At 35.6% G+C, this 144,179-nt stretch overlaps 3 protein-coding genes across 7 annotated transcripts; all 3 read left to right on the top strand.

Annotated features, from left to right (window-relative positions):
• Positions 1-37,952: 37,952 nt before the first annotated feature.
• LOC112796579 (villin-4) lies at positions 37,953-50,590 on the top strand. The gene is made up of 24 exons (XM_025839107.3): positions 37,953-38,547; positions 40,141-40,252; positions 40,420-40,519; positions 41,365-41,433; positions 42,160-42,396; positions 42,518-42,695; positions 42,775-42,907; positions 43,682-43,844; positions 43,944-44,091; positions 44,222-44,322; positions 44,922-45,077; positions 45,597-45,665; positions 45,766-45,834; positions 45,937-46,074; positions 46,234-46,362; positions 46,760-46,907; positions 47,026-47,036; positions 47,447-47,587; positions 47,836-47,961; positions 48,046-48,111; positions 49,132-49,465; positions 49,584-49,798; positions 49,909-50,072; positions 50,185-50,590. Exons 2-23 carry the CDS (start codon positions 40,197-40,199, stop codon positions 50,020-50,022), a joined length of 2,901 nt encoding a protein of 966 aa, XP_025694892.1. The 5' UTR covers positions 37,953-38,547; positions 40,141-40,196; the 3' UTR covers positions 50,023-50,072; positions 50,185-50,590.
• Positions 50,591-83,835: 33,245 nt separating this feature from the next.
• LOC112796577 (putative glucose-6-phosphate 1-epimerase) lies at positions 83,836-92,099 on the top strand. 5 transcript variants are annotated; one of them, XR_011881036.1, is made up of 10 exons: positions 83,836-84,436; positions 84,999-85,073; positions 85,369-85,425; positions 86,229-86,389; positions 86,520-86,660; positions 87,850-87,952; positions 89,091-89,190; positions 89,470-91,120; positions 91,217-91,461; positions 91,624-92,099. XR_011881036.1 is itself a non-coding variant. In XM_025839105.3 (9 exons), exons 1-8 carry the CDS (start codon positions 84,290-84,292, stop codon positions 89,478-89,480), a joined length of 795 nt encoding a protein of 264 aa, XP_025694890.1. In that variant the 5' UTR covers positions 83,836-84,289; the 3' UTR covers positions 89,481-89,509; positions 89,673-89,805. The 5 variants fall into 5 exon arrangements, 3 of the variants coding, with proteins under 3 accessions (XP_025694890.1, XP_025694889.1, XP_025694888.1); XR_011881037.1 differs by lacking the exons at positions 91,217-91,461; positions 91,624-92,099 and having other exon boundaries at positions 89,470-90,009; positions 90,105-90,882; XM_025839105.3 differs by lacking the exons at positions 91,217-91,461; positions 91,624-92,099 and having other exon boundaries at positions 89,470-89,509; positions 89,673-89,805.
• A 2,671-nt stretch (positions 92,100-94,770) lies between these two features.
• Positions 94,771-97,126, top strand: LOC112796578 (peroxidase 16). Its single transcript, XM_025839106.3, has 4 exons — positions 94,771-95,117; positions 95,500-95,697; positions 95,861-96,026; positions 96,602-97,126. The coding sequence occupies exons 1-4, from the start codon at positions 94,902-94,904 to the stop codon at positions 97,006-97,008; spliced, it is 987 nt and encodes a 328-aa protein (XP_025694891.1). The 5' UTR covers positions 94,771-94,901; the 3' UTR covers positions 97,009-97,126.
• Positions 97,127-144,179: the final 47,053 nt, after the last annotated feature.

Raw genomic sequence — 144,179 nt, 5'->3', positions numbered from 1 at the left:
AAATAATAAGAAATATATTTCTGAATAATTTATTGATAGATTTATAGGTCCTTTGTAAGGGTAAAAATATCATGTAAGTCTTTAAAAAAAATTAGAATTTAAAATTTAAAATTTTAAAAAAATATATGAATTATGTGTAATTTCAGCATTTGACTTATAGATTCTAATTAGTGGAATAGAATAAAAGACTATCAAGAGTAAAATTTATCCAATATTATCATTTTTGAAGGGTATATAGTGTCACAACTTTTCAAAGATTTATTGGTATTTTTTTTAGAGATTTATTACATATAATAAGTCTTTCACAAGGTTTTTCTAAAGTACTTGGTATTTTTTTAAAAAAATCTATAAATCTAATACAAAATTTTTGAAAAACTAATTATCCTTTTACGCGTTTAAAAAAATTACCCACACAATTTTACAATATTAACACATGGTTGTTCAATTTGAATAACAAATATATTTATATACAAAATCGTTTTTGAAAAACAAATATTGATAATGAGATAACGATTTGAATTTAAATCCTAACAAAAAAATGTAACATGCATGTATGCAGGCATTCTTGTGGTTATGGTGGATGGTGATCAATGCAAGGATGATCTTCTTGGAGATTGCACAAGCGACTGCAACCAAAAGTGTGTGGCGGCGCACTCCGGCGGCGAGGGAATATGTGGGCCTAGTCTAGGCTTTAGGAACCGCTGTTGGTGTTACTACGAGTGCCCGCCATTGAAGAAATGCCAAGATTCATTTTTTATAGACAGAGGGTGTGCGGATAACACCAAGTGTGACCTTGCTTGTGCTGCAAAGTACCCTGGAAAGGGTGCTGAGGGAACTTGCGGTTTCCGTGCTACGTTGAAAAGATGGTCTTGTGATTGCACCTACTTTTGTAATCCTAATTAATTATGCTACCAACAGTAATCATTTGCCTTCAAACTAGTCATAAAAAATAAAGACCGCGTTATTATTTTGTAAGAGATAATATATTTTTGTATTGAGTTTGATAATATTTTCTTTTTCTTTGCTGCCAAAGCTAAAGTATGTCAATGAGAAAAGAAGAGAGTCACACACAAAACTCTAGGTGTATACTCATCAATTGAGATTTTTAACAACACTAATGTTATTTGACTAATAAATATTATTATAAAAATATATATACATAAAATATATAATTTATATTTATTAGAATTTATTTATATATATAAATTAATAAAATTTATTTGTTGAAAATAATTTGATATTTATGTTGATCATTGGCTAAAATTACGAAAAACTATTGGCCCCAAAATTTTCTATTTTAAGATAGTTAACTATTATGTGTTATGCCTTAAACCAATAATTCAATTAGAAAGCTAATTTTTTTCCTATTAATATTAATCAATTATTTTTATTTTGAATTTTAAATTATAATTCTTGATTCATCAATTTTAAAACCTAAATTTTAAATCATAAACTATAAATCTTTTAAAAAATCAGTTTTTACAGTTAGAAAAAAATAATATTAACTAACTAAAAGTTAATTTCAAAAAAATATTCCTAATTATATATATTATTATTCTAAGTAAGTGGAGCAAAATTACATTCTGTTATGATTCTTTCCTTCTAAAGAATTCTATGATTGATCCGTGCAATATGATACTGATTTATAAAACAAAGCCATTGTTAGAATTTAAAGTTAGAAATAGCAATTTCTTATACTCATTTAAAAAGTCACGAATTTAAGTCTTTTTTATTAAAAAAATTAAAGATGTCAATTCTCCTAAATGAAGGTTGATATCCGCAAGGATTTATCCGCGGAAAAACAAATCTATGGGACGTTTTATCTTTGATGACGGCGAGAGATATCCGAGCAGGCGAGAGATATATACATTTTAAAATTCTAAATTCATCCCCGATATTACTTTTATTTATTTTCCAAATACACGTTTAAAATTATCACCAATTAACACTCTTTAGTCTTTACTATCACCGATACCCATTTTTCTTTTTTTCTTTATCTCTTTTTTCCTTCTGTGTTTTTTTTTTTTAATTCAAACAAAAAAATTTTGAAATATTATTTTTTTAAAGTTTAATTAGTCTGTTAATTATATAATTTTATTAAATTTTATATTTTTTATTAAATTTTTACATTTTTTTTAATTTTATAATTAGATCTTTTTTATATCAAAAATATTAAAATTAATAAAATATTTTTTTAAAATACATGTGCTCAAAATTTTAATTAAATTTTTAATTATAAATATTTTTTATTTATAAAAAATAGTCAATTAATTTTAATATTTTTATATTAAATTTATCTAATTAAAAATAGTATAAAAATTTAATTAAAAAATATAAAAATTTATTTAAAAATTTAATAAAATTATAAAGACTAATAAAATAATTAAATTTTTTTTAATCTATTGAATTACAAGTAAATTAAAGATGATAAAAATTATATGCACACCCTGTGGATAAATCCAATCAAAGAGTTCAACGCGGTCTCAGAAGCCCTTTCTCTTTTTGATATGCAGAAGCCCTTTCTTATTAGAATCTAAAAAAGCCTAAGAGGCCATACCGAAGTCAGTTTAGAAATGATCCAAAATCCACAAAAGGCTAAGAGCTCATAAAGGAGTTTGTTTGAGAAAAGGCCCAAAATTCCGGAAAAACATAGAGAAAAGTTCAGAAAACTGTGGCCGAGGCATTGCTCCAATGGCCAATATGTTGGCCTCACAGAAGCCACATCTCAGGTTCGAATCCCAGCCATAGCTGGGTAGTGATAGAACCTTTAGTGTGTGTGAGTGGGTGTGTGTGTTGTGTAACCTAGGATTGGGGGTTGTCCAATCCATCGACCAAAAAAAAAAAAAAGTTCAGAAAACTTTGGTCACACTTCTTTTTTTTTCCATAATTAAAGGAAAAAAAAAAAGTCTTTTCCTCCTTATTTTCATGTTAAAATTTTATTTATCCTAAATTTAAGATAATTTTTTTCGAAAAAAAAATATAATATATACTTATACATAAAAAGAATTGGAATACTTTAACTAAATTTTTTTATTTTTTATATTTATCGCTTATATTTAATCATTGAATTATAATATTATATTTATTTATTGTGTTATATAAAAAATAAAAAATAAAATACAATTTGAAAAAGAAGTACTCTTCTCCTCTCGTTAATTTTATTAAAAGCACCTTTTGTCATGCACCGAATTCGTTGGGCTGATGCCCTTGTTATAGAATTTGAGTCTGCCTCACCAAAATAAGAAATGGTAAGTGATCCTGTCATACTATCATGTACTATTCAAGTGGGTACTTAGGTATAATTTTGGGACAAATATAATTTATTAAAGTTTTACAATTTTATAATCAAAATAAAATTTAAGTAATTATCTTTATCTAATATATAAATTTATCACAAAATTACTTATCTCATAAATTTAAAATAATAAGTAGAAGTATGAATAGTTATATTTTTTAATAAAAAAAAAATACTAGATGATCCTCTAGTATTTCTCTTTTAGTAATTTTATACATTCCATCACAAACGTTTTTTTTTTTAGTTTGTGTCAACTTTTATGTAGACATTTTTTTAAATTTGTCTTGTGCTAATTTTTTTCTTTATATATTAATATATTACTTATACAAGAGTCTTTTTTTTTTTTTTCATAAACTAACGTAATCATCCAATTAACTTAAGAGATAAAAATACATAAATGAAGCATTATATGGCGTACAAACTCCAAATTTCAACTTAAAAGGGTAGAAAGAAGAGGACAACATTTCATGTCTTGTGTGCTAAGAGGAAAATGATAAAGAACAGACCTGTAGAAGTTAATGTCCATGTGACTTGCATTACTACACATTTACACTTGATTAATAATTGCGCATACTTTTGTATTTATGTGTATATAAGGTGGACGGTTGTTAAACTTAAATGATTGCATTCACTCAATAAACTTGATGATGCAATACGAATTAATAGAATTGGCTCAAACTGGTTTAGATGATCAATCCAAAGTTATATTTGTACTTCATTAAGCAATAATTATTTAAACGGTAATAGGAGGGAATAAAAAAAACGGTGACAACTTATCTTATTTAATATTTATTAATTATTATAATAATAATTAATAAATATTAAATAAGATAAATTTTAATTATTTTTTATTAATATTTTTTTATTATCAAACATTTCATTATTTAAATTATTTTAAGTAGTTCTTTCTTCTTCATTTTAAGTGCTAAAGCAAAGAATACAGAATTTGATAGATAGATATGGAAAAAAAAACAATAAAAATTAGTCAATAATCAATTAACATAAATTTTAGATATATAGTTTTAAGATGATTTCTAGTTAACTCTCTCAAAAATAAAAAATTAATTATTCTCTATAACATGTTTAATTGTTATTGAAAAAATTGAATTAAATTATCATATATATATATATATATAGTTAACACTAACAATTTTTTTAACTTGAGTTTAAAAAATTAAATAAATTAATTATAATAAATTCTCAGTAGTATTAAGGGCTAGCACATTTTAAAAGTTTCAATCATCAATTAACCATGATTAATATTTTTATATATTAATTTTTAAAAAAAGTTCAATATATCTATGACATTGTATGATTATACATTTTTTGTTATGGGCTAGATTTTGATCAAAGTGCTAATTTTTTAGATTATTTTTTGATAAACTATTTATGCAAAATTATAAGAGTTTTCAAACAAGTTCTATTTTTCAAATTTTTTTATTTTTCTTCTACATCACCAAACTCCTAAATCTATTTTCAAAAAATAAAAAATAAAAAAAGAATTGTACTGTCGTCGCCTTCTCTCAGCCAGCACTCTCGTATTAATAAGCAGCATATAAATGTATCCATGCAACAAAAAATTTCATTCCTCTTGTCACCGTACTTAACATAGCACATGGTAAGAGAACAAAATTTTAGGATTTCAAATACGATGACAACAAATTATGCAACTAATGATGATATATCAAATCAGAAGGAAATTGTACTAGTAGGAAATTAAATATTTTGGTTCATACATCGATTTTTTTGTATTTTTTTATTTTTTACGATATTCTTTCCACTGAAAATCAGAATTCCATTTAAGAATTTATCACTGATTAATAACTTGTTATATACATAAGATAGAATTAAACTCTTAATACTTGATTAAGTGAATTAGTGAGTTAACTACTAAATTAATCTAACTTGATTATCAAATCTCTATTATATATTTCTACAAAGGTTTTTTTTTTCTTTTATCATCCTTCTACAATAATTGATTTATATATCCAAAATAAGACTAAACATAGTCATTAGTTTCCACATTTCATATGATTAATGCACCATGATTTAATTTTGTTATTTAATTTTTATTTATTTCTTTTTATCCTTATTTCTAACTTTTTTTTTCTGAAATAGATTCAGGAATCGAGTGATTTAGGAGAATAGAAAAAAATTGTAACATGAGACTTCAACTTTTGTAATTGGAATAGATGATTTTACTATAATTAACTTAATTGATTTTTTAAATTAAATTAAAAATATTTACTATCAATCATGATAACTCAATTCAATTTCTCCAATAACAATTAAACATATTATAGAGAGAAATTAATCTTTTATTTATGAAAAAATTTGAATAAAAATTACCTAATTAATTATATCATACTGTTTATGCTATATCGAATTCAATTTATGTCATATCAAAAATAATTTATGGTTTATTATGCTGTTTAAAAATTGAAAGTATGAGGAACAATTGAAAAGCAAGCACTTGGTTTTGCCTGTGGTTAAGTGGTGGACCTGCCTTGCCTACAGGGTTAGAACTAATTAGAAGGATATATCATATATGCATATGCCTCCCCAAAAGACATATATAAGAAATCTGTTAAGAATACAAAGTAGCGAGATGCATGAATTTGATGATTAAAGACCTACCCCAAATAATGAGTACCATTATTATCAATCTTAATTATCCGTGTATCATGTCAAACAAACAAATCTTATTTGGTCAAATTATTGCTTCAATTATTCTCGGACACTATCAACGTACAATATTTTTTTATTGTCTATTATATTTTTTTATTCGATAAATTAAAAATTAATTTATTACGAATTTAAGTTTAATTTAAAAATTTATTATTGATTAATGAATTACTACATATAAAGCACAATTTGAACTTCTATATTTATTTAAATAGACGATTAAGCTAACTATTCGACCAACCTAAATTGATTATATACAATATTTTTATTTATCATTTATTGATATGTTTCGGCATACTCAATATATGAGTAAAAATTTACTCTCTTATACTAATTGTGATTGAACTTGACATTAATATATAAATGAAAAGAATTTTTTTTTTTTAAGAAAATAACTCTGAAAATAATGAACTAAAGATTATTTTAGTAGTGATGGACTCAAACTCAAAACATATTCAGTAGGATGCAATCATGCAACAATACTAAATAATCTTTCAATTTATATATTATTACTTATCTTCTTCTACGAGCGGAGACTTTTTTAAATAAATAAAAAATATTTTAGTTATTAAAGTAAATGATTTTAAAATTAATTACAAAAATATCTAGTATGTCTTATCTCGTTTATAGTGTAAATAAAATATGTATACATTTATTTTATTTACAGTATAAACAAGATATATGTGATAAATTATAACGTTTACAGTGTAAACGAGATACAACAAGACAAATTTTTGTAACTATAAAAGGATGTGCAATTCTTGGTATTCTCCACATACATTTCATATTCTCTTCTCCTTCGTCTTTCTTTCAAAAAATAGGCAAAAATGTCCAATAGTAACGGATATGTGGTAATCTGTGTGTATGCCAATTATCATATGAGAAACAGTGACAATGAGGTGATATTTGAGTGTGATAATCGTTACTGTTGCGTGCTCGGCAAGTAAGTTCGTTGTCGAAATTCTGAGTAACCTTGGTGGTTTAGGAAGAAAAGAGATCGAAAGGGCGGGGTATAAGTTGCTAGCACCGTTGAAAAAGGCAGCTTTTCGGTTTAGTCTGTTTCGACTCTATGGCGACGAGCATGTGCGCCTCATGTTTGACATCCATGGGAGAATCATGGTGGAACAATTAATGGAGCTTTCTGCGAAGGTTGGTGATGTTGGTAGCAATGGATCCGTCCACTCAACCTTTGTGCAGGATGACCCACCTCTTGCACCACCACCGATTCATGTTGTTAGGTCATTAGAAGACATGGACGTAGATGATGAAGACTCCGACGAGGAGTATATATGTTGCGGATAGCAACGATAGTGGTTCTTCTGAAGATGATGAGGAGGAAGAGTTTGTACCAGAGACGCCGGCCGAGGCAACGGTCGCTATGTTTTGCCTTTCTCCCACCCGATTCCAGTGCTATCAGATGTACCAAGTCACTATATGCATTGGATATGGACGCGATGCATGAAAAATCTTCGTTTTCCAACACCTGGAAAGATAATTACAACCTAGACGGTGGGACGGAGTTTCGGGTCGGCCACATATTCAAAAGTAGAGATGCAGTAAATGCAAGGTGTGAAGAACTACAACATTCGTAAAAGCGTTGAGTACCGAGTTGTCGAATTGGACCGATTAAAATACCATGTGCATTGTCGCCAATCTGCAACAAAATGTCCCTAGATTCTCAGTGTAACCCTCCGACAGAATCTCAGATATTAGTGAGATCAAGTTTAATTGTGGCGTTTTTACTCATTTATGATTGTTATATTTGGTGTAGTTTCCAACCATGACTGCTTTATTTCGTTAGGGAGGTCCAAAGAATTGGTGGAGCACATACATATTTAGCACTTGCCATGTCCCAAGACCATCGACAGTTGGACAGTACCCTCATCTGCAATATCATTTTGTCGTTGATACAGTGCAACCCATCCGTTAGCATCACGGTTCTACAGGGTATAGTTCGACAAAGCTATCACTATTCAAACCTTTGTATAGAAAGACTTGGATGGCGAAACAAAAGGTAATTACGCAGATATACGGAGACTGGAAGGAGTCATACAATAAAGTGCCGAAACTGCTACAAACACTGCAGAATTGTTGTCCCATAACAATATGTGAGCTTAGGGGCCTTACTTTACTATGATGGGTATCTTATAGTCCGCGACTGTTGTAGCATGTTCAACAAAGTATTTTGGTTCTTCCTGTTTTATGTTGAGATTTTCAAGTATGACAAGCCGTTTGTTTTTGTCGATAAAAAACACTTTTATACACTTCTAATCTAATTATTCTACATAATCATGGTTTTCTTATATGTGATGTCCGTATTTATATTTATTTTTTATTTTTAATAATTATTTTTTGGATTTTATAAAAAAAATAATAAAAGTTTATTTTTGTTTTTTTATTACAAATTTTTTATATTAAAAATAACAAATAATAAAAACACAAACCAAACACATTTGTATTTTTTTTCTCTAACCCTACTCAAAGATTATAAGTGAAACGCAAATCTCGTATTTTTATTCTTTTGTGTACACTCATTATTAATTCTACTAAATCAAAATTTTAAATAATATTTTATTTTAATCAATTAGAGAATTAACTATGTCTCAACACTAATTGACTTTTTTAAATTATTCTTCTATTTATTTTTATCACTTTTTTTTTCTCAATATACTATTACTTTAATTTTTATTCTCGATCACACACCGCCGATCTAAAATTTTAAATTATAAAATTTAAATCTTAAATTTTAAATTTTTTAAAAGATGAAAATTAAAAAAGCAATCTGACAATTAAAAAATTGACAAATTTTAATTAATTAAAAATGATTTTCCATATTCATTAATTCTTTTTATATATAAAAATCGAAAATAAGATAATCTGTTTTCAAAAAGTTACATCTCCCTTGTTTAACTTGAATCAAATAAACAATCCCTGGTCAAATTTGTACATAAAGATACCTTTAAAGGTCTCTTCAAATAAATGGTAACGAGTATTGTCAATGCTTAAAACTCCAACCAGAATTTAAATTTATATATATAACACTTTGGCAAACGAAGAGCACGACGAAAATGTACCCAAAAAATAATATTAATGAAGACGAAATAATATACGTGCAACTTTAAGCGAAGCACGTTGGTATAAGCAAATGCTATATATTGAGAAAAGAGTTAATATCAAAAATCGATACCCGATCTCCATTTTGATTCTCGAAAGATAAAGTTAATCGAAATTGTCTCCGAAAGATATACAATTTGATCACGTTAGTCCTTCTGTCAGTTTATTTATGACGTGTCAGTTAAGTGCCACGTGTCACATGATAACGTGGTGGATTAACGCCACGTGTCACGACACGATTGGTTGACGTGTCACTGCATATCAGATCAGTGACACGTGGCACACCACGTGTCAGATAACCACGTGTCACTTGATATATAAAAAAGTTATTTATAATCAAAATAGTCCTTAAAAGTTAGGACATAAGTCATTTTCATCCCTAACATTTTAAAAATTAATCAAATTAGTCCTTATATAATTTTTTTTATTTTTTTGATAATATTAAATTTGAAATATTTTTTGATACTACAAATTTTAATAGAAATGTAATTGACAAACAAAAAATTAGTAATTGTATATTTTATTCTTAAAAAATTTTTCAATAAAATTATCTCTCTCCTTTAATTATTCTCAAAATCTCTCTTATTCTTTTCTATTCTAAAACCTTTTTTTTACATTATTATATTTTGCTGGAATATATATATATATATATATATATATATATATATATATATATATATTTGTTAACCTAAACAAAGTTATATGCTGAAAATTAAAATTTATGTATGTTAACCTAAACAAAGTTATACCACTATTTTTTGTCTACTACATCTCTTTTTTTCCACTACGGTATTATTTACATATAAGATATAATGGTAGTGATATTAAAAGAAAAATTATATCATCTATTTTAATATAACACTCGAGTTTTTAAAATTAAATTTTATGCTTTAAATTTAAAAATAAAATTTAATTTAATTATGACTTATTCTATTATTTTAAATTATTTATCAGAAATTATATTGATAGTTACCGTCTAAATTAATTTTTATAAATATTATTATTATTATTATTATTATTATTATTATTATTATTATTATTATTTAGTTATATTTATTTGGCTGAAGCCATTAAGATTTGTATTATATTATTATAATATTATATTATTACTTGTTTATAACATGACACATGCTCTCTTTTTATATATAACTAAATGAAAGAATTAGAAACGTGGTTTATGTGCTCTTGTGCATATATATACATACATATAATTGTTACACATGCCACTCTTAATTATTAATTAATGACACCTAATGAAGCATTAGTCACCACAAATTATTCATTCATTCTTATGAGTCTTATCACTTTTATTTCTTTACTCTCACCACCAAATTGAACTTGGCAAAAAAAAAAAGAAAAAGAAAGAAAGACCAAAAGAGAATGTGAGCTTTCATGGAAACCATGAGTTTTTAGCTTCAATTTCTTGAGATCCGTAACTCCAATAAAAAAAATCTAATCCGATAAAAGTGTTCGTATCTTTCTCCTCTACGTGTTGACGTTGTTTTTGTTCGGTGGAAGCTGACGGTAATATAGCTCTCCTTCCTCTTGAGTTCGGCCAATTAGAGTTCTAGGAGGCACAGACGATTCTTGACGTTTTTCTCTTTAGCAGCTCGGTCAGAAAATTTTTTCGAAACTTTTGTTGATTTTGATTTCATATGGAGATAGGGGATTTTGTTTTGAAATTAATTGTTTTTAAACTATGAATGCCATGGAAGTCTAGTGGGTATTTGTAAATAATTATGATTGTTTGAAATGACTGAATGATAAGTTTGAGTTGTGTTTGTGACTGAATTTGATGAATATGTATTTGATTTCTCGATTGAAAAGATGTTGAAAATGGTTCAGTTGGGATCCGAAAAAGGGTGGCTAACCCCGAGTTTTAGGGGAAGTGCTGCCAAAATTTTATAAAAATCTGAGGTTTTATTTGAAAATTTATTTTAAAAGATTTGGTTTTGGAAAATTAAATTATTTGAGATTTATTTAGTTGAGAAAAGGTGTATTCTATTTTTAAACTAGATTTATTAAGAAAAACATAATGTTTTAAATCCAATTTTGTAAGGAGAGATTTTGTTCTAAGTGTTGTTTTGAGCTTGGTTTTTTAAGAAAAGGAATCTCTGCCACAGGAGAGCAGAGAACAAAGATTAAAGGAATATATTAGTTAATGAAGCGTCTGCCACAGGAGAGCAGATGTGACATTGTTTGGGCCTTAGTGCCAAATGTAAAGTGGGGACGCCCACACACTGAGAACTGTTTTCCAGATGTACGCTTATTAATTTGGAAAGTCACACTGATGTGGCCTAGCCGTACGACTTATAAGCACACTGATGCATCTGGAAAGCCATATCTGAGACTTGTGCCTGGGTAATGTCGGGAGCGGGTAGGCAACCGACACATGAGCTCATGGCCTACGTTAGGGATAGACATGCATCATGTTGTTTGCACATTTGCATTTGATTGCGCTTGCTTGTTTTATTACTTTGTGATTGTATTGTTTGTCTTGTTGTGACTTGCTTGTACATTGAATTGAATCTCTTGCTTGCACTATTTGTTTGTGAGTGTATTAAAGTGATTACGAGTTGACATTTGACTGAGAATTAACTATGTGGTTGAGAGACAGAAAATGTGACTAGTTTTATATTTAAAATTTGTTTTGAGTTTAGAAATTTAAAGAAAAGTAATTATTTATCTAAAGTAAAAATAAAAGTATTTCCAAAGGGTTAACTAAATAGTTTTACTAAGTAAGTTAATTATTTGCATTAAATTCATTACTTTTACGGCATTCTCATTCCCTACTGAGAACGTGTGGTTTGTTCTCACCCCAAAATCTTTCACCCTTTTAGTGACACAGGTTCGAAGATTCAGTTAAAAGATGCAGACGACTAGTAGATTTATTTGTGATTCCTGTTATTTTTATAGAGTTCCCTCGCCCTTGTTGCTTTAAGTTTTATTGTATCCAGAGGGATAGGTATTGTATTTGAGTTTTATATTGAATTCATTTGTATAGCATTTATTATTATTAATAATTGTGTGATTTTAATTACTACAAATAATTTTCTGGTATTTTCTTATAAACTGAAATGCGATATCGACCTAAAGGCTCAATATTAAATAGTAAATAAGGAGAACAGGTTAGTAACTCCTTGCTTTTGGTACGATCATGACGTGCTAAAGGTTAGGGTGTTACACTCAACATATGAAACACACAAAAATTTATTATGATCTTTGCATGTAGTACGCTTAAGAAGCAATTCGTTTAGCATAAATTTTGATTAACTTTGTTTAGGTTAACAAATACATACATTTCAAATATATATATATATATATATATATATATATATATATATATATATATATATATTCCAGCAAAATAAAATAATGTAAGAAAAAATATTTTAGAATAGAAAAGAATAAGAGAGATTTTGAGAATAATTAAAGGAGAGAGATAATTTTATTGAAAAATTTTTTAAGAATAAAATATACAATTACTAATTTTTTGTTTGTCAATTACATTTCTATTAAAATTAGTAGTATCAAAAAATATTTCAAATTTAATATTATCAAAAAAATAAAAAAAATTATATAAAGACTAATTTGATTAATTTTTAAAATTTTAGGGATGAAAATGACTTAGGTCTGAATTTTCAAGGACTATTTTGATTATAAATAACTTTTTTACATGTCAAGTGCCACGTGTCACTGATCTGACACGCAGAGACACGTCAACCAATCGTGTCGTGACACGTGGCGTTAACCCACCACGTCATCATATGCCACGTGACACTTAACTGACACGTCATCAACAAACTGACGGAAGGACTAACGTGACCAAATCGTGTATCTTTCGGGGACGATTTCGATTAACTTTATCTTTCGAAGACCAAAATGGAGATCGGAGTATCTTTCAGGGACGATTTTGGATATTAATTCATTGAGAAAATGATTAAATTCGACTATGAAAGATTATCCATTCTCTTTTAAATTGATTTTCAAAAATTTTTTTAATTAAATTTATTTTTTCAAAATTTTAAATTGTTTACATTAATTTTTTTAGGATAAAGTATTAAATTGGTCCTCTGTATTTAGGTATAATTCTATTTTTATCTTTAAAATTTAAAGTGTTCTATTTGAATTCAAAAAAGTTTCATTTAACTTTAATATAGTTTCACCGTGGGGTCAAAATTAAATAATTAATGAAATGTCCTACATGACAACAGTACAAGAACAAGATCAATAATTTAGAGAATAAGTACAAGCTCTAAAGGCACAAAATCAACCGTGAATACATCAATACATTTATTTATCACTTTCCTTAGTTCTATGGAAAATATTTCATTTAAATTGTAAGAAAAATAATAAATAAATGTATTGATGCATCCACGGTTGATTTTGTGCTTCTGTAGCTTGTACTTGTTCTCCAAATTATCGACCTAGTTCTTGTACTACTGTCATATAGGATATTCTGTTAATTATTTAACTTTGACCTTACGGTGGGACTACATTGAAGCTAAATGAAATTTTTTAGGATTTAAATAGGACACTTTAAATCTTAAGAACCAAAACATGATTACCCCCAAACGTAAGGGACCAATTCAGTATTTTACCCAATCTTTTTATTACTTTCACTGTTCATAATGTTAAAATTTACTGGTATAGTATATGTTAAGTGACACTACAGTATATAATTAACTGCTAACATACTTTAATTTAAGATTAATTTGATCTAATTTCATAAATTTATCATGTTAACAGCGAATTAAGATTGTCAAGTGTGTGTTATAGTCAATATAGTTCACTTAACATGTCACATCAATAAATTTTGATGTTGTTGGCAATAAAAGGAATAATGTGATTCAATTAAAATTTTTAAAAGATAAATTTAGTTAAAAATCTTTCGCAAACTAATTTGAAGAATGAGTTATCTTTTAGAAACGAATTTGACCATTTATTCCCATTATTTTGGTCAATTTATTGTACTAAACTTCTTTCAAAAAAAATAAAATAAAAATATAATTATTCTAGGTATACATTTGATAACTCATATTATATGTTCCGGACCCAACTTTCGAATCCTCCCGTGAAGCTACCATTGAATCCGGTTACCCGGACCTGGGTTACCATCACGGCCCAGGTAAGCCCAATAACCACAAACTAGCCCAGAAACTTCAAATCCATAACCGACATTCAAATTCAAACACTTTTGTTATCTTATCTTATCTTAACCAACAAGATAGGATAAGATAACGAGCGTAAACTATATAAAGAGGCCAAAGACTCTCTCAGGTATGTTACATAATCCTAATCCTCACTCATACCTCTTAGATCCATTTTGACTTAGGTGTCAAAGTGTCTTTACAGGTACTGTCTCCTGCCGCACTAGGATTCTGACCCATCGCCATCGAGACCGGCCGATTCTTACCCCCCTCACAACCCGTGCAAGTGACTTCTTGTATATTGGCGCCGTCTGTGGGGATCAGCCTGGCCTCGGTGGCATGACAGAAGATTTCGAGGAGCGATTCTCAAGCCATCACCATGAACCCAACGATAAACCCCGTTTTGACGGTTTATCTTGTATTCATTTTAAGAGATTTTATCAACTTTTACCCACATTTATCCATTGAATTAGCATAGTTTTGTGATTGTCTCCTTATTTGTGCTTAGATGTGAAAACATGCTTTTTAGGACTTAAAATAGCTAAATCTAATTCTCCTTGATTTCATTAGATGCCTTAATGTGTTTTTTAGTGATTTCAGATTGAAAAAGGCTAGGAATGGATCAAAGGAGTGAAGAGGAAAGCATGCAAAGTAGAGAAATCATGAAAAGGCAAAGAAGTTGAACTCGCCCATGGACGCGCGCGCGCATTTGGCGCTTGCGCGCACCTTGCGACTCACCCCATGGACGCGTACGCGTGCTGTGCGCGTACGCGTCGGTGCTGGTTTATGATTTTTTAATGAAAACGTGACCAACGAATTCTCAAGGGTTGTGGGGCCCAATTCCAACCAACTTTGGCGCCTAAACTGCTATTTAAAGCCAAGAATTGAAGAGCAAAAGGGGATTAGTTCATTTCCCACTCATTAGGATTAGTTTAGAAGTAGTTTCTAGAGAGAGAAGCTCTTACTTCTCTCTAGAATTAGGATTAGGATTAGGCTTAGTTCTTAGATCTAGGTTTTCATTCATTCATTCTTCTACTTCTACTTCTCAATTCCTTGTTGTTAGATTCATTCTTCTTCTATTCTTTTGTTGTAATCTCTTTTATGTTGTTCTTATACTTTGTTGTAGATCTACTATTGTTCCTTCCATTTTCTTTCAATTCAATAAGAGGTAATTCATAATAATTGTTCTTCTTTGCTTTTCTATTGTTGATCTCTTGCCTTTGTAGTTAGATCTCTCTTTAATTCTTGCAATTTATGTTGTTTACTTTTATTGCCTTTTATGTGTTTGTTGAAATGCCTCTTCTAGATATAGTATAGATTTTGTTCCTCTTGGCCTAGGTAGAGTAATTAGTGACTCTTGAGTTATCTAATTCCCTTGTTGATTGATAATTAGAAGTTGCTAATTGATTTGAATGCCTCTAAAGCTAGTCTTTCTTTTAGGAGTTGATTAGGACTTGAGGAATCAAATTGATTCATCCACTTGACTTTTCTCCATGGTTAGAGGTTAACTAAGTGGGAGCAATGGACAATTTGTCATCACAATTGAGGAGGATAATTAGGATAGGACTTCTAGTTCTCATATCTTGCCAAGAGCTTTGCTAGTTGTTAGTTTATTTTCTTTGCCATTTATATTTCTTGTTTAAAATCTTAAAAACCCCAAATATAACTCACAACCAATAACAAGACACTTCATTACAATTCCTAGGGAGAACGACCCGAGGTCCAATACTTCGGTTTATTAATTTTAGGGGTTTGTTACTTGTGACAAACAATCTTTTGTATGAAAGGATTAGTGATTGGTTTAGAAACTATACTTGCAACGAGAATTCATTTGTGAAATTCTATACCGTCAAAAATCCATTCATCAAAATGGCGCCGTTACCAGGGAGTTGCAATGGTGTTATGTTATTGGTTATTGTACATATGTGAATAGTGTGAATAGGATTGTCTTTTGCTTGTTTTCTAGTTTTTGTTGGTTTTATTTTGTTTTTCCACTATGAATTCTCACTTTGGCTATGAGTTTGGTTCTAATTGTGTTGTAGGAAATGTGAACTTCAATGATGACACTCATTGTGGATGGAACACTCCAAGATGGGAGGAGCCTCAAGGAATTGATCACTCCTATTGGCAACAACCTCCGGACACTTATAGGTATAATTCTCATCCTAATGCATGTCAATTCAATAGCTATGGTGACTCCTTTTATGATAATCAAACACCACCATATGCCTATGAACCTTATCCTCAACATGAACCTCAATCATACTCACAAGCCTTTCCACATCAAGCACCTTCCTATGATCCATATCCACCATACGACCAAACCCCCATACCATACTCTTATGACCATTATGAGCAAGAACCTCTAGAACCACCACAACCCTATCAAGATTACTCCCAAGAACCACCTCAATGCACACCATCTCCACAATTTTATCAAGAGGAACCACCTTCCTACTATGAATCCTATCTCCAAAATAATGAACCTTCCTACTCACCCCAAGCCCCAATGGACGATTCTCTCACTTTGTTACTTCAAGGGCAAGAAGTCATGAAGCGGGATACACTTGAGTTTGTGACCAATTTGACCAAGGTGGTGCATACTTTAGCCCACCAATGTTTGAAGACTCAAGGTACTTCCGTGACCACATGTGAAAGGTTAAAAGAAGAGCAAAGCATGAAGGAGAAATTGGAAAATCCGGTGGAGAAGGAGGAGTCGAATTTTGTGTTGGAACAATTGGAGAAGCCTATGATCATTGAAGAAAAGGAAGAGGTGGTTAAAGATTTAGGAGATGTTGAAAGTCCAAGGGAATGTAGTATCATGGAGCACTCTTCCAAGAAGCTTGATATTGATGTTGAGGAGGGTGCGCAACCTCCAAGGCATATCATAGTTGGAGACTTGGAAGAGGCCTATCAAAAGATGGATTCAATCATGGATGAATTTCTCTCTACAATGGAATCCTCTCCCATTAGACATAAAGTTGAAGTTACAAAAGAGTGTGCACAACCTCCCATACCTTTGGTGAACAATGAAGAAGAGAGTGAATCAAAAGAGAACTACCAAGAGGAAAAAGTTGGCATAGTGTATATTGAAATTGAAGAATATGAAGAGGTTGATCAAGAGATGGATTCATTCATCAATGAATTCCTATCCAAAATTGATAAACCTCCCATTGGGCAAGATGAAGTTCTTGAAGACAACACCAAGCCAAGTGAAAAAGGGGAAAAGGTTGCAATTGAAGAAGCTTGCGAAGAGGTGGAAATACACAAAGAAGAGCACAAGGAAGTAGACCTTGAATTGTCTAAGTGTGGGGAGGTCTCCCTCCCCAAGTCACCATCCAACACAACATTCAAGTGGGTAAAACTCTTATCCCTAAGCTTTAATTTCTCACTTGAATATGGTTTAATTGAAAATGATGGTCAACTTAGAGCTCTTTGTGGAGTTAAGAGTAGGAAAGAGTTGTGTAGTGGTTGGAAATGTCATTCTAAGCTCATGATGGTTGTAAGCTCAAAACTCAAGAGCAATGGTTGGTGTAGAACCAAATTGCATGGGTCTAGGAAGTTGTTTGGAAGCTTCTTTGAGAATTCTAAGGCCATGCCACCCGGATGGAATAATGATGACCAACTCAAGGACGGGTGTCAAAACAAAGTGTGGGATCCCGGATCGCACAATGAAAATCAAATTTGGGAGCTCATGGTTTGTGGAGAACTCCATCAAAGCTTGAAGATATTGAAATTGAAGAATGGAGCTTATTGGAGATTCAAGCATTAGTGGATGTTCAAGGATAGCTTCAAGCACAAGCCACCTTGAGAGGAGCTCCCCATAAGTCCAACTTAAGGACAATAAACAAAAGTGCTAGGTGGGAGACACCCCACCATGGTAAAATCCTTTCATTTTCTCTTTTGTACATATTGATAGAATTAGTTTAAATTCATGTTTTGATTAGTTAGTTGAGTATATTTGGTAGTATAATATGTTAAATAAGGTTTTATGGTGTTTTGGTAGCTGTTTGGAGGTTTGGAATGCCTGGATTGGTGCAAAAACATAGCAAAAATTTTTGAAAAACAGAGCACTATCCACGCGTACGCGCACTCCATGCATACGCGTGCATCAAGCGTTTTGGAACATCCACGCGCGCGCGCAATGCGTGCGTACGCGTGGATTGAGAAGTTCCACATTCCATACATTTTCCAGAGAGTTGTGCTTACGCCGCGCCAACGTTGTGCCTCTGGCACAAACACCACTTGCGCGCACACGCACATGACGCGTACGCGCCACTCTCGAAATAAGCCATCGACGCGCGCGCGCCATGCGTGCATACGCGTGGATGTCCTTTCTTCCATCCATTTCTCTTCTTCTCCTCTTTCCATTTCTTTCCTTCTCCTTTCTTCTTTCCTTCTTCTACCCCTCATCCAACACTTCCAAACACCATGGATAACCATTTATTTTAGTTAGTTAGTTAGTTAGTTAGTTAGTTTGTTAGATAGCTTTAGTTTAGTTTTCATTTTATTTTCTCCATTTTCATTATAAGTGTTGGCTTATTGATCTTGTTTACTACACATTGTTGCCTCTTATTGCCTAAATGCTATTTTAGCATGAATGTTTTTCGATAATCTTTGTTGGACTAGTTAATTGAGGTTATATTTTGCTACTTGGTTTTGAGTTTTTCATGCTTACCTTTTAAGAATACCAAGTGATGAGAATTGCATTTGAGCTTGTAACTCTTTTGAATTGCATGTTGTAGCTAGCCACCATGTGATTTGAGCCTTATTCTGTGATTAGGCAACCTCCTGATGGATGATGTTGTGCATTTTTCCTAATGCATTGTCTTTCCTGATTTTATGCATCCATATATGTTTGACTTGAATGCTTCCATGCTTCTCTAATGCTTGTTTTACCTAACAAGCTTACTTAGAGCATCTCAAGCATACTCGAATGAGTAAAGTGCATGCTTCTTTTGTGACATCGCCCTTTTATGCTAATGTGTGTTCTAAAAGGCTCGCAATTTAGAATTCACACACTTATTTGTCATTCATGTCACAATAATTCACTCACTCATTTCTAGTGATTTACCTCATTCCAACAATGTATGCTTCCTTGCTTTTATATCTTCTCCTCTTATGGTGTTATATTTTTGTTTTTCATGAACCATGCACCACAAGCAAACATGGAAGCAAGACTAAGAACACACAGCAACTCGGAGAGTCGCCGTACCCCCTTACTCATCTTTGAGTGCACCGAGGACGGTGCAAACTTTTAAGTGTGGGGAGGTCGTCCGACCGGTCGGCGATTTTAGGTGACAAGTTTCTAATTCCAACACTTTTGCATTTCATTCTAAGATTTTAGGATTTTTACTTGCATTTTCTTAGTTTTGCATATATATATACAAAATAAGCTTAGTCAAAATAATGAAATTTTTCAAGGATTTCTATCTATAGGGCACCAATTGATTTGAGTGAAGACTTTTCATAGAACTTGCTTGAATGATATATATTGTGAAACATGGTTTTTGAGCTAAGAACACAAGCAAGTGAGATTTGAGCCTAATGGTGTGGTTACATCTTATAACCACTTATCATCCTTCTTGTGTGCATTATTCTCTTTCTATGAATGTGATCTTTGATTTGTTTGATTCTTTATGTCCATTATTTTATGTATTCATGCATTTATATGATTGAAGCCATCATTTCATTAGCTCACTTATCCAAATAGCCAACCTTTTATATTCCTTTGTTAGCCAATTTGAGCCTACGCTTAACCCACTTGTTCTTATTTTAGCACATTACAAGCCTTAAAGTGAAAAACAATAATTGTCCCTTATTTGGATCTTTGATTAGCTTAGGCTAGTGTGTCTAACATTCAAGTGTGGGAATCTTGGGACATTGGGGGAATAAAAGGATAGTTTTGTATTTTTATTAAAATTATTGTGAATTGGGTACATGCTCATGTATTGATAAAATGTATAGACCTTATGTATTGATGTTCTTGTATATAATTTGAAAGAAAAATAAACTAAAAAGAAAAAAAATAATATAGAAAAGAAAAGAAAAAAAAGAAAGAAATAAAAAGGGGACAAAATGCCCCAAAGCAAAGTGTAACTCAATAAAATCAATGCATGAGTGTTGTGAAATGAAAAGGGATACATGAGTATGTGAAAAAGTGAAAAATGGGTAGTTAGGTTAGAACTTAATTGTATATGATGTCATAGGTTAGGTGGGAAGTTTAAGCTTATCAAAGATTCAAATTTCAAGCTCACTTAACCATATATGCATCATACCTTGACCCTAGCCCCATTACAACCAAAGAAAAGACCTCATGATACTTGTATGCATGCATGAAATATGTGTTGATTGTTAGAAGAAGAACAAATCTTGGAAAGCATGATTAGGGGAGAATTGAGTGAATCAACCCTAAACACTTGAGCGAATAGAGTGCAAACACATCCGGTGAGGGTTTGATGCTCAATTACATGTTTCCACCTATGATCATCTATTCTCATGCAAGTTTGTAAAAATATTTAATAACTCAATTCAATTTTGGATTAGACTTGCTAGTCCTTAGCCCTTGTGCATATATGATTCTTGGGAATTGATTTATTTTGACCAAGCAATTGCATTCATGTAGATAGTTGCATATAGGTAGATTGCATTTAGTTAGTTCCATTGAATAAATGACATACCCTTTGCTTCATTCTTAGTTTAAGCATGAGGACATGCTTGGTTTAAGTGTGGGGAGGTTGATAAACCACGTTTTGACGGTTTATCTTGTATTGGTTTTAAGAGATTTTATCACCTTTTACCCACATTTATCCATTGAATTAGCATAGTTTTGTGATTGTCTCCTTATTTGTGCTTAGATGTGAAAACATGCTTTTTAGGACTTAAAATAGCTAAATCTAATTCTCCTTGATTCCATTAGATGCCTTGATGTGTTTGTTAGTGATTTCAGATTGAAAAGGGCTAGGAATGGATCAAAGGAGTGAAGAGGAAAGCATGCAAAGTAGAGAAATCATGAAAAGGCAAAGAAGTTGAACTCGCCCATGGACGCGCGCGCGCACCTGGCGCTTGCGCGCACCTGGCGCTTGCGCGCACCTGGCGCTTGCGCGCACCTTGCGACTCACCCCATGGACGCGTACACGTGCTGTGCGCGTACGCGTCGGTGCTGGTTTATGATTTTTTAATGAAAACGTGACCAACGAATTCTCAAGGGTTGTGGGGCCCAATTCCAACCAACTTTGGTGCCTAAACTGCTATTTAAAGCCAAGAATTGAAGAGCAAAAGGGGATTAGTTCATTTCCCACTCATTAGGATTAGTTTAGAAGTAGTTTCTAGAGAAAGAAGCTCTTACTTCTCTCTAGAATTAGGATTAGGATTAGGCTTAGTTCTTAGATCTAGGTTTTCATTCATTCATTCTTCTACTTCTACTTCTCAATTCCTTGTTGTTAGATTCATTCTTCTTCTATTCTTTTGTTGTAATCTCTTTTATGTTGTTCTTATACTTTGTTGTAGATCTACTATTGTTCCTTCCATTTTCTTTCAATTCAATAAGAGGTAATTCATAATAATTGTTCTTCTTTGCTTTTCTATTGTTGATCTCTTGCCTTTGTAGTTAGATCTCTCTTTAATTCTTGCAATTTATGTTGTTTACTTTTATTGCCTTTTATGTGTTTGTTGAAATGCCTCTTCTAGATATAGTATAGATTTTGTTCCTCTTGGCCTAGGTAGAGTAATTAGTGACTCTTGAGTTATCTAATTCCCTTGTTGATTGATAATTAGAAGTTGCTAATTGATTTGAATGCCTCTAAAGCTAGTCTTTCCTTTAGGAGTTGATTAGGACTTGAGGAATCAAATTGATTCATCCACTTGACTTTTCTCCATGGTTAGAGGTTAACTAAGTGGGAGCAATGGACAATTTGTCATCACAATTGAGGAGGATAATTAGGATAGGACTTCTAGTTCTCATATCTTGCCAAGAGCTTTGCTAGTTGTTAGTTTATTTTCTTTGCCATTTATATTTCTTGTTTAAAACCTTAAAAACCCCAAATATAACTCACAACCAATAACAAGACACTTCATTACAATTCCTAGGGAGAACGACCCGAGGTCCAATACTTCGGTTTATTAATTTTAGGGGTTTGTTACTTGTGAGAAACAATTTTTTGTATGAAAGGATTAGTGATTGGTTTAGAAACTATACTTGCAACGAGAATTTATTTGTGAAATTCTATACCGTCAAAAATCCATTCATCACCCAACCAACAACCACCCAACCCACGAAAAGGCTACTGGCACAGGGCGCACCTGCCAACTCCTAACCAACAACACACGCGAGATGACGACCGCCAACCCAAGAAGCCCAAAGTAGCCAACGGCTTAGGAGAAAAATCAATCCAGATAATTTAGGAACTCTATGAAAGGGTACAGACCCAGGAAGGTCAGGTCACTCTCAAAGAGCGATACCAACCAGAACACACAAGTCACGCAAACTCCAGAACCCGATTACAACAAGAGATCAGGAACGAAAGGATGCCCGATCGGCATCACAGCAAGCACCGAGACCGCGCTTCTCGAGAGCCAGAGCGCCAACGAGACAACGACAAACAGAAGGCACCGACGAGATCCCAAACAAACAAAGAATGAACATGTGATAATATGAGCCATCCCATTCACTAGAAGAATCGTAAGGGCCAAACTACCAAAAGGTTTTGATAAACCCACCGATATGAAGTATGACGGCACAAAAGATCCCAAGGAACACCTAACGGCCTTTGAGGCCAAGATGAACCTGAAAGGAGCCGCCAATGCGGTTCAGTGTAGAGCCTTCTCGGTGACCCTAGTTGGCCCGGCAATCAAGTGGTTCAATGCTATCCTGAATGGATCAATTGCCAGTTTCGACAACATCTCCAGAAAATTCATGGCACAATTTATTACCAGGATCGCAAAGGAAAAACACCTGATCAGCCTACTGGAAGTCACCCAACAACATGACGAACCCATGAGAAAGTACCTTGACAGGTTTAACGACGAGTGCCTAACGGTCGACGGGTTCACAGATTCTGTGGCCAGCCTTTGTCTGACCAACGGACTCATGAATAAAGACTTTTGGAAGCACCTAACAACCAAACCAGTATAGACAATGCATAAAAACCAAAAAATGGCGAGGGAGTACATCAATGGCGAAGAGGTAAGCCAAGTCATGGCCACCAATAAACAGCACCATGACAACACGACACCACGAAGCAACCCCCACCCAGAGAAATTCCAAAAGAGCAATTCAAGCCTGCCCCCGCCAAACAGCCACCTAGGGTGAAAAAAGTCACAAACTACACACACCTGTCAGCCCCAATCATAGAAATCTACCACTAGATAGCGGAGCGAGGCATCCTCCCCAAGACACGATAACTAAAGGAATGGACAGACGACAACAAGAGTCTATACTGCAATTATCACCAAGGATACGGACATAAGACCCAAGATTGCTTTGATCTAAACGATGCTCTCAAACAAGCAATCCGATACGGCAAACTCGGCCAAAATTATTCGAGAACCCAGGAAAGCTGAAACAGAAAGATCATCAGAACGTGAAGGACGTAACCCCAGAACGACATGACAGGCACCCCAAGAAAGTCTAGAGGCCGACCCCACTATAATAGTAAACATAATCACAGGAAAAGACGCACTGGAAAAGTCAAAATCAGCACTGAAAAATGATCTCAAAGTCCTAGCTGTGAAAAACCAAGCACCAACCTCTTCCTTTCTAGCAGCAATCACGTTCTCCCCGGATGACTACCAACATGGTACCTTAGCAAAAAATGCCCCTTTCGTCATCTCGGCATGGGTCGGAACTGAACTAGTGAAAAGAATATTGGTCGACATCGGAACTGATTCCAACATCCTCTTCAGAGGAGCCTTCGATAAGCTAGGTCTCTGAAATGAAAATCTACAGAGCCATCGCAACGGGATAACCCGACTTGGAGACAACTTTCTCAAACCAGACGGTTCCAAAATGTTACCACTAGCCATCGGGACCGGAAGCCAGAGGAAAATCATACTCTCTGAATTTGTGGTCCTCAAAGATTCCACCGCCTATAACACCACCCTAGGAAGGAAGATAATTAATGACCTATCCACCGTCATATTCACCAAATTCCTCATCATGAAATTCCAAATTGACAGCGGCACCATGCATGGTGACCGGGAAGTCACGGTAGAGTGCGACAACACCAGCCTAGCACTTCGGAAACGATCCTGACGCACGACAAGGATCTTTCTCGCCGACCTCGATGCACGACAAGATAATCAGCCATGACTGGAACTAGAGGAAGACATGGGAAAGTTACATATACGACATACCAAGGAGGAATTGACATTCATCAATAAAAACTTACCCTTCAACCTGAAAGGTGAACTAATGGAGCTCCTAAGGCGAAACAGAGACTTATTCGCCTTCACCCTAACCGACATGCCAGGGATTGACCCGGAATTAATGTCTCACCAGCTGGCCGTAGACCCCAAGGCAAAGCCAGTAACACAAATAGGCATGGCAAAATTTCCCATCGGGGCGGGTATCCGCGGGGATTTACCCGCCGGGGGACAGGTATGGGGCCTGTTTTCTACCTGCGGGGACGGGGGACGGGGCCCCATATAATAAACGGGGTGGGGGCGGGAGTAGAAGTCCCCGCCCCGTGGAGACCCATTTAACCCCGTTTATATAAAAAGACCAAATTACCCCCAGTATATATATAACATATATGACTCATTGAGAAAACCCTAGCCGTCAAAAATTCAATCCTTCAGTGCTTCAGCTTCACTGCCTCATAGAGTTTCCTCTCCTCTCCTCTCCTCCCCTCGTCAATCCCTCAGCCAGTCAGCCTCTCCTCTCCCGGATACTGCTGACCGCCACCTCCCACATCCTCAGTGGCTCAGTCGCTCACTGCACCGTCAATTTGTCACGCTCACCGTCAGTCCATCACACTTCCACCCCCTCCCGAGCTCACTGTCAGACCATCAAGCTCACCTCGTCTTCTCGTCGTCGCCAGTCGCCATCTTCTCTTCATCGCTCACTGCAGCAGGGAGTGCGTCAGAGCGTCGATGCGTCTTCGCGTCGGGGCCTCGCCGCGTCATCTCGTCGTCTGCAACCTCCTACCCCTCACCGCCAAAATCCTCCCCTCTCACTCTCGAGGTCATTGGTCACTGAGGCAGTAGCATCGCGTCAGAGCGTATTCACCATCTTCACATTTCATCGTCTTCGCGTCAGGGCTCGTCGCTGTCCAGCAAGATTGTCAGCTTCTTTGCTGTCTTCGCGTCAGATTCTCTTTAAAGTGATTTTGATTCTATTAGCCCTAATTTATATTTCTGATTCTGATTGTTGTGATTTTGATTGTGTACTGATTGTTGTGGTATTGATTATGTTAATTATTTGCTGTGATTTTGATTCTGTAACCCTAATTTATATTTCTGATTCTAATTATTGTGATGCTGATGATGTTAATAATTTACTGTGATTTTGATTCTGTTAACCCTAATTATATTTCTGATTATAATTGCTATGATTTTTATATTATTTCTCAGTTTTTTTCTAATTTTTTTCTGTTTTTTCAATTTTTCTTCTTTTTTCAAAAATTTGCGGATATCCGCGGATGCCCAGGTCCCCGGTGGATATGGGGTCCCCGTTACTCGTCACGGGGATGGGGCGGGGACGGGGGCAGGTAATGGAGGCGGGGGCGGGGGGCAGGGGGCATGTCCCCGCCCCCATGGAGACCCGTTGCCATCCTTAAACACAAAGAAGAAAGCTGTCCGCAGACCGAGAATCCGAGGTTAAAAAGCAAGTCAAGAGCCTACTCGAAGCAGGCTTCATCCGAGAGCTCCCCTATACAACCTGGGTGGCCTACGTCATTCTAGTAAAAAAAGCAAACGGCAAGTAGCGAATGTGCGTTGACTACACAAACTTGAACAAAGCCTTTCCAAAAGATGCTTTCCCCCTTTCCAAACATCGACGGACTAGTAGACATCGCCTCAGGATACTGATGATAGGATTTTTGATGGTATGGAATTTCACAAATGAATTCTCGTTGCAAGTATAGTTTCTAAACCAACAATAATTCTTTCATACAAAAGATTGTTTGTCACAAGTAACAAACCCCTAAAATTAATAACCGAAGTATTCAAACCTTGGGTCGTTCTCCCTAGGAATTGTAATGAAGTGTTTTGTTATTGGTTGTGAGTTATTTTTGGGGTTTTAATAAGAAACATGAAAGATAAATGGCAAAAAGTAAACTAATGGCTAAAAAGATCTTGGCAAGGGTTGGTGGTCAAGGATCTCTATCCTAATCACTAACCACAATATGAGAATTGGCAAGGATTAATCTCATTAAATCATCCTCTAACTAATAGTAAAGGAAAGTCAAATGAGCTATATCAATCCTAGACCATAAGTCCTAAATCTCCACTAATTCAATTAGTGAGAACTAGAGTCAATGGATCCCAATCATCAATTACTTGGACATTAGCAACTCAAGAGTTCCTAAGTTACCTTTCCAAACCAAGAACATAAAACTCTACTCTAAAATCCAACCAAACATTTTATTAAATACTTGGAAGGCACAAAGAAAAAGCATAGTAAATCAACAACAAGAATTAATTCTAACAACAATCAAATGTAAAGAATTAACAACAACAATTAAAGGAAACAAGATCTACATGAATTACCTCTTATTGAATTGAAAGAAAATGGAAGGAACAATAGTAGATCTACAACAAAAGATAGGAACAACACAAAGGAAATTACAACAAAAGAATGGAAGAAGAATGAATGTAACTACAATGAATTGAAGAGTAGAAGTAGAAGAATGAATGAATGGAAACCTAGATCTAAGAACTAAACCTAATCCTAATCCTAATTCTAGAGAGAAGAGAGAGCTTCTCTCTCTAGAAACTACCTCTAAACTAATCCTAATGAGTGAAAATGAACTAATCTCTCTTTGCTCTTCATTCCTTGGCTTTAAATAGCATTTCTGGCGCCAAATTTGGTTGAGATTGGGCCCCACAACCCTTGAGAGTTCGTTGGGTGCGTTCTCATTAAAAAATCATAAACCGGCACCGATGCGTACATGCACAGCCTGCATACGCGTCCATGGGGTGATTCGCAAGGTGCGCGCAAGCGCCAAGTGTGTGCGCGCGTCCATGGGCGAGTTCAACTTCTTTGACTTTCCATGATTTCTCCACTTTGCATGCTTTCCTCTTCACTCCTTTGATCCATTCCTAGCCTTTTCAATATGAAATCACTAACAAACACATCAAGGCATCTAGTGGAATCAAAGGGAGATAAAAAATCATCAAATTAAAGGTCTAAAAGCATGTTTTTACATCTAAGCACAAATAAGGAGACAATCACAAAATCATGCTAATTCATTGAATAAATGTGGGTAAAAGGTATTAAAATCTCCTAAAATCAATACAAGATAAACCATAAAAATGGGGTTTATTAGACACCAATACCTAGGTTTCATAGACGTATACTCCGTATACAATCAAATACTGATGCATTGATTGAACAAGGAGAACATGGCTTTCGTGACCCCCGAGGGCATGTACAGCTATATAGTTATACCCTTCGGATTAAAGAATGTCGAGGCCACATATTAACTGCTAGTCACTAAGATTTTTAAAGACCTCTCGGGAACCAAAATGGAGGTCTTCATTGATGATATGCTAACCAAAATACAAGCCGGTGATGAACTCATTGATGACCTAAAACTTGTACTGGGTACGCTAAGACCAAATGTGCCTCAATCAAACTAAGTGCATCTTCGGGATGGAGGTAGCGAAGTTCCTAGGCTTCATGTTTACACAACAGGGAGTCAAGGCAAACCCAAACAAGTGTAAGGCTATCCTCGAGATGAGCAGCCCCGCAAACATCAAAGACATCCAAAGGTTAACGGGACGACTTGCCACCTTTTCCCGCTTCCTCGGAGCCTCAACTCAAAAAGCTATCCCTTTCTTCAGACTCATTAAAAAGGGCATCAGCTTCAAGTAGGAACCCGAATGCGAAAAGGCCTTCCAGCATTTCAAAAAAATGTTAGTGGAACTCGCATACTTTCAAAACCAAGAACGGGAAAAACATTTTATCTCTACCTAGCCAATGGATGAAGCGCTAGTTGCAGCACTCATCCGAGAAGACGAGCAAAGGACACAAAGCCTCGTATATTTCATAAGTAAAGTCCTCTAAAATACTGAGACCCGATAGCTCCTCCTCAAGTGTATAGAGCCCGGCGACACGGACTATATAATTCATGAAATTCAAAAAGGGTGTTGTAGCCATCACGTTGGGAGGAAGACCCTGGCTCAAAAGGTCATTTGGGTCGGATACTTCTGGTCCACCATCATTAAAGATTCCCTCCAACTAGTCAAAATCTGCCCAAAATGCCAAACCCACACCGACCTCCACCAAGCGGACCCACACCAGCTCAGCATAATGACGGCAGACCGGCCATTCGAAACATGGGCAATTGACCTCGCAGTAGGACTCTTTCCCACTGCTCCTGGGCAACTCTGATACCTTATAGTTGCCATTAACTATTACACAAAATGGATTGAAGCCAAGGCACTGGCCACTATCATGGCCAGCCAGTGCCGGAAATTCTTCTGGAAGGAAGTCATAACCCACTTTGGGATTCCCAAGATCGTAATCTCAGACAACGGGACCCAATTCATGGACGAACGATTCAAGGAGTTTCTGGAAGAACTCAGCATCTCCTAGTGGTTCAGCTCGTTAGAACACCCACAAACCAATGGTCAAGTAGAATCGGCCAACAAGGTCATCGTAAAGGGCGTCAAGAAATGACTAGACGAGGCAAAGCTCCTATAGGCCAATGAACTTGGATCCGTCCTCTGGTCATACCGAACGTCCCCTAGACCTCAACCGGAGAAACCCCCCATTCGGTTAACCTACAGCCTCGAAATCATTGATCCAGTTGAGGTCAGGTATCCTAACCCACGGAGGACCGTGAGGGGGGGAGACACGATGAGAACGCCAAAAGGATCTAGCAGACGAGGTCAGGAGCATATCACACCTGCGGGAACTTGCCTTAAAGCAAATGATAAGCCTAAAGTACAATCACAATGTGGTAAAAAGAGACTTCAAACCTAGAGACCTCGTCTTGCGACGAAGCAACATCGGTCCTCCTACTCCCAGAGAAGGGAAGCTCATACCCAACTGGGAGGGCTCCTACTGGATCAAGATGGTAATCGGGAAGGGAGCTTATAAGCTCGAGTGATTAGATGGGACCGAACTCCCAATCAACAAGATCAAGGTCATTTAAATTTTCTTTTTATTTTCCTTTATTGTTTGAGTTTGTTTATTATTTTATTGCATATTTCTTTTCCGAGTACTCTTGCCTACCCACATCGGGAGGTTTTAACGAGACCCAAACTTTAAATAAAAAAGCAAAACAGTACAAATAAAACACGGCTACCCCTAGAGACTGATCACTCCCGAGGCCAAAACATGGATATCCACGAAGTTAAACAAGTATTTGAAATGGCCCACCAAGAGGCCAACTATTTATACATACAAAACGGCCCACCAAGAGACCACAAAAGCATTCATGAAAACTAAGAAAAACGGCTTAAGCGGCTTCAAAATAAAAAAGCAAATCAGTAGCGGCCGAACAAATGGCTTACAAACCAAAAAAGTAAATATTATTTTATTAAGGTTTAGGGTTTAGGGTTTATTTTTTTATTGCATATTTCTTTTCCGAGTACTCTCGCCTACCCACATCGGGAGGTTTTAACGAGGCCCAAACTTTAAATAAAAAAGCAAAACAGTCCGAATAAAACACGGCTACCCCTGGGACTGAACACCCCCGAGGCCAAAACATGGATATCCACAAAGTTAAACAAGTATTTGAAATGGCCCACCAAGAGGCCAACTATTTATACACACAAAATGGCCCACCAAGAGACCACAAAAGCATTCATGAAAACCAAGAAAAACGGCTTAAGCGGCTTCAAAATAAAAAAGCAAATCAGTAGCGGCCGAACAAATGGCTTACAAACCAAAAAAGTAAACATTATGCCAAAAGCAGCTTACAAACTTAGAAAATAAATTACAAATAATCATTCCAGGTCCACGATTTGGCCATCCTTAACGGTCCGAAACGCTCCCATTACGGACACGTCCACACCTGGAGCAATGACCAGAGCTTGGGCCCTCATGGTCTCCTCAGCAGCTGAAATCGCACCCTTGATATCCTCCAGCAACTCCCCCTTCTCCTTCGTCAGCTTTGCCACCTCGTCTCTTAATGCTTTCGCCTCGACAATTAGAACAACAACCTTAGACACGAAATCCAAGTCCCGCTTGCATTCACCCGACAGCTAAGTGAAAAGCGAAGTCTCTACCTCGGAAAGACGGAGAATTTCGGCTCCGGTGTCTTCAACATCTTTTGCAGCCTTCAAACGAGTAGCTTCTCCTTTAGCTTCCTAGCTTCTGCTTAGGACTGGCGCAGCTTTCCATCCAAGAGTCACACTTGGGCCAACACCGACTTTGCCTTATGAACAATAACAGCAGACCGAAGGAGGTCCTGGTACAATGACTTTGCCTGGCCGGTGACATCACAATCATGAAAAAACTCCTCTGCATGGGAAGGAGGTGATGATTAATGAAGCTAGGAGCGTCAAAACTCTGGTCCATCACAGACGGCATCGGCCCCTCCTTCTCCACATTTTCCCTGCTACTCCCTTCCACCAGTTTCCTCTGCTTCCTATTCGCCTTGGGAGACGAAACCTCGACAACCTCCTCCTTGGCCCCAGCGGCAACCAGCCCAAAAATTAACCACAAAACATAAGCACTGTCTTTGTTCGCAGGAGACAGCCCCTCGTAAGTGACACACGTTATGTACGATGCACCGGTTCCAAAGTTGCAGTACGTCACAAACTGGCGTTCACACTCCAGGGTCAACCAAAAGGGATGGCTCGCCCGAGTAGGACAAACTTTAAAGTACTCCCCTTTAAACCTATGAAAAGAATCTTTAAATAACCCAAAAATTCGCCGATTCGGCTGAGCCTGGAACGTCACGTAACCCATTTTATGTTTTTCCTCCTTGGTCGGAAGGGTACATAAAAAGAACAAAAACACCTCCACCCGAGCAGGAAGCTCCAGGTAATCACAAATCAATGCAAAAGCCTGGATGGCCACCCAACTGTTAGGATGCAGCTAAGACGGCACCACCGAACACCGATTGGGCAGCACCTGCATAAAGTTCGAGAAATAGAGCTGCAACCTCATTCGCGTGAACATGGATTTGTAGACCCACATCCATCCCGAGAAGCACGAGCTCATACTGACGCTCCACCTCACGACCCCTACAAATAGTCCCTTTATCACGGAGCCTTTGGAGGTCTGCCTCTATCACTCGCGACAGCATCCCCCGCACGTCGGAGGTCACCCAATAATACGCATTTGGAATGCCACCGGTTGAGACAACGGGAGCCCTAGGACCCTCACTTCATCACAAGACCACGCCAAAAATAGTGGCACGCGCCCCCTGATTCTCTACCACTAGCACTTGAAGAAAGAACCCAAAATAGAAAAATGTAGAAATAGAGAGCAATCGAAAACAAAACATAGAAAAAACAAGTAGGCAAGCAAGCAAAGAAGGAGGAACAGAGCGAAATACTAACCTAATCATCTAAAGTAAGTAAAGAAGGAAACACAACACGAAAGGCAAACAGGCAAACACACGGATGAAACCAGCCAAAAATACAAACAACAGGAATGAAGTACGCAATAAGAGAAAATGGGAGAAGCAGAAGGAGTTATGAAGCAAAAAGGTACCATTACAAGCAAAACCTCCAATGTTTCAAATGAAATATAAAAGGTTGGAGGGCAAAATTGAAAAATCCAAAAAACTTTCCCTGACATTAAATGGCTTTATGACGCCTAGGGAACCGCAACTAGCGAAATTTCCCTTTGAAAAAAACCAACGAATAGGCGGTGGGGCGTACAGGCACTCCACAATTCCCCAATCTCAACTGAAAAACATGTATGACACCCACCACAACGAGCTCATGGCCACACGAAAACGCCTATAGCGATGAGACTGATCACTCTCACTCTCTCGCTTCGAGGGCAACTGTTCCGAACCCGACCTTCGAGTCCTCTTGCAGAGCAACCACCAAACCCGGTTACCTGGACATGGGTCACCATCACGGCCTAGGTAATCCTAATAACCACAAACTAGCCCAGAAACTTCAAATCACTAACCAACATTCAAATTCAAACACTTCCATTATCTTATCTTATCTTAACCAACAAGATAGGATAAGATAACGACCACAAATTATATAAAGAAAGACAAAGACTCCCTCAATATGTTACACAATCCTAATCTACACTCATACCTCTTATATTCATTTTGATTTGGATGTCAGAGTGTCTTTGCAAGTATCATCTCCCGTCGCTCCAGGAATTTAACCCATCGTTATTGAGACTGGCTGATTCTCACCCTCCTCACAATCCGTGTAAGTGGCTTCTTGTACATTATATCTGATGAAGAAATATTATTATTTTTGACGCAATAAATATTTATATTTATAATTATTTAATTTACATATATGAAATACCTAATTTATAATTATATTTATTCGAATTTATATACATAAATTAATATTATTTGTATTTTTATTTATTAAAATTAATATATATAAATTAATAATAATTATTTTTTAAAGATAATTACTTATATTAGTCAAATAGTGATCAAAATTAAAAAAAAATGCTGGCCTCATTTTATTGGAAGCCATCATTGTCTAAAACAATGAAGAATAAGCATTGAAGACAATGGCTGCGATGACTGCGCTTGGCGGTGGGCCGGTGCCTTAAATCATCTTACTTTACAGGTAAGCGATGCAAAAGTATTCTCTGTCTCCCCTCATATTCATCATTAAATATAATAATCAAATTAATTTTTCAATTTTTATAAGATAATTAAACTGATAATTTTGTAATTTTTTTTTTGATTAAATTAGTTGTTTTGTTTTAATTTTTAAACTGTAGGTTGACTAGTGAATGAAATTAATAAAAAGTTAACATAAAATGTTAATTATTATATGACATACTACAGTTAAACAACTTAATTAACATTAAATTTAATTATTTTATCGATAAAATTTTTAATTAATTCTTTATATTTTTTTAATTTCAAGATCTATATACCATATCAGATTTTATAATTAAATTTTTATCATGACAAAAACTTTAAAATTAAATTAATAAAATATTTTATTAAACTATATAGAATATTCAGTCTATATTTATTTTGTTTAACAAAAATATTTCGTTAATTCTAATATTTTTATCACGATAGAGACTTAATTACAAAATCTGATATATATATATATATATATATATATATATATATATATATATATATATATATATATATATATAAAGAGAGAGAGAGTTAATCAAAAATAAAAAATATAAAGACTTAATTAAAAATTTAATAAGATTATAAAAATTATTAGAATAATTAAACCTTAATATTATAACACGTAATGATTAATGTTTTATGTTAGTCTTTATAATATGATTAAATTTTTATAGTGGTTATTGAAATTCATCTTGTGTATTAATTTATTATTTAAGATTTTAATTGTATTATTATCGTGTTTGAGATTGAGTCTCGTATATTAATAAATTATAGTAATTCTTCGAAAAAATTTTTTTTGCAATGACTCAGGAAAGAGTAATGAGTTAGTAACTTGGTACTTCTTTCTCATGGTGGACAACAATAAAATAACGTCGATTGTTTTTGTTGTCTAATAAAAGAATAAACGACGTTGTTTTGATAGTTGTGAATGGAATATATAAACTGTTTACACACATTTTAATTAAATTTTCTGTTTTGATTGAGCCCCAAAAATAAATAATATGGTTTTACTCCTATAGTCCTATTTAGCATGATAAAGGACTAAAAGAAATACTAACTCATCACTCTATTTGTTTAGTGACAGTTACAAAGCAGTTGAGTGACCACTATAATAACACCCTGAAACTTAATTTCAAAAATTACAATAGTGCAATTAGGACTTTAATCTGTGATTAATTTTAAAAATACGATAAGACAAAACATTAAAAAAATACAAGATACAAAGATATAAAAATTAACATTTTTATATTTTATTTGAAGATAAATTATAATAAATTATAAAAATTTAATTTATTTTTAAAAAATATAATTATAAAAAAATAAAATATATTTTTTATTAATATTTTATATTTTTTTCTGTATTTGACAAAAAATACAAAATATATATTAATTTACTGTCAAATATAATGTCTCTCTGATCTATTTATATTTTATTTGATAAATATACTTTTTATATTTATGTCTCAATATCCTATATTTATAAATAAATACAGTTTTAGAGAATAAATTGATGCACGTCATCAATTTTAATAATCATTATAAAAATTTAGTCTTTATAATATTGTTGACAGATTAACTTAATAAAAATACTAACTTGATCCAACATTTAAAATTGAATAATTAATTGATCAGATTAGAAACTGTGAGAACAATTTGATTGTTATTTTAATTATAATATATTCAATGTATTTGATCTCGTTATATAGTTTAACTTACCCTATCTTTTTTTTTTCCTTTTTTCCTTTAAAGAAAAAATCGAAAAAGACAAAAGGAAAGATGGCTATTTGGTGAATGCAAATATAGGTTGTTCTGCTTAAATTTCTTAGAGTGGAATGCACTTGAACTTTTGTTAGGCCTTTATTAATTTATTTATTTATTCATATACAAAATTGAGTCTTTGATTATAAGGAATATCCTTTGATACGGTCAATAGATCGACATTGACTATACATATTCTGCAAGTTTTGTTTATAGCTAGGTTTAATTCTTCTATTTTTTCTTTTTTTCATGTAAAATGCGTTTGAAATTTGTTTTTCTAATCATTCTTTGATGAATAATAAGGAAAAGACCATGTATGTTTTTAGAAAAATGTGGTTCTCTAAGACATGGTATTATTATTATTATTAAAGAAAGAACTTGTGTAAAAAAAAAAAAAAGCCAACAAATTATAATTTAAATGTCATAATCTTTATATTCTTATTTAAAAATTTTGAGTTCGAATCTTACTTTTAATTTTGGATTAGAAAAAAAGTGTAAAAATAATAAGCGATTAATTTGTTTCATATTTTATTTTATCAATGATCATATTTTGATAGAAAATTAAAATAATATTAAATATTTTAAAATTTTACTTATCTTTATTAGTTATGAAAATAAGAACATACTAAATTAATTAGAAGGTCAAATGCACTTTTTAGTTTTTACAGCTAATTTATAAAAAACTCAATTTTATACTTGTTTATAAAAGGTTTTACCATAACCAAAATGTTTTTCCTTACCCATCTAAATTTTGTAGGACAAAATTTTCATAGGACCACTGTCTTAAATGCAAAGAGAGTTCATATTTTCAGTGTGCTTTTCCTATAAAACGTCGCTGTTCAAGTGTTACTTATTATGGCACAGAAATTATTATTGGCTGTGATTGGAGGATACTATTTAATATGCATTTTAAAACTATTATCGAAAAGCTGTGAGTGTCCAAATATATATTAAAATAAAATATCTAAAGTAAAAATAAAATATTTTAAATATTAAAAACGAAATTAAGATTTATCCAAATATATATTAAGAACTATATTAATCTTTTATCAACTATATATTGATATACTCTCATCCATCTTCAAATAAACATGAGATATAAATTAAATGAAATTTCAACTATATCGAATAATAATTAAGAACATATGAATATATTACTTTCCAGACTATTAATGAAGAAATAAAATAATGTTTCTCTTAAATTTGGAAAAGAGGGGGCAAGTCAGGAAAGGTGAAGTGGATGGGGGATTTAGATATTTTTTTCTTTCTTTCTTTATTTTCTTACTACCTATTATTATTTTTCTTTTTTTGAATAAGTTAGTAGTAGGAGGCAAACCTACCCACATTAGGCATTATGCCAATTTATATTACTAATAATAGCAATATAGCATTAGGCGGTGACCGACCTATCCCTGTTTCTCCCACCTTTTGCATTGTTACAAAAATAATGCATACCATATTGAGTTTTCAAACATGCACTAAAATGTTAAAATTAGCGTAAATATTTAAATTAGTTTTTAATAAATTTTAAATCAGAAATTTGTTAAAATTTTTTTATTGTTTTAAAAATTTCCATCTATTCTTTTTGTTTGGCAAATTTTTCTCTCTATTAAAAAATAAAATATCTAATCTGAAATTTCCTAAAAATAATTTAAGTATTTACTCTTAAAATTATTATTAATACAATTTTTTAGTTTTATTAATAAATACATTAATATATATTAAAAATTTTAATTTTTTATAAAAATTATTTTTCATTAATAATTTTAATATATATCTCGGAATATATATTAGATAAACCATGATATGCTAACTTGGTTTATTATATTGCCAACAATCAAGTCCTTCTCAATCCAATTTTATTAGATATACATTCACATACATATTGAGACTGTATATACTATATAGCATTTATAGTAAGTATAAAAAAAAGGAAAAAAAGAAAAAAGGAAAACAAAGAAAAGGCACCCACAAGCACATAACATTTATTTTTGCTATGTATGTTATGTACATTATATATATAAATAATGTTATATATCTAAGTCATTTTATGAATCAAGTTTAACTATATTAAATAATAAAATTTTAAATAATATTAGTTATGATTGATTTTTATTATATTAAACTAAATTAATTGAATTTAGTTAATGAAAAGATTTAGATGTGTACTATTTTATTATTCCTTTCTTGTGAAAAAATCTTGTTATTAGACAATATATTTTTTATTTTCATCAACATGGAAAGCACACATGTATGTGCCAATAGTAAACACACTATCCTAATCAATAAATTTGGGTAATTATAGTAGTTTCTCGTAATGATGTTATTTGTGCAAAAATAAATAAATAAATAAAGAACTAATATAGGCTCAAAAATTTATATATAGGTTGAGAAAAGGTGGTATTTGCCGATTTTATTTATATATTAAAATTGAATATTATTAATTTTTTAATATATAAATTATTTATGTAAAATTTAATAGTAAAATAATATTAAATTCGTTTAAAATTTTTTTAAAATTAAAATAAAATATTTAAAAAAGTTTAAAATTAAAAAAAATATTTAAAATGTTAAAAATTAAATTAAAATAAAAAATTTGTGTCAAATTTAATGGTAAAATAATATTAAATTTATTTAAAATTTTGTTTAAATTAAAATAAAATATTTAAAATTAAAATAAAATATTTAAAATATTAGAAACTAAATTAAAATTAAAAAAATTGAGAAAAAAATATTTTACTCAGTTGAAATTAATTGCAACCACAGCAACAATCCATAAGTTGTACTCCTGTTAATAGGAATTTTATGCAACTGCACTTATCACAAATTCACAGTCAAATTACCACTCAGTAACTTCTAGAAAACTATAATTGGCCCACCTTACACAAGCAATCCAACTTGCATGTGTTGACGACTCATGAGGAAGCAAAATAATATATAAAAAATAAAAATATAAATACAACAAAAAGGAATTCCATCCCAAAAAATATATTTATTCGGATATATTTATTCATGAGAAGGAAAAGACGGAAAAAAAAAATGAAAGAAGAGTTTTATTTACAGTTCATGTATGTGCTGTTGTGTGGGGTGCCCGTTAGTGATAAGCACGCCTGGCATTTCATCATTCCCTCCCTTTCTCTCTCTCTTTTTCTCACACTTTCTCTCACCTCACCTCACAACTTCACTTCACTCTCGTTTTCTTATTCCATTTTTTTTTTTGGTTCTCTCTCTATACAAATTCATTCTTCTTGGTTCACCTTTATTTTCTTCCCCTTCCTCCTTCTTCTTTAGACAGCCCCCACTTTACCTTTTCCTCTCTTATTTTCTTTCTCCCTTCACTTTTCCGCCTTTTTTTTCTTTCTGTTTTCCTCCCTCCCGTTTTCTGCTCCCAGAAACAAGAAAATTTGCAGTTTCTCTCACTCTGATTGGATCTGCTGCTACCTACTCATTCCGATTTCAATTCCTTTATTGTTGTGAATTTCGATTCCGCTATTTTTGCAGCTCGAGGTTGCTTTTTTGTTCTTCGTTTCTCGGAATTTTTTTTTGGTAAAAAATTTTGTTTTGCTGATTCCGACACAATCGGAAATTGATTGCTGCCGTCGTTGCTTCTTTCCAGGTATGAAGACCTTCAATCCTTGTTTTTTATTGATCTTATTTTGTTTGTTTTAATTTTTGTTTATAGTTGCGTCGACTTTTTTGACTAGGATTGGATTTTGATCCGTTTCTCCGATTGGTCTGTTGTGTGTTTGAATTTCGATTGACTTGAGCTGAACAGTGCAATTTTTTTCGGCTTTTGATGCTGAAATTCGAGTAATTTTTTGTGGAAAGCGATGTGTCTGTTGTTGAAGTTCGGAAGCATTGGAGAATGCAGCTAGTGTTTTTGGTGTTTGTTGCATGCTGAGTTTTCAAGATCGAGTGTTGTGGCTTTTTGTTGTGTCTGTATTTGTAGTGTACTTGCATACGTGTCACTTGCTTAGATTCATGGATATATCTGCAATATATGTTCATTTGATTGCTTATGTATGCATTGGGCTGTGTAATCCCGGCGGAGAGTTATGGTGATTTGTGCTTGTTTTCACTTGTCTATGCGAAGTTTCACAAGTATGAAGCGGGCGCAATTTGTTTTCACCTATGTAGCTGGTTTACTCTTGGAACAGTCAATGATACGATTTTAAATGTTTTTGAAACTTGCATTCTTTTTTTATTTTTGTCTTATTTGATGTTATTAGGCATATTTCCTAGACTAGTAGAATTGCTACCTATTGGGTTCCCCCAAGTTGGCAACTCAATTCCAATTATATTAGTGAAATTCTGCTAAGTGCGTTGTAAGGCAATTATTGCATGCTCTTCCGTGGAAGTGTGTGTGATTGTGGCATTTTCTTTATTTACTAGCATCACACAGCTTAAACTTAGTGCAAATGTTGGATACCATAATACTTAGCTATAGTAGATACCCAAAGGGGAGAAGCTGACAAGAGAAGAGATTCAAATATGTAATTTTGGTTTTGGTTTAAGCCACCCAACTTCAATGGCAAGGCATATATGCTTTAGAGGAAATGAAACCCATTCTGTGTATTTGATGCTTGTGAGCTACAAGTGATCTGTAGTTGCTAAGCCTGCTTAAGAATGTCTTCCTTTTCTCCATTGAAATTAATCTGTCTTAATTCTTACATATGGAACATCGATATAGGCAACAAAGTCTTTATTGCACTTTTAATTCCCAATGCTGCGTGATAAAAGATATCTTCGAAGGTGAAGAGGTTATACCAGTGTTGGTGAAGGATATTTTGGCCTTTATTTTTAGCATGTGACTATTAACATTGGCTGGGATGTATCTGAAGATTCTTATTAAATTGAAGATCTGAACAAAACCAGAAAAAAATTAAGTCAATACTGAACTTAACTGATTCTCAGGAAACATGAGCTCATGTAATTGATTATAATAGCTGCCCCACTCTGGCTAGGCTTGTGGTTTATGATTTTTTCTTGCTTATCCCTGGCAAATTTAGCAAGGAGCTATCAATATGCTAATCTTCTATAATATCCAGTTAAATTTCTCTATGCTGACATAGTCATTTCTGACCTAAATTTCCTAGTCCGAACACTTAATGGAAGCATTTATATTTCTCTGTTTCTCTTGCTGTTATGTCGTCTTCAGCAAATTTACACTTTGATCTCACTTCTCTATTTAACCATTATTTCGTTCCAGGGAATTTGTGTTATATTTAAGCTAGGTTTTGGAGGAGCAAAGAGTAGAACAACAATATGGCCGTTTCAATGAGAGATGTGGATCCAGCTTTCCAGGGGGCTGGACAAAAGGCGTATCCTGCATCTAGTTAGCCTATTGTGTTGTTAATATATCACACTTTCTTTTTTAGAAAGCCTGTTGAAGGTTGCTACTTCGTTTGATCTTGTTCTATTCATAAATTAGTTTCATGCTTTGGTGTCTTTCTATTGCTTCTGCATTATTCTCCTTAACCATATACAGTGGACTCGAAGTATGGCGTATTGAGGATTTTAATCCAGTTCCTGTCCCCAAGTCCTCTTTCGGGAAGTTTTTCACTGGGGACTCCTATGTGATCTTAAAGGTAAGCAATGTCTGTTAAATGATTCTTTATTCATACAGTGCTACCCTGATGTTGCTAGCTGTTGTAGCGGGAAGCTTTTTCTAATTTTCTTTTTTCAAAAGTTTTTTCCTCTTCGTGTATTATTGTACTACATAGAGATGGAGATTGTAATTTAAAATGCCCCAGCATGACAAAAATTTATAGTATGGTGTGTTATGTGTGCCTGGACACTTAACTTCAGAAAATGTTCCTCTTATGGAACCTCTATACATTTTTATTTTGATAGAATTCGTCCTCAGATTAAATGAAAGCAGTGTTATTGGCAAAACGTGCTATAATGTCTTAATCATAAATAGCATTAGTTTAGCTGAATGGCTTCATTGGCTTCTTTTCCATGAGCCTTTTTTTTTTCTTCCAATAGAAAGATGATTCAATGTTGTTAGGTTCAAATCTTGGTCTGTTCTTAATGACCTTATTTTCGTAAAGAAATAGTCTAGGGGGCCAGCACTTTTATTAAAATTTGGCCAGCACTTAAAGCAAAAGAAAAGTGAGTAACCCCATACCATTAGATGTAATCTCACACCATTAAAAACACTAATGATGGCTAATTGATGGCTACAAATCACAAAATTTGCTGGCTCTCTAGCACTTCTTTTTGGTAAATTTGCATTATTCTTGTTTTCCTTTTTATTTTTGGCTATAATTGTTTATGTTGTAACTTGTTTCTCATCATCATCTTTTTTCTTCACTTTCTTTCTTACTTTCCATTTCTTTTTCTTTTTCCTGTTTGAGTTGCTTGTTTACACTCCAAATATACGAAGCTCTTTAAATTATGTCAAGATATTCTTATTTTCCTTTTCGTGCAGACAACTTCGTCAAAAAGTGGTGCTCTTCGGCATGATATCCATTATTGGCTTGGTAAAGACACCAGTCAGGTATGTGTGTGTGTGATTGTGTATCTTTTTTCCCTTCCTTTTAACATGGTTTTTCACCATTTTAACATTAGTTGAAAGTGCTGCTACCACCAAAATGTGGCGGAGCTTGAACAAAATTATTTTTTAACATTAGAACAATAAATATTAAATATAATTTTAGAGAAAATTCAATTAAAAAACTAATAAAATATAAAGTAAATACTAAATTCAATATATAAAAGGTTACCCAATTTATTAAAGACTTGCAAATTCTCTATTAGTTTATACAAATACAATTAAACTAATATTTATTTAATTTTTTTTATATTTTGTCTAATGTATAAAAAAATTAAATTTAAAGACCAATAAAATCTAAAATAGCACTAACATAAAAAAAAACTAAATAAATAAGTTTGTAGTTGTATGAAAATAGTGGGTAATAATGAGATTGTGTTAGTATCAAATATGAGTTTGTTAAGTTATCAAGCCCATTCCAGCAATTGCCCATTATTAGTCCAACATGCATGTTAAGTTTAAAATAAAAATATGTTGAATGAATGGTAAATATGAGAGTTGAACACGGGTCATTGTGTTTGTGGCTAGAAGAATATAATGCTAACCAATTGAACTAATTTCACTTTTTGTCTACATACAAGTCATGTTCTTATAAAATATTTGGGGGGGCCATGGCCCCCCATTGTCCTAGAGAAGCTCCGCCAACCAAATGATTATAACATTTTATAACAGGATGAAGCTGGTGCTGCAGCCATCAAGACAGTTGAGCTAGATGCAGCTCTTGGAGGACGAGCTGTTCAATATCGTGAAGTACAGGGCCATGAAACTGAAAAGTTCCTGTCTTATTTCAAACCATGTATTATACCGCTAGAAGGTGGAGTTGCTTCTGGTTTCAAACATACTGAGGCAGAGAAACACAAGACACGATTGTTTGTATGCAGAGGGAAACATGTTGTACATGTCAAAGAGGCAAGTTTGTCATTATTTCTTTGCCATTGAGGATTGAGTCTTGTTTACCATTATTGAACACAGTAGACACCTACATAAAAATTTTTCCTACTTGTTAAGTATGCATTTGTTCTGGTTATAGGTTCCATTTGCTCGATCTTCACTCAACCATGATGATATTTTTGTTCTTGATACGGAGTCAAAAATCTTCCAATTTAACGGTTCCAATTCATCTATTCAAGAAAGGGCTAAAGCTTTGGAAGTTGTACAGTATATTAAGGATACCTACCATGAGGGAAAATGTGAGGTAGCTGCTATTGGTAAGTGAACAAATATGTTTTAACTTGTAAAAGTGATTACGGTGTATCTTGAATTGAACATGCTTAAACATCCATGCAGAGGATGGAAAATTGATGGCTGATCCTGAAACTGGAGAATTCTGGGGTTTCTTTGGGGGATTTGCTCCTCTTCCACGCAAAACTGTTGGCGAAGATGAAAAGCCTGCTGATTCTCGCCCACCAAAGCTGCTTTGGTAATATTATAGTTTTTGTTTTGGTGTTTTTCTGTTTTTGCACTGCAAGTATATTTCATGAAATTCATTAATGTTCTAAACTCGCTTTCTTATCTTCCTCTTTTGCCTATTGTCTTGTGGGGGGAATTGCTCCTAACACCATTTAACACAGTGTCATGTTGGATTTAGATGTTTGGGCATCCCCCAACTTCACACTTCTGAGTTCAAAGCACTTTATGTCAAGCAAACTGTTAAAAATTAGTGGAAGTGAATGAGATACCATTAGAATATGTCTTAAACTCCTTTAATGCGATAATAAAGTATAAGGAAATAAAAAGTTCAATTGAAAAGCTGGCTCAGCTAAGAGGAAAAACCTTGTTAGCTTTTGTTAAATATGGATTATTCAATGTTAAAACATGTTTTGATGGTGTCACATGTAAGTCACATTACATTGCTACTAATGTGTTGCTTGATGAAAGTTTTTTTTAATTATTTTTTTATTTTTATGTTAATAGTGTAAAATTTCGAGATTAGTTACTTCTTTTTAACCTTTTAATCTGCACATGGCCCAAGTTAGGAGGGTGAAAACTATGATTCACCTGGGTTTTTTACCCTCCTTCATAAGTAAAAGTTACAGTGCTTATCAATGAAGTACTGCTACATATTAATGATTATTTTGGCCTAAAATCATATTAATGAACAACACTCAGAACTTGAAAGTAGCATGGATGACACATTGATAAAAATAATGTTTCATGCTAAATTGTTGAATTCTATAATGCTCTGGTTTTGCAGTGTTGAAAAAGGACAGGCAGAACTTGTTGAAACTGATTCTTTGAAAAGAGAATTACTGGATACAAATAAATGCTATATTCTGGACTGTGGGTTGGAGGTGTTTGTCTGGATGGGAAGAAACACCTCCCTTGATGAAAGGAAAAGTGCAAGTGGAGTAGCAGATGTAACACCTCATCTTCTTTTCTTAATCTTAATCAGTATAGTACGTTAACAGTTTGTTATACTTCTAATCATTGTTGTCTTGCTATTGACCAACAAACAGGATTTAGTCAGTGGCACTGATAAATTGAAACCTCAAATAATTCGTATAATTGAAGGATTTGAAACAGTAATGTTCAGATCCAAGTTTGATTCTTGGCCTCAGATCACTGATGTAACCGTTTCTGAAGATGGACGTGGCAAGGTAGCAGGTAAGCGGTAATTTTTATGGGTGTATTGTGATCTGAACAAATTTTCCTAGCAATAATTTTTGTTATCAGCATCACTGATCACTTTGTAATTTTATTGTCCATCTTTCCCCTTGTTTGTGACTTTATTTAGCACTTCTAAAACGTCAAGGAGTGAATGTCAAGGGTCTCTTGAAAGCTGATACAGTAAAGGAAGAACCTCAACCATACATTGATTGCACAGGACATTTGCAGGTACTCTGGCAGTTTTAATGATAAATTATCCATTAATACAGATATTCCTTGATGTAACTTCTATGAGTCTTTTTATTTGTTTTTCTTCTAATAAGAGAATCTTCTGCTACTGTAATCTTAAGGGTCTTAGATCCTACTGTTGACAATAATGGGAAGCTGAATGTAATAGTGTTGTAGTACATAAGTGTGTTATACATAAATGTTATGTTGTATCATATTCAATGGCTGCTTAATATCCTGTACAAGAAATGAACTTACAAGTAGGGAAATTTCATATAGAATGTTCAGCACTACCTTTCCTACATAAATGGTTTTCATTTTAATTATCATGAATATCATTTTAATTGATTCTTTTCTTATTTAAATTAGAGTTAAAGTAACAACTTCAGATATCGGGGTGAAATTTGTTTCCAACTTTCGATTTATATGCATGGTTGCGATTGATATATTAGCTGTTCTTGTATTGCTTTGCTGATATTTGATATTGGGTATTGCTTGAGAATTCAAATGTGTGCTCTATTTTGTACTTTCCCTGTATTAGTGGAGTGGTTTACTCTTTTGGCTCTGCATTTACAATTGGATTTACCCTTAATACACAGGTTTGGCGTGTGAATGGTCAGGAAAAGATCCTTCTTCAAGCCTCTGATCAGTCAAAATTTTATAGTGGGGATTGCTACATCTTTCAGTATACATACCCTGGAGAAGATAAAGAAGATTGTCTTATAGGGACATGGATTGGAAAGAATAGTGTTGAGGTGAAAGATTTGGTGTTTAATTCTTCTTCTATTCCCACTTATGTGTTTGTTTAATATGAAAACGTAAACAAATAATCTGGCTTCAATATTCATTTGGAGCTGAAAAATGTATATGTGATTAGATTACAGGAGTGTTGCCTTTATTCTTTTGAGAAAATTTTAAATAGTTCCGATAGTTTTTATATATTTAGGGACTCTTTAAACTTTAGAAACTGTGGTGGCACCTACCTTTAAAACTACAGGGAAATGTCAGAGATGTAAATTACTTAAACTTAGGGAAGTTAATCCTGGAAAGGGACCTATTTAAAAATTCCATTGGTATAGGGACTTGCAAATTAATTGAACATGTTTTAGCCTATGGTGGCCCTATTTATTATGAAGCATTGGGGGCTGTTTTGGGAGACAATGCTAAAAACGAATGCATGACTGAATTTGTTTCAGTTTTGAGTTGTTTTTGTTTGGAGGAGTATTGTGAATCTATTGGCTGCACTATTTACAAGTTCTTTTGGTTGAAAATAGGAAGATAGAGCTTCAGCAAATTCCTTGGCTAGCAAAATGGTTGAGTCAATGAAGTTCCTGGCATCCCAGGTAATTTTTCTTGAAATCGTATTTTTCTGCTTTGTTGATATTTTATTTCTGCTCATTTCTTGCCTCAGTATTGATATGTTGCATTTGTAATTGATTGCAGGCACGTATATATGAAGGCAATGAACCCATTCAATTTCATACTATACTACAAACATTAATTGTTTTGAAGGTTTGTGGGATACTAATATTGTTGGGATAAGCACTTGTAATATATTACTAATGTTTTTTTTTTTTTTTAAGCTCTTACTGAATTTTTATTCTCAAATATTAGGGTGGACTTAGTGATGGATACAAGACTCACGTTGCAGAAAAAGAAATTCAAGATGAGACATATAAAGAGGATGGTGTTGCACTATTCCGCATCCAGGGCTCTGGACCAGACAACATGCAAGCTATACAAGTTGACTCAGTATGTCATATTGTCTAATTTCTCTTTGTAATGAACTATTGACCATATTTCTATTCGCATCTATTGTGATATTTCTATTCGCATCTATTGTGCAACACCCCCTACTTCTAGATGTACAAACTCTGTGTGATCCTATTTTGAAACTGTTCTGTCATCTAGGTTGCATCCTCCTTGAATTCCTCTTATTGTTACATACTTCATAATGGGCCTGCTGTCTTTACATGGTCTGGAAGTGCTACAACTGCAACAGACCAGGAACTTGTTGAGAGGATGCTGGATTTGATAAAGGTTTGATACTTGTGTATTGATACTTGTGTATTTAATACTTGTTGCACTATTCTTTCAAGAAAATGTTCAATTTCAGGCAAGGTAGGGTGGGGCTATGCATAGTTGATGCTTTTGATCCAAACATTTATTTGTGTTAGATATGGAAGTATAAGCCTTTGCACAATTGTTTAAGCATACTTGAGTAGAAGTTGAACTTAAGTACAAGTAGGATGAACCTATACCCAGTTGATGCTTTAAGCTCAAAGGGTTTGGATGCAGATTTTGTTACATCGACCGAATTACTTATTATAATTTATACTTATAAATGTTTCAAGAGACTACTATTTAATATTTCTGTTTACTTGTTTACTGAAGTTTCTCAGTATTATGGTTCTCATTTGATGGCAACTTCCTGCAGCCAAATTTACAATCCAAACCACAAAGGGAAGGTACAGAATCTGAACAATTTTGGGAATTGTTAGGAGGAAAATCAGAATATCCGAGCCAAAAGATCACTAGGGAGGCTGAAAGTGATCCTCACTTATTTTCTTGCAACTTCTCAAAAGGTAATGCTTATTTCCAAGCATGCTAGAAAGATTTATCTTATACTCTCCCTCCTTCGCAGACAGACAGCTGACTTATTTGGAATGGTTTTCCTTTTCTGCTTGTCTGAACAATGTGCAGGAAATTTGAAGGTGAGCACAGCTGTGGAACTTATTATCTTTAATCACCTTGCATGATTTTGTAATTGAAGGAGATCGAAGTATGAAGAGATAATAAAGTAGTCTTTTTTAAAAAATAAAAAATAAAAAAAAAACCTGTTTATAGCGTGTTTTATTTCTTTCTATATAAAGAAATCTTAGTTTGTTAGAGAGCATGATTAATCACTGCAAGGTTGTTCTTGCCATTGCAGTTTTCTTTAAGGATTTTGGGTGAAAATGCTGAAATTGTTGTCATTTTGTCACATCACTTTTTTGATACCTGAATTTGTATAAATGGATAACATTCATGAAATCTTAAGGGTTAATTTGCTCCTGCTTTTGTGCAATGCTGTTAATCGGATTTATTTCTGTGGTAGTGCATTAATCTGAAGCTTTATTTTCAGGTGACAGAGGTGTACAACTTTTCCCAGGATGATTTGATGACAGAAGACATTTTCATTTTGGATTGTCACTCGGAAATCTTTGTCTGGGTTGGCCAGCAGGTTGATCCCAAGAGTAGAATGCAGGCTCTGACAATTGGTGAGGTATAACTAGTCCTGCTGTTTCTAGATGCCAAACTATAATAGTTTTAGGTAGTGGCCAGTATTTTGTGGACTTCATTATCTCCTTTAAGCTATCTTAGTATTGATATAAATCCTTTGATATCCCCTATATTAGTAGAAACCTCTTAAATTTCAACTTATGTATTTTCGTTGTCTTTTAACATTTGATATCTGTTCTTGTTTCTAAATACAGTTGTGGATTTGCTAACTCATCCTTTTAAATTGAACAGAAATTTCTTGAGCACGACTTTCTCCTGGAGAAGTTATCTCATGTGGCTCCAGTATATGTTATCAATGAAGGGAGTGAGCCACCGTTCTTCACTCGCTTCTTTAAATGGGATTCTGGAAAATCTGCAGTAAGTTTCTGAATGCAATTACCTAATATGACTTAAAACTGTTTTAAATTCTGACTATTGTCCTTTCTTTTTCTTACCTTGTAGATGCTGGGAAATTCATTTCAGAGGAAGCTTACAATAGTGAAAAATGGAGGTGCTCCACTTCTGGATGTAAGGGATATCCTTTTCTTGTCTTCTATTTGCAATCAAACTTGGTTTTGAGTCAAATTTTCATTGGTTCTTTGTCCTTAGCAGTTTAAAGAATGCGACACTGCTGCTGCAAACAATTTTTCTAATGCATTTTTCTTCTTTTTTATTTTTTGTTTTCTGTAAATTAATATAGGTAAATATTGCATAGAGATTTTAAGTAACAATTGATAATTACGGCAACTAATTTAGGCTGTATAAAGTTTTAAATGTATCTTATATAAATAAATCTATTACTGAAGCATAGCAACTGAAAAGCCAAAAGAGAAAATAAATGACGTAATGGAAACAAATTCTTTTGCTATTCTCTCCTCTTGTATTATAGCTTCAAGAAACTTGTAAACTGCTTTCCAAATACTATAATTAATTTAGGTAAGCTGAAAAATAAAATTTGTTGGCAGAATATAGTCTCCATATTTTTTGTTTTGGGTGGGGATGGTTTGTTTTTCTTTTTCTTTCTTTTTTTTTCTTTTGGGCATGGGGGTTGTCTTGTTTTGGAGTGACTTTTGTAATTGCCATTTGGCTACAACCTAAACATTATTACTATTGAATGCAAATAGACAGTCTGATTGACTGTGTGCCGCAAGTGCCCAGGTAAGGTGGAGGAAAATTGGCTTATTGGAGTATCAAGCCTTCCCCATAAGATCATGACCATTTTGCCCAACTTTAGGACCTTCTGCCGGTGCCTATTTTGCTGCAAGTTCTTTGGTTAAAAGTAGTAGTATATTATTATCGAATTCATTGAGGTGTTCCTTCTGCTTATAAATAATAGGGGGTGAATATGGACATTTGCGGTGTTAGATCTAATTATATTATGCGGATATAGGCCATATTTGTTTGGACTTCAACTGACTAGTTCAGATCATTCTAATTCACTTAATTCTCCACCACACTACCCTGGAAGGATAATACACTTGTCTTCATAAATTCTGTTTGCATACTCAGATATTCTGTCTGGTTGCTTAATGTTTCACACATTACCAGAAACCCAAGCGGAGAACACCTGCATCTTATGGGGGAAGGTCTAGTAGTGTGCCTGATAAAACTCAGCGTTCTTCCCGCAGCATGTCTGTTAGTCCTGATCGAGTACGTGTGAGGGGCAGGTCTCCAGCTTTTAATGCACTTGCAGCTAATTTTGAGAACCCTAATGCCAGGAATCTCTCAACTCCGCCGCCAGTAGTTCGAAAGCTGTATCCAAAATCTGTCACGCCAGATTCTGCAAAAGCAGCACCAAAATCTGCTGCCATAGCTGCTCTTAGCTCTAGTTTTGAACAACCACCTTCAGCACGAGAAAGTATGATACCTAGGTCAGTTAAAGGTAAGCAATTGAATAAATGATTGGGCATCCCTTCTCTTCTCTCAGTTCTATACTTCTGCATTGTGTATTGAAATTTGCTTTAATCCAATATGCTTTCTGTTCTCTGGGTTATGTGTAGTGAGCCTTTCTACTAACAAATCAAATCCCGAGACAAATGACAAGGACAAGGAGAGAGAGAATTCTGTGACCAATAAAGTGGAATCCCTATCCATAAAAGAAGATGCTAAAGAGGATGAAGCTGAAGATGAAGAAGGCCTCTTGATATACCCATATGAACGCCTCAAGATAACATCTACGGATCCTGTAACAGACATTGATGTGACTAAACGTGAGGTACGATGGGCAATCTAAATATGGCCTCATTTTTGTTTATCCTCCTCTCTTTTGGAATTGCAGCATATATTTTATTTTGGTTTAATTTCTTTTGATCTTGATGTACATAGACTTACCTATCATCTGCGGAGTTCAAAGAGAAATTTGGGATGACAAAGGATGCATTTTACAAGTTGCCCAAATGGAAACAGAACAAACTTAAAATGGCTGTTCAGTTATTCTGATTCACAAGTTCATTTTTCCTTCTGTCAACTGTCTATGGGTCTGGTTGCAGGTAGATTGAACTTCGGTTATTATGTTTCCATCTTGTTCCGGCCACGAACTTCATGTATAAACTTCTTTCAGTGTCTAGTTTTACAGCTCAGTTGGGCTTTTCTCTTTTGCAGTGAGGAACAGAACGTGGAAGTAAAAGGGACAGCATCAGTGTTTTTTTAGCTTAGCTGCTTCTGCTCCCAAGAAACTTTTCATGAAGAGAAACTAGAGATTTTTCACCTCTATTTTTCCTTGCATCGGTTTGAATGTTTAGGGTTATTTCTTGTTGAGTTAGTTGTTTGGTATTAATTTTATAGGTCAAAGGTTGTTTGTGAGCTTGCCTTTATTTATTTATTATTTTTTCTTTGAGGGTTTTATTTTAGTTTCCATCTTATTTTTTAATTTATATTGTTTTGGCAAAGCAATTGGGTTTGCAAATGCGGTCTACCTAGGTTGTATTGATATTGAGGATTAAGTGTGTACAGCAGAGTGTAAAACCAGTCAAACTTTTGTTTTGGAAATAAAGTGTGATTCTTTCTTCTTCTGTGTGGCAATTTACAAGCAAGTTCGCCACCGAATGTAACAAGAGGGTCAGCCAGAGACCATTTAATACTTACAAGTTACAACTGTAGACATGAACACAGCGAAAGTTCACACGATGGTAATTTAACCAAAATTCCCTTCCTGACTTTTTGGATTTCTTGAAAATTGGGAAGCATAAAGAATTTTGTCATTGGATTGAGCTATTAATCTATTGTTGCATTTAAATAGCTAGTTACCTTCTTTAGGTGGACCAATTAAAAGGAGGCATGGCTTTTAATGTCACCAACCACCGGTTCATCTCTTTCTCATAACTTGATTCAGGCTCTATCCGATGTCTCACCCTCAGGATACAAGCTCCTTGTACCCATTATTATTAGAAGATGTAATGGTTATTATTAGAGTATTTATCTATTTTAGTCTTCAAAGAATTTTAGACCAGACAATTTAGTTTCCAATTAAAATTAAGAAAAAATGACATAAAATATTGACTTTTTGGTTCACAGACATTTAAATTTCCAACGATTTAAAAATACATTTAAGTTTTTGACCTTTTTAAAATCTGGACACATTGATCCCTTTGTTCACTTGGGTTTAGCAGATCCAATGAAAAAATCAAACATGGCTTCCATTGTATTTGCCTGGCCGATATATGGATGCGCACGTGGGAGAGTTTTTAAAATGGGACAGATTAGATTCATGGATCGATATGTCCAGATTTTGATAAAGTCAGGGGCTTAAATGTATTTTCAAATTCTCAAGGATATAAATGTCCGCGGACCAAAAGGTCAATGACCTATTTGCCATTTTCTCTAAAATTAATTACTCGATTGGTCTCTAACAATTAACTTTGTTAGCCACTTAAGTCCTTTACTCTGTCAACTCTAATGGAGGACATAATAGTCCTGGGCAACTCTAACAGGGGACAAAATGTTCTTTGGTTCCACTTTGTTCGGAAAACGACACTATTCTCCCCCAATTTCCTTCATATGTCGCATAAGTAATAGTCTAATGCTGCAACTTTAAGTTACGCAATGCACACTCTGCAACTTTAATGTTCACAAAAAAAATTCTCAACTTGTTCTCAACCAATTCATACTCAGGATGACTATGTCTCTCAAGTACTTGTCGTCTTCCATGGATCCCATGAATCTATACATGAAGTCTGATTTGTTAAGACCCGTCGTCGTCGCCATCTCTCTCCTCCTTTGCCCTATCATCTCCATGGCCACATTGTCTACCACTTCGATTGCTTCCTTTAGCTTTTTCTTCGAACCAATGTTCAGTAACAATTTTAGTTTTCATATGAGCGGCGATGGCGACATTGCTTGTTGTACTGATAGCTTGGATGCAAGGTCGAAACTGTCTGCCATCTTGGACTCCAAGAGAGAAGGAATGAAACACTTAGGGTTCATTTCAAATGAGAATTTGCATATGATGTCCTAATGTCCAACAATCTATATTGTTTGCCGGAGAGTGGAGAAAAGCATGCTCTTGGGGTAGTTGTGGAACTTGATCTTGAGGATATGGTAGACGTTGTCGGGGTTGGAGGTGATGTTGTTATCGAGGACATGGAGGTGGATGCTTCTGGTGGGTGAAGTGCGGATGAGGTGAGTATACTAATCACAGAAATTTGAGAAGTGTATGGTCCATGACATGTTGAGGTAGGTGCGACACGCATGGTAATTACACCATGGCTTGATCTTGGAGCTAAAGAGGAGGAAGGAAAAGATGGAGAAGAAGATTGTAAAGGTGAAGAAGGAGAGTATAAATGTTAGTTTATGCGAGATCTGATATAAATTGGGGGAGAACGGTATTGTTTCGAACAGATGGGGTTAGGGGTCATTTTGTCCCCTATTAGAGTTGTTAGGCACCATTTTGTCCCCGTTAGAGTTGACGGAGAAAAGGACGTAAGTAACTGACGGGATTAATTGTTAGAGACCAATCGAGTAATTAATTTTAGTTAGAGACTAAAATGTCTAGTTTGAAATTCTTTAAAGACCAAAATAGGTAAATACTATTGTTATTGTTATTGTTATTATTATTATATATTGGGCAGGGCTAGCCAAAATATAGGAAAAAGCCAATTTGGCTAAACCATGAGCTGCCTTATTTACGTTTGGGTATATTAGGGATAGCAATAAATAATGCATAGTGGAGTAAATTCAGACTCCACTTTAATTTTATTTATAAGTTTAAATTTTTCTTTAAAATTTAATTATACTCTATATGCGGGTTGAAAAATTTTCAACTCTAATCCTATCTGCACTTTTTTTTGAAGGAGAAAGTTCAACACACTACGTGGAGCACACAACTAACATCGGACAAACAAAACAGAAAAAATAAAAACAGAACAACTCATATGTCATCTCCGAAAATGGACTCTCTCAATTTTTTTAATTTCTTTCGTAAAGTGTGATCTCTTACCATACACTCTTTAAGTGGGACCAAGTGAAAACATGTGAGAGAAGATGTTGAATGATGGGAGATCACACTTTACAAAAAAATTGAGAGAAAAAAAATCAGAGAATCCATTTCTGTGGTATCTCTAACATAGAAATTAACAACATGTGATACTACCACACCACTCTCTAGAATAATAAAATGACCTAGTGACACAATCTACTAAATTTATTGTCTTATTCTAAAATATGACATCATTTATGTGTAGTCAAATATTCAATATAATAGAGAAGAACTCAACTAACCAATTCTTACTCATTTCTTTTCTCATAGGCATAGCCCTCCAACTCTCAAAGTGGTCTTTTATGGTTCTTGAGATAGTCCACATGCGCCCAATATCAGTAATCTAAGAACACCACACCTGCCAAAAAAATTCACAAGTAACAAATAAGTGTTGAACAGTTTCAACATCTTTTCTACATAGAATGCACACATTATCCCCATGGTCAATAATTCCCAATCTACTCAATCGGTCTTTAATATTGATGTGGCCTACTATAACAAACCAGATAAACAACTCGACTCGAGACGACACTAGTCCTTTCCAAATATCATTTGTGAAGCTCTATCTAATTATATAATCCACCAACGTCTCTTCTTGTAAAACCTGCACAAATAAGTTAGCAGAAAAAATGCCCTCTTTGCCAAATTTTTACACCACTCTGTCCTGTGCTTCTGGTATCAATCTGACAGATTGTAGGATATCAAGCATTTGATTTAAGGTATCTGCCTCTCATTGGCGGAGTTTCCTCTTCCATTGGAAGTTTTAAACTCACTCTAACCCATCCCAAACTTCACAATCCCCAATTACAGATTCTTTTTGGTTTGAAATTAAGAAAAATCTCAAAAAAAAAAAAGTCGTTCAACTTTTCAGCTTACAATCATGTATCCTACCGAAATCTGGTTGATCTACTGTCCCCAACCTCCATAGCAAGAGCATCAATCATCTTTTGTATGACATGTTGCTCCAGTATTTGCAAATGACGTATATCTCACCACGGGCTACCTCTAAATGGTAATGTTTGAGTTGACAACAACTGATTTGGGTTCAAGCTATTACATGAGCACACAATCCTCTTTCACAATGGACACTCCTCTTTTGAAAATCTCCACCACCATTTAGATAGTAAAACAGTATTACATACCACATCAAATCCCACTCCCAAGCCTCTTGTTTCTTCTGTTCCTGTACCATCTCCCACTTTACTAGGGCCAAGCCAGGCCGACTATCTTTCTTCCTCCAAAAGAATTTCCTCTACAGTGAAATTATCTTTTGTGCAATTGCGTTTGGCATCTTATACAAATTTAGATAGTAAATAGGTAGACTGTTGATAACTGACTTAATATGGACCAGCTTCCCAGCTTTACTTAATACCTTTGCTTTCCACAAGCTAAGTCGTTCCTCTACCTTATTTATTAACGGCTTCTATGTTTTTACGAGTCTTGGATTCGCTCCTGGATTAATGCCAAGATACCTCACTGGTAAAGATACTTCACTGGTAACGATGCCGCTTAACACCCCAGTAAATGGCACATCTACCCAACCCACTTCTCACTACAATTTACTAGTATCAAGCTGAATTTCTCAAAGTTAATGCTCAATTCTAACATCATTTCAAAACACCTCAAAAGCCTCTTATAGTTTCTAATTGTCTTCTCTTTCAGTGGACAGAATAAGATAGTGTCATCGGCAAACTGCAAGTGTGATAACTCTATATTATCCCTACCCACTAATAGTGGAGATATTCTCTGATTCCTTATCGCCTCCCCAATCATCATGTTCAACACATCCACTACAAGAACAAACAAGAATGGTGACAGTGGATCCCCTTAACGAACCCTCTCTTCATCTTGAATGGTTTCGATGGTGACCCATTAACTAGAACCGAGATAGATGCCGACCTAATGCACTCATTAACCCGTGCCCTCAATCTGTTACTGAACCTCATCTTATGTAACACAATATCAACAAAGCTCCATTTCACTCAAGCTTTTTGGAAGACCATTTTAATGATTGTTGATGCCTTCTTTTTCAGTTTCAACCATCGTACAGTTTCACACGCAATTAGAGCTCTATCATGTATTTTTTCCCTTAACAAAGGTACTTTGTGATTCTCCCACTAATCCTGACATTACGCTCCTCATCCTTCTTGTCAATACTTTAGATATAACCTTATACACATAACCAACCATGCTAATAGGTTTGAGATCTTTTATCTCCTTTCCCAAACAAACTTCGGAGTCAAGGCGACCTATGTAACATTAGAATCTGTTGGTAACCTTGCCGTCTCAAAGAAACCCAACACAACTGTAGTAAATTTTGTTCCAATCTTATCCCAGCACTTCTTTACAAAATTCATATTATATCCACCACTTTCTGAGGCCTTGAAAGATTCACAATCTTATACCACTTCTTTCACTTCCTTCACTGACGGCATCATCTCAAGTGCTTTAGCATCCTTGACCTGTATCCTGTTAACCAAACCATCCAAAATCTACTATTAGGAGAAGCTTCCTAGTGGTACGGGTTTTTATAAAAATCCCTGATTGCAACCTTGATCCTTGCATGATTTCTCACTAACCTCCCATATAACCACCAAAGTCTCAATTCAGTTATTCATTCTTCTCATCGAGGCAATGCTGTGAAAGTATTTTGTGTTCCCATCCATCTCCTTAACATATCAAGATCTAGACATTTGCTTCCAATGCATATCCTGTCTAACATACCACTTCTCACATCACTTAATTAGCGCCTTTTCTCCTTGCTTCCACTATATGGTGCACGAATTTCCACACTTCATAAAACTGAACCAACAAGTGCACTGTGTCGTTCAAGTAATACCTGAGTGAGTCAAGGTCAATCCCATGAGGATTGTGATTTGAAGCAAGCTATGGTTATCTTGTAGATCTTAGTCAGGCAGATAGAAGAGTTGTTGGATTTGTTTAAACGCATAAAATTGGAATAAGATGGAATTATTATGTTTGATTATAACCAGTGATAAGAAGATGGTTAAGGCTTGGAGATGCTTTGTTCTTCTAGATTAATTCCAGTCTTACTGTCTTCTTCAACTGTGGATGATTTCTTCTATGGAAGGATGTATGTGATTAACGTCTTTTTCTAGAGATCGCTAATACTCCTCCAGATCTGAACCCCAGGGTTAGTGCGGATCCAGTTTGATCGAAGGTGAAGCTCCTGCAGTTCATTCTCCTTGGTGATCCTACTCAAAATGCCACAGACAAGGTCGAATCTTTCGGATAAGAGGATGCTACACCTTTGGTTCTAGCCTCTACCACAAATACTCTAATCTACCCGTACCTCAACTGAACTGGTTTCTCGAGAAGTCCCCAACAAGGTCGTGGATTAGCCGTCTAAGAGATGTATAATCAAGCTGGTGGTTCATCATTGTACGATGAAAGACTCACTATGAACCCATGTATAATGAGACAACCTTGTGCTGGTTCAATGCATTCATATTGATGAAGAACGAAGATACATCTTAGAATAGAGAATCAAGCACGGATTGAAATAGAACAATAATACTTTTATTAATCCATAAAACTCAGCAGAGCTCCTCCCATCAACCTAGGAGGTTTAGAAACTCATACTGATAGAAAATAAAATGATAAATGAAAATATGGCAAAAAGTTTGTAAAAGATATAGAAGTTTTCAAATAAATACTAGACTAATGACTAAGGATTACATAAGAAGGGTAAAACAGTCTTTTAGTGCTAAAATCTACTTCTGGGGCCCACTTGGTGAGTGTTTGGGCTGAGCTTGATTGAGATCCATGTGCTAGGAGGCCTCTAGGGCATTGAACATTGGCTAGGGGTCCTTTATGGGCGTTGGATACTGGTCTCTTCTCCTTTGGGCATTAGATACCAGAATAGGGCAGGAGACTGGCGTTGAATGCCAGTTTTGGGCCTTCAATTCTGAAGTAAAATATGAATTATTATATATTGCTAAAAAGCTCTGGATGTTAGCTTTCCATGGCCGTTGAGAACACTCCATTTGGATGTATGTAGCTCTAAAAACACTCTTTCGAATGCAAGGAGGTTAGATCGTGATAGTATCTATAGTGCTTTCTCTGCCTCTGAATCAGACTTTTGCTCTAGCTCCTCAATTTCAACCAGAAAATACCTGAAATTGCATAAAAACACACAAAATCAAAGTAGAATTCGAAAACATGAATTTTACACTAAAACCTATGAAAATATAATAAAATAAACAAAACATGCTAAAAACTATATGAAAATGATTAGTAGCTGAGCTTGAAAAAAATTTTTGGAGGGGCCAAAAATTAGAATAAAAAATTATATAATTGTATTTATATTAAAATAAAGTTTATAAATATAATTATTTTATTTTAAAATTTATTATTAATATGTAAGATTACATATGGTTAAGATTAACAAAAAAATCATTATGATTTTGATTAGTAAAAAATTTCGTTTAGGTTAATAAGCCAAATTGATTTTAAATAAAAAATCAATTAAAAAAATCAATTTTTACATAAAAAAATTAGTTTTTACACATAAAAACTTTTTTTTATTTAGAAAACCAATTTTTTATTTAAAAACTAATTTTTCTTTTCAAAAAATTAATTTTTTATTTAAATTATATAAAATCAATAATAACTTATAAATTATTTTTTAACATTTTAAAAGATTAATTTTACCTTTGATAATATTTATCTCTAAAAAATCTTAAGATTAATTATTTTTGTTATTATTTTTATTAAAAATCAAATAATATAATACAACAAAACAAAGTCTTAAATTTTTAATAAAATAAAAATATCAAAATTTATTAATGTAAACAGTGTTGATACTATAATGCCATTAAATTTGTAAAGTTAATTTAAAAATAAAATAATAACTTTTTATTAATAACTGATATTACTATTAATTATATTATAATTTTTATTATTCTAAAAATAAAATAATACATGAAAATAAATGTGAAGCCAAATATAATTTAGTGTTAATTCTATAATAATATTTAATTTGTAATGTTGATTTAAAGATATGCTACTTTTTATTTATTTAAAGTATATCAATTTAAACAAATAAGCTAATTTTATTTTCTTTAAAGTAGAACTACTAATATTTTTACAAAAGCTTTGGGGGGCCATGGCCCTCCATCGCCCCACAAAGCTCCGCCAATGAAAATGATGCTTAAAAGTATATAAAATATCCGCTCATCAGAACACCAAACTTAAACTGTTGCTTGTCCCCAAGCAACTAAAAATAAAGTAGGATAAAAAGAAGAGTAACATACAATAAATCTCAGAGTTTCCAATGAAGCCCAGTTTCAATTAGATGAGCGGGCCTTAGTAGCTTTTTGCTTCTGAATAGTTTTGGCATCTCACTATCCATTGAAACTCAGATGTGTTCGTATCCTTAGGAACTTAGAATCCAGATGATATTATTGACCCTCCTAGTTTAGTTCTTTTTTATTCTTAAACACAACTTTTTTATTCTCTAAACACTTTGTTTTCCAATATTACCACCGAAAATATAAATGTCACAGACACTTAACTGGGTAACCGTTTCAGATTGTGATTCAACTTTGCTAGAATCCCCACATAGAGGTGTCTGGAGTTCTTAAGCACACTCTTTTTGCTTTGGATCACGACTTTAACTGCCTAGTCTCAAGCTTTTCACTTGACACCTTCATACCACAAGCATATAGTTAGGGACAACATGTTTGAGCCGCTTAGGCCAAGATTTTATTTTTTGTAGGCCCTCCTAACCATTGATGCTCAAAGCCTTGGATCTTTTTGCCCTTGTCTTTTGGTTTAAAGGGTTATTGACTTTTTGCTCTTGCCTTTTGGTTTTAAGAGCTATTAGTTTTTTTTGCTTTTTGTTTATTTATTTATATTTTTTTACGCATGCATACATATATACAGTTTTTTTCTTTTATAGCAACATGCTTTTTCTTTTTCTTTTTGCTACTTTTTCTTTCTCCAAGAATCAATTTCATCATTCTTTCAAGAGCCAACTTTCATAAATTCCAACTTCAAATATGCACTGTTCATTCATATATTCAGAAAATAAAAAATAATTCCACCACATCAAAATAATTGACTATTCTTATTATATAACTCAAAGTTTATGTATCTCTCAATTCTTTAACTTTTATCCTTTTTTAAGTAATGTGAGAGATATATGGAACATTCTATAGCTTTAAGACATAGATGATCATACAACAAGAATAAGAGAACAGACGATAAAACATAATAAAAAATAGAAAAAATAACATAAGAAAAGGGAATTAAGAGAATGAGTCCACCTTAGTGATGGTGGCTACTACTCCTCCTCCTTGAGGATCAAATGTAGTGCTTGATCTCTTCAATGTCACGCCCTTGTCTCTGTTGTTCTTCCCTCATGGCTCTTCGATCTTCTCTAGTTTCATTGAGGATGGTGGACTGCTCTTGATGCTCCATCCTCAGTTGATTCACGTTAGAGTTTAATTCTCCCATGGAGGTATGCCATTAATGAATCCATATTTGACGATATACTTTGGTTTGATTTGAGTATATTTCATCATATAAACTCACATTTATTCACATAAATAGTATACTTTTGTGTTTTCTCTCTAAATTGTGCCTAATTGTGAAAACATGCTATTTTGCGCTTAATATAATCGATTTTATCTCATTTTCATTCCATTCGATGCCTTGATGTGTTTGATAAGTGATTTCAGGTGTAAAAGGTTGGAATGGCTTGATAAGAGTGGAAGAGAAGCATGAAATTGGGAGAAAACATGAAGAAATCAAAGGAGAAAAGCATTTCAGCCTGTGCCCACACATAGGAGGAAAATCAGCATGTGTGTGCGGTGCGTGACTTATTTATTGGAAATCACTGGGAGCAATTTCTGGGCCTCCAGAGCCCAGTTTTGGACCTTCTAAAGCTGATTGAGTGATATATCAAAGAGGGCCTCCTTCCATGTGAAAAGGGAGAGCAATTAGGTTTAGCTTTTCTATACTTTTCTCTTAGTTTGCTAGAGAGAGAAGCTCCCCCCTCTCTCTAGAATTAGGTTAGGTTTAGTTAATTTCTCTTTAATTTCAACTTTTAATTCTTGTTCTAGTATAGATTCATTTATGTTTTCATGTTCCTTTATCTTGTTCTTCTTCATTTTCCTTGTTATTTCCTTTATTTTGTCACTTTTATGTTATGAAAACTTTTGTTGAATTTAATTTCAATTAATGCAAATTTATGTTTCCATGTTATTCTTGCTTTCTTTAATTGTTATTATCATTTTCTTGCTTTTGGTAGCTTTAGAATTTAATTTCATTGCAATTTAAATTGATTTTTTTTTCACTCACACCAAGTGTTTGATAAAATGCTTGGCTTAGTTTTTACTTAGTTTTTCTTCACTCTTGGATTAGAATTGATGACTTCGGTGATCATTGAGTCATTGATGTCCATTCTTTTTTGATATATTAGGGTTGTTAGTTGATTTGGTTTCCTCTAACACTAAGTCTCCCATTAATAGAGTTGACTAGGGCTTGAGAATTGAAATCAACTATGCCTATTTGACTTATCCTCGATGTAGGGTTGACTAAGTAGGATTAACTCTTCATAATCATCATGTGTTTGTGGTCAATGGCTAGGATAGGTAACCTTAGCTCTCAATTACTTACCAAGAGGTTTCTTGCATTTGAATTTTCCTCTCATTGCTTTAATTGCTTTGACTTTTATTGCTTTGACTTTTAAATTTCTTGTTTGTTAATTTAATTTCTTGCTATTTACATTTCTTGCTTCTCTTGTCATCCAACCCCCAATTCTCTCATAGCCAATAATTGAACACTTCATTGTAATTCTTAGGGAGAACGACCCGGGAGTTTGAATACTCTTGGTTATTTGATTTGAATTGCGATAATTATTTGTTTAAACTTTGATTGAGAGTTAATTGTTGGTCTAGACTATGCTTGCAACGAGATTGTATTTTTGTGAAAATCTAGATCAACGTTAATTCTACCATCAGCCATTGATCCCAATAGCTTTGAGGAGGAAAATACATCCCTTGAGGCATCTCAGGGATTTCTTGTTGAGGCGGTTGCACAGGCTCTTGTGCATGCTCTCTAGTTTGCTCCATCCTTTTTTTAGTGATGGGCTTGTCCTTCTCAATGAGAATGACTCATTCTATAACAATTCCAGCTGAATTGCATAATTGACATATGAGGTGAGGGAAGCGGAGGCAAGTGCCTTTCCCTTCCTCTTCCTTTAGGTTACACCAGTCTTTGGTGCTATCTTAAGAGTGGTAGAAGCAAAGCTTTTGCAACACCAAACTTAAGAGTTTTGCTCGTCCTCGAGCAAATATGAACAATGGAAAAGAATAGAGTAGAAAAGGGTGGGGTAGGTGGAGCTTCTATGGGACCTACTGGTCCTGAGAGGCTAGGGCAATTGAATTTCCTACCCTCCATATGGCCATTGAACGCCCAGCTGCTGCACCATGGCTGGCGTTCAACGCCAGCTTGCCTCCCATTTATCGCGTTGAATGCCCAGGAGAAACCTCCTTCCTGGTATTCAACGCTAGGTCTTCTACCTTTTTGGGTGTTGAACGCCCAGTCTGGCTCCGTGGTTGGCATTCAATGCCAGCTTGTTGCTCACTAGAGGGCGTTGAATGCCCACTCTGGTCCCTTGTTTGGCGTTCAATGCCAGCAAGGTTTCTGCTTCATGGTGTTCTGTTTTCAGCTCTAACTGTTTCTGTTTCTGTTCTAACTACTGCACATGATCACAAACATTAAAAAGCAAGGAAAAACTCTAAAAATAAACTAAAATAAACTCAAATGAAAATAAACAAAAGAAATAAGAACAGAAATATTCTACTTATGGTTGGGTTGCCTCCCAACAAGCGCTTCTTTAATGTCATTAGCTTGACGGACAACTCCTTTCAAGGAGGAAGATAGTCATAGAGGAATAAATCCTTACTCCTTACTGGGAGCTTCCTTCCTGTGCTCTCATGGATTAGCTTAATACGCTCAAGAGACAGGATCTTGTTCACTACATGAGGCATGGTTTGGCTTGTAGCAATATGCTGGTTTCCCTTAGTGCCATTTTCCTCTTCCATGGTGAATACCATGATGAGATAAGTGAACATTACCATCTTCCATGTTGAAAAGTCTTCAGTAGGGATATTTTTTATTTTCCATCCCCTAGGTATCTTCTTTTTGGGGCCTTCCTCCTTGATGGATAGTGTACATCCAACACCAAACATACGTTTGGTCTTAGGACGGATTGAATTGGTTCCATCCAAGGGAGGAGGCTTGAATGATGAATCTTTTATGCAAGTGCCTCCCTTTTCAGGGGGCAATAGAGGGTCAAGAACCTTAAACACCATCCAATCCTCATGCAAGGTAATCCTTATTTCTTGTGCCTCTTGGATTCTTCGCTTGTTCATCACAAATAAAGGTATCAGATTTAAACTTAAACTAAGATCATACAGGGCTTTGTCAAAAGTGATCTTTCCAGTAGTCCATAGGATCTGAAAGCTACCTGGATCTGGCATCTTCCTTGGCAGCTCAGTAAGTACCGCTATTTCATCTTTCCTTAGGTCATTCTTTTCAAAAAGAATGTCTTTTAAACAGGCCGTATAGGGGGTCTTTTTTCCCAATACCTTTGCAACAGAGATATTGACTTGCACCTCCTTAAGGGCTGCTGGGAAATGAGTCAACTGCTCATTTGCCGATTCTTTCTGCATGCTTAGGAAAGGTAGCTCTTGAGGTTCTTTCACCTCTGTAAGGACTTGCTCTGTGGGAGTTACTGGCTTCTCTTGCACACCCAGAGAAGATTCAACTCGAGGTTCCTTCTCCTCTGTAGGGGCGTGCTTAATGGCATTCTCAAGATCCTCCTGGTTCTTGATTGCCTTCAGTCCGTCAGTAGCAGACTCCTGAGGTTCGGCCTTTTTGGTGAAGACTACTGTCTCACCTTCTTTTAAGTCTCCTTCCCAGAGAGCATCAGGCTTTCTGTGAGGGCCCTATAGGGATGCACTTCCTCAAATAACTCAGTTAGAGGAATATTAACCTGCTCAGGTGTTCACTGGTCATGGGTGAGAGTGTCTCCTTGAGGGTAGTTACCACTCATATCACTAGGAGTATAATAAATCTCAGCAGGGGGTGTGGCTACAGCCCTCATGTCTAGAACTTCTGTCTTAGCTGGGATCTCCTCACAAGAGTATAAGTGTTGGTTATTGGCAACTATCTCAATGAGCTCATCTGCCTCTTCATGTGTCTCTATAAAGTACAGAGGGCCGTTTGCAAAGTAATCTACCGTCTTCCTGGCTATCTCAGAGATTGCTTCATAGAAGATCATTGTCTTGTCCCATTCTGAGAGCATATGGGGAGGACAATTCCTGAACATCAGCTTGTACCTCTCCCAAGCATCATGGAGATACTCGCTCTCCTTCTACCTGAAGGTCTGAACATCGGTCATTAGCTTAGTTAATCTCTGTGAGGGAGAGAACCTGTTTATGAAATTATTAACAACCTTTTCCCAAGTGTTCACACTTCCTCTAAGTTCCATATGCCACCATTCATTTGCCTGATCACTCAGAACAAATAGGAAGAGTTTTAGTATGGGAATTTCAGGGTCCACTCCATTGGCCTCTACAGTGTCACAAAACTGCAGGAAGTCGAAGATGAACTTACTGGGGTCTTCCTGTGGGTGTCCATGAAACTGGCATTTTTGCCGTAATATCAGGACTTGGTCTAGGTTGGCCTTAAAGTTATCTGAGTCAATAGGAGTGTCAAATGCATAGGAGCCTAGAGGTCTCCTAATTCGTACATTCTGATGAGCGGATATTTTATACGCTTTTTGGGGGTAATTTCATATAGTTTTTAGTATGTTTTAGTTAGTTTTTAGTATATTTTTATTAGTTTTTAGGCAAAATTCATATTTCTAGATTTTACTATGAGTTTGTGTGTTTTTCTGTGATTTCAAGTATTTTCTGGCTGAAATTGAGGGAGCTGAGCAAAAATCTGATTCAGGTTGAAAAAGGACAGCTGATGCTGTTGGATTCTGACCTCTCTGTACTCGGAATGGATTTTTTGGAGTTACAGGAGCCCAATTGGTGCGCTCTCAATTGGGTTGGAAAGTAGACATCCAGGGCTTTCCAGCAATATATAATAGTTCATACTTTGCGCGAAGATAAATGACGTAAACTGGCGTTGAACGCGAGTTCCATGTTACATTCTGGCGTTGAACGCCAGAAACAGGCCAGGCACGTGAGAAGCTTAAGTCTCAGCCCCAGCACACACCAAGTAGGCCCCAGAAGTAGATTTCTGCACTATCTATCTTAGTTTACTCATTTTCTGTAAACCTAGGTTACTAGTTTAGTATTTAAACAACTTTTAGAGACTTATTTTATATCTCATGACATTTTAGATCTGAACTTCGTACTTTTTGACGGCATGAGTCTCTAAACTCCATTGTTGGGGGTGAGGAGCTCTGCAGCGTCTCGATGAATTAATGCAATTATTTATGTTTTCTATTCAAACACGCTTGTTCCTATCTAAGATATTCATTCGTACTTCAATATGAAGAAGGTGATAATCCGTGACACTCATTACCATTCTCAACCTATGAACGTGTGCCTGACAACCACCTCCGTTCTACCTTCGATTGAATGAATATCTCTTGGATTCTTTAATCAGAGTTTTCGTGGTATAAGCTAGAATCCATTGGCAGCATCCTTGAGAATCCGGAAAGTCTAAACCTTGTCTGTGGTATTCCGAGTAGGATTCAGGGATTGGATGACTGTGATGAGCTTCAAACTCGCGAGTGTTGGGCGTAGTGACAGACGCAAAAGGATCAATGGATCCTATTCCGACATGATCATGAACCTACAGATGATTAGCCGTGCTGTGACAATAGCATTTGGACCATTTTCACTGAGAGGATGGGAAGTAGCCATTGACAACGGTGACGCCCTACATACAGCTTGCCATGGAAGGAGCCTTGCATGTTTGAAAGTAAGAAAGCATTATGTTACAGGGATTCAGAAGACAAAGCATCTCCAAAATTCTAACATATTCTCCATTATTGAGTAACAATTACTTATTTTATGCCCTTTCACTTTTTACAATTTAAACTAAAGAACCCTATTGGTATCCTGACTAAGAATAATAAGATAACTATAGCTTGCTTTAAGCCAACAATCTCCGTGGGATTCGACCCTTACTCACGTAAGGTATTACTTGGACGACCCAGTGCACTTGCTAGTTAGTTGTGCGGAATTACATAGTGTGAATGTAATTTTCGTGCACCACATTCCCATTTTGATCTATAGTGACTCCGGTGTCTCTGCATACATAAATAAGAGACAAAGAAAAATGAGAGTCTCTATGTCACAGTATAAAAAGCTCCCAGTAAAATATCCAAATATAATTTTTATGTGAAAATGTAATAATTTTATTTATGTCTATTCAAATATAATATAAAATATTACATTAATATTTTATTTATTATATCTAAACATAATACATAAAAAATAATTTTAATATTTTTATTTTATTATCTCCATCTTAATATTACATTCTGTCATGTTTACAAAAACAATAATACAATCTTAGATATTAATTTTCTTACAATAACAAATTAATATGTATGGACTCTAATTTCTACGCGAACATAGAAGTAAGAGCATTCGAAATGTTTAGTCTTATATTAATTTCGGTGTCCTACAAAATGTGTCATCAACATTTCGCAAATCACATATCATAAATGATTTAAAATTAAATATAAAATTTATTATTTTAATATTTAATTTTAATTTATTTTTAATTTTATGTGAAATAATAAAATAATAATATTTAATTGATTTTCTACTAAAGTAAAAAATCTTTTTTCAAGAGTAAAGTATGATTTAATAAAACTTTTATTTTTTAAAATATTAAAATTAATTTTTAAAAAATAATTTTTTAAAGATGATTGTATCTATATTTAATAAATCAAAATAAAAATAATTTTCAATAAGTATAAATAATAACAAATGTATTTAGTAAAAACTATTAAAATTTAAAAAAACCATAAAAAATATATATATAAGAATAAATTTAAATAATTATTAATGTATAAAATTTTATTTGATTTTTTAATTTTAATAAATATAGACTAATTTTTAAAAAATAAATGCATTTAAAAGTACACATATTTTTCAAAAACTACAATCACAAGTACATCATTTTTTTTATTTGTCAACCATAAAAAGAGATGATTGTCTCTTTAAAAAGTTTTATCAAATTTAAGACTGATCTCTTTTTAACTGTTATTCTCAATGCAAAATAAAATTTAAAAACATTTCAATTTATATCACGTAAGATTTAAAATTTTAAAAATATTTTATTAGAATTACTCTAAGATATTTTACCATTAAAAAGGTTAGGTACTTATTCTAATACAATAATGATGGTAATCAGTGGCTAAGAGAAGGGGGGTTGAATCTTAGCCCCTTTTTGCTGAGTGTCACTTTCTGCCTTTTAAAATAGCTTTAGGAGATTTTTCTGCTTTTTGTCTCATAACCAGTCATGAGACATTTTCTTTTTGTCTCGTAACCAGTCAGAAGATGTTTCTCAATTTTGTCTCCTACGTAACAGAAATAGAAATGGAGTAGAAGAGAAAGAGAGAATCACACCAAGAAGTATCCTGGTTCAGTTGATAAGTGCAATGCAGCCTACGTCTAGTCTCCATCATAACAGTGATGGAATTTCGCTATAATCAAACTGATTACAGACACCAATTCTTCCCTAGGGACTACCCTTTCCTATCCAGGACAAGTCCAGAATTTATCCCCAGTCCTGAACTTGACTTGGTCACCTACCAAGCTTTCAACTGCTAAGTGTTAACCCAACTTGTAAGAGAATTCAACAGAATCATGATACACAACAAATAGATGTACAAAGGATTTCTAAGACATCTATGGCTTTTTCTTTAATTTTGTACACTCTGTCTTTTTCTTCTCACTGGCTTTTTCTTACAAACCTCACACTGTTTGCCTTTTTCACCATGAGACTCAGACAGACAAAACTAAAGAAAATACAAAATAAAACCCATTGAAGGAGAAAAACTTCTGTTAGCTTGGGTAGCTATGAGAACTCTGTGCTTACTCTCCTTGTCTCAAGACTTGGTCGTTCACCCTTATTATAGAAGGAGAAGCTTCCAGGGTTGAAACGGTTCAATCGAGCCAACTTCTTCTTCATCAATCCAAAAAGGCCAGTTCGGACAGAGAGAAGAGAGAGGAAAAATCGAAAGCAAATCAACATGCAATTACCTCTCTCTCATCCCTTCTCATCAAGCTTCATCAATCTGAGCCTTCCATCTTGACTTTGTCCCCAAGAAAGAATTCTTACCCTTGATGAACCCTTTATCTTTGACAGCTCCATCTGTTTCATTTTTGCTTCATCCTCCACGTAGCTACAGTAGCTACCTTCTGTGATGGATGAACAAAAGTGAAAACGAGCTTTACCTCAGAGATCTTCTTTTCTGACCGAATCGGATTTCTTCTACTTTAGGCATGGAGATATTGAAGCTTTTTCTCCATATCTTGCCTTTAATGGAAAAGATCTTAGCCACGCCATACTGTAGATCTTCTTTTTGTAAGAGCCATCATCACCTTGGGCGCTTTCTTGTTCATAGCTTCTTTGTGATTATCTCTGATAGCTTCTTCCATCTTCATCTCTGATGGAAGTGACAATCTGAAAACAAGAGAGAGAAGAGAGAGAAGAGAAAAGGAAACTCTAGAAGCTATGAATGCAATTAAACCAAATTAAATCCCACTTCCATTCCCCTATGCTTAGTAACGTGTAAAGCATTAAAATCAATCAAATCAATTTGAACTTTCTCTTTTCTGTTACCAATGCATGCAATAAATCCAAGTTAATTAAATTTTGAATTCCATAACCCATTGAAATAATGTAACCGTGGAAAGCATGCACCATTTTCTAGCCCAATTAACATTTTGTGACGTAACAAACAATTCAGCTATAATGCTTAAAACATTTTTGTACCAAAGACTGAATGTTTCCTCAACACATTGGACCATGATATTTTTAGCCCAAAAGCCAAATCTGCACATTAGCAAAATTATTAATCAACCAAATGAAATTAACAACTTAATAATTTTACAATTAATTATTTTTAAAAATGTTTAATCATCATCATATTTTAATATTTTTCAAACTCAATAATCTCCTCCTTGATGACAAAATATTATTAAAAATATAATAGGAAAGGATTAAGGATTAAGAGAACTCCCTTGAAGATTTTTGAATCCTCCCCCTTTCCATTTATCATACAGCTTCCCCTTAATGTGTGCAATTTTTCCAGTAGAAGCAGTACCTGTAACATGCTTAAACATGCTTTAGACACAGTTCCAAATTAAATTTAATGTATTCAACATATGGAACATTTCAAAGAAAAAACATGTTGAACAACTTTATTTTTTAGCAGATGGATAAGAATAATCAAAACTTAATTTGTTATCTTTTAGATAACATGCTGCTCACAAAATAAAACAAAAGTATCCCAGAGTACTTTCAGAGTACATAGCAGCAGATAATCAAGACTCAACATACTTTATATCAACATGTTCAAAACATAAATCAAGATCCTGCCAAAATATTTTCTGCCAATCAAAGCAAAAACAGAGCATATATCATCCTTTTAACCATAAAACTGAGCATGAAAAACAGAGTTTTAGAGCACAAGTTTCAACACAGATTTCAGCAATATTTTTCTGTTTCTGTTTTTAATTCCTCCCCCTTTTGTCATCAAGGAGGGACCTGCAAAATAGATGAAAAACAATATGCTAACAATGCAGAATGTTTGATTAAAAAATCAAAACACAGAAGTTTAAGTAGTTTGGTACAGTCATCCATCAGTTCATAAAAGACTAAATCAAAAGAACAATAAAATAGGCCAATTTCAAAGTAATGAGCAGCAAAGAACACATCAGTCAAGCGTCAGAGAGATTTATATTCGAGCCGAGTTGATCATCTTCTTCATCCGACCGGGCCATGTCTTTTTCTAAGCTCTTGATCAGTAGATTGACCCTCTCATTACACTTGGTCCAAGCCTTTTCATTTTCATAAGCATGTTTTCTGGCTTATTTGTAAGACTTGGCCATCAGATTGGACATATGAGAGAACTCATTCATCACATCTATGACAGATTCAGAAAGTTTAGATGATTTAGAAGGAAGAGATTCACTTTCATTGTCAGAGAGCATGGATGCCATTGAGCTCTTCCCCTTCTTTCCTTTCATGGACTCAGGAACACCGCCTCCTTTTATAGTGGATACCTTGTTCTCTATAGGCTCATTGAGCAAATCAACATTAAAGTATTCAAATATGCATGTGAGAAAAATCCTATAAGGTAAATTAGCCTTTTTATTGCTGGGAACACAATCCCACATGTGTCACACCATAAGATATGCAAAAGAGATAGATGCAGAGTTGAGAATAGCAAAAAGCACAAGAGTGTCACAAACCGTAACCCTTTGATAGGAGCCGCTTTGAGGCATAAGAACATGGTTGATGATGCGGTGAAGCAAAACTCTCACAGGGCCTAGAGCTTTGTGGGTGAGATTAGTGCCTTCAAGTGCAGAAAAATTTTCACGAACACGAGTAAGAACCACTTGGTGGGTAATCCCAACATGATTGTCCCATTTCCCTGACATGTAAGCCCAGGTGCCTTTGTCTACATACCCCAAGGTTGTGCTTACAGTCTCTCTGTTCAATGTAACATGCATCGTTTTGACATAGGAATGTAGAGCACCATCATGATACATCAAGTTCGCATAGAATTCTCAAACCAGGTTAGGGTAAACAGGTTTGTGAATCTTAAGGAGTGGAGTCCATTTAAGTTTGTCAAAGAGTGCAGTAAAATCAATACCCTTTTCAGGCAGATTCTTCAGATTCACAACATAAGAAGCACACAAATGGCGGTTCACTAAGACTTGAAAATGGAATTCAAATGCAGCACAGGACATGAAACGTGCAGGATCAAAATGAGAATGATTTTTACCAAACTTATTTTTAAAGTCTAATGAATCCATGTTTGGAGGCTCTTGAGTGTTGTGGAGAATGTAGCGCTTCGAACGCAGAGAAGGAGCAGTTCGGCCATAGGGATAAGGTGTTGAGCGCCGTGGAAGGGAAGGTGGAGGTGAGGACTGAGATGCTTCTACTTCTTCGGGCATTGGCCCCTTTTTCTTTGCATCTTTCTTGCGTGAAGAGGTTCTTGGATGAATCACTTTCTTTCTCATTGAACCGGTTGAGTGAGACGATGGTGATGAGGATGAAGCAGAGTGTATATGGATATGGGTGTGTGTTTGAGGAGCAGAGGAGGATGGAGGTTTTTTGACAGAGAGGGTTTGGTTGCTTCTTCTAATTGACAACTTCTTTCTCATGATGAAAAAGATGAAGTAGAGAGTGAGAAGATGAAGAGATGGCCGAAGAGGTTAGAGACTAGGGAGAGGTTACAACCGTATTAAATGTTGAGTGGAGAGGTGATCATTTAAAATAATGTGAATTTAATGAAACGGTTATCAATCAAGGAAATTTTAAAAATTGAATAAGTAACGGAAATATCTTTTACTTGAAATATGGGAGAGAATAAGGAAAAATATTTTGATTTGACAAGAACTTGATGTGCGGATAATTGGTTGTTATAGAATTTCACAATTGAAATCTCGTTGCAAGTATAGTTTGTAAACCAACAAACAATCCTCTCATGCAAAAATTTGGTTGTCACAAGTAACAAACCCCAATAAAATAACCGAAGTATTCAAACATCGGGTCGTCTCTCAAGGAACTGCAGAGAAGTGTTCTTGTTATTGGTTATAAAATGCATATTTTGGGGTTTTGATAAGAGACATAAAAGGTAAATGACAAGAAAGTAAACGAAACTCAAATGATAAAAGGTCTTGGCAAGGGTTGATGGTTAAGGATCTGTATCCTTGTTACTAACCACAACAAGATAATTGCAAGGATTAATCCCATTAAGTCATCCTCGAACAAGTAAAGGAAAGTCAAATAAACTACACCAATCCTAATCCATAAGTCCTAACTTTTTCACTAATTAATTTAGGGAAAGCTAGAGTCAATGGATACCAATTATCAAAAGAATTGGACATTAGCAACTCAATTACACCTAAGTTACCGTCCCAAGCCAAGAACACAAAAATTTACTCTAACAACCTTCCAAGCATTTAATCAAACACTTGGAAGCATAAAAGGAAAGCAAAGTTAAATTGCAAGAGAAATAAATCTACAACTACTCAATTGCAAGGAAATTAACAACAACAACTCAAGTCAACAATAAAGGAAATCAAACATAAATTGCATTAAAAGGAAAATAGAAGGAACAAGAGTGCATCAACAACAAAGTAAACAATTACAAGAAGTTAAATATGAAACTAGAGAAAGGAAAGGTAGAAGAACAAGAAATTAGAGAAAAAAAGTAAATCAAAGCATGAATTAACCCTAGATCTAAGAAATTCTAATCTACATCTAACCTAATTCTAGAGAGAAGAGAGAGCTTCTCTCTCTAGAAACTAACTAAAGCATGATAGAACTCCACTATGTGCTAATGTGTGTTGATCCCCTTTGAATTCTACATGCAATAGGCTCAGAAATGAGTTGGATCTGGGCCTGGAAAACCCAGAAATCGCCCCCAGCGGATTCAATTTAAGTGGGTCACGTGCGAGCACCGACGCGTACGCATGAGTCATGCGTACGCGTCGATGACATTTTCTATCCACGCGTACGCACTGTCGCGCATACGCGTCACCATGTGACTTCACTTTCCACGTGTGCGCGTCTGCTGCACGTGCGCGTCGATCTCAGCATCCCAAATCTTTGATTTTCCATGATTTCTCCATTTTGCATGCTTTTCTCTTCATTCCTTTGATCTATTCCTAGCCTTTTCAACCTGAATTCACTAACAAACACATCAAGGCATCTAGTGGAATCAAAGATAAATTAAGGTTAGCAACTTAAGGGCCTAAAAAGCATGTTTTCAAACTTAAGCACAAATTTGGAGAAAGTCATGAAACAATGCTATTTCATTGAATAAATGTGGAAAAAGTGGGTAAAATCCACCTAAATTAGGCACAAAATGTACCACGAAATAGTGGTGCATCAAAACTCCCCATATAAAGATATGATGTGATAACCTCCAAAAAAAATTATTAAAAAATATGAAAAAATAAAAATGGGCCAGAATCATGGAGTGGGTCCAAGGGAGTTTGGTTGGGCTCAAGTTTAATGACGCCAAGGTTCAGTCTCCCCCTGCTTCATGGCTTGTTTCTCACATACCGAGATTTATCTCCCTGCTTCCTACGAGACAAAACAAATAGAATCATTAAAATAATAATTTTTCAACAGAACTCAATTCTAACATTCCCAGATTGTTCCTTAATGAACATAACTTATCTTCACACAAAGGTTTAGTAAATATGTCAGCCAGTTGCTCTTTGGATTTCACAAATTGAATATTAATAGTATCTTTTTGCACATGTTCTCTAATGAAATGATATCTAACTTCAATGTGCTTAGTTCTAGAGTGCAGAACAGGATTTTTAGAAATGTTTATTGCACTCATATTATCAGAAAATAAAGACATACTATTGATCTTCAATTTATAATCCTCTAATTGAGTTTTTAACTAAATTAATTGAGAACAACAAGCAGTAGCAGATATGTATTCAGCTTCTGCCGAGGATAGTGCAACAATGGCTTGTTTCTTGCTTAACCACATGTTGAGTGAGCTTCCAAGGAAGCAACACATTCTGGATGTACTTCTTCTATCCACTCGATCACCCGCATAATTTGCAACACAAAACTCTACTACACAAAACTCATCAGATTTAGGATACCATAAGCCAAAATCACAAGTTTCCTTAATGTATCTAATGATTCTCTTAACAGCTGAAAGATGGGATTCTTTTGGGTGAGATTGAAATCTTGAACATACACCACACTTTGAACAATATCCGGTCTAGAGGATATAAGATACATGAGTGAGCCTATCATCCCTCTATACCGTGCTTCATCCACATCTTTGCCATTTTCATCCTTATCAAGTTTAGTGTTTGGATGCATAGGTGTTCCCATTGGTTTGGAGTTTTCAAGGCCAAATTTCTTGACTAATTCTTTTACATATTTACCTTGGTGAATAAAAATACCACTAGGAGTTTGTTTGATTTGAAGACCAAGAAAAAAGGTTAATTTACCCATTAAACTCATTTCAAACTCACTAGTCATAAGTTTTCCAAACTCCCCACACAATGTTTCATGGGCCGAACCAAACACAATATCATCCATATAAACTTGAACAAGAAGAATATCATTATTAGATACTTTTATAAATAAAGTTGTATCGTTGGTTCTCCTTTGAAAATGATTTTCCAGCAAGAAGGCACTAAGCCTTTCATACCAAGCTCTTGGAGCTTGCCGAAGGCCATAAAGAACCTTTGAAAGTTTAAAAACATGACTTGAAAATTCTTTACTTTCAAAACTAGGGAGTTGAGCCACAAATACTTCTCTATCTATAAAGCCATTAAGGAAAGCACATTTAACATCCATTTGGAACATCTTAAAACCCTTATGGGCAGCATAGGCAAGAAGCAACCTAATTGCTTCCATTCTAGCTACCGGGACAAATGACTCATCAAAATCAATTCCTTCCTCTTGATTGTAACCTTGGGCTACTAATCTAGCTTTTTACGAACAACACTACCATCCTCACCCAATTTATTTTTAAAGATCCACTTTGTACCAGTTACTTTCTTACCATTTGGATTTAGTACAAGTGTCCAAACCTCATTCTTTTTAAATTGAGCTAGCTCTTCTTCCATGGCTTTAACCCATGAGGGGTCTTCAAGAGCTTGCTTCACGTTGAGAGGCTCCAATTGGGACAAGAAAGCAATATTGCTTTGTTCAACTTACTTCTTGCTTGAGGATCTTGTAGTTATGCCTTGATATGGATCACCAATGATGAAGTCATGATGGTATCCTTTCAGAAACTTCCATTCTCGTGGCCTTTGAGGTAAGGTTCTGCCTTGATGAGCTTCACTAGACTGTACTGTTCTGGATTCTCTGGCTTGTTCAGGAGACAAAGCTGAAATGTCTCCTTCATCCTGATGAGACATTTCTAAACAGTCAGGTTCATCACTTGGGACAGTTTTGGAATTTTCTTGACTTGGTTGATTGTTCATATCAACTTCACTTCCTGCATCATCATCTAAAGAGGCACTGGAAATTGAATTAGTATCACAAAAAGACACATGTATGGATTCCTCTATGATTTTATGTTCCTTGAGGTAAATCCTAAAAGCTTTACTAGTGGTGGAGTATCCAACAAACATTCATTCATAGGATTTTGGATCAAATTTTCCAAGATTTTCTTTATTGTTAAGTACAAAACATTTGCATCCAAATATGTGGAAATACTTAAGATTAGGTGGGGTTCCTTTCCAAAGCTCATATGGAGTTTTCTTTAAACCTTTCCGAATGATGGTTCTATTCAAAATATAACAAGCTATATTTACAGCTTCTGCCCACAAAAATTTTAGTACATCATTTTCACACAGCATTGCCCTAGTCATTTCTTAAAGGCTTCTATTCCTTCTTTCAACTACACCATTTTGTTGAGAAGTTTTAGGGCATGAGAAGTTATGTGCAATACCAAAATCATCACAGAATTTTTCAAAATCTTGATTTTCAAATTCTTTTTCATGATCACTTCTCAAGTGGCATATTTTCAAATCCTTTTCATTTTGAATCTTTTTACAAAGAGTGGAAAAAGCATGGAAAGCATAATTTTTATGAGCTAGGAAGAGAATCCAACCGAATCTAGAGTAGTCATCCACCACCACCAAACTATAATGTTTACCTCCTAAGCTTTGAGTTCTAGTTGGACCAAAAAGATCAATATGCAACATTTCTAATGGCCTCTTGGTGGAAATTCCATCTTTTGGTTTAAAGGAGAATTTAACTTATTTGCCTAGTTGATAAGGATCACAAGTAATATCCTTATCAAATTTAATATTAGAAATTCTTCTCACCAAGTTTTTCTTAACAAGCTTAGAAATTTGGTACATACTTGCATGACCCAATTTTTTATGCCAAAGCCATTTTTAGATTCAAGAGATGTAAAACATGTTACTTTTTGATCCTTTAAATCCTCTAGAGTTAATCCATACACATTATTGCACCTTTTAGCCTCAAACAAAATGTCACCGGTTTTTTCACAAACAACCAAGCAATCCAATTTTCTAAAGATAACTTCATAACTAAGATCACATAATTGGCTAATGCTTAGTAGGTTGTGTTTCAACCCATCAACAAGTAAGATATCATTAATAAAGGAAGAGAAGTTCTTACCAACTTTACCTATGGCCACTATTTTACCATTTCCGTTATCACCGAAAGTGACAAAGCCTCCATCATACTCATCAAGCTTGATAAAGAACGTTACCTTTCCGGTCATATGCCTAGAACACCCACTATCCATATACCACATGTTATCCTTTCTTTTGGATGCTAGGCAAACCTACAAAACAAGCTCAAGTGACCTTATATATCCAAATTTTTTTGGATCCTTTGATGTCAAACCATCTCCTTTGTCCCAAGCCATTATAATCACAAACAATTTTGTAAAACTTTTTTCCAATTATTCTTTCACTAAAGAAGCACTGAATGGGAAATGACCATTCCGTTTGCAAAATCCACAAAATCTTTGAGTTGCTGTTTTTCTTAAGCTTGTTGGGTTTTGAAACCTTATGTCACTAGAAGATGATGCCATGTTAGTAAAAGAAGGTTTTTCCACAGATTTTGTAGTTTTATGAAAACCCAAACCAGCTTTATTATAAAGAGGTTTTTGACTAGCCAAAAGTTGATTTAAGTTTTCAGAACTTTGAGCAAAGGTGGCTAAGTCTTCTTTAAGTATTTTTACCTCTTTAAGAAACTTCTCATTTTCTTCAAAACAGTTAAGATATGCAACTACAGAATGCTGTTTTTCACAAGCTTTTATTTCAGCTTTCAACCGTTTGTTTTCTTTAACAGGATCAACAGCGGTTTCAACCTCTCTCAATTTTTCTTTTAGAAAACCATTTCCTGCCTTCATAATTTCTATTTAAGACTCAAGATCTTGGTTTTCACTTAGGAAACATTTGATCTTTCCAGAAAGATGATCAATCATGACATGAAGGTCTTCAGTGTCAGGGTTATGAAAAACTACCTGGTCTACGTGATTGGCTATGAGGCAGGTTTGAGACTTAGTTTCAGATTCTTCATCTTCATCAGAGTCATTTTCCAAGTATTCCCAAGATGCCATGAGTCCTTTCTTCTTTCCCTTTTTTGCCTTCTCCTCCTTCTTCAGTTTAGGGCAATCAGTCTTGAAGTGTCCGGCTTCTTTGCAATTGTAGCAAATCACTTTATTGAGATCCCTCTTTGGCTTTCTTGAGTTGCTTCCCTTGTTCCGTTCCTTCAGCTTTACCATTTTCCTGAATTTCTTAGCAAACAAAACAAAATCATTTTCAGAAGAGTTATCACTGGATTCATCATCCAGAGGTTCAGAAATAGATTTGAGAGCAATTCCTTTTTTTGTATCTTTTTTCAAATAAGTGTTTTCAAACGCAAGCAAATTTCCTCTCAAATCATCATATGTCATATTATCAATGTTGCTACTTTCAGCTATCACTATAGCTTTTGTTTTCCATTCTTTTTTGAGACATCTCAAAATTCTCCTCACAAGTACAGATTTAGGATATGTGATTCCCATAGCATCCAAGCTATTGATGATGATGTTGAATCTTTCGAACAACTCATCTATCGTTTCTCCTTTCTTCATTGAGAACATTTCATACTCTCTGTTTAGCATGTCTATTCTGGTATTTTTCACTAAGGTTGTGCCTTCATGAGTGATTTGAAGTTTGTCCTAGATTTTCTTTGCTGTTGTGCATCTTGATACCTGTCAGTACTCCTCGAAGCTGACCGCACAGTTGAGCAAGTTGACAGCTTTGACGTTGAGCTCTACTTTCTTTCTGTCTTCCTCAGTCCACTCGGCTTCACGCTTGAGAGTAACCACACCATCAGCTCCTATAGTGGTTGGAAATTATGGACCTTCAAGGATTATTTTCCAAAGTCTGCAATCTATGGACTAAATAAATATCTTCATTCTTTCTTTTCAATAACTGTAGTTCTTTCCATTGAAGAGTGAAGGTCTGTTGCTTGACTGCCCTTCTGTCAGAGTTTAGGCAACCAAATTTGAGCCACTATTAGCCGCCATCAGGATCTTTTCTCCAAGCTGCAAAGCTTGATCTCTATGAGACCAAGCTTTGATACCAATTGATGGTAATCAGTGGCTAAGAGAAGGGGGGTTGAATCTTAGCCTCTTTTTGCTGAGTGTCACTTTCTAGCTTCAAGAGATTTTTCTGCTTTTTGTCTCATAACCAGTCATGAGACATTTTCTTTTTGTCTCGTAACCAGTCAGGAGATGTTTCTCAATTTTGTCTCCTACGTAATAGAAACAGAAATGGAGTAGAAGAGAAAGAGAGAATCACACCAAGAAGTATCCTGGTTCAATTGTTAAGTGCAATGCAGCCTACGTCTAGTCTCCATCATAACAGTGATAGAATTTTACTATAATCAAACTGATTACAGACACCAATTCTTCCCTAGAAACTACCCTTTTCTATCCGGGACAAGTCCAGAATCTATCCCCAATCCTGAACTTGACTTGGTCACCTACTAAGCTTTCAACTACTAAGTGCTAACCCAACTTACAAGGAGATTCCCACAGAATCATGATACACAACAAATAGATGTACAAAGGACCTCTAAGACATCTATGGCTTTTTCTTTATTTTGTACATTCTACTTTTTTTCTCTCACTGAATTTTTCTTACAAATCTCACACTGTTTGCCTTTTTCACCATGAGACTCAAACAGACAAAACTAAAGAAAATACAACATAAAACCCATTGAAGGAGAAGAACTTCTGTTAGCTTGGGTAGCTATGAGAACTCTATTCTTACTCTCCTTGTCTCAAGCCTTGACCATTCACTCTTATTATAGAAGGAGAAGCTTCCAAGGTTGAAACGGTTCAACCGAGCCAACTTCTTCTTCTTCAATCCAAAAAGGCTGATTCGGATAGAGAGAAGAGAGAGAAAAAACCGAAAGCAAATCAACATGCAATTACCTCTCTCTCATCCCTTCTCGTCAAGCTTTATCAATTTGAGCCTTCTATCTTGACTTTGTCCCCAAGAAAGAATTCTTACCCTTGATGAACCCTTGATCCTTGACAGCTCCATTTGTTTTATTTTTGCTTCTTCCTCTACGTAGCTACAGTAGCTACCTTCTGTGATGGAGGAACAAAAGTGGAAACGAGCTTCACCTCAGAGATCTTCTTCTCTGACCTAATCGGATTTCTTCTACTTTAGGCATGGAGATCATGAAGCTTCTTCTCCACATCTTGCCTTTAGTGGAAAAGATCTTAGCCATGCCATACTGTAGATCTTATTTTTGCAAGAGCCATCATCACCTTGGCCACTTGCTTGTTCATAGCTTCTATGTGATTATCTCTGATAGCTTCTTCTATCTTTATCTCTGATGGAAGTGACAATCTAAAAACAAGAGAGAGAAGAGAGAGAAGAGAAAAGGAAACTCTAGAAGCTATGAATGCAATTAAACCAAATTAAATCCCACTTCCATTCCCCTATGCCTAGTAACGTGTAAAGCATTAAAAGCAATCAAATCAATTTGAACTTTGTCTTTCCTGTTACCAATGCATGCAATAAATCCAAGTTAATTAAATTTTGAATTCTATAACCTATTGAAAGAAAGTAATCGTGGAAAGCATGCACCATTTCCTTTCTCTTTTCTTTAATTTTGGACCAACCCTTTTGTTTGATCAAAAGAAAATTGTTTTGGGCTTCTCATTATTTCTCTGGCCCAATTAACATTTGGTGACGCAACAAACAATTCAGCCATAATACTTAAAATATTTTTGTACCAAAGACTGAATGTTTCCTCAACACATTGGACTATGATATTTTTAGCCCAAAAGCCAAATATGCACATTAGCAAAATTATTAATCAACCAAATGAAATTAACAACTTAATAATTTTGTAATTAATTATTTTTAACAATGTTTGATCATCATCATATTTTAAAATTTTTCAAACTCAACAAATAATAAATTAACATATTTCAATATGATAAAAACATAGATAAATATAAATAAAATTTAAATTTAATCTTAAAAGACTAACATAAATCTCTTCATAGAAAATTAAAATATCCTTTTAGAATTAAAATTTTTTAAGTATTGCTATAAGTTAGATATTAGAAATTAATTATAAAAATATTAAAATAAGTTTTAATCAATTTTAAAATAATTTTTTAATCAATTTTAAAAAACAAAAATACCCATTTTGGATTATGTGTAAAAAACTACAATACTCCTTGAAATTAATGTTTCTTAATTTGAATTAGAATTAGAAAACTTGTACTTAATTTGAAAAGACTAAAATACTTTATTTAATTATTTAAAAAACAAAAAATATCTTTTTATTTTGAAAGTATATTATATATTAGAAATTTGGATTTGATTTTACTAAACTATTAATTTGATTAATTTTAAAAGAATAAAGTATAGGTTTAAATTAATGTTGTTAAATATATTAGAAAGGGTCGTTATCCCGTAAAGATGTAATTTCATAAAGATTTACAGATATTCCTCTTCAGATAACAGTAACGTAATACGTGTATAATATCTATTTTTGGAGAACTATGTCATGCTAGAAGCCACTAGTTCTTTCAGCTTGGCTAGCCGATCAATGTTATTGGTCTCCGTTAATATAGCATGGAGATGTGGCCGCTGTTTGGATGGGTTTATTATAAATTTTTTTAATTTTACGAAATTGGAGGCATTTTTTATTATGTGCCTCTAAGCGTACATATCCACCCTAAGGTTTACCTTTTACAGCAACATGTATTTAACCCTCTTTTTAAATGTCCAAAAAAAAAATACCCCTCTTTTTATTTTAATGGATTTGCAACATTTCAAAATACCAAAAATAAAAAATTTAGTAAAAAATATTTATAAAAGAAAGTTTACACTTCTTTAATTTATAACGTTCTAATATTTCTAAATTAGGTTTAAGTCTTATTTAAGTTATATTAGTTGTTGATATTCAAATTTTATGAAATTTTTAAAATAAAATTTTTATATAAAAATATTTATAAAAAATAGTAAATACCTAATTTTTATTTTTAAAAGTCATTTGAAAAAATATATATATATATAAAGAGACATTTCGATTGTATTAGTTAAAAAGAAAAAGATTACTCAATTTTTAAAAAAATATGAAACCTAAAAATTAGAATTATAAATTATATATTATTATTTAAATCATTATTTTAGTGTTTTAATTTGTAAATTATATATTTTGAAGACTAATTATATTTTACAATAACAAAATATAATTATAATAATAATTATGCTATATGTACATAAAAAGTAACTACCCGTATAGAATATATATTGAAATACAAAAATATTTTGAAAATGAATTAAACAATAAATATATTTATACACAAATACATAATGGTTAATAAACAATTTTATAGCTAATTTTTATGCAATATAATATTTTTATTATAAAAATTATTAGAGTTTATTTATCTTGTATCCTAAAGATACATATTAAGATTACAAATTGAGAATATTTTTGTTGAAAATACAAAAAATTTAAGTTTTTAATGTCTTTATTTTGCAGTTATTAAATAAAAAAAATTTAAAATCTTTCACTAATACTAAGTTTGTCATATGTCTTTAGGACATATATTAGCTAAACCCAAATTATTATTATGTTATATATATTTTGTCCCCACTATCAAAATTTTCTGGATCTGTCACTGATTAGAATCATTGTTAATTAAAAAATATAAGTAGACCTAGTGATACTAACACAAAAAATAAGTGTTCTAAATTATAAAGGCAAAAACAATGACAAACTTTACTCATATCAAATAATCATATAAAATAAAAATCAATTTATTTATATGGTGCAATCGCATCCATTTCCAGCCACTCTGAGTTTTAAAATAAAAAAAGTTTAATTATTCTGTTGGTCCCTATAGTTTCACCAAATTTACAATAGGTCTCCATACTCTTTTTTTCAATTGAGTCCCTTCACTACTTTTAATTTTGTAATTAGAAACTTTTCATATTAAAAACGTTAAGATTAACAAAATATTTCTCTCAAAAAATATGTAGTCAATGATCTAATTAGATTCTTAATTTTGGATACCTTAAATTTGCGAGTATTCTGTTAACTCTAACATTTTTGACATTATTAAGGACTTAATTACAAAATTAAAAGTAATAAAAGGACTCAATTGCAAGAAAAAAGAAATATAAGGACCTAAATTTTTTCCGTTAACTCTAACATTTTTACCTCTTTCTAAGTTGCTGTATTGATCTCTTCTGAGTTAACTCTTCGAGCTATGTGCTTCCCAAGCTTGTCATTTTACTTTCTTCAATTAACTCCCAAATTAGGAATTTCAAAGCTGATCATTTTACTTGACCAAAGACCTCAGATTAGCAAAAAGAAATGTTTCAATGGTAATCCCAAATCTAAACCCTTGAGCAAGTGCTTTGTCCTCAAAAAATAATTTTAGCTTTTGATTCATAACAGTGATTATCAGAGAACACTTTCTCCATTTATCCCAAATTGGAGTTGCAGAAATTTAGAAAAGATGTAAAAAAAATAAATTGCATATAAATGGAAATAAATCACATTTATCCTCTAACTTAGCTTAGCTTGCTTTGATTTGGGTGATTAGTCACTACCTTTTGAGTTTTACCCCCCTCTCTCTCATTTTGGGTTGGATTCTTTGATTTATTATTTTTAGAGTTTGTTAACTAGAGAACTCACTAACTATCTTTGTTTCAATTATTCTATCTTATTGGGCTGCTGTTGTTGTATGTTTGGTCTGCAACATTAATCATAACAATTAAAAGCTAATTAAGTGTTTAACACATTAAATCAATATTTATCATCATCAATTGAATTAATTAATTTTTTAACTCAACAATTTTGGTTAACAATTATTTTTATATTTTACTATTAATTTTCTAATATCAATATATATTATTTTAATATTAAATAAAAAAAGTCTTGGTAAGATTATTTTTCGATATCAATATATATTAATTATTATACATATTAACAATGGTAAGATTTTTTTTATTTAATGTTAAAATAATATATATTAATATTAAAAAAACTAATAGTAAAATATAAAAATAATTTGTTAACAAAAATTTTGGAAAAATTATAATTTAATAATTAAAAAATTATTGAAGGCTATTTTAGAAAAAAATAATTTAATTATTAATTTATTTTAAAAATTTTGGTAAAATACAATTTAATTAATAAAAAAAATTTATTAAAAGATATTTTAGTAAGTAAAATTTAATGATAAAAAATAAAATTTTTACTAAAAAGTATTTTTGTAAAAAATAATTTATTTTTTTAAAATGGATAAAGTTAACATTAGTTAACACAAAAAATTTAAAATGGATTAAAGATGGAGTTTTTTAAAAGTTATAAGAAAAGAGAATGTACATTTTACAAATAAAAAGAAGAAGAGTATCATTTTAATATCTCTTAAGAAAAAAGAGTGGAATTTTCTCTTATTTATTTTTCAAACATTTTTTTAATAATTTTTATATATGTGGTTACTTTTATTAATTATTAGTGATAATGATTCTTAATAAGATAAATAAAACTTCGATAAATTTTTATTGAAATTTTATTCTCTAGATGCGTATTTTAGATCAAAATAAAAAAAATTATTTTAGTCAATTATATAATTCTCTCACTGAATTAACATAATATTGATAAAAAAATTATTTTTTCTCTTTATTATGCTGAATCTTTATCAATTTTAAAATACTAAATACTCGTATTAGCAAGACACCTATGTAATTCACCTCAAAATTTATAATTCACCTCAAAATTTATAATCAAAACGATACTAAAGAAATCTACAAAACATATATATAAGTCAAATTATTTTACCTAAAAAGATGGTACAACACCTATGCTAAACAATTCTTTTATTGTTCAAAATATTTAAAGAAAATTATTATTACCAGGAGAGTTGAATTTCAGGTCTACACTGTCTCCAATTTTTTTACCTCTTGTTACGGAAAATATCCAATCCAAAGACACAAAGCTGTTCGTTTTCCGCACAAGCCAGCCATCTCTAGTTTCCAACAGTGTTGGACACTATCTCGCCAGTCGCCTCCAACTTCCCTTATACGTGTCTCTATCCTAACGACTACAATGGAATCTCTTTATATCTGTACAATCTAACATCTGTACATTATATTTTTTCTATTAGAAAACATAAATTTTATATTAGTTTTAAAAGACTAAAATATCCTATTTAAAATTAATTTTGAAGTCTAAAACACTCTTTTCAGGATTAAAGTTGTTCTTTTAGAAATTTGAAATTTATTTTAAAATTTAAAAACTGAAATATAGTATATAAGATTAATTTCAAAAAGACTTTAATGCTCTTTTAAAATTATGGTTGTGTTTTAGTGTAGAATTTGTGAATTATTATTATTATTTGAAGGTATTGAAAATGGTTGAATATATTCAATATTATTTTTTAAAAGGCACAAAAAAAATATTATTTTAAAAAAAAATAAGTTGAAAAAAGTCATGTAGATATGCGATGCAATTTCGCGGAAATACTCAAAACAGGGTACTTAGAGGACAAAAGGGCTTTGATCGATATCTCTATCTTTTGGCATACACATTTATGCACCGTTTATTATGATTTGTCATCTTTATCATCATTATTATCAGCAGAAATTACTCTCTGGAATTAAACGTAGTTCCACTAGCTGTCATTTTGTTAAGTGCGAGTGTCAAATACAAATTATTTTCCCCCAGTTTTTGTCGGTATAACTATTATACTTATTAACTTAAGAGTTACCATTGGAGTAGTTTGGACCTCGCAGTAAAAAAAAAAAAAGGGAAAAGAGCAAAACAAGAAGAGGTTGGAAGCAGTTGTCACAGAGAGAGAGAGCATACTACCTACTTAATAGGGGGATGCGGCGGTGAAGTTGAGGAAGAAGAAGAGAAAGTTAGAAAGAAGAAAAAAAAAAGAGAAGCTTGAGTCAGTTGATTTCACCTCATATAATTATTATGAGTGGCGAAAAGGAAAAGAGCACTGTTACCAGTGCTCCTCCTTCTCCTTCTCCTTCTTCAGTTGCTCCTTCTGTTGAATTCTCCAAAGGCATCAATGGCCTCCAGAAGGTTATTCTCCGCGAGTCTCGCGGTTCCTCCGCCGAGGTATCCCTCTGTCTCTCTCTCCCTGCGTTTCCGATCTGCTTCCATTTCATTCGCCATTTCGTATTCTCACTCTCTAATCACCGATTCTCGTTCTCTCGCTTCGCCTTATTTTGTTATTTTGTTTTCCTGTTTTCGGATCTAGATTTTCTATTCATGATTTAATTTTTGCATCGATCTGAATTCCCGACTGGTTTTGGTGAGAATAATCTGCGAAATCAGCGTGCCGATAGCGTTTTTCTGTTGTTCAGTTTTGGTGTTCTTGTTGTCAATTTTCCGAGGAAATCCAGATTTTGAGTGAAAATGTTTATCACTTCATTCTACAGATAACCGGCTATTGTGTAGGGAAGACTGAGTATATTTACTTGAGGTTCTGTTATAGATTCAGTTATTGCAATAAGTGATCGTAACTAACTCCGATGCGGTTGCTTGCAATTGCGTGCCACGAAATTGATGAACATACTTGTTCACCTCGATTCAGTTTCACTCAATAGGATTATTGGCTAGGTCTGGGAGATGATTATTGATAATGCCTTTTCATTTGTGTGTGTATTGTGGTTTTCAGGTCTACCTGTATGGTGGTCATGTGACCTCTTGGAAGAATGACCATGGCGAAGAATTGCTTTTTCTCAGTAGTAAGGTGCCGCATGCAATTTTCGTTGTCAAATGTCAATAAAGATAAAACTAAATAAATAAATAAGTATACTTTAGATCTTTTTTTTCTGCAGAATGTTAGTTTGCTTTGAGTACATTAAGTGTGTAAACAGAAATAACATGAATTCTAAAAGCTGTTGTAGTACTTATGGTAGTTTGAGATATTAAGCAGCAATAAATCCTATTCACTCTGAATTAATATCTTTTCTATATCTTGATAATTCCGGGCCAAATTATGTGAGTATGGTCTGTTCATCTTTTCCGTCTTGTTTGCTGTGCAGGCAATATTTAAGCCACCAAAGGCAATTCGTGGTGGGATTCCAATATGCTTTCCGCAAGTACGTAAATGTTAGCGGTTACTGTTCTTGTATAATTGCTTTTATCATGATGATAACACTGTCTTTGAAGGGCTAAAAAGGGATAAGAATGCAAAAGGACATGGGAGGGGAAGTGTTAATTTGTAGTGTGTTCAGAAAACTTTGCTCTAACATTCTCAAAATGATACATTGTAGAGATAAATCCCAAATTATGAAATCCCTGTGAGAATAACAAAAATGTAGTGCCAGATCTCTCTACTAATCATATTATTGGTTGAAGGTTCAATGGGGTATGTTAAAATCGGGGTGTTAGCGACTCAAGTATTACAGGGTGCCCAAAGTCCTACATCGGGTAGTATGGGATGCTTGACGTTGTATTTAAGGAGAGTGGTTCTTCATCCTTAACGGTTAGCTTTTAAGGTGTGGTTTCCCACTCCCCTTAGGTACTTAACATGGGGTTATTTGCTGGCATTGGGATGGTTTGTATAAAAAGAACGAGTGGGCTTTTGGTTATTATTAACATCACTGCTGCAATCAATGAAAGACAACCATTATTTTTAAACTTTTTTTGGAAATCCTTTATAAGAGTTTTCATTTTGGAATTCACTTCCGACTTGAGGTGATCACATTAATTGGAATTATTGTGAGATTCTAAATAAAAGTAAAGAAAAAAACAATTGAAATCATGTAAGTGAAATTGAAAAAAAATCCTACAATCTATTTCTGACTATCAATCATCACACTTAGTAAGTGGCTTTCTAAAAATTGCTGGTTATTATCAGTACTTGTTGGAATAAATGGTCAACAAAATTTGCTCTTTGCAGTTTGCAAGCCATGGCACCCTTGACCAGCATGGCTTTGCTAGAAACCGGTTCTGGGCTGTTGATGAAGACCCCCCTCCTTTTCCAACAAATACTTTGAACAAAGCCTTTGTTGATTTGATTCTTAAGCCCTCTGAAGAAGATATGAAGATTTGGCCTCACAGGTATTCGATGGGAACATACAATATTATGTTACCTATGTGTAGAGTACCTTGTTTTAACTTTCATCCTTCTATTTCATATCATGATTCAGTTATATTATTTTTTACTATATTCCTTTCTGCTTGCATATAGTTTTGAGTATCGTCTAAGGATAGCTCTGGGACCTGGAGGAGACCTTATGTTGACTTCTCGGATCAGGAATACAAACAGTGATGGGAAGCCGTTTTCGTTCACCTTTGCTTATCATACGTATTTCTCTGTATCAGACATAAGGTAAACGCTTGAGATCTTTTTGTCTCGCTCAATATCGAAGTTTCAATGATATGATCATTTATATACTTATTCTGTTGGCATAGTTAGCAGCTTTGTATTAATCTCAATTATAGCAGTTCATTGGTCTTGTAAGAAGCTGTTATGCTATTAATATTGATTGGTGATGAAGGTTGTAATGATTGGTTGTTATAATTGTCCTCCAACCATACTCAGAAGCTCCTAATTGTGGCATCAAGAAGTTAATGTATGGCTTGGGCTTTTTAAGTTCTGTTTGGTTTGCAAGAATGTTTTCTATTTTATTTTTAGTGTTTTCAGTTTTAAGAATTTGTGCAAAAGAGGTGAAAACAAAGAAACACCGTTTTTCTGTTTTTTTTTTTTTTTTTTTTTTTTTTTTTTTTTTTTTCCACTTCTTTCTGTACAAAATCTTGGAAATAAAAATAGAAAATGAAAATACGAACCAAATACAACCTAATTTGGCTTTTGAGTGAGAGGATGTATAACTTTGGATGCTTGGTTAAAAGGGGTAGTGGAAAGTCATAAGAAAACTATAAAAGAAGCCATTTAAAAAGATGTTGTTGTAGATTGTTTAACAGATTTTAGATAGATCTGAATGACATCTGTTTAGCCGTGTCTGCGATGCCATAAGGTATAGTTGTCCTAGTTGTGTATCTTTTTGTTGAGATCTATTTCAAGTTCCTCATAGCAAACAAGGAATTTTCTGGTTAGAAGTTGGGTGTCAACTTGATTCGCGGGCCAGAATTGTTGATCTCTTCCTTACTAAGTAAGCTGTTTGTTAAAATTTGTATGTGAATATGAAAGTCAGTGTGGATTTATGGACTGGGGTGTATGAATGTTCAGAGTGATTATGCAGAATCACAGATTATGAAAGTGTGCTAACAGTCTAACATAGAAGTGATGAGCAACAGTAGTTTCTTGAATTAAATGTGCAACATGCATATGTTATCACTGGTCCAGTTAAATATTCGGTGCATATGTACTTTAAAATGCACTTAACTGCCTGCTTAAGTTCGGTCTAATTGATCTTGAATTAAAATTTTTCATCTATGTAACAGGCTTCATTTTTCTGTGCCATTACACACTGCTTCATGTTGGCTTTTTACATTTTTTTTTAATATAAAATTATAAATATATAGACTGAGTTCCTAATTAGTTTATTTTATTTATTCAGCGAGGTTCGGGTAGAGGGATTAGAGACCCTGGATTATCTTGACAACTTGCAGAACAAGGAACGCTTTACTGAGCAGGGAGATGCTTTAACATTTGAATCAGAAGTGAGTGTGGTTTTTCTTTTTCTTTCTTTTTTCTAGGAAGCCCCCTATATTCTGATATTAAATATAGGGTTTAACATGAATATGCTTCAATACTTGATTATCTGGACTAATAAGAACATGCTTTTTATTTTTCATTCTTCAGTATTCAGCTTTCAGTTTAAAATTTGGGTTTTCTATTGTTGAGTTCTTGCCCAAAGTGGCCGTAAATGCTTTTTTAAGATTAAACCATTAATATGTCTTTACCTATGTTTAATTTATTGCTAAAGACTGTTCATAATACATAATCACAATTGGTGGGTTTTTATTGCATTTCCATGTTTCAAGGTTGATAGGCTCTTGTTTTAGAGGCTTGCTAGAGTTAAATCAATTTTAATGTCTCTACCGAAAAGTTCAGGCTTTTGCATCATTTTGTATGAGATGTTTCTTAACAAATTCTTTCCAACCCTTCACTATGGCTCTCTTCTTTTTGTTGTCTTTTCATTCTTTCCATTCTTATCTTCTATTTTATTTTATTGGTGACTCGATGCCTATCCTTCACATTTTTTGTTTTTATTTGAAGTTTTTGAATATAATTAAAATAACTAAATATGTATTTTAACTAAAACTTCACCTTGGGGTTTAATGGTGAGATAATGGTTAAATGTGACTTACATGCTCTCTTTTAGTAGTCTTTATTTTATAGATTTTGTAGATATTATATGTTAGTGGACTTGAAAAACAATTCAATATAACTAGTAGAGACCAAAAGGTAGTTGCCTTGCAAATCCTCTTTATATTTGTCCATTGACAGATTTAGATGTTTCACTCGGTTTAACTTTACTATAGTAGCAGTAGCTATGGCCTAGGATCTCTTGATTGATGCCACCCATTCCACATCCGGGTCTAGGTTTGGACCCTACCCCCTCTGTGAAGATAAACATATCTTAACAAAATCTTTTCTCCCATAAATGGAAAGATCAAAATTAAAAGTATGCACCTAGTTTATATACTTCTGTGCCCGGGAATTTAATATTATGTATTTATTTATTTATTTTAAATAATACTCGTTCTAGCCACATGTATGTAGCCAATTCTATTGTAATGATGTTTTATAAGATTTTAGTTTAAGCTGATATTTCTCATGTCTTTGATATGATAGGTTGACAAAATATATCTTAGCACTCCTACAAAGATCGCAATTATTGATCACGAAAAAAAGAGAACATTTGTTTTGCGCAAAGATGGCCTTCCTGATGCTGGTGAGTATTTATCAAGCTTATCTCATAGGAAAGCTTTCAAGTATACCAGTACACCGGTGTTTCAACAAATTTTAACGATTGATCTTAATTATATATATTATATATATATTTTTTATAATTAAGATCAACAATTAAAACTCACTGAAACATCAATGTACCGTACACGAAAATTTTCCTATCTCATGCCTAATATATGTGTGCCCCATTCATAAAGTACTGAGTGGGACCCCTTTTATTGTTTTTGTGTTTATCTTTCCCTTTTTTTTGGTTGGATAATAGTAAGATGTTAAAGAGAGGAAGAACACAGAGATATTGGAAGGTACGATGTTCTCTTACAAAACAATAAGCAACAGAGAGAAAAGCTGCCAACGGAGCAAAACTTTATAAAACAATCATGAGATTACACTGGATATGGAATAAACACTTAAGTGTGTTGCACATGATTTGCATGCTAAAAGATTTGTCAATGTGCATTAGCATAGATTGGCACTGCCACAAAGGGTTAGCTTCCTTTCTTTTCCAAAGCCAACAAAGCTAGTCAACAAGAACTTATCTGACTATCCGAGGTTTTTGGCACATCTTACACCCGTCAAAGAGATACCAAACAAAGTGAAAGTATGCCATAATATAATAGATCTAAAAGAGATGTTTTAAATATTTGAACTCACCTGAACATGACACACATCATTGAAAACACCTTGGCCTTCAAACTTGCAACATTTCATTTATGTTAAATTTGTTAAGCACTATTTTTTAAATAAAAAATTTAACCTTTGTTAAGTATCTAACGAAATTGGGAAACCACACCTTAAAAGCTAGGTGAGAAGGGGGAAGACCCACTCTCCTTATTTAGGACATATATCCAAGTCCCTAACAATACACCGCCCTTGAGAGCCAATGTCCACAGCAGCTAGGTGAGAAGGGGGAAGACCCACTCTCCTTATTTAGGACATATATCCAAGTCCCTAACAATACACCGCCCTTGAGAGCCAATGTCCACAGCAGCTTCACTCTATTGACACTGACTAACACTGACCCAACAGTAGCCACTTTGCTACCGGCTATTAGCATTCGGTATTCATCTTAATCCGTCCTATAGGTAGCCCTTTCGATGGCGCCAACAACCAGGCTCTAATGATTGTTAGGTACCTAAGGAAAGTGGGGAACAATACCTTAAAAGCTAGCTGATAAAGGAGAAGAACCACTCTCCTTATATACAACATCAAGCATCCCATACTACCCAATGTGGGACTTTGAGCACCCTATAATACCCAAGTCCCTAACAACCTTCTAGGAATGAACTAGGAATTTGAAGTATGATACTTGATACACTACAGAATGCCCTAGAAGGATCAAGAGATCAAGACCTTTCTAGAAGACAACTGGACAGTGATGGAATCCCAAAAGATCGTTTAATTCTAAGGAGTCCATATTGTTTAGTTTGAAAGATAGTTGGAAGTTGGAACTTCCAATCATTAGTGTCTTGTAAACTAAATTTTTGGATAGAAGAATTGCCTGAGGAGGAAAACAAGACTTGGGAGAGGTTTAATCAACTGATGAGTTTTTTTCCCAAGGGCACTTGTCATTTTTTAAGCTTTATAATTTATATTATATATACAAGAACAGAATGAGATACAGTGAAGGTCAAGTTTTCTGTTATATATCTTATAAACTTATGGTTTTTGTTTTTCACTCCATGTCTAAATCTTTTTAAGTTTCTAAGTTACTCCAAGTAATGATGTTTAATTTAAGGCGGCTATGGCATTTTCTTGATCAAAGTTCAATGTCTTTGAATTTCTTGATTTCGTGTGTTTTGAGTTTGATTTTAAGTCAGGAATTTAAAAGCAGTACTTATGAATTTGGGAGAATCCAAAGCCATGATTGAAATTAATAGCTTAATCTAACACAAGCAAACAATTATGTACAAAGGGTGAATTACTACATATGCCTCCTTATAATTTTATTAAAATTCAATTGTATGTTGTTTAAATGGCTACCTAAATGTATTTTTCGTTTATCCATCCAGTGGTGTGGAATCCTTGGGATAAGAAAGCAAAGGCTATGGCTGATTTTGGTGATGATGAGTACAAGCATATGCTCTGTGTAGAGGCTGCTGCTGTTGAAAAGGCCGTCACTTTAAAACCTGGAGAAGAATGGAAAGGGAGACTAGAACTTTCAGCTGTTCCATCTAGTTATTGTAGTGGGCAGCTTGATCCCCAGAGGGTTCTTCAGGGCAGCTGAATTATCAATATTGTGCTGTGTCCTGTACAGGTAGTAACTGCAAATTGATATATAATATATTTCATAGAACCCTTTTCATTTGACTTTAATCACGTTTGATGTTTTGACTTTTGAATACTGTAGAGTTGAGGAGAAATATTCTCCATTTTTTTCCCATGACATGTTTATTTATTTGGAAATCTTTATCTGCAGGTAGCTTGTTGCGACAATTATGGTTTTGTTGATGGGAAAGTGTCTCAAGTGATTTTGCCCCTTGATGTTCCATTTAAATCTTTGTTGAACGGATGCACTCATGTTGCATAGAATTTTATTGAACTACTTTTGTTTACCCATGTAATGGATGGCTATTGTTGTCATGACAGACTGAACAAAGCATATAAGCAGAAGAGTTCACTCCCATGAAAGATGGAAATTGCCGCCTACAATTCAACAGCTTTTCACGTTGGGTTGAATGGCCCAGACTCGGGGATTCTTTGAGTCCATAGTTTTTTGGATTCTCAAATACCCCGTAAATTGTTTATTCCTAAATGTTGTAGGCTAAATGAATATGTCATTGGAGAATATTTATAATTTTAAAGGAATGTATCACAGTTCACCCAGGACATGTTGACTGGTATAAATTGTATTTCTGGGTTATTTTGCTATATGATCCTATTTTGCTTCTTTTACCTACCTAGTCAAAACACATGTTAACATAGAATGCTACTCAGGTATGTGATATGCAGATATACTTTGATTAGGTTAGGACTTACGTGAATGTTTTTGCTAATTGGTCTGTCTAAAGTTAAAATATTTTGAATTACAACTGATCCTATTCATGGTAGAATTTTGAATCAGGAATATATTTAGTCACAGTATTAGAAAGATGCATCATCAGTCATCACTATATTGACATCACACTAAAAGTTTACTCATCCAGATTCACACTTTTTTAATTAGCATTTTGTCTTGCTGGAAAATAGAGAGGAAGAAAACTTATTTAGGGGTATGGCTTTAAACTTCTTTTGGTTTGTGACACAAGACAAGTTCATTCCTAGACAGCGGTAAAACGGAACCTATTATTAAAGGTCCAACTGGATTACTGGAGCGACGATAGCATCAATTTGAGAAGCATACAAGTTTTTCTCCATAAATAAAGTATTAAAATGATTTAATTCCCAAAACAAATAAAGCCAGATTATGACGTTTTTGGTGAAGTGGTTGGATTTCAAGAACAGTTCTAAGAATTAAATAAGTTTAATATTTTATTTAGGAAACTTCCCCAACCAAGTTCTCATGATGATAATGCTAGCCATGTTGACATGTTGTTCACTGCACTACACATAGGCAGCATAATCTGAATTATGAAAATGGAATAGTAATGAGTAAGGTATGTCTTTGGCATATTTGTTGTTTTGCTAAGACTTTAATCAAATTAAAGATGCTGAGAGTAGCGTGTAATACTGCAACCTTTCGCTGTCATGTTCCTGAATACCAGTGGATTGTTCTTCTGCTGCATGGTGCATGCTCCATTGTTTGTTTATAGTAACAGTCTAACACACCACATGCTTGTGAACTCATCGAATCTCATTATCATCCCTTCCATAATTAGCCTCCCTACTTTGTCGTTTGTCCCCAATTTGTGTATAGATAATGCTAACTGTTCAAATTTATATGTAACAATATACATAAATCATTATATTATAATATATATTTATATTGCTTACGGGGGAAATCAAGGTCTGCAAGCCAGAATTAAGAAGAATTTGTCACATGTGCCACGACTTCAACTTGTGTCTGTTTTTATCATTTTAAAGTAAGAAAGGAAAAACCGTAGCCACTTAGTAAGCCCCTATTGAACTTATAGTAATGTTTTTAAGAGAGAATTCATGCATGGAGGAATTCCATCCAATGATTAATTTTAACTGTTTCTACGGCTAGACGCCTGTTGTATTGTGACAAAAATATGGTATATTAAGGGGAATAGTATATGCAGTATGATCTAATCTTAGTTTGTTGCACAATTATTCAAGTCCATGTCCAATGGTTGATTTTCGCAATCATTTTTTTGCAGCTTGCTTCCCCCTTATTAAACACCATTCATTAGTTAGTAAAACATTTGAAAAGTCTGACATTGCGAATTCAATGTAGTAGTTGGAATTGGGAGATGATCACATGCCATTGAGTTGACAATAATCTCATAAAGATGCATCATTTGCTCAGCTTAACATATTCTATAATCTATATATACTGTACTACCTTATTTATTTGTCTCTGAAATTAAAATGTCAGAGTTGTCAATGCATGTCTCTTTCAATCATCTTTATCTCATAAGCATAAACTCAATCACTCACGCTTCATATATAGTCGACCACAGAAAGAGATCATCATATTAAACCTTTTTATAACCGTTTAAAATTAAATAATGGGTAGTTTTGCACGATTATTTACACATCATCTACTAAAGCAGTTTCTAACAACTTGGACTAATCTTCATTATTGTTGTTATATTAAAGGAAATATTAATGAGTTAAAAATAACAACATGGAGCTTTGTAGATTGTTCTGAGCGTTTGATCGAAACACTCAAAACAGAGAATACATTTACATGATATTTTTGTTTCTTGTTTCTTAATACTTCCTAATTATTTCATGCATTGAAGTTTCTGCATAAAAAAAAAAAAAACATTTGAAAAAGTGTAAGTTAACATCTCTTAGAAATTAAATGCTCTTTTAATATAAGCAATACATTTACATGGTAAATAGTAAATACTATTGCAACGAGTCTTTGTCAAGATGCTATAAGAGAGGTAAATTAAATTTTTCTTGCGAAAGAATTTGAGTTCGAATTGGAGGGAAAAAAAAAGTTAAGACTCTGTTATGAGTTTCTTAGCTCTTTCAGACTGAATCAAAGAATCAGAAGATAAATATTTAATTCAACACGATGAAAATGTAAGATACTTCTTGTTGGTAAAAAAAAAGTGCAAATGCTAATTTCATTGGTTAACTTGTTCTCCAACGATACAGTTTGTAATGAAATAGGTTAACATATTCTGAAAGCAGTTTTGATGCATCACGGCACTTCATCATGTGATTACATACACGCCAGAGTGCTAGCAGCTGCCACTAAATACTACTCTACTTAGAGCAGCAACATTTTCATTTAATTAAAAAGTATCTAAGAAGCTTCACTTACGTTTCCTTCAACTTTTATCAGATTCACATACATATTTATGTCAATATTAGCAAGACTGTCCATGAAAAAATTAAGCACTCTTTTGTACTTATTCTCATCAATCATTTTTTCATTTAATAATCATATCAATATATGTGTGTCAATGGAAGCAATCTTCAAATCAACATCAAACCAATTTTTCTTTTTTGTTTTTTCCTTAATCAAGTTAATCATAAACTTCCTTATATATGTAGCATTGGAAGCAAGAAATCATAGTATAGTTAAAAAGCAAGCTAAGATAACAAGACTAGTAAGAAATGGCCATCAACTTTGACTTTGTGTTAACATCATTTATGATTCTACTAATTAGTAGTGTACAAACAAGCTCTGCTCAACTTTCTCGCGGCTTCTACAACAACACATGCCCCAATGTGGAACAGCTGGTTCGCGCCGCCGTGACGCAGAAGTTGCAGCAGACATTTGTGACTGCTCCTTCCACTCTTCGCCTCTTCTTCCATGATTGCTTTGTCAGGGTATGTCTAAGCGCATTCACTTGTTAATTAACCAAATTTTGTTGGTTGGTGTAAGTCTAAAATTGTATTGTTTAACTAGGTACACTTGTTAAGGAAATTACAAGTAGAATATTTAAAAAAAAAATAGAGATTTCTTGAGTTTTTTAAGTATTGAATATATTATTATTGAAAAAACTACTTTTTTTTTATTCTCTTATCCAATGTTTTTAAGACAATGGTTAAGTGGTTATCTAGGTTCTTATTTTATTCAACATTTCTGCATGGCAGCATGTTAATACTTAATACTGTCAATGCCATTCATTATTCAATTAAATTACTAATCTATTAGGTTTTTTTTCTGGAAATATTATTACTGAACTTTGTTCTTGGTTTCTGCATACAGGGTTGTGATGCTTCAGTTCTGCTTGTGTCTCCAACTAACCAGGCAGAGAAAAGCCATCCTGATGATGTGTCGCTTGCCGGGGACGGTTTCGACACGGTGGTTAAGGCCAAGGTAGCCGTTGATAGTGATCCTCAGTGCAGAAACAAAGTCTCTTGTGCTGATATTCTTGCTCTGGCCACTAGGGATGTGGTCAACTTGGTACAATTTCACTTCAATTTCTTCTCATTATTTTGATCTATGCTTTGTAAAAGATTCTATAATCTAATAATCTCTATAATAATGTTAATTGATAGAACAATGTTCATAATTAAAAAATTAAGTTAGTTAAACTATCATAATTTGCTTAATAATAATAATGTAGGCTGGGGGACCATTTTATGAAGTTGAATTAGGAAGGCGTGATGGGAGAATATCTACTATTGCAAGTGTTCAACACCATCTTCCTAGCCCTAATTTCAATTTGGATCAGCTCAATTCTTTGTTTAGCTTTAATGGCCTCTCCCAGACAGATATGATCGCATTATCAGGTAACTTAAGTGGAAAAAATATGTTCCTTACACTTTAAAAATCAGCTATCAAATCAGTCTATACGCTTATGTATATTTATACTATTAATTCACACATTTTTTTAACTGAGTAATTTGTCATTAGAATAATCAAATTTGTTTGCAATAATATGTTTAAATTTTTTATGAGATATTAAATATGTACTTTTATACGTGATGATTAATTAGTGGTTGATTTTTTGTTTATAGGCAGTAACATGATTGTAAATGGAATTAAATTTTATACAACCATACTAGATATACACTAAAATTAGTTACTAAAATTAATAATTAGTAAAATATATATATTGTTTAATTTATTTTTAATGTATATTTTATATTTTTAATATATATATATATATATATATATATATATATATATATATATATATATATAATGACCAATTTTAATATACAAATAATACTTTTGTACTTCATAACATCATTTTCAAGATGAAATCCCTAATAATATATTGTTCTTAACCAAAAACTAAGTTACAAATTGTCCATCAAAATTCGAAATTAAGCATAAACATGTCATTTTGTTTGTGTGTTAGGTGGACACACGATTGGATTCTCTCACTGCAACAAATTCTCAAAAAGAATGTACAACTTCAGCCCCGGAAACAGAATTGATCCAACACTGAATTTGCAATATGCTTTAAAACTGAAACAAACATGCCCTGTAAATGTTGATCCAAGAGTAGCCCTAGCGTTGGACCCTTTCACACCTCAAACATTTGATAACCAATACTTCAAGAACTTGCAACAAGGAATGGGACTCTTGTCTTCTGATCAAGTGCTTTTCACAGATCCAAGGTCAAGGGACACGGTCAACTTGTTTGCATCAAATGAACAAGCATTTTACACTGCTTTTGTCACTGCAATTACCAAATTGGGCAGGGTAGGTGTTAAGACCGGAAATCAGGGTGAAATTAGGGTTGATTGCACCAAGGTCAATTAGGATTTTCGAATCTTCAATCATGCTATATGTCATTCTTTCTTTTCAGGTTTTTCACAATATTTTCAAACCCAATAAACCAAAAACTAATCCACTCATTTAAGAATTTGTTATTGGCTAATGAATTGTTGCATATACAAGACAAGAATCAAACTCCCGATACTTTTTTAAGCGGATGAGTGAGCTGATTCATCGACCAACTCAAATTGATTATATATCATTCCTCTTTTAAACAATATTTCTGTATTGAGTTAAATTTGGTATATATAATATTATACAATACAACAACAACAACAACAACAACAAAGCCTTGTCCCACTAAGTGGGGTCGGCTACATGAATCAAACGACGCCATTGTGCTCTGTCATGTATCATGTCTACAGAGAGACCGTTTACATGTAGATCTCGTTTGACCACCTCATGGATGGTCTTCTTAGGTCTTCCTCTGCCTTTCGCCCTTTGTCCATCTTCCATCTCATCCACCCTCCTGACTGGATGTTCTATCGGTCTTCTTCTCACATGTCCAAACCACCTGAGACGCGATTCAACCATCTTTTCCACAATAGGTGCTACTCCAACTCTCTCCCTTATATCTTCATTCCTTATTTTATCCAATCGCGTATGACCACTCATCCATCTCAACATCTTCATCTCTGCCACACTCAGCTTATGTTCGTGCTCCCCTTTAGCCGCCCAACACTCCGTACCATACAGCATAGCCGGTCTTATAGCGGTGCGATAGAATTTACCTTTAAGTTTTAAAGGCACTTTTTTGTCGCATATAAAACCAGATGCACTCCGCCATTTTGACCAACCTGCTTGGATCCTATGATTTACATCATGCTCAATCTCTCCATTATCCTGTATGATGCACCCAAGATACTTAAAACTTTTAACTTTTCGTAGGATGTTCTCTCCAATTTTCACCTCTATATTGGAGTTTTCCCTTCTTAGACTGAACTTACATTCCATATATTCCGTCTTGCTACGGCTTATGCGCAGACCATACACTTCTAGAGCTTCTCTCCATAACTCCAACTTCTTATTTAGGTCTTCCCTTGACTCTCCCATAAGAACGATATCGTCGGCAAAAAGCATGCACCATGGCACAGGCTCTTGGATGTGCTCTGTGAGTACTTCTAAGACTAATGTGAAAAGGTATGGACTTAAGGATGATCCCTGGTGTAATCCTATACCAATAGGGAATTCCTCTGTCACACCACCTTGAGTCTTGACGATTGGATTTTTGACGGTTTAGAATTTCTCAAATAAAATCTCGTCGAAGTATAGTTTCTAAACCAAGCAATAATCCTTTCATACAAAAAGTTGTTTGTCACTAAAACAAACCCCTAAATTTATAAACCGAAGTATTCAAACCTCGGGTCGTTCTCCCTAGGAATTGTAATGAAGTGTCTTGTTATTGGTTGTGAATTATATTTGGGGTTTTTTAAGCTTTTGGACAAGAAGTATAAATGGAAAAGAAAATAAACTAACAACTAACAAAGCTCTTGGCAAGATATGAGAACTAGAAGTCCTATCCTAGTTATCCTCCTCAATTGTGATGACAAATTGTCCATTGCTCCCACTTAGTTAACCTCTAACCATGGAGGAAAGTCAAGTAGATGAATCAATTTGATTCCTCAAGTCCTAATCAACTCCTAAAGGAAAGACTAGCTTTAGAGGCATTCAAATCAATTAGCAATCTCTCCAATTATCAATCAACAAAGGAATTAGATAACTCAAGAGTTACTAATTACTCTACCTAGGCCAAGAGGAACAAAATCTACACTAAAACTAAAAGAGGCATTTCAACAAACACATAGAGTGCAATAGAAGTAAACATTATTAAATGCAAGAATTAAAGGAATCTACAACTACAAAAACAAGAGATCAACAATAGAAAAGTAAAGAAGAACAACTATTATGAATTACCTCTTATTGAATTGGAAGAATGTAGAAAGAACAATACTAGATCTACAACAAAATGTAAGAACAACATAAAGGAAATTACAACAAAAGAATAGAAGAAGATGAATGTAGCAACAAAGAATTGAAAGGTAGAAGTAGAAGAAAGCAAAGATTAAAACCTAGATCTAAGAACTAATCCTAATCCTAATCCTAATTCTAGAGAGAAGTGAGAGCTTCTCTCTCTAGAAACTAGTTCTAATTACTTCTAAAACTAAACTATGACTAATCGCTAAGTTAGTTGATTCCTCTTCAATCCTTGGCTTAAATATCATCAGAAATGAGTTGGATTGGGCCCACAAGGCTTCTAAAATCGCTGGCCACATGTTGCATTAAGTGAACCAGATGGCAGCAACGGCGCGTGCGCGTACTTTGCGCGTGCGCGCCACCATACGTGTAGCAACTATGGCAAATCTTATATCGTTTCGAAGCCCCGGATGTTAGCTTTCTAACCCAACTAGAACCGCATCATTTGGACCTCTGTAGCTCAAGTTATGGTCGTTTAAGTGCGAAGAGGTCGGCTTGACAGCTTTCCGGTTCTTTCATTTCTTCATGAGTTCTCCAACTTTTCATGCTTCTTTCTTCATTCCCTTGATCCAATCTTTGCCTCCTAAACCTTAAGTCACTTAACAAACATATCAAGGCATCTAATGGAATCAAGGAGAATTAGATTTAGCTATTTTAAGTCCTAAAAAGCATGTTTTCACTCTTAAGCATAATTAAAGGAGAATATACAAAACCATGCTATTTCATTGGATAAATGTGGGTAAAAGGTCATAAGATCCCTTAAATCAAGCACAAGATAAACCCTACAAATGGGGTTTGTCAACCTCCCCACACTTAAACCAAGCATGTCCTCATGCTTAAGCCAAGAGAAAGCAAATGGCATCAACATTTATTCAATGTAAATAAACTATATGCAACCTAAACTATATGCAACTAAATGCGAAATGGTTTTACCTACTTGGTTAAAAATAAATCAATCTCCAAGACATATATACACAAGTAGGGCCAAGATCATATAACGATTCATGAGTCCTACCAATTGAAGTATAAACATGAAGTTCACATAGACTTGCAAGAAGAACACTCGTGAAAGCCGGGAATCAAGGAATTGAGCATCGAACCCTCACCAGAAGTGTTTGCACTCTAGTCGCTCGGTGTTTGGGATTGATTCTCTCAATTCTCCCCTAATCATGCTTTCCAAAATTTGTTTTTCATCTAACAATCAACAATTAATTCATGCATGCATACAATTATCATGAGGTCTTTTCTTTAGGTTGTAATGGGGCTAGGGTTGAGGTAGGATGCATATTTGGTCAAGTGAGCTTGAAATTTGAATCTTTGATAAGCTTAAACTTCCCACCTAACCTATGACATCCTATACAATTTCGAAGCTAACCTAACTACCCATTCCTCACTTTTTCACATACTCATGCATTTTCTTTTCATTTCACAACACTTATGCATTGATTCTTTATTGAGCTTCACTTTGTTTTGGGGCATTTTGTCCCTTTTTTTATTTCTTTCTTTTTTTCTATATTTTTTTTCTTTTCCTTTTCCATATTATTTTTTTTCTTTTTCTTTTGTTTTTCTCATTTTTTCCTTTCTATATGCAAAAATCTCAATGCATAAGGTTTTACATTTGATCAATACATGAGTATGTAACCAATTCCCAATATTTTTCAATAACAATACAAAATTACCCTTTTATTCACCCAATGTCCCAAGATTCCCACACTTAAATGATACTCACACACACTAGCCTAAGCTAATCAAAGATCCAAATAAGGACATTTATTGTTTTTCGCTTTTAAGGCTTGTAATGTGCTAAAATAAGAACAAGTGGGTTAATCGTAGGCTCAAATTTGGCTAACAATGGAAGATAGAGGGTAAGGCTATTTGGGTAAGTGAGTTGAATGAAACGATGGCCTCAATCATATAAATGCATGACTACACAAAATAATGGACATAAAGAATCAAACAAATCAAAGATTACATTCATAGAAAGAGAATAATGCACACAAAAAGGAAAATAAGTGGTTATAAGATGTAACCACACAATTAGGCTCAAATCTCACAAGCTTGTGTTCTTAGCTCAAAAACCATGTTCCAAAATAAATTCTTCCAAGCAAGTTCAACAAAAAATTTTCAAATTGGTAGGTTGCCCTAAAACAGTTTCTTGGAAAAGAAATCATCACCCTAGCCAAGTAGTCCTAATAAGAAGAAGGTAGTAAAATATGTACAAATTCTAACTAACATGCAACCTATCATGCAAATGCAATAGCTACTCTAACAACGAAAATAAAAATTTGGTGTTGAAAAGCAAATTTTTTACCCATGGAGATCGGTCGAACGACCTCCCCACACTTGAAGATTGCACCGTCCTCGGTGCATGCAAAGAAGAGCAAGGTGGATGGGTTGCTACAATTGATGAGCTCCTTCAAAAGGTTGTGCGGATGACTTGTTTGTTGCCCCATTTAGAAACTTTCCTTTTTCCCTTCTTGGTGGCCAACCTAAAAGGAAAGAAAAAGAAAGAAAATTAAGCCTATAACAAAGATATCAAGGCAATTAGAACATAGGCGGGGGCGAATGCCAAATAAGAGTATGATTTCCTACTACATGGTAGCTAAGCATGTGAGTGAGAAAACAATGTAAGCTAAGGCATATCATCAAGCTCGATGCAAGAGTAAAGTTAAAGCATGAAGAGTGTATTGAGCATCAAGTTCAAATGAGAAGAAGTGGGTCATGAAAGACAATATGAGGTCATATCAATGCACAAGGACACAAGAGTCATACAAGATGAAGCATTGATTTAAAAGTTTCATCACCCAACAATATCAAACAAGTCAAGAAGCACCAAAATAATGCAAGGAATCCCCAACAATTGAGTGGGAAGATGCAACACCATTATTAAAATGACTTAGAAAAAAAAACGAAAACATGCTACAAAAACTAAATGAAAATGGGAAGAGTAGAAGTATGCGAATGTGATAAGCAAAAGAAAATGGAAGAGGAGAAAAAAAACTCTTTTTTTTTTTTTTTTTTTTTTTTTTTTTTTTTTTTTTTTTTTTTACCGACGCGTGCGCGTCATGCACGTTTACGCGTCGATGTGCATATTGGTTGAAGGGCGCATACGCGCCAGGTGCGCGCACGCGTGCATCGAGTTAGGCCGGAGGCATAATGTCGGCCCAAGTCTGGCACAACTCTCGGGTAAAAGCACCAGGAGTGTGGATCGTGCAATCGACGTGCGCGCGCACAGTGCGCGTGCGCGTGCATTGCGAATTTAAGATGATGTGCGCGTACGCGCCAGGTGCGCGCACGCGTGCATAGGCTTGTGCCTTAGGCCCAATGTTCGCACAGTCCAGGCCTAACTCTCGGGTTTTTGGCTGGGGTTGAATTTTTTGCATCCACGCGTACGCGTACAGTGCGCGTCCGCGTGGATGGTCGAAAATGCTCAGGTGTGCGTACGCGTCATGTGCGCGAACGCGTGGATGGTGTTCTGTTTTTCAAAATTTTTTTTTCCAAGTTCTTGCACCAATCCAAGCATTCCAAACCTCCAAACAGCTACCAAAACACCCTAAAACCTTATTTATCATATTATACTTCTAACTAAACTTAACAAACCAATAAAAACATGAAATCAAACTAATTCTTACCAATATTTACAAAAGAAAAAATGAGAAGATTTTTACCATGGTGGGGTGCCTTCCACCTAGCACTTTTGTTTATTGTCCTTAAGTTGGACTTATGGGGAGCTCCTCTCAAGGTGGCTTGTGCTTGTATTCATCTTGGAACTCCCACCAATGCTTGGTTCTCCATTGTGCCCCAAGATTCTTTATGGATTGAGCCAAGTGTTGATGGAGTTCTTCACAAGCTTGGGGCTTCCAAACTTGATCCTCTTCTTGTGATCCGGGATCCCACACTTTATTTTCACACCCGTCTTGAGGTTGATCATCATTATTAGTCCATCCGGGTGGTGAACAAGATGAATTCTCTATGAAGTGTCCAACAATCCTCCTAGAACCATCTATTTGAGCACTATTCTCACCTTTGTATTCAACTCTTGAAGTATCAACCAAAATGAGCCTTGATTTGCAACGCCAACCACGAAACATCTTTCGCTTACGCTTCCTCCCACAAAGCATCCTAAGTTGACCATCCGTTTCAAGCAAGCCATACTCAAGTGGGACAATAAAGCCAATAGAAATGAATTTTACCCACTCAAGTGAAGGAGTAGATGACAACCTAGGCAAAGATGCTCCCAAAGATCTTGACAAAGCGTATTCCACTCCCATCTTTCTATTTTTAAGGACTTCCACCTCTTCACTAAATTTCTCTAATTCAATCCTTTGTTCATCAATACTATCTAAGCCTTTTCCCTTAATCAAACTATAATTGGGAGGTTGAAAGAAGTTTACCTCCACAACATTTTCAAATGCACCGGAAAAAGGTTCTTCAAGTTTAAAGGATTTTCCACCACTAGGACTTGATACTTGCTCTTCATCACCAAGGGAACTCAATCCTTGCTCTATCCCATCCAAGTCTTCATATGGAGTATGCCTTGGAAGGTGTGCACTTTCCTCCCTAGCATCAATTTCAATCATCTTGGAGGGGTTTTCTTCAACTCTATGTTCCCATGGAGGCTCCACATCTCCTAAGTCTTCTACCACTTCTTCCTTGTCTTCAACAATTAAAGCTTCCTCCAATTGTTTCAATACAAAGCAACTTCCTTCATTTCCCACCGGAGTTTTCAATCTCTCCTTCATGCTATGCTCTTCTTGAGCCATGGGAGTTCCTTGAGTGTTCAAGCATTGGGAGGCTAATTGATTTGTTACCGCATCCAAGGCGGTCATGAAATTTTGCACATCCCTTTTCATCTCTTCTTGTCCTTGAGCAAGAACACTAAGGGTTTCATCCATTAGAGGTTGGGGTGGGTGGAAGGGTTCATTATTTTGGGGGAAGGGTTCATAGTAGGAAGATGGTTCTTCTTGGTAGAGTTGTGGTGGTTCAATGTTCTCCACTCTTTCCACTTGTTGCACAACACACTCCATGGTTGCTTGAAATTGATCCAATGCTTCCTTGAGATGATCCCTTGACTCTTGTTCCTCTTGGATGTCATGAGTAGGATCATACGGCTCTTGGATTAAAGGACATAAGTATTCTTCCATGGGAGGTTGTGGTGGAAAGTAGTATTCATCTCGTGGTTGGAAATTTTCATATGTTGGAGGTGGTTCATCTTGGTAATAATATAGAAGGGGTGGCTCTTGAAAGTGGTGATGTTGGGATGGTGGTAGCTCTATGTGTGGTTTATATGGCTCATATGGTTGTTGGAATGGTGGATATGGATTAGGGTCATATGAGGGTGGTTGGTAAGAAGGGGCTTGTGAGTATGGTTGAGAGTTATGTTGAGGGTATGGATCATAGGCATATGGTGGTGGTTCTTGAAAGTCACAAGTAGATTCACCATAGCCATTGGATTGGTATGCATCATAGAATGGCTCTTCTTCATAGTGCATTGGTGGAGGAGGTTGTTGCCATGAGGATTGATCATAAGCATATGGCTCCTCCCACCTTTGGTTGTCCCATCCTTGATACACATCTCCATTGTAATCTCCACTTCCTACAACATAGTTGTAATCACACTCATAGCCAAAATGAGAATTCATAATGGAAAGAGAGAACAAAAATCAAAAGATAATGGAAAACAAGAGAAATAAAATTCTACAACTAGCAAATAAAGCAAAAGGCAATATATTCACAATATTCACATATATACAATAACCAATAACACAACACCATTGCAATTCCCCGGCAACGGCGCCATTTTGACGATTGGATTTTTGACGGTTTAGAATTTCTCAAATAAAATCTCGTCGAAGTATAGTTTCTAAACCAAGCAATAATCCTTTCATACAAAAAGTTGTTTGTCACTAAAACAAACCCCTAAATTTATAAACCGAAGTATTCAAACCTCGGGTCGTTCTCCCTAGGAATTGTAATGAAGTGTCTTGTTATTGGTTGTGAATTATATTTGGGGTTTTTTAAGCTTTTGGACAAGAAGTATAAATGGCAAAGAAAATAAACTAACAACTAACAAAGCTCTTGGCAAGATATGAGAACTAGAAGTCCTATCCTAGTTATCCTCCTCAATTGTGATGACAAATTGTCCATTGCTCCCACTTAGTTAACCTCTAACCATGGAGGAAAGTCAAGTGGATGAATCAATTTGATTCCTCAAGTCCTAATCAACTCCTAAAGGAAAGACTAGCTTTAGAGGCATTCAAATCAATTAGCAATCTCTCCAATTATCAATCAACAAAGGAATTAGATAACTCAAGAGTTACTAATTACTCTACCTAGGCCAAGAGGAACAAAATCTACACTAAAACTAAAAGAGGCATTTCAACAAACACATAGAGTGCAATAGAAGTAAACATTATTAAATGCAAGAATTAAAGGAATCTACAACTACAAAAACAAGAGATCAACAATAGAAAAGTAAAGAAGAACAACTATTATGAATTACCTCTTATTGAATTGGAAGAATGTAGAAAGAACAATACTAGATCTACAACAAAATGTAAGAACAACATAAAGGAAATTACAACAAAAGAATAGAAGAAGATGAATGTAGCAACAAAGAATTGAAAGGTAGAAGTAGAAGAAAGCAAAGATTAAAACCTAGATCTAAGAACTAATCCTAATCCTAATCCTAATTCTAGAGAGAAGTGAGAGCTTCTCTCTCTAGAAACTAGTTCTAATTACTTCTAAAACTAAACTATGACTAATCGCTAAGTTAGTTGATTCCTCTTCAATCCTTGGCTTAAATATCATCAGAAATGAGTTGGATTGGGCCCACAAGGCTTCTAAAATCGCTGGCCACATGTTGCATTAAGTGAACCAGATGGCAGCAACGGCGCGTGCGCGTACTTTGCGCGTGCGCGCCACCATACGTGTAGCAACTATGGCAAATCTTATATCGTTTCGAAGCCCCGGATGTTAGCTTTCTAACCCAACTGGAACCGCATCATTTGGACCTCTGTAGCTCAAGTTATGGTCGTTTAAGTGCGAAGAGGTCGGCTTGACAGCTTTCCGGTTCTTTCATTTCTTCATTCCCTTGATCCAATCTTTGCCTCCTAAACCTTAAGTCACTTAACAAACATATCAAGGCATCTAATGGAATCAAGGAGAATTAGATTTAGCTATTTTAAGTCCTAAAAAGCATGTTTTCACTCTTAAGCACAATTAAAGGAGAATATACAAAACCATGCTATTTCATTGGATAAATGTGGGTAAAAGGTCATAAGATCCCTTAAATCAAGCACAAGATAAACCCTACAAATGGGGTTTGTCAAGTCTTCACACTAGTTGTGGCCCCATCATACATGTCTTTAATTGCCCGAATATATGCGATCCTTACTCTCCTCGTTTCTAAAACCTTCCATAAGACCTCCCTTGGTACCCTATCATACGCTTTTTCCAAATCAATAAACACCATGTGTAGATCCCTTTTATTACTACGATACCTCTCCATCATCCTTCTTAATAGGTATATCGCTTCAGTGGTAGATCTGCCTGGCATAAATCCAAATTGGTTCTCTGTTACTTGTGTCTCTTTTCTCAACCTCCGTTCTATCACCATTTCCCATAACTTCATAGTATGACTCATAAGCTTAATCCCTCTATAATTTCCGCAACTTTGTATATCCCCCTTATTCTTGTAGATAGGTACCAAGGTGCTCTTTCTCCACTCATCAGGCATCTTCTTTGACCTTAAAATCTCATTAAAAAGCTTGGTTAACCAGTTGATGCCTTTTCCTCCAAGACCCTTCCAAACCTCAATCGGGATATTATCAGGTCCTACTGCCCTGCCATTTTTCATCTGCTTTAGAGCCTCTTTTACCTCGAAGTCTCGAATCCTTCGATAGTAGTCAAAGTTTTGATCTTCTTCCCTTGTGCATAATCGACCAAGGCTCGGAAGAGTCTTCTGTCCCTCATTAAATAACTTGTAGAAGTAGCTCTTCCACCTTTCATTAATCTTCTCCTTTTGAGCCAACACCTCTCCATCCTTATCCTTTATGCACTTAACCTGATCCAAATCTCTCATTCTTCTTTCCCGGCTCTTTGCAATTCTATATATACCTTTTTCTCCTTCTTTCGTGCCCAAAGACTGGTAGAGACCCTCATATGCTCTTGTTCTTGCTTCACTTACAGCCACTTTTGTCTCTTTCTTAGCCGCCTTATATTTTTCCCAGTTATCTGCATTGCGGCATAAAGACCACTCTTTAAAGCATTCTCTTTTTATCTTTATCTTTTCTTGTATACTCGCATTCCACCACCAGGACTCCTTGTCTCTTGGTCCTATTCCTTTAGATTCACCAAAACTTTCTTTTGCTGTTCTTCTAATAACTTCTGCCATCTCCCTCCACATCTCTTCCGCGCTTCCATTCCCATCCCACTTTGCCTCTTCTCCTACCCGTCTTAGGAAGCTTCTTTGTTCCTCACCTTTCATCCGCCACCACCTCGTCCTTGGGTTCTTCGTATGATGTCTTTTCCTCAACTTTTGCTCAACGCGAAAATCCATGACGAGCACCCTATGTTGTGTTGTCAAACTCTCTCCCGGGATAATTTTACAGTTAATGCAAAATTTCCGGTCGACTCTCCTCAACAAGAAGAAGTCGATTTGAGAGCTTGTCATGCCACTCTTATAGGTTATAAGATGTTCGTCTCTCTTTTTAAAACATGTATTTGCGATGAGAAGATCAAAAGTTGAGGAAAAGTCCAAAATAGTTTTACCCTCGGCATTGATCACCCCGAAACCATGGCCTCCGTGAATACTCCCATATCCAGTCACTTTTCTCCCAACATGGCCATTTAAATCTCCTTCTAAGAAAATCTTATCTCCCAAAGGTATGCCTTGAACCAAACTCTCTAGATCCTCCCAAAACCTTATCTTGTGTTGTTCGTCCGAACCCACTTGCGGTGCATAGGCGCTAATCACATGGAAAGCACCTCCCTCCACCACAAGTTTGATAGAGATGATCCGATCTCCCACCCTCTTGACATCAACTACGTCCTTCTTCCACTGCTTATCCACAATTATTCCAACTCCATTCCTATTCTTCACCTTTCCTGTATACCAAAGTTTGAAACCAGAAGAATCCAACTCCCTAGCCTTTGCACCAACCCATTTCGTTTCTTGTAGGCACATAATGTTAATCTTCCTCCTTGTCATGGTGTCCACCACCTCCATGGACTTTCCTGTTAGAGTGCCTATGTTCCATGTCCCAAATCTCAACCTTTTGTCGCTTCGACCTTTACCTTTTCCTTTGTGAACTAGCTTATTTACCCTCGTCCGTTCACGAAAACGCGAGAACCCTTGCTCATTTAACACTACATCCGGGCACCGATGCAGCGGCTCTTGCTTTGACACCGTACTCGAGCCATACGGCGCGTTACTTCCGGGTAACGACCTAGCTTTAGCGCAATAATGTCTTTGATTCATGTCATGGGGGGTTCGGCTATATTTTTACGTTGGTTGCCGAAGACCTAACACAACCCTCCTCCTTTATCCGGGCTTGAGACCGGCTATGTACCGCAAGTGTAACATAGGCGGAGTTATATAATATTATACAATAAGGTAAATTTAATAGTATTAAATATGAATTATGCATATCATTAAAAGAGAAAAAAAACGGATGATACTTAATCTATATCAAGTTAATCAAGCCCATAAATATTCCACCAATAATCCTCCTCATCCTTGAACAATCATTCTTATCATATCAGTGAGTGACTCTGAGAGTAAAGAAACTAATGCTCAATTAGAAGAGAGTGAGAGTGAGGTTGAGAGAATAGAGAAGGAAGCAGCGCTCAGTATTATCATTATGATATTTATCAAGTTACATAAGTTCACTTTACATGATTAAGTGGTGGAATTTTTCGTAGAGGTCAACGTTGTTAGTGGAAGCGGACTAGTGGTTCTGACATCTTAAATTTTGTTTAGAATGACCCATCTTTTGTACCGCCTTTTCTACACTTTACTAGTCTGGAGGTGTCAATGGACATGGACAGTGAGAAGTCCAACAAAGAATATGTTACCGATAGTATAGCGAAAAAGAGTTTTCAAACTAATTCCAATATTATATTTTCTAAAATAATATTGAGAATTTAAAATGGAGTTAGAATGCTTTTCAATTCTAAATCATTAGAGATGAAAAACAAAAACTCAATCATGAAATAGATTAAAGCATAGACCTCAAATAAAGTAAAATATTTAGATTAATAATCCATAAAAATATGAACAGAGTTCCTAATCATAACAAAAGAGATTAATACAGACAAAATGAGAGTTAGAGAGAGGGAGAGAGAGAGCGTGGGTGAAAAACACAGAGCAGGGTAGATCTAGGAACCATGGCAATGATCCCAGGGTTTGGAACAGAGAAAAGTATCGACGGCTGGAATATGAGTCCTATTCGATTTTTGTGAGCAACCTCCCTGCAGACATATCGAAGAGAGAGAGTTGTTCCATTTGTTCAATTGGATAGGACGCATCAATGACATTTACTTATCCCGAAAACAGAAGAGTGGAAATATATACATTTTTGCTTTCATTCGCTATACGACAAAAGGGGGCGCTGAAAGCTATAATGGAAATGAATCAACTGAGACTGAGAGGGAAGGTTGTGTTTGTCAGAGAGGCTAGATACAGAAGAATGACGGAACCAGCACACAAACCTCTGAGACCAGGAGGAGATGACGTGCAACACAACACCACTCAGAAGCCGTATAGAGAGGTAGTGCCGATTGATGACGGATCAGATGGACGTGCATCACGTACGGAGAAGGATAGAAGGGACCCACATGGCAATGGTTGGACGAAGAAGGTGGAAATTGAAGTAGCAGAGGAAAATTTGGAATGACTGCAGCGAAGTCTTGTTGGGGGCACGACGAAACCTATTAACTTTGAATCTCTGAAGGAAGTCATGGCAAAGAACCTACCTAATGTCGTACAGGTTAGAGAAATTGGAGCGTACAAAGCCCTACTGACTTTTGATAGTGTTGTACATGCTGAAGAAACATACACCATGAACATGAATTGCCTCCTATGTTTATTCCACCGTGTATGGCGGTGGGAGGAGTCGGAACATAGTAAAACTCGTAGGGTATGGCTTGAATGTTTTGGGGTTCCATTACATGCGTGGTCTGCGAAAACTTTCACCACGATAGGAGGCCAATGGGGGAAAGTAGTTGGGTGTGCTCGAGAGACAGAACTGTGCAATTCTTTCACGGTAGGCCGAATTCAGATTGATATGTGCATAATGGACGTTATTCAAGAATGGATCTGAATAACAGTGGGTTCTGGGGGCTTTGATGTGTTGGTAAAAGAAGTTGGACATGAAGGATGCAACCTGCGGTGCGCAGAGAATCTGGGTAATGAAGCTATAATAACCGGTGGAAATAGTAACTCTGGAACCACAAAGACAAGCTCAGGAGTGGAAATTGTGCAGGGATTTCAAGCAGGGCCGGCACACGAAGTCGCTCAAGTCGAAGACATGCTCACACAGGTTAACCGGGAGGAGGAAGGAGACGAGGGTAAAGTGGTAATTCCAATCACAATTTTGAATGAATGGGTTAATGGTAGTAATTATCAAATTCCCTTGAATTTCGAAAAAGATCAATTAGTCAAGGGTGATAATCAAGGGATGGCTAATTTAGGGGGAGGGACGGTTATGAGTGCTGCGGGTGATTCAGAGAAGACGCTGTCTTATGTTTATAATGGGCCGAAGGGAGGAGCCAAAAAGGGAAAACAAAAAAAGGCTTGCCACATTTTAGCTTGGGCCTGCCAAACAATAACTTAGAACAGGGTAACCACTGCCCATTGGGCCCAGCCTCAAGTGAGGATAGTGATGGAAACAGTGGGCCTGTGCTGGCGGTTCCGGATCGGGCTGTTTGCGGTTCGCTGAACACCAAGGCGGAAAAGGTGCACAACTATCACAACAGTGGGGTTCTCCTCGAGAATGAGGATGGCACGCTTGTTGGGACTGACCGAGGGGAAGATCGGCGGCCTGTAGACGTGGGAATCGGACGGCACCAGGGCGGAGAGACATGCACACGAACTCGTGACGGCTAGCAGGGTGGGACTGTAATATATGCCTCTGCGACTGCTGGAGGAGAGGCGAGACCTGGGGGGGTTCTTATGATGGGGGGAATGGCACGACAGAACTGACGCGGATGGGGAACGGCGAGCCTGTTGTCATCAACGGCGTGGATGTGGAGGGAGACGAGACGAGGGATGGTCAGACCTCCGGAGAGTTGAACGTGGTTCCAATCCCTAGCGAAGCAACCTCCACCGGTCCTTATGTGAATCTGGCTGGCGACCTGGTTTGATCTTATCACGGGCTGATACGTGAGCATCTTTCTTATCTTTTTCTAGTGAATTTGCACTTAAATTGTTGAGTTTAATCAATAATTAATTATCTTTTAGCCACTATGGATGCTATTTTGAGTCTTGTGCATTTCTGTTTATTTTAAGTAGCATTCAGCTGGATTTGATGGAACTTCTGCAGCACAAGAATTAAAGGAAAAAACCAACGAGGAGCGACGCGTACGCGTGACTGACGGGTGCGCGTGATTTGGAGATTTCCATGGCGACGCGTGCGCGTGGATGACGCGTACCATGGTTCTGAAAATCAGACCGGACCGGCCGGTTCAACCGGAATAATCGGAAACCAGTCATCTAGCCGGTCCGGGTAACATAAAAAACCGTCTGGCAAAAAACCGGTAAAAAAACTGGTCGAACCGGCAGTTAACCGATGAACCGAGAGAACCGTCCGGTTTTTTAGCGATTTTTAGTTTGAAAAGTAAAATGCTAAACGACATCGTTTTGGCTATAAAAAAAAAAGAAAACGCGTAAAAAAGGAACGCAGCGTCGAAGCCCTAATTTCCCTTCCCCTCTCTAGATTCCAGAAATCACCACCATTCACCCAAGCTCCAAAAATCACCATCGCCACCAATCACCATCGCCACCCACAGCCATCAGTGAAGCCCACCGCCATCGCCATCGCCACCGCATCCCGTTTTGAATTTTTTTTAAAAAAAGGGTGAAACTGAAAACTGAAAAACGCGTGTTGAATTGGTGAATTCACCAGACCCTAATCCCTAATCTGGTAATCCAAGAAAGAAGCAAGAACTAAGAAGCCAAGAACACTCCCACTCCCCGTCGAAGAACAACCTCCGTGAATCCAAACCGACGCCGGCGTTAGGGCCAGTCACCATCGCGGGCCAGTCACCGTCGGGGGCACTCTCCGTCGCGGGCCACTCACCGTCGCTGCTCACTCACCGTCGCTGCTCACTCACGTCGCGGGTAAGTTCTGCGTTTCTACTTTCTGGCATTGTTTTCAACTTTTCATTTTTGGTTCTGGCTTTGTGTTCCTCACTTCCTCAGGTTCAGTTCTTCTGTTCTTCTTGTTTTTTTAATTTTTTTAATTTTTTTATTTTGTTTTTTATATGATTAATCAAATGTGAATAAATTTATTGTAGCTTGAATTTGAATACTTGAATACTTGAATTCTGCTCTATTCAATAATGAATACTTGAATAATTTTGTTTTTCATTTTTTGATTTCTTCAATTCTGCTTTGTTGAATACTTGAATGCCATATGATGAAATATATTGGTCTGGATTCTGGGTTTTTTAATTCTGCAATGTTAAAAAATTTGAATCTGTTCAATTCTGAGTTCTTCAATTCTGGGTTTTTCAATTCTGGGTTCTTCAATTATGGGTTTTTCAATTCTGGGTTTTCAATCTCCATTAGTTCAATTCTCCAATGTTGAATACCTGAATGCCATATGAATTCTATGAACTATGAACTATGAGTTGATATATTGGTCTGGATTCTAGGTTTTTCAATTCTGCAATGTTCAATTTTTTGATTTCTTCAATTCCGCTCTCTTGAATACTTGAATGCCATATGAATTCTATGAACTATGATTATGTATTGAATTTTTTTAATTTCACTCTATATTTAATTAAATCGGTTCAACCGTGAACTATTGAACCAGTTACTTGACCGGTTCGATGACCGGTCCGATTTTTGCAACCTTGAAGATTTGAAGATTTGCAGAGCGACGCATGCACGTACTTGACGCATACGCGTGACATGCCGAAAAGACTATCGACACGTACGCGTGACTGACGTGTACGCGTGACATGCGCCACGTGCAGAAAACGCTGGGGCAATTTCTGGGCTGCTTTTGACCCAGTTTTCAGCCTAGAAAGCACAGATTAGAGGCTGTAGAGTGAAGGAATCAAGTGGTTCCCATCCATCAATTGAAGACTTGATGATTGTTATAATTAATTTTGATTTAAATTCAAATTTGATTTTTAAATTAGGAAAAGATATTACTTAATTTTAGAAAATAGATTTTTCTAAAATTAATTAGGATTAGTTATAAAAAGGGATTTCATTAGTTAAGTTTTCAGGCTATCAGATTGGAACTCAGTATATTTTACCTGAATCCTTATTTTCTCTCTGAACCATGAGCAACTAAACCTCCACTGTTAAGGTTAGGAGCTCTTTCTATTGTATGAATTGATACTATTATTATTATTCTATTTTAATTCATGTTATGATTTATATTTCAACAATTGTTTTCGTTATTTACTCTATGAATTTGGGTGGAACGGAAGTATGACCCATGTTCTAATTGAGTTCTTGTATAACTTGGAAAAGCTCTTTACTTGAACAACAGCTTGAAAATATATTATCCTGAATTTCTAATTATTTGTATTTAACGGGATACGTGACATATAATCCCCTTATTTTTGGATAGTTAGGATTCTTGTGGCATATAAACTGGAATTTGATCATCACCCTCTAATTGGAATTAATTGACCAAGGAATTGGCAGTTGATGAATTTTGGAGGAGACTAGAGAGGTCTATGGAATTAGGGTCTAGTCACAAATAGTTTGCCACGAATTAAATCTTGCATGATTAAAAAAGAAAAATCAATCCAGAAAATAGATATCTCTGAAACCTTAACTATTTCTCCATATATATTTCACAACTTCTTTACTACTTGCATTCTGAAATTCTTAATTATTGTTTAATACTTTTTGAATACCAAAACATTCTTTTCTACTTGCCTAACTAAGTGGTTTAACCAACCATTGTTACTTGATCCATCAATCCTCGTGGGATCGACCCTCACTCACCTGAGGTATCACTTGGTACGACCCGGTGCACTTGCCGGTTAGTTTGTGGGTTGCAAAAACCGCACCAAGTTTTTGGCGCCGTTGCCGGAGATTGATAGTGATTAACAACTATTAGTTGTTTGATTGCTTAGATTAGGCGTTTTATTTTTAAATTTTATTAAAATCTATTTTTAATATTTCTGAAAAAAAATTTAATAGCACTAATATTTTTGATAATTGCTGAAATTAAGTTTGGTGTCTCTTAGTTCAGGCTACCTCACTGGAAATTCTCTGCACTCTGACGTAGAGAGTTCCAATTTTTTCTCTGAACCTGAAAGGACTTTCAGGCGGTGTTTACAACAAGCTAGACTTTGCAAGGCTGCAGAATCCACTATGGATCCTAACAATGCTGATAATACCAATGTGAAAAATCCGAATGGAAATGAGCAATAAAGGAGAGTACTTGGTTCTTACTCTGCTCCTACTGTAGATCTTTATGGAAAAAACATTGTGGTGCCTCCTATAGTTGCGAACAACTTTAAGTTGAAGCCTCAACTGGTCACCCTGGTGCAATAAAACTGCCAGTATCATGGTCTTTTCCACGAAGACCCAAATCAATTTATCTCTAGTTTTCTGCAGATTTGTGATACTGTGAAGACAAATGGAGTGAACCTAGAGATGTACAAACTCATGCTCTTCCTGTTTGTTCTAAGGGATAAAGCAAAGCTATGGCTAGATTCCCAATCCAAGGAGAGTCTGGATACTTGGAACAAGGTTATTACTGCGTTTCTTACTAAATTTTTTCCACCAAAGAAGCTGGCTAAGCTTAGGGTGGAAGTTCAGACCTTCAGGAAGAAGGATGGTGAAATTTTTTATGAAGCTTGGGAGAGATACAAGCTACTAACTAGGCAATGTCCTCCGGACATGTTCTCCAAATGGACCCAACTAGATATCTTTTATGAAGGTTTGGGTGAAATGTCCAAGATGTGCTTAGATAATTCTGCAGGAGGTTCATTGCATAAGAAGAAGACACTGGAAGAGACTATTGAGCTTATTGAATTGGTTGCTAGCAACCAATATTTATACTCATCTAACAGAAATCTTGTGAACTCTGAGGCTCCTTAGAAGAAGGGTGTCATGGAGGTAGAAGCTCTTAATACTATTCTTGCTCAGAACAAGCTTATATCTCAGCAAATAAGTCTACTTACTCAACACATAGGTGGCATGCAAGTCTCAGCTATCAACACCCAAAATCCATCTCAAGAGGTCTCCTATGACATGGCAGGAAATTTAGTGCAAAATGATAATTATGATTATACTCAATCCTCTTCTGAACAGGTCAATTACATGGGGAATGGTTCTAGAAATCCCAATAATGACCTCTATTCTCAGACATATAATCAAGGATGGAGAAATCACCCAAATTTTGGGTGAATAGACCAACCTCAAAGACCTCAGAATTTCAACAATAATTCTCAGGGCAGCTTCTAACAGCACAATTACAATAACCGCCAATTTCAGTCTCAGCAGGCTAACTCTAAATCCCAAGAAGATTCTAATTGGGAGATGATGAGGAGTTTTATGCAGGAAACCAGAGCCTCCATTAGAAACTTGGAAGTGTAAATGGGTCAGCTGAGCAAGCAAATACCTGAGAGGTCTGCAAGTACATTTCAAGGTGATACAGTGGTGAACCTAAGAGAAGATTGTAAGGTTATTCAGTTGAGAAGTGGTAAAGTAGCTGGCTCTGAGACCAAGGCCAATGAAGAATTAGTTTAAAAAGAAGCTCCAAAGGAGAAGAAGGAAGAAGTAGAGCGCGCCCTTCCTAAGCGTGCAGATAACCCATTCCCTGATTCTCTCGACAATTATCCTACCTTGCCAAAGGCTCCTAAATACAAGCAGAAAATTCCATATCCTCAGAGGCTCCAGAAGGCTTCCAAAGAAAACAGTTTTTCAAATTTTTAGATGTCTTCAAGAAGCTACAGATCAATATTCCTTTTGCAGAGGCTCTTGAGCAAATGCCTCTTTATGCTAAATCTATGAAAGAGTTGTTGACCCATAAAAGGAATTAGAAGGAACAAGAAACAGTGGTGTTAACCAAGGAATGTAGTGCAATTATTCAACACAATCTCCTTGAGAAAATGCCAGACCCAGGAAGCTTTGTCATTCCTTGCACCATTGGAGATGTCACCATTCAGAGAGTTTTATGTGACCTTGGAGCTAGCATCAATCTAATGCGACTTTCAGTGATGAAAAAGCTTCAAATTGAGGAGGTAAAACCCACTCATATTTTTCTTCAACTTGCTGATCTTTCTGTTAAATTACCTGTGGGTGTTGTTCAGGATTTACATGTTAAAGTAGGACCATTTATTTTCCTGTTGATTTTGTTATATTAGACATGAAAGAGGAAGTAAAATCCTCTATTATACTTGGTAGACCCTTTTTAGCTACAAGTAGAGCTCTGATTGATGTGCAAAAGGGTGAATTAACCCTGAGGGTCAATGGCAGTCCTAAATGTTTTTAAGGCTCTCAAACACCCTAATGATTCTGAAGAGTGCATGAAAATAGATGTTATTGAACCACTTGTTCAAGAGGTACTGAAAGCTGAGGTGCTTGATGACATTTTGGATCCTGTTTCTGAGTATAAATTAGTTGAAGTTGATGATTTACCACCCCAGAAGGCTATGGTTTACACGCCTAAAGCAGAGGAGGAAACCCCCAAGCTTGAGCTAAAACCTTTACCTTATTCTCTGAAATACGTGTTCTTGGGTGAAAATGATTCATATCCGGTAATTATTAGCTCTTCCTTGAAGCCTGAAGAGGAAGAGGCGCTTGTTTCAGTGCTCAAGAGCCATAAAACAGCTCTTGGGTAGACCATTAGTGACTTAAAGGGGATTAGTCCAACCAAGTGTATGCACAAGATCCTTCTTGAAGATGATGCTAAACCAGTTGTGCAACCACAAAGGAGACTCAATCCAACTATGAAAGAGGTGGTCCAAAAAGAGGTAATGAAATTATGGAAAGTAGGTATTATTTACCATATTTCTGACAGTCCTTGGGTAAGTCCTGTGCAGGTAGTTCCCAAGAAAGGAGGGATGACAGTGATCCAGAATGAAAAGAATGAGCTTATTCCTACAAAAACAACCACAGGATGGAGAATGTGTATAGACTACAGGAGGCTCAACACTGCTACAAGGAAGGATCATTTTTCCCTGCCTTTCATTGATCAAATGCTTGAGAGGTTAGCTGGTCATGCTTTTTTATTGTTTTCTAGATGGATATTCTGGATATAATCAAATTGCAGTAGGCCCTCAAGATCAAGAGAAGACAGCATTCACATACCCCTTTGGAGTATTTGCCTACAGGAGAATGCCATTTGGACTTTGTAATGCTCAAGCAACTTTTTAGAGGTGTATGCTTTCAATTTTTTCTGACATGGTTGAAAAGTTCATTGAGGTATTTATGGATGACTTTTCTATTTTTGGTAATTCTTTTGAATCCTACCTTAAGCATTTATCTCTTGTCTTGAAACGGTGTCAAGAATCAAACCTTGTTTTGAATTGGGAAAAATGCCATTTTATGGTCACAGAAGGTATTGTTCTTGGACACCGAATTTCAAGTAAGGGGATTGAGGTTGACAAAGCAAAGGTGGAGGTAATTGAAAAATTACCACCACCAATAAATGTTAAGGCAGTCAAGAGTTTCTTGGGTCATGCAGAATTTTATAAGAGATTTATAAAGGACTTTTCTAAAATTGCTAAACCATTGAGCAACCTGTTGGTTGTTGATGTTCCTTTTGTCTTTGATTTTGATTGTCTGCATGCTTTTAAAACTCTGAAAGCAAACCTTACTTCTGCTCCCATTATTGCTCCCCCTGACTAGGATTTACCATTTGAATTGATGTGTGATGCCAGTGATTTTGCTATAGGAGCTATTTTAGGATAGAGGCATGGTAAGCTTGTACATGTCATTTAGTATGCTAGTCGTGTGCTAAATGATGCCCAAAAGAATTACACAACTACAGAAAAGGAATTACTAGCTGTTGTATTTGCTCTTGATAAGTTTAGGTCCTATTTAATTGGTTCTAAGGTTATTATTTATACTGACCATGCTGCTTTGAAGTACCTTCTAACCAAACAGGACTCTAAACCAAGATTAATCAGGTGGGTGTTACTTCTTCAGGAGTTTGATATTGAGATAAAAGACAGGAAAGAGTCAGAAAATCAAGTAGCTGACCATCTCTCCAGAATTGAGCCTGAAGCAGGAATACAACCACCCACAGCTGTAACTGAAACATTTCCTGATGAGAAATTATTCCTTATTCAGCAAGCTCCATGGTTTGCAGACATTGCAAATTACAAAGCTATGAATTTTATTCCAAAGGAGTATAGTAGGAAACAAGTAAAGAAGCTATTGACTGATGTAAAGTACTACATTTGGGAGGAACCATACCTTTTTAAAAGGTGCTCAGATGGTATAATCCAGAGATGTGTCCCAGATGAGGAAAAGCAGCAAATTCTTTGGCACTGTCACATGTCTGATTATGGAGGCCACTTTGGTGGAGAAAGGACAGCTACAAAAGTCCTTCAGAGCGAGTTCTACTGGCCGACTCTCTTCAGGGACTCAAGAGCATTTGTGAAGCTTTGTGGCATATGTGAAAAAGCCGCAAATCTCCCTGCCAAGCATGAAATGCCACAGCAGGAAATTCTTGAGGTTGGGTTGTTTGATGTGTGGGGTATTGATTTCATGGGACCTTTCCCACCCTCACATTCAAACAACTATATTTTACTGGCAGTTGATTATGTGTTCAAGTGGGTGGAAGCTATGGCACTACCTACCAATGATGCCAAGGTGGTGATGAGTTTTCTGCAGAGATATATATTCAGCTAGTTTGGTGTTCCAAGGACATTCATTAGTGATGGAGGAAGCCACTTCTGTAACAGACAGCTGGACTCTCTTCTTTAGAGATATGGAGTCCGTCATAAAGTGGCAACCCCTTATCACCCTCAGACAAGTGGGCAGGTTGAAGTTTCCAATAGGGAACTCAAGAGAATTCTAGAGAAGACCATCAGTGTTTCAAGAAAGGACTGGTCTAGGAAGCTTGATGATGCTCTATGGGCATACCGAACAGCTTACAAGACTCCTATTGACATGTCCCCTTATCAATTGGTCTACGGTAAAGCCTGTCACTTGCCATTCGAGCTGGAGCATAAAGCTTACTGGGCAATCAAGTATCTGAACCTTGATTCAGAAGCTGCAGGAATTAAGCGAATGCTTCAGTTGATAAGCTTGATGAATTCAGATACTCAGCCTATGAGAATGCCAAGCTCTATAAGGAGAGAACTAAGCTATTGCATGACAAGAAGATAGCCATCAGAGTTTTTGAGCCAGGACAGAGAGTGCTTTTATATAATTCAAGGCTCAAATTCTTTCACGGGAAGCTGAAATCCTGGTGGTCAGAACCATTTGTGGTTACCAGAGCTTCACCATACGGTCATGTGGAAATACAGGCAGAGAATTTTGACAAAAAATTTACAGTGAATGGCCAGAGGTTGAAGCACTATCTTGGAGGCGAGATTGATCGCCAGAGGTCTGCTCATCTGTTGAACTAGCAGAACTGACCGTCAAGCTAGTGACGTTAAAGAAACGCTTGTCAGGAGACAACCCGATAATTTCGTATCCTTAGCTATTTTTCTTAGTAGTAGTTTTCTTCCTTATTTGATTTTTACTAAGTTTTTACCGTTTTTCATATCATGCAGCTATCTTAGAACAGGAGCCAAAAAAAAAAAGAAAAAGAAAAAGAGAGCATACGACGCGCAAGCGTCACTGACGCGTACGCGTCAGATGGGAGAGCGTGAAAAATAAAGTTTGTGCAGAGAGTTGTGCTAGCTTGGGGCTGGAAGTGTACTAGAAGAACAAAACTTGATCATGCGTACGCGTAACCCACGCATGCACGTTGTCTGCACTTCGCCTTCCACACGTGCGCGTCACTGACGCATACGCGTGACCTTAAAATTCGACGTAAATATGTGTTTGGGCAGAGAGTTGTGCTAGCTTGGGGCTGGAAGTGTGCTAGAAGCACGAAACTTGATCACGCGTACATGTCCCTGATGCGTGCTCGTGCATGACTGATGAGCGGATAATTTATACGCTTTTTGGCACTGTTTTTAGTATGTTTTTAGTATATTTTAGTTAGTTTTTAGTATGTTTTTATGAGTTTTTATTTAAAATTCACTTTTCTGGGCTTTATTATGAGTTTGTGTGTTTTTCTGTGATTTCAGGTAATTTCTGGCTGAAATTGAGGGACCTGAGCAAAAATCTGATTCAGAGGCTGAAAAAGGACTGCAGATGCTGTTGGATTCTGACCTCCCTGCACTCGAAGTTGATTTTCTGGAGCTAAAAAAACTCAATTGGCGCGCTCTCAATTGCGTTGGAAAGTAGACATTCTGGGCTTTCCAGCAATGTATAATAGTTTATACTTTTCTTGAGATTTGATGGTCCAAACCTGCGTTGCAAATCAGCTTCAGAATTCTCGGTGTTTAATGCCGGAACTGGCACAAAAATGGAGTTAAACGCCCAAACTGGCACAAAAGCTGGCGTTTAACTCCAGAAAAAGTCTCTACACATGAAAGTTTCAATGCTCAGCCCAAGCACACACCAAGCGGACCCCAGAAGTGGATTTTCACGTCATTTACTCATTTCTGTATACCCTAAGTTACTAGTTCACTATAAATAGGATCTTTTGACATTGTATCTTTACCGGATGACACTTTACACATTTCATACTGTACCTTCTATGGCATGAGTCTCTAAACCCCATGGTTGGGGGTGAGGAGCTCTGTTGTGTCTTGATGGATTAATGCAATTACTACTGTTTTTCATTCAATCACGCTTGCTTCCATTCTAAGATATCACTTGTTCCTCAACTTGATGAATGTGGTGATCCATGACACTCATCATCATTCTCACCTATGAACGTGTGCCTGACAACCACCTCCGTTCTACCTTAGATTGAGTGGATATCTCTTGGATTCCTTAACCAGAATCTTCGTGGTATAAGCTAGAATCTACTGGCGGCCATTCTTGAGAATCCGAAAGGTCTAAACCTTGTCTGTGGTATTCTGAGTAGGATTCAGGGATTGAATGACTGTGACGAGCTTTAAACTCGCGATTGTGGGGCATTAGTGACAGACACAAAAGAATCACTGGATTCTATTCCGACATGATCGAGAACCGACAGATGAATAGCCGTGCTGTGACAGAGCGCGTTGAACATTTTCACTGAGAGGATGGGAGGTAGCCATTGACAACGGTGAAACCCAACATACAGCTTGCCATGGAAGGAGCCTTGCGTGCATGAAGAAGAAGACAGTAGGAAAGTAGAGATTCAGAAGATATAGCATCTCCAAAACCTCAACCTGTTCTCCATTACTGCAAAATAAGTATTTATTTCATGTTCTTTTACTTTTTACAATTAAACATGAGAATTATTGATATCCTGACTAAGAGTTACAAGATAACCATAGCTTGCTTCAAGTTGACAATCTCCGTGGGATCGACCCTTACTCACGTAAGGTATTACTTGGACGACCCAGTGCACTTGCTGGTTAGTTGTGCGGAATTGCAAAAGTGTGATTGTGATTTTGTGCACCAAGTTTTTGGTGCCGTTGCCGGGGATTGTTCGAGTTTGGACAACTGACGGTTTATCTTGTTGCTTAGATTAGGACTGTTTTATTTTTGTTGGTTTAGAGTCTTTTATTTGAGTTTAGTTTCATATTTTAAGTTTGGTGTCAATTGCATGCTTTTGTTCTCTTTTAATTTTTCGAATTTGCATGTTCTTAGTCCTTTATTGATCTTTAAAAATTCTAAGTTTGGTGTCTTCTTTGTGTTTTCCTTTAAATCTTCGAAATTTTGCATTAATTTTCAAAATCATATCTTTTCAATCATATCTTTTTCAAAATAATTTTCAATCATATCTTTTTAATTGCTAATTCTAAAATCTTTTTAATTAATTAATTGATTTAGTTTTCAATTTGCTTTGATTTTATTTTCTTTTAGTTTTCATAATTTTATTTTATTTTCTTTTCCATTTATTTTATTATTTTCGGTCATTTTTAATTAAAAACGAAAGAAAACAAAATTTATACTTTACTTGCGATCCATATCATCTCCCTTTCTCCATCATGGACCTAAGTGGAGTTGAGCAGTCCAGAAGGACTCTGGGATCATATGCTAACCCTATTACAGCTGCATATGGGAGTAGTATTTGTATACCTCCCATTAAAGTAAGCAGCTTTGAGCTAAACCCTCAACTCATTATCATGGTGTAGCAAAATTGCCAGTATTCCGATCTTCCACAGGAAGAACCTATTGAGTTTCTGGCATAGTTCTTACAAATTGCTGACACAGTACGTGATAAAGAGGTGGATCAGAATGTCTACAGGTTATTACTGTTTCCATTTGCTATAAAAGATCAAGCTAAGAGGTGGTTGAATAACCAACCCACAGCAAGTATAAAAACATGGAGACAGTTATCAGACAAATTTCTGAATTAATTTTACCCTCCAAAAAGGATGACACAGCTCAGGCTGGACATCCAAGGCTTTAAACAAGAGGATAATGAATCTATTTATAATGCCTGGGAGAGGTACAGAGGTATGCTAAGGAAATGCCCCTCTGAAATATTTTCAGAGTGGGTACAACTAGACATCTTCTACTATGGGCTTACAGAAAAAGCTCAGATGTCTTTAGACCACTCAGCTGGTGGATCTATACACATGAGAAAGACGATTGAAGAGGCTCAAGAACTCATAGATACTGTTGCTAGAAATCAACATTGGTACTCTAGCAGTGAGCCCTCTACAAAAGAAGAAGCCATGGCAGTAACTACTGATCCTAATCCTCAAGAACAGGTTGTTGAGCTTAATCAACAATTACTCCTGATGACAAAACAGTTAGCGGAATTTAAAGAGATGCTCCAAGAAACTAAAATTGCTAACAAGAATATAGAATCACAGTTGAATCAGACAAAATAGCAGTTATCTAAACAGATAACAGAAGAATGCCAAGCAGTTCAACTGAGGAGTGGGAAGACATTGAATAACACTGCTCAAAGTGGCAAAAAAACCAAGAAAGGAACAACTGACAGAGGATAACCAAACCACTGCCCAAAATCCCTCGGAGGACAGTAAGAGCCCAGAGAGGAATACTCCTGGTGTTCAAACGCCAGAAAGGAGGGAAAAGTTGGCGTTAAACGCCCATTCCTCACCCAGTCCTGGCATTCAAAAGCCAATGAGGAATCAGACACCTGAGAGTGCTGATAGTAACCCTTCTAAGAAGGCTTCTCCAACCACCTCTGTAGGGAATAAACCTGCAGCAACTAAGGTTGAAGAATATAAAGCCAAGATGCCTTATCCTCAGAAACTCTGCCAAGCGGAACAGGATAAACAATTTGCCCACTTTGCGTACTATCTCAGGACTCTTAAAATAAAGATTTCGTTTGCAGAGGCACTTGAGCAAATACCCTCTTATTCTAAGTTCATGAAAGAGATCTTAAGTCATAAGAAGGATTGGAGAGAAACTGAAAAGGTGTTTCTCACTGAAGAATGCAGTGCAGTCATTCTGAAAAGCTTACCAGAGAAGCTTCAAGATCTAGGAAGCTTTATGATACCATGCACATTAGAAGGTGCTTGTACTAAGACAGCCGTATGTGACCTTGGAGCAAGTATCAACCTGATACCTGCAACCACTATCAGAAAGCTTGGGTTGACTGAAGAAGTCAAACCAACCCAGATATGTCTCCAACTTGCTGATGGCTCCATTAAATATCCATCAGGCATAATTGAAGACATGATTGTCAAGGTTGGGCCATTTGCCTTTCCCACTGACTTTGTAGTGCTGGAAATGGAGGAGCACAAGAGTGCAACTCTCATCCTAGGAAGACCTTTCCTAGCAACTGGTCGCACTCTTATTGATGTACAAAAAGGGGAAGTGACCCTGAGAGTCAATGAGGATGAGTTCAAGTTGAATGCTGTCAAAGCTATGCAGCATCCAGACACATCAAATGACTGCATGAGCACTGATATTATTGACTCTTTGGTGGAAGAGATCAACATGACTGAGAGTCTCAAATCAGAGCTAGAGGACATCTTTAAAGATGTTCAGCCTAATCAGGAGGAACTAGAGGAAATAAAAGAACCTCTGAAAATTCCACAGGAAGAGGATAAGCCTCCCAAACCTGAGCTCAAACCACTACCACCATCCCTGAAGTATGCATTTCTGGGAGATGGTGACACTTTTCCAGTGATCATAAGCTCTGCTTTAAATTCACAGGAAGAGAAAGCACTAATTCAAGTGCTAAGAACACACAAGGCAGCTCTTGGATGGTCCATAAGTGATCTTAAGGGCATTAGCCCAGCAAGATGCATGTACAAGATCTTATTGGAGGATAATGCCAAGCCAGTGGTTCAACCACAAAGGTGGCTAAATCCAGCCATGAAGGAGGTGGTGCAGAAAGAGGTCACTAAGTTACTAGAGGCTGTGATTATTTATCCTATTTCTGATAGCCCCTGGGTGAGCCCTGTTCAAGTTGTCCCCCAAAAAGGGAGGCATGACAGTGGTTCATAATGAAAAGAATGAATTGGTTCCTACAAGAACAGTTACAAGGTGGCGTATGTGTATTGACTACAGAAGGCTTAATACAGCCACTAGAAAGGATCATTTTCCCTTACCATTCGTAGACCAGATGCTAGAAAGACTAGCTGGTCATGATTATTACTGCTTTTTGGATGGCTATTCAGGCTACAATCAAATCGCAGTGGATCCTCAAGATCAAGAGAAAACAGCATTCACCTGTCCTTCTGGCATATTTGCTTACAGAAGAATGCCTTTTGGTCTATGCAATGCACCTGCAAATTTTCAGAGGTGCATGCTATCCATCTTCTCTGATATGGTAGAGAAATTCTTGGAAGTCTTTATGGATGACTTCTCAGTATTTGGAGACTCATTCAGCTCATGTCTTGATCATCTAGCACTTGTCCTGAAAAGGTGCCAAGAGACTAACCTGGTCTTAAACTGGGAGAAATGTCACTTTATGGTGACTGAAGGAATTATCCTTGGGCATAAAATTTCAAGCAAGGGAATAGAGGTGGATCAAGCAAAGGTAGAAGTAATTGAAAAATTACCACCACCTGCCAATGTTAAGGCAATAAGAAGCTTTCTGGGACATGCAGGATTCTACAGGAGGTTCATAAAGGATTTTTCAAAAATTGCAAAACCTCTAACCAACCTGCTAGCTGCTGACACGCCATTTGTGTTTGACATAGAGTGTCTGCAGGCATTTGAGACCCTGAAAGCCAAGCTGGTCACAGCACCAGTCATCTCCGCACCAGACTGGACATTACCATTCAAAGTAATGTGTGATGCCAGTGACCATGCCATTGGTGCAGTGTTAGGACAGAGCCATAACAAGCTTCTGCACGTCATTTATTATGCTAGCCGTGTTCTAAATGACGCACAGAAGAATTACACAACCACAGAAAAAGAGTTACTTGCAGTGGTTTATGCCATTGACAAGTTTAGATCCTATTTAGTAGGGTCAAAAGTGATTGTGTACACTGACCATGCTGCTCTTAAATACTTACTCACAAAGTAGGATTCAAAACCCAGGCTCATAAGGTGGGTGTTGCTTCTGCAAGAGTTTGATATAGAAATAAGAGACAGAAAAGGGACAGAGAACCAGGTAGCTAATCATCTGTCCCGAATAGAACCAGTAGCTGGGGCGTCCCTCCCTTCTACTGAGATCTCTGAGACCTTTCCAGATGAGCAACTCTTTGCCATTCAGGAAGCTCCATATTTGCAGACATTGCAAATTATAAAGCTGTGAGGTTCATACCACAGGAGTACAGCAGGGTGCAAAGAAAAAAATTAATTTCAGATGCCAAGTACTACCTATGGGATGAGCCATATCTCTTTAAGAGATGTGCAGACGGAATGATCCGCAGATGTGTACCTAGAGAGGAAGCACAAAGGATCCTGTGGCATTGCCATAGATCACAGTATGGGGGACATTTCGGAGGTAAGCGAACAGCCACTAAGGTCCTCCAATGTGGATTCTACTGGCCTACTCTCTATAGGGATGACCAAGAGTTTGTGCGTAATTGTGACAGTTGCCAAAGAGCTGGTAACTTGCCTCATGGTTACGCCATGCCTCAACAAGAGATCTTAGAGATTGAATTGTTTGATGTATGGGGTATTAACTTCATGGGTCCCTTCCTACCATCATACTCAAACACTTATATTCTGGTGGCAGTAGACTATGTATCTAAATGGGTAGAAGCAATTTCCACACCCAATAATGATACCAAGACCGTGCTGAAATTCCTCCAGAAACACATCTTCAGCAGGTTTGGTATTCTCAGAGTACTAATCAGTGATGGGGGCACTCATTTCTGCAATAAACAGCTATACTCTGTTATGGTCCGATATGGAATTAGCCACAAAGTAGCAACTCCGTATCATCCACAGACAAATGGGCAAGCTGAAGTCTCTAATAGAAAGCTAAAAAGAATCTATTGCCCGTAGAAAGAATTGGGAAAAGAGCTTGGATGATGCTCTGTGGGCATACAGAATAGCATTCAAGACTCCTATAGGAACCTCTCCATACCAACTTGTCTATGGAAAGGCCTGTCATCTGCCCGTGGAACTGGAACATAGAGCCTACTTGGCAACCAGATTCTTAAACATGGATGCTAAGTTAGCTGGTGAAAAAAGATTGCTCCATCTAAATGAGCTAGAGGAGTTCAAACTCAGTGCCTTTGAAAATGCAAAAATTTATAAGGAAAAGGCAAAGAAGTGGCATGATAAAAAGTTGTCATCCAGAGTCTTTGAGCCAAGACAAAAGGTTCTGCTCTTCAACTCTAGGCTCAAACTATTCATAGGAAAACTTAAATCCCGATGGAGGGGTCCGTATGTGATTACAGGAGTGTCACCATAAGGATATGTTGAGCTTCAAGATATTGATTCTGATAAAAAGTTCATTGTCAATGGACAGAGGATCAAACATTATCTTGAAAGCAATTTTGAGCAAGAATGCTCAAAACTGAGGCTTGAATGAAGCACAGTAAAGGTCCAGCTAAAGACAATAAAGAAGCGCTTGCTGGGAGGCAACCCAGCTATTAATAGGTGATTTATTTTACTTAATAGAATATTGACATACATTCTTCAAGGTTGATCATAAAAATTGAAGGAATTCACAGAGTTACAGAAGGATTCAGTGCAAAAAGCAGAGAAAAGGAGTTTGCTGGCAAGAAAACGCCAGTAAAGGGTATTCTGGGCGTTAAACACCAGTAAAGGTAGCATTTTGGGCGTTAAATGCCAGAATGGGTACCATTCTGGGCGTTTAACGCCAGGATTGCAGCATCCTGGGCGTTTAGCAAAATGCCCAATGATGAAGGGGTTTCTGGCATTTAACGCCAGCCAGGGTACCTGGCTGGGCGTTAAACGCCCATAATGGCATTCTGGCGTTTAACGCCAGAAAGGTAGGGGACAAAGATTTTGTTTTCCACTTCAAATTTTTTCAAACTTTCTTGTTTTGATCCATAATTTTCTGCATAAACACATTACAAAACTTTCATCATTCACCTTCAAATTTCAAAAATTAAACAATTTTCTAAATCATTCTTCAAATCTCTTTCAAATCTTTTCCAAATCTTCTTCAAAAACTCAAATATCTTCTCAAATTCTGTCCATATCTTCTCAAATCTCCTTCAAAATTTTCGAAATCAATCTCCCTCCCTTATAAATACACGTTCAGCCATCCCCCTCTCCCCACCATTCGAATTTGCTCTCCTCCTCTCTCTCCTCTTTCCTTTCTATTGCTTGAGGACAAGCAAACCTCTAAGTTTGGTGTGCTTTTCCGTGATCATTAAGCCAAGATTTATCAAGATCATGGCTCCTAAAGGAAAACAAACCAATTCAAAAGGCAAGAAAGAGAATAATCCAAAGAATCTTTGGAGTCAAGAAAAGTTCTTAACCAAAGAACATGCAGACCATTACCACAAAATAATGGGTCTGAGGTCAGTGATCCCGGAAGTCAGATTCGATCTGAAAGAAGATGAATATCTGGAGATCCAAGAGAAAATTCGAAACAGAGGATGGGAAGTTCTAACCAACCCTAAGACAAAGGTTGGAAGAAACATGGTTCAGGAATTCTACTCAAATCTGTGGCTGACAGATAAGCAGAGAATGACTGGAACTGCTTTTCATACCTACAGAACCATGGTCAGAGGGAGAATTATTTACTTCCATCTGGACAAAATAAGAGAGGTCTTCAAATTGCCTTAACTACAAGATGATTCTGAATCCTTTAATAGGAGAATGGTGAGAGTAGATAAGGGGTTGGATCAAGTTCTAGAGGACATATGCCTCCCTGGAACTAAGTGGACAACCAATTCAAAAGGTGTCCCAAACCAACTCAAGAGGGGAGATCTCAAACCAATTGCAAGAGGTTGGCTAGACTTCATTGGGCGTTCTATATTGCCCACTAGCAACCGTTTTAAGGTCAAGGTCAAGAGAGCAGTGATGATTCATTGCATTATGCTGGGAAAAGAAGTGGAGATTCATCATCTGATTGCTTGTGAGATTTACATAATTGCAAACAAGAACTCCACTGAAGCCAAACTGGCTTACCCGAGCTTAATCTCTCTGCTATGCAAAGATGCTGGGGTGAGGATGGGAGTAGATGAATTCATCCCAATTGAACATCCAATCACCAAGAAGTCAATGGAAGGACAAATGCAAGATAACTCTATCAAAAGGAGGGCGCAGGAATTCCTCCCAGAACTTCTTGAAATTGACTACTGGGCCAGCGTAGAAGCATCTGTTGCCAAGCTACAAGAAACTATGGAACAAATTAAGGAAGAACAGCAGAATCAAAACTGCATGCTCTGCAAATTGCTGAAGGAACAAGAGAAGCAGGGGCATGAGCTACAGGAGCTGAAGCGCCAGAAGCTCTCCCTTGAAGGGTCAAATACCCCACAAGTTGAGGGAGCATCCACTTCTCAAAATAAAGGTTGTTGAGTCCTAACTCTGTGATAAGCTCTATCATTAGGAGTCTATTTTAGAGTCATTTAAAATTTTGTTTTCTATTACTATTAGTCTTATCTTATATTTATTTTTGAGTCTTGTTCTTAATTCATGATTAATAAAATTTAAGGTTCATGTCTTAAAGCTATGAATGTCCTATGAATCCATCACCTCTCTTAAATGAAAAATCTTTTAATCACAAAAGAATAAGAAGTACAGGATTTCAAATTCATCTTTGAAACTAATTGAATTAGTTTGATGTGGTGACAATACTTTTTGTTTTCTGAATGAATGCTTGAACAGTGCATATGTCTTTTGAATTTGTTGATTAAAGAATGTTAAACTTGTTGGCTCTTGAAAGAATGATGGAAAAAGAGAAATGTTATTGAGGATCTGAAAATCATCAGATTGATTCTTGAAGCAAGAAAAAGCAGTGAATTCAAAAAAAAAAGAGAGAAAAAAAAGAGAAGAGAGAGAGCAAGCAGAAAAAGCCAATAGCCCTTTAAACAAAAAGGCAAGGGTAAAAATAAAAAGTGATCCAAGGAAAAAAGAGCGTGCTTAAGAACCATGGACACCTCTAATTGGGGACTCTAGAAAAGCTGAGTCACAATCTGAAAAGGTTTACCCAGTTATGTGTCTGTGGCATGTATGTATCCGGTGGTAATACTGGAAGACAGAGTGCTTTGGGTCACAGCCAAGACTCATAAAGTAGCTGTGTTCAAGAATCATCATACTTAACTAGGAGAATCAATAACACTATCTGAATTCTGAGTTCCTATAGATGCCAATCATTCTAAACTGCAAAGGATAAATGAGATGCCAAAACTGTTCAGAGGCAAAAAGTTACTAGTCCCGCTCATCTAACTGGAGCTAAGTTTCATTGATATTTTGGAGTCTATAGTATGTTCTCTTCTTTTCATCCTATTTGATTTTCAGTTGCTTGGGGACAAGAAACAATTTAAGTTTGGTGTTGTGATGAGTGGATAATTTATACGCTTTTTGGCACTATTTTTAGTATGTTTTTAGTACATTTTAGTTAGTTGTTAGTATGTTTTTATGAGTTTTTATTTAAAATTCACTTTTCTGGGCTTTACTATGAGTTTGTGTGTTTTTCTGTGATTTCAGGTAATTTCTGGCTGAAATTGAGGGACCTGAGCAAAAATCTGATTCAGAGGCTGAAAAAGGACTGTAGATGCTGTTGGATTCTGACCTCCCTGCACTCGAAGTGGATTTTCTGGAGCTAAATAAGCCCAATTGGCGCGCTCTGAATTGCGTTGGAAAGTAGACATCCTGGGCTTTCCAGCAATGTATAATAGTTCATGCTTTGTCCGAGATTTGATGGCGCAAACCGGCGTTGCAAATCAGCTTCAGAATTCCCGGCGTTTAACGCCGGAACTGGCACAAAAGATGGAGTTAAACGCCCAAACTAGCACAAAAGCTGGCGTTTAACTCCAGGAAAAGTCTCTACACATAAAAGCTTCAATGCTCAGCCCAAGCACACACCAAGCGGACCCCAGAAGTGGATTTTCACGTCATTTACTCATTTCTGTATACCCTAGGTTACTAGTTTACTATAAATAGGATCTTTTGACATTGTATCTTTACCGGATGACACTTTACACATTTCATACTGTACCTTCTACGGCATGAGTCTCTAAACCCCATGGTTGGGGGTGAGGAGCTCTGCTGTATCTTGATGGATTAATGCAATTACTACTGTTTTTCATTCAATCACGCTTGCTTCCGTTCTAAGATATCACTTGTTCCTCAACTTGATGAATGTGGTGATCCGTGACACTCATCATCATTCTCACCTATGAACGTGTACCTGACAACCACCTCCGTTCTACCTTAGATTGAGTGGTATAAGTTAGAATCTACTGGTGGCCATTATTGAGAATCCGAAAGGTCTAAACCTTATCTGTGGTATTCTGAGTAAGATTCAGGGATTGAATGACTGTGACGAGCTTCAAACTCGCGATTGTGGGGCATTAGTGACAGACACAAAAGAATCACTGGATTCTATTCCGACATGATCGAGAACCGACAGATGAATAGCCGTGCTGTGATAGAGCGCGTTGAACATTTTCACTGAGAGGATGGGAGGTATCCATTGACAACAGTGAAACCCAACATACAGCTTGCCATGGAAGGAGCCTTGCGTGCATGAAGAAGAAGACAGTAGGAAAGTAGAGATTCAGAAAATATAGCATCTCCAAAACCTCAACATGTTCTCCATTACTGCAAAACAAGTTTTTATTTCAGGTTCTTTTACTTTTTACAATTAAACTTGAGAATTATTGATATCCTGACTAAGAGTTATAAGATAACCATAGCTTGCTTCAAGCCGACAATCTCCGTGGGATCGACCCTTACTCACATAAGGTATTACTTGGACGACCCAGTGCACTTGCTGGTTAGTTGTGCGGAATTGCAAAAGTGTGATTGTGATTTCGTGCACCAATGACGCGCACGCGTCGTATGAAAATCTGGGTTCCCAAGCCACGCGAACAGAGAGATATGCGTGTGCACGGCTGGCTTCGCGCGATTCGCACAAATCATGGGCACGCGGATGCGTGCCTGACGCTCATGCGTCAGTATAAAATTTTTGCGCCCCACGCGTACGCATCATCTGCGCCGCACAATTACACTAGTTCGCCACCCAGTTTTAAATTTTCTTTCTCTCTCTCTCCCATATGCTAATTCTCTCTTGTTCTTTTATCTTCTTATTCTTCTTTCATCATATTAATTGTTTTGGTGTCCGTCTCTGATTTCAGTTCTTTGCTTGAGGACAAGCAAATTTTTAAGTTTGGTGTTGTCGCTTCGCTTGTAGATTTTCTATTTTTATGGCACCAAAGGGAGGCGAATCATTTTTACGGAAGAGCACAACCTGAAGAACGAGATGGCCACTAGTATAACTGAGGTGGTTAAGTTCCTTTCACTCTATTTTTCTTCCATTCTTATTGTGTTATCTTCTGTTCTCTGTTGCTTTGATTGCTTGCATGATATTTAGTACTATCTTTTAAGAAAAAAAAATTTGCCTCATGTATTGCTCACTTAGCTTAAATTTAAAAGAAAAAGAAGTGATGTATTGCATGAGAAATTGAGTTTATATTTAAGAGTAGTCTTATTTACTTAAATGTGGTGGTATTTTTCTATGATTATGAATGCATGACATGAATAGTGCATATTTGAATTTGAATCAAAGGATGTTGGTGTATAAGGAACAGGAATTTAGAGAATTATTATGACTTCTCTGAAATAAACAAAAAAATTAGTCCTTGAAGCAAAAAAAAACATCAATATAATAATAATAATAATAATAATAATAATAATAATAATAATAATAATAATAATAATAATAATAATAATAATAATAATAAAAGTAAGGTCCAAGACTCTGAGCATCAATGACTAGGGAGGTCAGACATGATTAAAAGCTCAAAGAGTTGTTTCCCTATTTATATGCTTGTGGTGTAATTGTGTCAAGTAATCCTTGAGACAGAACACTTAGAGTCGAGACCAAATGCGTTTAACAGAGTATGCCAAAGACTTTAAGCACCACTGTCTGGAAGTAACTGAAAGAAAAATCATAACTAAAAGAGAGTTCCCCAGTTAAGTGCTTGTGGTATTTCTGTGTCAAGTAACCCTTGAGACAAAACATTTAAAGTCACGGCTAGGCTCAATGTGCAAAGCACCAAAGAAAAATTAATTAAAGCAAATTTTGCTGTGTTCAAGGATTAAACTGAAATATAAAGATCAGAGTATTCATAATATTATCCGGATTCTAATTGAAGACTTGATGATTGTTATAATTAATTTTGATTTAAATTCAAATTTGATTTTTAAATTAGGAAAAGATATTACTTACTTTTAAAAAATAGATTTTTCTAAAATTAATTAGGATTAGTTATAAAAAGGGATTCCATTAGTTAACTTTTCAGGCCATCAGATTGGAACTCAGTACATTTTACCTGAATCCTTATTTTCTCTCTGAACCATGAGTAACTAAACATCCACTGTTATGGTTGGGAGCTTTATCTATTGTATGGATTGATACTATTATTATTATTCTATTTTAATTCATGTTTTGATTTATATTTCAATAATTATTTTCATTCTTTACTTTATGAATTTGGGTGGAACGGAAGTATGACCCATGTTCTAATTGAGTTCTTGTATAACTTGGAAAAGCTCTTTACTTGAACAACAGCTTGAAAACATATTATCCTGAATTTCTAATTGTTTGTATTTAACGGGATACGTGACATATAATCTCCTTATTTTTGGATAATTAGGATTCTTGTGGCATATAAACTGGAATTTGATCATCACCCTCTAATTGGAATTAATTGACCAAGGAATTGGCAGTTGATGAATTTTGGAGGAGACTAGGAAGGTCTAAGGAATTAGGGTCTAGTCACAAATAGTTTGCCATGAATTAAATCTTGCATGATTAAAATAGTTAATAAGAAAAATCAATCTAGAAAATAGATATCTCTGAAACCTTAACTATTTCTCCATATATATTTCACAACTTCTTTACTGCTTGCATTCTGAAATTCTTAATTATTGTTTAATGCTTTTTGAATACCAAAACACTCTTTTCTGCTTGCCTAACTAAGTGGTTTAACCAACCATTGTTGCTTGATCCATCAATCCTCGTGGGATTGACCCTCACTCACCTGAGGTATTACTTGGTACGACCTGGTGCACTTGTCGCTTAGTTTGTGGGTTGCAAAAATCGCACCACGGGCTGAGGATGGAATCCGGACAGGGTAAGGGGAGTCGTGGTGGGAACGAGCTTGGGTATGAGGAAGGGGGGATGTGGCGGACACGCAAGGTTTGAAGCTGGATGAGTAGATGCTAGAGAACCGAAGAACATGGGATTTGGCAAAAGAGTTGGGCGTTATGCTGGTCAACGAGGAAGATGACATTATGACAATACTCCAATCACAGAATGAAGAAATCGAACGAAAAAGAAAATTGGCAAAGCAGAAGGAAAAACTGAGACAGTGCAGGCCCAAACATAAAAATAGGTGTGTAAAAAGAACATGGGAAGGGGGGATGTGGCGGACACGCAAGGTTTAAAGCTGGATGAGCAGATGCTGGAGAACCGAAGAACATGGGATTTGGCAAAAGAGTCGGGCGTTATGCTGGTCAACGAGGAAGATGACATTATAGCAATACTCCAATCACAGAACGAAAAAATCGAACGAAAAAGAAAGTTGGCAAAGCAGAAGGAAAAACTGAGACGGTGCAGGCCCAAACATAAAAACAGGTGTGTAAAAAGAATTTTAAATGATATTTAGTTCTTGGAATGTTAGGGGGTTACGGGGTGATGGCAAGGTAAGAATGGTGAAGAATTTAAAGATAAAACATAGGTTAGATATGTTGGGGTTGATTGAGACTAAAAAACAAGTGGTGACCAGATTTGATGTTGCACGACTTTAGGGGCAAGGTGGTGCAAGTTGGGACTTTGTAGGCTCTGATGGTATAGCGGGTGGACTATTGTTAATATGGGATGAATCTTTATTTAAAAAGAATAACTGCTATAAGGGGGAGAGATGGTTGTGTGTTGAAAGGGTCCTGGTAAAGAATAATTACAATTGTGCTATCTTCTTGGTCTATGGTGCACATAATATAGATGTGAAACTTCAGGTGTAGGAAGAGCTGAGTTACATAGCTGGGTTATGTCAGCTTCCTAGCTGTTACATGGGAGATTTTAATGAAATAATGCAGGTGGAAGAAAGGCAAGGTACTGATATTCTACCTAGGTCGGCAGAAGAATTCAGGATTTGGGTACAAGATATAGATTTAGTGGATCTGCCGCTCACAGATCGCAAGTTCACATGGTTTCAAGAACGCTCATGCAGTCGTATAAATAGAGCTCTGGTTAGCTTGGAGTGGTTGGAAGAGTTTCCCGAGACTCGGATACGCGGTGGACCAAGGGGTTTATCATATCACTATCCTGTCATCTTAGAATATATGAGGCAGAGGGTAGGGCCAAGGCCATTCCGAAGCCTTGACTTATGGTTTACACATGAAGGCTTCCTTAGCTTCGTGAAGGAGGACTGGCGAGGATTGGGGGAGATGTAGTTCACAGACAAGTTGAAGGCTCTGACGGTTTCATTAGAGAATTGGCATAAGACTAAATTTGGGGATATGGACAAGAAGATTATGAGGTTTGAGGAAGAAATTAGAAGATTGATGATTTGGTAAGCAATGCGGTGTATGACGGAATGATGGAAGCTAGAAGGAAGGCGCTGGTTACCTGCTGTGAGAGATGGTATGTCAGGAAAGAAGTCCATTAGAAACAGATGTCCCAGTCTCGACAAGCAAAGGAGGTAGACAAAAATACAAGATACTTTCACAATATAGCTTCATCAAGACGGAGAAATAATAGGATCAATACACTGTTAATCAACGGTAGGGTGGCCAGGAACAAAGCTAGAATAAAAATTGCTATTAAGGAATACTACAAGGAGTTATATTACCAGGAGAAGTCTCCTATGATGAGCTTCAAAGATGGTCTGGTAAGTAGGATCGAGCAGGAAGATTTTGTAAATTTGGAGGCACTGCCGACAGGGGAGGAGATCATAGCAGCTCTGTGGGATTGTGAGTCCTCTAAGGCAACAGGGTGCGACAGGTACAACATGAATTTTGTCAAGAGGTGTTGGGGTGAGATTAGGCCTGAATTCACGGCTGCAATGATGGGGTTCTTTCAGAGGTCACGGTTGCCGACAGACAGTAACATCACTTGGGTGGCGTTGGCACCTAAGTTCATTGGAGCTAAGAAGATTAAAGATCTGCGACCTATCAGCATGGTTGGATGCGTTTACAAGGTTATCTCTAAGGTTTTGGTTAGGAAGATGAGATCTGTGATGCCAGCTTTGGTAGGGGAAGCCCATAGTGTATTTGTAAAAGGCAGGAAAATACATGATGGGACGCTCATCGCATGTGAAACGGTAAACTGGCTCAAACCGAGGAAAAAGGAGGCAGCAATAATCAAGTTAGATTTCCAAAAGGCATATGATAGAGTCAGGTGGAGTTTTGTGGACATAGTACTACAAAAGATGGGGTTTGGCAATAGATGGAGATCGTGGGTGATGGAGTGTGTCTCCACAGCATCTATGTCGGTTCTGATTAATGGGTCGCCATCTAAGCCATTCAAGATGGGAAGAGGTCTGAGACAAGGTGATTCGCTTTCTCCGTTCTTATTCGTACTAGTTGTGGATGTCTTACTTCGATTGGTGGGAGAGGCAGTCAGGAATGGGTGTATATTACCTCTGGTGATTGGCAGAGATAGTATAGCACTGTCACATCTTCAATTTCCTGATGACACAATTCTGTTCTGCCCACCAGATGCGGACACTCTCAAGAATTACAGGTGACTATTGAGGTGCTTTGAATTGATGTCAGGTCTCAGTATCAAATTTGAAAAATTGAGCTTGAATCCGACAAATTGTGAAGAACAGTGGACCCAAAATATGTGCCAGTTGTTGGGGTGTAAAGGTAAGTCTCTTCCAGTCAAATATCTGGGTATTCCCTTAGGTGCGAATCCGAGGTTGGCGAAGACCTGGAAGCCCGTCCTAGACAAAGTGGAGGGGAAGCTAAGTCTGTGGAAGGCTAAAGCTCTGAATAAAGCTGGAAGGTAGATGCTGATTAAATCAGTATTAAACAGTCTGCCTGTGTATTATTTGAGTTTGTTCAAGATGCCGAAAGCAGTCGCTGAGAAATTTATTTCACTGCAAAGAAGGTTCTTGTGGAGTAAGGATGATGGCAGTAATGGGATGGCATTAGTAAAATGGGACGTGGTGCAGGCCCCGAAAAAATTAGGCGGGTTGGGAGTTGGAGATGCTATGATTCGCAACACAGCTATGCTGTTTAAATGGTGGTGGCGATTTGCTAAGGAAGATTGTCCGCTATGGAAGAAGGTGGTTTGTTCTTGTTATAATCTAAATCCCCATGAGCTGATGTCAACCCAAGTACTACCTACTAGGAGAGGACCGTGGAAGAATATATGCCAGCTACAAATAAGGAATGACCATATAAGGGATAAGATGGTTACAGGACTGTCTATGGAGATTAGTGATGGACGGCGTACGCGGTTTTGGGAGGATATTTGGCTGCTTTGTGGGCCTCTAAAAGAGCGATTTCCCAGGCCTTTCTCTGTTTCAAACCAATGTGGGTCTATTATAGGGGATTGTGGGTTTTGGGATGGATTAGATTGGATTTGGAACTTCCAGTGGAGGAGAGAGCTCTTTCAATAAGAGTTGGGAATACTGGGTTAATTACATGAGACTTTGAGACCTGTGCAACTAGTAGTAAACAGGGAGGATATGATAGTATGGAAATATAATAGACAAGGAGTTTATTCAACTAACTCATTTGTTCAGGTTTTGCAGGAGGCGACACTCCCGGAGGAGGTGATAAGCTATAGATTCACAAAGACCATCTGGAAAGGGTTGGTGCCAGCTAGAGTAGAGCTATTTGCGTGGTTTGTTCTGGTAGGTAGGGTGAATACAAAAGAACGGTTAAGCCGGCTAGGGATCATTAACCAGGAAGATAATGTCTGTGTCCTATGTAATAAATGTGCGGAACATGTGCACCATTTGTTTCTATGCTGTGAATTTGCTTGGCAGGTGTGGAGTGCTTGGTTATCGATGATTGGCCAATAATGGTCTATCTCAGGGACAATGAGGGAACATTTTCTGTGTTGGACGGAGGGGCCAAGGAGGAGAGAGGATAGAGAGCAACGGTTGAGATCCTTCTGTGCAGTGGTTTGGAATATATGGTTGGAGAGGAATAGAAGGATATTTCAGAATACAAGCAAAGGTGTGCAAAGGTGTTGAAGAAATCACTCACATGACCGTGTTGAGCCACAACAAGTGGAGTGGTGTGGACCCTTTAGTTGTTGATGGTAATGCCGGATATGACAAAAGGGCTTCTTTTAATGTTACTGCGCTTTTTGTAATTATTTGTTTTGTTCTTTCTAATTGACTGCTTCACTATACTGTGTTGAGCTCTTTACTTTAAAAAAAAACAAAAGAGATTAATTGCTCATGATGTACTAAAACAAAACTCTGAATTCAAAATGGATGGAAAAAAAGAAGAGAGAAGCCCATGTGTGTCTTCCTATTTTTTTAAATACTAACCCTAAACTTAATTATTTTAAGATTCAAACTAAATCAAGCCTCTTTTATCACATGAAATTACAAATAAATGAAATTAGTAAGAGCTTCATTAACCAAAAATTATATTGAGCAACCTAGTGATAGACTATGCTTTGCCACACCATTTGCACAACCGTTTCTTTCTCTAAATATATGAACAAAGTGAACACTCCAATTCGAAGCTATCAATATCATGTCTCAAAGTATATGAACGGAAAGAGTTGCTAGTGAATAGATAGAATAATGACTTAAATTAGCTCAATACATGTCATGATTTTATTGTTTATTCCTTCTTTTTTATTTAATTGTAAAAAAAATTATGTACAAGACGAATTAATCTCTATAGTGATCACTCAGATTCAGACCATTACTCAATGTGGTACTCGAGATTCTAATTTTATTATTGTAGTCCTCCAAATATAGTTCTAGATACCATAGTGGTCCCTGGACATTTTTCTGGTGATGAGTCAGCTGTTATATCACTGATGTGGCATCCCCTTGCCACACTAGAGTGTGCCAAAACGTTATCGTTTTGGTTTGGCACTCAGTTTGGCTAAAATGACGTGGTTTGGATGAAATTCAGAATGTAAAATAGTTTGTATCAAATACAAACACTTTATTCATCTTTGCCACTTTCACCCTCCTCCTTCTTCTTCTTCTTCCTCTTCTCTTCATTAATGGCGCTGTCGCAAGATTTTGTTAGTGGGGTTAAAAATATCGCGACAAAAAGTAGTCTAGCTCAGGTATTATTTAGGCGTTCGTCTCCTTCAGATAATAAGGCTTGTTTAAGTGATCTACATATAGATACTCTAGATGTCTTCTACCTGAGAAACTACCATAAAAAGTTTGGATATAATGAGATAAAGCAATGCTGGTGGCATGTTTTTGGAAAAGGCTTGGAAAACGGGTTGAGAAACTTGAACAATGATAAGAAGATAAGAGATAATGATGGAGCTAAGGATAATGATGGAGCTATTAATGCATATTTTTCCCCAAATGAAATTTTTACACTTATGGTTACTCCCAATACACATTGTACATCCAGTCCCACCAAACAGAAGAAGAATTTTCCAAAACACAACCATCACTTTTAAAGATCAAAGTTGCTTCAAACACCCAAGTTATACAACCACCACTAGTTTCAAATACTCAAATTCAGGCTAGGAGCATCCAACCCAAGTCTACCAGAAGCATCCAACCTATTAAGCCCATCAAGACCACCCAATACACCACGTAAGATCAAACCAACAAGCCTAAATAGTCCAACAAACCTAGTATATCTAGGAGATCTTGTACAAGGTCTGCTGTCAGAGAATTTCAGAAAAAAAATTTTAACAATGAGATTTCATTTGAAGTGTCTTCTGACTCTTTTAAAAGTGCAGAAGATACCCTTTCTAAGCCAAGCCTTGATGAAGACAACACATCTGATTCAGATACTGTAGACAATGATGTTAACAATGAGAGTAGGAGTAGGGTTAATAAGAATTAGAAAGACAAGAATTTGACAAATGTTGGTCCTCTATCTAAAGGAAAGGAAAACATTCTAGTTGAGGATGATGTATTGATGTAGGATGTTAGTGATGAAGAAGTAGATTTTGGTTTTGTTGATAATTTTGCTGAAGGTATAGATTATGGTTTAGATCCTGGAGCTAATTTAAATAGTACCAATTCATGGCACTCGGAGGAGATGAAGAGTCCTCTAAATTTAGAAGATGAACTAGAAGATGACAATGATTCTGATGATGCATGTCCAATGTTTAGCAAGGGTGCAAGATTTGGAGATTGCATCTTGAGATTGGTATGAAGTTTGGTACCAAGTAGGACTTTAGAGAAGCTATTCAAAAGTACACAATTCAAGAGGGTAGCATGAGGTGCAGGACAATTTGTAAGGTTAAGGAGTGTCCTTGGGTAGTTTATGCATCAAGAGACTATAAGGACACTTATTGGCAGATCAAAACTTTTAATGACGACCACACATGTCCCAGAGAGGATAGAAATAGGCATGCCAATAGGAATTGGGTCTATAGCAAGCTTGTGAGTTCAGACACTGTAAAGCTACAACTTATTTCAGGACACGTTTTGATTTGACACTAAACAAAAATTTAATCTCAAGGGCTTTGATGGATGCTAAAAGTATAGTGTATGGTGATGAAAAGAAATAATCTAGGATGGTTAGGGACTATGGCTTGACTAAAAATCAATTTTGCTTCAACAGTACAAATATATAACAAACCTCAACCAACTGGAGAAGTTATCTTTGAGAAAAAATATGTGTGTTTGAGTGGCTGTAAAAATGGGTTCAAAGTTGATTGGCGTTCTTTGATTGGATTGGATGGAGCATTCCTCAAGACTAAGTTTGGTGGGCAAATTTTGTCAGTAGTCGGACAGGATGCTAACCATCATATCTACGTCATAGCTTTGGCAATTGTGGACATAGAGAATAGAGAGAACTGGAAATGATTTCTTGAATTACTACATCTAGACTTGGGACACTATAGAGACAATGACTGATACTTTATATCAGATATACAAAAGGTAAACATGCATCTTCAACAAATATTAATTCTATTATAAGTTAATTGTTATGATAATCAAACTACTTGTTTTGTTCTTATGCTATATAATTAGTTGATGATTATCCCTCATGGACTGATTGTGATTGAATAATAAGAATTAGTTTTTCATTGTATATGCCTGAGAGTATGTATGCTATCTAGGACTGATGTGCTTTTATGGGTATTATGCATGTGACTTAGGGGCTATTACGTGTATTATGTATGTATGTTAGAGACTATTATGAGTACCGAGTGCTAATCTTAGAGACTATTATGTGTACACATTTAAGTGAGTTCTCTATGACTACTGAGTTCTACTATGTTATGGTTTCCAGGGATTGATCGAAGCAGTTCAAAATGTGATGCATGGGATGTATCACCATTTCTATGTTTGACATTTATGGAGAAATTTCAACAAGAGTTAGAAGGACTTGCAACTAAGGATCTTTGATGAACCACTATTTCATGATAAATCTTGTACTTAAATTGAATGATTTATCAACTCTTCACTTACTTATTCATATAAATTTGCATGATTTTACAATTCCTTCCTTAGGATATGATATATGAGAAAACATGTTTCCTATGCTTTAAAATTATCAAATTTAACTATCCTTTATTACCATTCGATGCCGTGATTTGTGTGTTGAGTACTTTCAGGTTTTATAGGGCAAGAATAACTTAAAGGATGGAAAGGAAACATACAAAAATGGAAGGAAAGTACAAATTGGAGTCCTTCGAAGAAACTGGCAGTGACGCGTCTGCATGGACGACGTGAACGCGTGGTTCTCTCAAAAGAGAATCGACGCGAGCGCATGGATGAGGCAAACACGTGACCTGCGAAACAAAACTGACGCGACCACATGACTGACGCGACCGTGTGGAAGAGCAACACTCTAGATGACGCGATCGCGTGACCCATGCGCGATCTGCAGAATTTGCAGAAGTCGTCCTTAGTGATTTTTGGGTCCCTTTTGGCCCAGATCCAAGCCCAGAGAACACAGATTGAAGGATTATGAAGTGGGGGAATGCATTTGATGAGCGGATAATTTATACGCTTTTTGGCATTGTTTTTAGGTAGTTTTTAGTATGATCTAGTTACTTTTAGGGATGTTTCCATTAGTTTTTATGCTAAATTCACAATTCTGGACTTTACTATGAGTTTGTGTGTTTTTCTGTGATTTCAGGTATTTTCTGGCTGAAATTGAGGGACCTGAGCAAAACTCTGATAGGAGGCTGACAAAGGACTGCTGATGCTGTTGGAATCTGACCTCCCTGCACTCGAAATGGATTTTTGGGAGCTACAGAACTTCAAATGGCGAGCTCTCAACGGTGTTGGAAAGTAGACATCCAGAGCTTTCCATCAATATATAATAGTTCATTCTTTATTTGGGAATTGACAATGTAAACTGGCGCTCAACGCCAGTTCCATGCTGCATTCTGGAGTCAAACGCCAGAAACACGTCACGAACCAGAGTTGAACGCCCAAAACACGTTACAACTTGGCGTTCAACTCCAAGATAAGCCTCAACTCGTGTAACATTCAAGCTCAGCCCAAACATACACCAAGTGGGCCCCGGAAGTGGATTTATGCATCAATTACTTATTTCTGTAAACCCTAGCAGCTAGTTTATTATAAATAGTACTTTTTACTAGTGTATTAGACATCTCTAGACGCCTAGTCCTTAGACCTTCATGGGGGCTGGCCATTCGGCCATGCCTGAACCTTGATCACTTATGTATTTTCAACGGTGGAGTTTCTACACACTATAGATTAAGGGTGTGGAGCTCTGCTGTACCTTAAGTTTCAATGCAATTATTATTATTTTCTATCCAATTCGATTTATTCCTGTTCTAAGATATCCGTTGCACTTCAACTTGATGAATGTGATGATCTGTGACACTCATCATCATTCTCACCTATGAACGCACGTGACTGACAACTACTTCCGTTCTACCTTAGGCTGGGCGCATATCTCTTGGATTCCTTAATCAGAATCTTCGTGGTATAAGCTAGAATTGATGGCGGCATTCATGGGAATCCGGAAAGTCTAACCTTGTCTGTGGTATTCCGAGTAGGATTCCGGGATTGAATGACTGCGACGAGCTTCAAACTCCTGAAGGCTGGGCGTTAGTGACAGATGCAAAAGAATCACGGGATTCTATTCCAACCTAATTGAGAACCGACAGATGATTAGCCGTACTGTGACAGAGCAGTTAGACCATTTTCACTGAGAGGATGGGATGTAGCCATTGACAACGGTGATGCCCTACATACAGCTTGCCATGGAAAGGATTAAGGAGGATTGGATGAAAGCAGCAGGAAAGCAGAGATTCAGAAGGAACACAGCACCTCCATGCACCTATCCGAAATTGCCACCATTGGATTTCATGAGTAACTTTATCTTTATTTTCTATTTATTTTATTAATCATATTTAAACCAATAATCTCTTAAATTAGTTAAATCTGTCTGACTGGGATTTACAAGATGACCATAGCTTGCTTCATACCAACAATCTCCGTGGGATCGACCCTTACTCACGTAAGGTATTACTTGGACGACCCAGTGCACTTGCTGGTTAGTTGTGCGGAGTTGTGACTAAGTGTAATTCACGTGTGAGAGCTACCAAGTCATTGGAGCTATTGTTGATGATCACAATTTCGTGCACCAAGTTTTTGGCGCCGTTGTCGGGGATTGTTCGAGTATGGACAACTAACGGTTCATCTTGTTGCTCAGATTAGGTAATTTTCTTTTTGTTTTGTTTTCAAAAATTTTTCAAAAAATTTTTTTCCTTTTTTTTTAAAATAAATAAAGAAAATACCAAAAAAATCATAAAATCATAAAAACCAAAAATATTGTGTTTCTTGTTTGAGTCTTGAGTCAATTTTTAAGTTTGGTGTCAATTGCATATTCACATTGTTCTTGCATTTTTTCGAAAAATTCATGCATTCATGGTGTTCTTCATGATCTTCAAGTTGTTCTTGGTAAGTCTTCTTGTTTGATCTTGATGATTTCTTGTTTTGTGTCTTTTGTTGTTTTTCATGTGCACCTTTGCATTCATATTTTCCAAGCATTAAAAACTTCTAAGTTTGGTGTCTTGCATGTTTTCTTTGCATAAAAAATTTTTCAAAAATATGTTCTTGATGTTCATCATGATCTTCAAAGTGTTCTTGGTGTTCATCTTGACATTCATAGT

The sequence above is a fragment of the Arachis hypogaea genome, chromosome 4 (assembly GCF_003086295.3).
Source record: "Arachis hypogaea cultivar Tifrunner chromosome 4, arahy.Tifrunner.gnm2.J5K5, whole genome shotgun sequence".
Lineage (NCBI taxonomy): Eukaryota > Viridiplantae > Streptophyta > Magnoliopsida > Fabales > Fabaceae > Arachis > Arachis hypogaea.
Note: the sequence above shows the minus strand (reverse complement) of the source record. Positions and strands in the feature narration are given on the sequence as shown.

Bases quoted from the DNA above. Each gene is read 5' to 3' on its own strand.
- LOC112796579 (XM_025839107.3), top strand. From the start codon at position 40,197: ATGGCCGTTTCAATGAGAGATGTGGATCCAGCTTTCCAGGGGGCTGGA. The intron at 42,908-43,681 runs GTAATATTATAG...CTGGTTTTGCAG, and splicing joins CGCCCACCAAAGCTGCTTTG to TGTTGAAAAAGGACAGGCAG. The intron at 45,835-45,936 runs GTTTGTGGGATA...CTCAAATATTAG, and splicing joins AAACATTAATTGTTTTGAAG to GGTGGACTTAGTGATGGATA.
- LOC112796577 (XM_025839104.3), top strand. From the start codon at position 84,290: ATGAGTGGCGAAAAGGAAAAGAGCACTGTTACCAGTGCTCCTCCTTCT. The intron at 85,426-86,228 runs GTACGTAAATGT...TGCTCTTTGCAG, and splicing joins TTCCAATATGCTTTCCGCAA to TTTGCAAGCCATGGCACCCT. The intron at 89,191-91,216 runs GTGAGTATTTAT...TTATCCATCCAG, and splicing joins AGATGGCCTTCCTGATGCTG to TGGTGTGGAATCCTTGGGAT.
- LOC112796578 (XM_025839106.3), top strand. From the start codon at position 94,902: ATGGCCATCAACTTTGACTTTGTGTTAACATCATTTATGATTCTACTA. The intron at 95,118-95,499 runs GTATGTCTAAGC...TTCTGCATACAG, and splicing joins TCCATGATTGCTTTGTCAGG to GGTTGTGATGCTTCAGTTCT. The intron at 95,698-95,860 runs GTACAATTTCAC...ATAATAATGTAG, and splicing joins CTAGGGATGTGGTCAACTTG to GCTGGGGGACCATTTTATGA.